This window comes from Sciurus vulgaris (genome assembly GCF_902686455.1).
Source record: "Sciurus vulgaris genome assembly, chromosome: 15".
Taxonomy (NCBI): Eukaryota; Metazoa; Chordata; class Mammalia; order Rodentia; family Sciuridae; genus Sciurus; species Sciurus vulgaris.
Window position 1 is genome coordinate 33541522 of NC_136476.1, and position 121896 is coordinate 33663417.

General features: G+C 35.5%; 1 protein-coding gene across 3 annotated transcripts; it reads right to left on the reverse strand.

Annotated features, from left to right (window-relative positions):
• Positions 1-60412: 60412 nt before the first annotated feature.
• On the reverse strand, positions 60413-121641 carry ZDHHC21 (zDHHC palmitoyltransferase 21). Of its 3 annotated transcripts, none has more exons than XM_079113142.1 (9): positions 121489-121641; positions 113933-114064; positions 107663-107861; positions 106349-106447; positions 97742-97853; positions 94673-94811; positions 74857-74973; positions 62701-62744; positions 60413-62156 (listed from the first exon to the last, which is right to left on the reverse strand). In XM_079113142.1, the coding sequence occupies exons 3-9, from the start codon at positions 107814-107816 to the stop codon at positions 62024-62026; spliced, it is 798 nt and encodes a 265-aa protein (XP_078969268.1). In that variant the 5' UTR covers positions 107817-107861; positions 113933-114064; positions 121489-121641; the 3' UTR covers positions 60413-62023. The 3 variants fall into 3 exon arrangements, with proteins under 3 accessions (XP_078969268.1, XP_078969269.1, XP_078969270.1); XM_079113143.1 differs by lacking the exon at positions 121489-121641 and adding an exon at positions 115631-115805; XM_079113144.1 differs by lacking the exons at positions 106349-106447; positions 107663-107861.
• Between the last annotated feature and the right edge of the window lie 255 nt (positions 121642-121896).

Below are 121896 nucleotides of genomic sequence, written 5' to 3' on the forward strand. Positions count from 1 at the left end.
AGCCGAAGAAAGAAGTACATTACTCTGTTTTAAGACCAACGCAAGAACAATTAGCCAAGAAGGCTCCAGTCCCCTACTGACTGCCCCACCTCCATATATTTCACAGCAGCCGGTCTGAGACGGACTGTACCATTTGCATTTTTTTCTTTTTTTTAAGTGAACAAAAACTCACACTGCCTTTATAAAAAGAAGGCCTATGCCCCTGGCCACAATAGCGGGGAAATCCTATCTCGCACACCAGTGTGCAGAGCTCCCCATGCTCCCACAACTTGAGCTTGAACTTTCCGCAGGCAGCAAACTTTATAACACGTGCATGGAACAATAAAGGAGGAGCTCAAAAGAAAGAAGGGAGGGGGGAAAGTTTGGGGGGGGGTGGGTAACAAAAAAGGTTATCACACCAAACTTACCATCCACCAGGTCCTGGCTGACATGTCATAACATAGCTGCCATTTTATGGAGCTGTCCGACGTTTTCCCAGCCATTATGCTGTCAGCAACCTTCATCAGATGCAGCTCAATGGAAGATAAGACACCTAATCAAGAAAACATCAGCGGTGGCTTGCTGGACTACATGTAGGCCAATCCTTATCACACTGCATCATGGGAAAAAGCTCCTTTATTAGCAGGAGGAACTGCAACCTCACAGATAGAAAGACAAGGATCAGTTCTTTGCCTTTTTTTTTTTTTTTTTTTTTTTTTGGTCTAAAGGGATTGGTGAAAGTAGCTAGCGTTCTTTGTGTATCATGTGTACAAGAGTTAAGTATCTTGCAAGTGGGCGGCTAACTGCTTTGCTGGGCGATGCAGACTAAAGTTTATTTGCATTCTTCTCTGTTGTATATTGTTTGACATGGTCCATGGTCCTTGCTGAGCAGATGAAGGGAAGGGAGGGGGTGGGAGGGAGAGAGGGGCAAGAGAGCTGTAGTTGCTCAGAATTAATATTTCCCCCAACAAAGACATAACAGTTTCCTTGACACAGTTGGAACACAGTCGGTTCAGATGTCACTGCACACTCGGGGGTGCGGGTGTGTGTGAGCACACACACACACTCACACACAGTGGAACACACAGGTAGCAGCTGCAGCTGGATTCAGCTGAGGTTGCCAAAGGCTACAAACTCCATTCTCATGCTGGACATATGGAAGCAGTTTAACTCTTTGAAATCACTGTTCAAGAAGAGCCCTGCAGACTGAAAGGATAAATCAGCCTGAGAACAGTTTCTCAGTCAGGAGGCAACTGGCCTGTGCTCACTCCCTTCTGAAGATGGTCTAGAGACAGTCTTTCCTTGCGGAGGCAAGACTGATGAAAACGAAGAAAGGAAGAGCGGAGTTTGTGCGTAGTCTGACTCAAGACCTGGTCCTGCACCTAGCCCTCTGTCCCACTCAGAAGGGGTTGTTTCTGCTTCCTCCGGGACTTTGAACTAGTTCTCCCCAGAAGCACACACAGAAAGCCGGGACTAACATTTACTAATAAAACCACCTGCTCCCAATATCCTTCCTCTTTTCTTCCCCAAAGAGTAAATAGCTGAATGCTGCAGGGAGAATCTTAAAAGACTCATGCTATTCCAAAAAGAAACCCAGGCTAAGACAAGCAGATGCATTTCTGCCCTTTCTTTTGCTCACATACAAAAAGGCAAGCACATCTCTACAAAGGGTGCCATTGAATTTTGGGCCCCTATCATACACTACCAAACCAGGCAACCTCTTTGCATTGGCATTTTGTCCTGCCTTACGTGTTCCCTGCCAGTATTCTCTGCATGACTCTTCGGCTTAGAATTTACATTTGTTGCATTCAGTTTAAAAGACCAAACTCCTTTTGATTCAAAGTGAAGGGAAAAAGTTGCTATATTACCCGCGTTCTCTTTCCTCTCCAGGCCGTTCGTGAGAGGCTGCAAAGGCAACTAACTTGTTTCAGCCCGTGAACTTCAAGGATGAAAAGCAACCGCTGCTGAAGCTCCGTCCCTTGGGTATTTTTATATTCACCTGGGGAGACATGTCAGCCACAGTCTCAGACAGGACAGGAGCTTAAGGTGGCCTGACTCTGGGCTGGCAGCAGATGAACCTGCCCTTCACAGAAACAGCTTATCCTCCCAGGGCCGAGGACGCTTCTGTGTCTCCCTCCTCCAGTTGGTATTTTATTCTCAGGCAGGAGGGGCGGTGGGGGACTGGAATGCCCCACCCAGGCCTCTGCCTTTGAAGTACCCCATGGTCCTGATGCCTCCTTTCTCTCTCTTCCCTCTCCCTTCTTCAAGTGTTATTTGTATTTTTTTTCTTTTGACTGGATAATAAAAACATTGATGGTCACCATAATTCCCTGTTTTATCTGAGATGACAGCAGCTGAGCTGAATGCCTACTATGTGCCTGGCATCACAGTGACCATCACAGTCCAGAGATCGGAGATAGAGTCTGTTTCACCAACCTCACAACTGTGTTCACCCAAATCTTGACAGGCAGGATGAGCTCCAGCTGCTGCAGCAGCGGCCCAGGGAAGAGATGTGCCCAGACCGGGACCTTTCTGGGGTCCTGCAGGACCAGCACACTGTGGAACACAGGGCCTCACTGTGCAGGCATTTCCTGAGCTCACTTTTGGAGCAGCTGTCTGGCCTGGAAATGAAGCTGGCTTGGTTTACTTCTTCCCTTTCCCGCACAACCAGCCCCTCCACAGCCCACCTCTCTCAGGTGCTCTAAGAGGAAGGAGGACCCTCACCTGCCTTTCTCTGCAGCACTGCATTTAAAAGTTCTTTTTGGAACAGCCGTCAATTTTGGGTGCTGACCTGAGAGTACCCAGTCCACTAAGGCCTACCAACTACCCCGAGTCCTTTAACTGTCTTGGCAAATCCTGCAGCTAGCACACAGGTGTATCTACTGCAAGGGTCCCTTATCACTGTCTCTGTGGGGACACCTGGGAAATGATAAATGATGACAAAGGAAGAAAGGGAAAGGAGCAACCAGTGGGAGAGAGTATGAACCATGGGGGACAAAGAAATAGGGATAGAAATGACAGATCTGTGTACATGGCTTGTGCAGCTGGGCAACAAGACACAACAGGTAACTGGGGATCGCTGGTGGAGCTCAAGAGGGAACGAGCTCAGAAATGGGACTGGTATCCACTAAAGGCATGCTCAGGGTGGACCATGCTCCATCCCGGGGGGTCTCTCACTGAGAGTGAAAATTCTGAGCAAGCCCATGCATCCCATAGACTGGCGCTAGCAGGCACCTCTGTGAACAGGTGGAGCCGTGGTGCCTAGCTGCTCCAGTGACTGCTCTCCCCAGGCCTAAGAGTTAACTGGATATTGTGATTCTTAAAGCACTAATGATGAGTGAGGGCATCACTGGAACTCTACCTTGCTTAAATACTCCACATGTCCCCAACCTCAGCTCTTCCCCTCAATTCCTTCCTCCATAGCATCTGCCCTGCCTAGAGTTCCACTTTCCCTCCTCCCAGTCTCCCCTTCTGAGACTTTAACCACGCTGCCTCTTGAGGCCTCCCCAACTTACACACAGCACTGGGTAGAAAGAAAGTGTGGGAAAAGCCAGATCTTTCATCCAGAGTGATCCCCAGTTGTTATTCAGTCATGTCCTGGAAGGGCTTTGATTTCTGTCATCACTGGCAAATAAACGAGGGATCAGCCTAGAGCTGCCCATGAGCAGGCTGACATTTGCAGAGAGGCTCCCATGAGCCCATTACTGCTTCTGGCTATTCGCAGCCACCCTTTCTTCCAGCAGCAGGGAGTTCCAGTCATAGGGCTTCTACCCTTCAGTTGTGTGACCTCTGGCAGGTCACTTAACCTTGGTACCCATGATTTATCCTGAATCCTACAGCTAATAATTAAGAGAGAAAGCTGATGAAGGAGGGCGAAAACATACCCCTTTATTTCCCTCCCCCCAAAAGAGAGAAGCAGACAGAGACGACGAGGGAAGGCAGAGTGAAAAGTGAAAATGGGCCACTGCGGTGCCTTGCTGGCTGGTTGGAGGACTCCCACGCTGGCTCTGCTCACCCTGACCCTCCCCAGGGGGCTTGCTGGCTTCTCTGTCCCTCCCCCATGCAGCCCCTCAGGCTATGGATTTGTTTGAACTCCATCAGACTCGTGGTCAGGAGCATTCACTGCTCAGGGCTGTTGACCCAGGGAGCCTACAAGTTGAGATACTATTTGGAGTTTCATTTAAACCATTTTATTGTGATTTATTTTATTTTTAACCTTTTAGCCCTGATACCAGTTCTAATCTAATTCTGTATTAAGTGTATGAGCCCTGTGCTCATAGATGTAGTAATAAATTGAAGCACCTCATGTAAAGTCCCCTTAGGAGAACTTGTGCTGGGTTCTGGTCAGCCATTGCTGGTTACATGAGCTTGAACAAGTTACTTAAACTTTGCAAACCTCAGTTCCTTCACTTATACAAGGGAGCTGAGGATAGCATGCCTCATGGGATCATCATGAGAATTAAATTAGACCACAGTGGCCACATCCATGTCCTGGTAGTGACAGTTCCACGGGCGCAACTTACTCCCAAACTTGTCATTATGTCCAGGTTTCCTTTCTCTCTGAGAATTAGGGAGGTACCTGTAACCATTTTATGAGCTGTCTCCCCTCACCCTCTGGATCTGTCTCAGACTACATGCAGACCCCTCAGATTAGGGCCCCTAGGGGTCTGAACTTGGTGGACAAGAGATGGTTCCAACTTGAAGACCATGAGGCTTCCCTGCCCCTTGGACCTCAAATCCAGCACCCACACCCATTCAAACAGCCAGTAACCGACCCCTGGTCTTCCTCCACAGTTTTCTTCTGGTAAAGCTGTCAGGGGGAGGTCTGCAGCCCTTAGCCTCTCCTTTGAAGGAAGTCTGGACTAAGCCCTTCCCATGCCATGGGCGGTGCCTACCCACCAGGGAAGGCTCAGCTTCCCACCCACCTCTGCAGTGGCTTCCGGTAGCCCTTCCTATTACGTCCCTTAAGACCCCATCTTAATTGATTTCTCCCCGACCCTAATGTCTCCCAAAGGAAGGCCTTGAGTTTCATCCAGCGTGCTGGACAAAAGGCCATTTTGAAGACAAATAGCAGAATCTTCAGCTTCCCAAAGAGATTAAGCACTGAAAGGAATGGAAACAACTGATTATCAAAGTTGGAGACATCCTGGTGATGATATGATCTACCTCCGGCTTCTCTTGGAGGCAGGTATTTGTTACAAAGATATTTTGATTAAAACCAGGAACAGAGTCTGGGTCTGGAATTGAAATGTGCTCACCCTTAACTTAAACTCACTTTTCTCTACCACAAAGTTTTCTGAAAATACATGTTTGAAACATTTTCTTTCATATGTAGCCATTTATAAGAATGTGTGGCAGCTGTAGCAACTGACACAAGATTTGAGACTGATTCTGGGTAAAAAAAGAAGGTTACCATATAGCATGATCCCATTTTTTATAAATAAGTCAACCAGATCCATATGTTCACTTATGCTTAGAAAAAATATTCAGTTATTAATTCAATTATAAGTGGGAGAAGCATGTACTTTTGTATAATTTTGTGTTCTCTGAAATATAAAGCTACATATTATATCTGTAAATAAAAACAAAAAGTAAAGGTATATAGCACCTTCCTGTACTTTTATTTATTTATGTATGTGTTTGTAATTTCCTGTGAATCTATAATTTCTACAATTACAGATAGATGGTCCTAAACTTATGTTGGCTCAACTTATGATTTTTCAATTTTACAATGGTGCAAAAGAAATATGCACTCAGTAGAAACTACCACAGATTTGATTTTCATTTTTCCTGAGCTAGCAATATGTGGTATGATACTCTCTTCAGATGCTGGGCGGTGGCAGTAAGACACAGCTCCCTGTCACCTCTGCAATAGGGAAAGTGAACAACTGATCTTCCACAGAGTTCTGTGTTCTAAGCCGTGATGTCTGGGAGGCTAGGTGTACTTGATGCATTTTGACCTTCAATATTTTCAATTTACTATGAGTTTAATAGAACACAATCCCAATCACAAGTTGAAAAGAATCTGTATTTTTAAAGCAACAACTTGAAAAAAAGTAAATGCATTTTTCCACCTAAATTTTTTAACTTCTGCACACTAAAGCCCAAGACGACTCTCTGGAGGACTTGCCCAGTGCTACAGGCATTCCTATCCTCATGGTCATGGTCATATTCTCCCCTCATGCTTTAGGAAAGCAAAGAAAAAAATTGAAAAATGAGAGTGGTGGCGAAGGCAGAGTAACAATATCCTGCATGTGGTCCATCTGACAAGGCAAACCTTGCCAAAAGAGCGGTGGGTCTCACAAATAAGGCTCCCCAAACTGCTCTGGGAAGGCGGGTGCATGTGAATAAGACAGATAAACACGACACCCTCAAGGCTGATGGGAAACAGTGATAGGCGGCCTGGAGCGCCGCCCTGCAGTGTAAAAGTTCTTCTGAACCAGCAAAGGCGGCAGCAGATTTCCTAATGACTGTGTCAAAGCCTCCTACTGGCTCCTTAAGGGCAGGGTTATCTCTCCAAGGCTGTCATTAGGAGACAAATCTCCCTATGTGCCAAATGCACCCTCCCCTCCCCACTCTGACTCTAATCCCACCACACCCACACACACACACACACAACACACGAGTAAAACTGTGTGCTAATGAACTCAGATGAATGACAAAGGGGAAAAGAAGGCCCCCAAAAGGTAGTCTGGTGTGTGTGTGTGTGTGTGTGTGTGTGTAAATTAAAGAAGGGAGGGAAGGGTGAATGGAAGTTTTATAATTTCACCTGCTTTTGCCAAAGTGGGAGAGGAATTGATTTATGTTAAAAATTTCCACTCATAAAACAGTCATCATTTCTCCAGGAACATTTGTTACTTGTTTACCATATGTCAGATACTGTTCCAGGTAGAGGTGAGCAAATATATGTCTGTTCTGCGCCCTGGAGGAACACGGGGTCTAGTAGGGTAGCAGAGGCAAGAAATGACATTAACCACCTATTCACAAAAGTCAATACGAAGTTGCATCAATGTTAGATGCTCTGAAGGAGATGCGCTATGAACAAGCGTAACTGGGAAGCAGTAGGTTTGCAGCTGGTTAGGCAAATTGGGGAAGGCTTCACAGAAGATGTGACTAAAAAAAAGTTCATTGACATTCCACACAATAACCTTCAAGGCAAGTTTGATTATCTTCATTTACAAAGCTGGAAGTCAAGACTCAGGATAAATTAAGCAATTTATCTCAGAATGAGAGACAGAGTTTGGGACCCAAACCAGGGATGTCATTCTCTAAAACCAATTGTTCCTGCAGGTCGCCTACTTCAATCTCAGAAGCTGATGTTATTTCTCAGTTTCTTAGAGCCAGAGATGGCTGATCACATTCTGGGACTGGAAGAGGACAGGATGAAAGCATCATGTTCACCAGGTTCTAAGACAGTCTTCTCTCATGAAAATGAAGATCAGGATTGGAGGTCTCTGTGAAGGTTCTTCAAATCTGCTCCTGCACTTCTTTGCAATGTCCTCAGGAGGACTATAACCCACAAAGATCGGGCTTCTGTCGTCATCTGTATCACCTCAAAGTTTAAATCAAGGTATTAAGTATCCTGTATAAATCTTAAGTGATGGGTTTTAACAAATGCATCCACCTGCCTTATCCACACACCTATTAAGACACAGAACATCTTCCATGCCATTAAAAGATCCTGTTGGCCTCTAAAGGAACACTCTCTTCTCCCAGGCCATCCATAATCACTGTTCTGATTTCTATTACCGTATATTGTGGTTCTCTAGAAATTCACATAGGTAGAATAATATACTATCTATTCATTTGGGTCTGGCTTCTTCACCTAACAGGTTTTGAGATACATCCATGTTACTGTGTTTAGTAGTTTCTTATTTTTTATTGCTGAGACATATTTTATTGTATATCTACACCATAATTGGATCATTCATTCTCCCATTGATGGACATTTGGGTTACCTCTAGGCCTCGATTCTCTACACTAATCACAATTAACGAAAATAATCCTCAACTAATAAACTCCATTAAACACTTGAATTATTATGATAAAAGCTACGAACATTCACAAATCTTTTTGTGATCATCATTTTATAGATCTCTTTCACCTAACAGTGGAATTGCTTAGGCATAAAATAGACATATAATTAATTTAAGGACAAACTGCCAGACAGTTTTTCAAGATAGTTGAACCATTTTATACCTCCTTAAGTGATATATGAAATTTCCTTATCTTTCCTTCTCCAGATTTTCTTTGTGTTCCCCAACTCTTGGTATTGTCAGTCTTTTGAACTTCAGCTTTTGGGTGGGTGTATAAAAGTATCTCACTTTAATTTCATAGGTATTCACCTAATGACTAATGGTGTTGAGCCCTCATTCACATGCTTATGGGTTATTTTTACATCTCTTTTTGTCTATTTAAGTCTAACATACAAGTTGATTGCTATTTTTATTACTGAGGTATGAAACTCTTTTATAAATTGAGATAAATCTTTTACTAGACATTTGTATAGTGAGTATTTCTCCCAATTGATGCCTTCTTTATTCATTTTCTTAATATTTTTAATTTTGGTAAAATCCAATTTATTAGTTTTTACCTTTTATAGTTATTGCTTTCTCTTTCCTACGAAATTCTTATTTATCTACAGGCCACAAAGACTCTGCTTTGTTTTCTTCTAGAAGTATTATTAGTTTTATATTTAAGTCCCATGATCCATCTCAAATTAGTTCTTTTATCTGAGGTGAGGTAGGGACAAATACTATTTTTCTTCATATGAATAGGCTATTGTTCCAGAACTGTGCATTGAAAGTAATTTCCATTTCTCATTATATTGCATTAGTACATCTGACAAAAAATCATTTGACCTTACACATGTGGATCAATATCTGCACCATTTGTCTATGTGTCCCATTGCTAAATTTGCCTGTCCTCTTACCAATATCTCACTGTCTTGATTAATGTAGTTTTTAAGTAATCTACCTATCAATTTTGTTTTTCCTCTTCAGAAATATTTTCTGTTTTAGGTCCTTAACATTTCCATATACATTTTCTAATTAGTTTGCCCATCTTCTGCTAAGATTTTCATTGGAATTGCATTGACTCTTCAGGTTGACTTGAAGACAATTGACATCTTTACAGTTTTTGAACTTTCAATCCATGCATATAAGATATACTTCATTCCTTTAGATTCTATTTTATTTTTCTCAGTAATGTGTTGTAATTTTCTATGGAAAGCTGTTGTATAAGGTCCTGCCTTGTAATTTTTAATATAGAGATCATGGGGATAAATTTAAAGAAATTTTAATTTTTTTTAAATTTATTCCCAAGTGTTTTGGGTTTGAGATGCTGTTTCAAATGAAATATTATATTTTATTTTCCAGTTACTCGTTGCAAGACTATAGAAATACAATTGATTTTTATATACTGACTTCCCATTTCCAACATCTTTGCTTAATTTGCTCATAAGTGCCCAGTACTTGTAGCTTTGTTTCTTTTTTCTTTTCTTTTCTTTTTTCTTTTTTTCTTACGGGGGGATGGATGTTGTTTTTGGTATATTACTTAGGATTCTATTTGTACACAATCTTATCATTTATGAAGGGAGTTAGACTTCTTCCTTTCTAAAATATATGCTTTTTATTTCTTTCCCCCAGTGACCATAATCTCAATGAACAATGTTGAATAATTTTGATGAGAAAACACATTCTTTCTTTGTTCCCAATCATTGGTGAAAGGCGTTCAATATTTTATCATTAAGTAAAACGTTAGCTATAGGATTTTCATATTCACTTATATTGAAGAAATTTCCTCCTATCTCTATTTGCTGACAGGTTATTTTAAGTCATGAATATAAGGTGAATTTTGTCAAATTCCTTTCTGCCTCTATTGGGAATATCAAAGAATTCTTCTCATTTAATTTCCTGATTTTATGGATTACTAATTAATTACTAATTCATTTTGGAATGCTAACTCAATCTTACTTTCTTGTGATAAACTCCATTTGGTGAAGTGTTAACTATTTTTATACATTGTTGGATTTGACTTGCCAACATTTTGTTAATTTTTGTGTCTACATTCATAAGAAATGTTTGTCTGTTATATTCTTTTCTTGGACTAGTCTAGTCTGTTTTTGATATCGATGTAATGCTGATCTAATTAAATGAGTTAGGAAATGTTCTCTCCTTCCCTGTTTCTGAAAAAGATTGGGTGGAAGTGTTATTTCTTCCTTAAAAGTGATAAAATTAGTCAGTGAAGCCATCTTGGTCTGGAGTTTCTGGAAAAGTTTTAAAGTATGAATTCAATGTCTGTTGCAGTTATAGGTTATATACATTTTCTATTTCTTATTGGGTCAATTTTTGTAAAATGTGTTCTAAATAAATTTATCCATTTTATCTAAACTGTCAACCTAACTGGCTTAAAATTGCTTACATCTTTTTATCATTCTTTTAACATCCAGGGGATCTGTCACAATAACCTTTCTTTCATTCTTGAAATTAATAATTCTTTTTCTCTTTTCTCTTGATCAGCCTAGCAAAGTTAACAACCTTATCAATCTTCTCAAAGAGCCACTTTCTGACTTTATTTTCTCCTATTCTTATGTTTCATTTTTCGTATATTTTATTTTTAATTTTAGAATTTCCTTTTTTAAACCTTTGGGCTTAGTTTGCTCTTACTTTTCTAATTATTTAAGTTGACCATACATCATTGATTTTACACATTTATCATTTTCTAATATAAGCACCCACTGCTTTCCAAGTAAGTCTCCTCTCTGTGACGATAGTTTTGTTTTGTTTTCGTTTTTTATCCGTTGTTGTCCTTGTGATCACCTGTGGTCATACAGAAATCTAACATTTCTCACAAAATTGCCTTTCAGAATTTGAATGTGGCTATTATAATATCTTCCAGCTTTCTCTTTTTGTGGCTAAGCACATCAATCTGACTTTGAGGGGGAAAAACTAGATAAAGTCAAATATTATTTTAAATCCTAACCCAAATATTCTCTTAAGTATTAACTTCATAAAAATATAAACAAAATGAGAGACCTTTTATAAAACAACCATCCTATGACACTAAACATGATAACATGATTTAGGCATTTTTTTTTTTTTTTTTTTTTGAGGAGGGTGAGAGAGCTGTCCCTTCCTGCACCCTGGCCTTGCCCTGCAAGCTGAATATTGCCCTGGTACTGTGTGTTTTTCCCTTCCAGGCTGTGCTTCATGTTAATTTCCATCAGGTTGCAGCTGGATTTAAAAAGAAAGTAGGCTCCTGGTAAAGGTGACATGGTATATTTTGCTGTGGGTAAGTCTTCTTCTTTTTTCTTTTTAATTTATTTTTATTGTAAACAAATGGGATACATGTTGTTTCTGTTTGCACATGGAGTAAAGGCATACCATTTGTGTAATCATACATTTACATAGGGTAATGGTGTTTGATTCATTCTGTTATTTTTTCCTCCCCCCATCCCTCTTTTCCCTCTATACAGTCCCTCCTTCCTCCATTCTTGCCACTCCCCACCCCCCATTATGTATCATCGTCCAGCTTATCAGAGAGATCATTCGTCCTTTGGTTTTTTGAGATTGGCTTATCTCACTTAGCATGATATTCTCCAATTTCATCCATTTGTCTGCAAATGCCATAATTTTATTATTCTTTATAGCTGAGTATTATTCCATTGTGTGTGTGTATATATATATATATATATATATATATATATACACAGTTTCTTTATCCATTCATCAATTGAAGGGCTTCTAGATTGGTTCCACAATCTGGCTATTGTGAATTGAGCAGCTATGAACATTGATGTGGCTGTATCTCTGTAGTATGCCGATTTTAAGTCCTTTGGGTATAGGCCAAGGAGTGGGATAGCTGGGTCAAATGGTGGGTCCATTCCAAGTTTTCTAAGGAATTTCCACACTGCTTTCCAGAGTGGCTGCACTAATTTGCAACCCCACCAGCAATGTATGAGTGTACCTTTCTCCCCACATCCTCACCAACACTCATTGTTGCTTGTATTCTTGATAATCGCCATTCTAATTGGGGTGAGATGGAATCTTAGGGTAGTTTTAATTTGCATTTCTCTTATTACTAGAGATGTTGAAGCTTTTTTCATATATCTGTTGATTGCTTGTAGATCTTCTATGAAGTGTCTGTTCATTTCCTTAGCCCATTTGTTGATTGGATTATTTGTATTCTGGTGTAGAGTTTTTTGAGTTCTTTATAGATTCTGGAGATTAGTGCTCTATCTGAAGTATGAGTGGCAAAGATATTCTCCCACTCTGTAGGCTCTCTTTTCACATTGCTGATAGTTTCCTTTGCTGAGAGAAAGTTTTTTAAGTTTGAATCTATCCCAGTTATTGATTCTTGCTTTTATTTCTTGTGCAATGGGAGTCCTGTTAAGGAAGTCTGATCCTAAGTCGACATGTTGAAGATTTGGACCCACTTTTTCTTCTGTAAGATGCAGGGTCTCTGGTCTGATTCTGAGGTCCATGATCCATTTTGAGTTGAGTATTGTGCAGGGTGAGAGATAGGGGTTTAGTTTCATTCTACTACATATGGATTTCCAGTTTTCCCAGCACCATTTGTTGAAGAGGCTATCTTTTCTCCATTGCATATTTTTGGCACCTTTGTCTAGTATGAGAAAATTTGTGTCCATGTCCTCTATTCTGTACCATTGATCTACCTGTCTATTTTGGTGCCGATACCATGCCATTTTTGTTACTATTGCTTTGTAGTATAGTTGAAGTTCTGGTATTGCGATACTCCCTGTTTCATTCTTCCTGCTAAGGATTGCTTTAGCTATCCTGGGTTTCTTATTCTTCCAGATGAATTTCATGATTGCTTGCTCTATTTCTGTAAGGTACATCATTGGGATTTTAATTGGAATTGCATTGAATCTGAGTAGCACTTTTGGTAGTATGGCCATTTTGACAATATTAATTCTGCCTATCCAAGAACATGGGAGCTCTTTTCATCTTCTACGGTCTTCCTCAATTTCTTTCTTCAATATTTTGTAGTTTTCATTGTTGAAATCTTTTACCTCTTTGGTTAGATTGATTCCCAAGTATTTTTTTTTTTTTTTGAGGCTATTGCAAATGGAGTTGTTTTCCTTATTTCCCTTTCAGATGTTTCATCATTTGTGTATAAAAATGATTTAGATTTATGCATGTTGATTTTATAGCCTGCTATTTTGCTGAATTCATTGATGAGGTCTAGAAGTTTTCTGGAGGAGTTTTTTGGATCCTCTAAATATAGAATCATGTCATCAGCAAATAGTGACAGCTTAAGTTCCTCTTTTCCTATTCCTATCCCTTTAATTTCTTTAGTCTGTCTAATCACTCTGGCTAAAGTTTTGAGGACAATGTTGAATAGAAGTGGTGAAAGAGGACATCCCTGTCTTGTTCCCATTTTAAAGGGAATGGTTTCAGTTTTTCTCCATTAAGAATGATGTTGGCCATGGGCTTAGCATAAATAGCCTTTACAATGTTCAGGTATATTCCTACTTTCCCTATTTTTTTTCTAGTGTTTTGAGCATGAAGAGGTGTTGTATTTTGTCAAATGCTTTTTCTGCATCAATTAAAATAACCATTGATTCTTATCCTTAAGTCTATTGACACAATAGATTACACTTACTGATTTACGGATGTTAAACCATCCTTGCATTCCAGGGATGAACCCCTCTTGATCATGGTGCACAATTTTCTTAATATGTTTTTGGATACAGTTTGCCAATGTTTTGTTAAGGATCTTTGCATCTATATTCATCAAGGATATTGGTCTAAAATTTTCTTTCCTTGATGTGTCTTTGCCTGGTTTGGTTATGAGGGTGATATTAGCTTCATAGAATGAGTTTGGTAAGGTACCCTCCTTCTCTATGTCCTGGAATACTTTGACAAGTATTGGAATGAGTTCTTCTTTGAAGGATTTAGGCATTTTAATAGGTAATTCTGCAATATTTTAAAATTTTATGAATTATAAATCCAGAATTCCATTAAACTCAGAAAACCAAGATGGCAGGGTAGAGCAGAACACAATTTTCCAAAGGTGTGCTGCCCCACTAGCTACAGATGTGACTAGAATAAGGTGGGCCTTGGTTTGGACTCCAATTCTACCACTTGGAAATATTGCCTAATCTCTCAGAGTCTCGGTTTTCTCCTCTGTAAAATCAGACAAATAATAAAAGTCATCTTATATTACCTATTCTTGTGATGTCTATGTGATCATATATGTAATATGTTTAATCCAGTGAAAACATATTTATTATCAGAAGAAGAGAGATTAAACAACAGGGCTAATGAAAAACAGATGTTGGGGGCAGACCATTCAAAATCTATGTGATTCTGTAGCCAAAGCTCCAACAGAGACAAAGATCACTGGTACTGGGGAGAACCTTGGTGCCTAAGAGGCAATCAGCATGGCTGGAGGCATCACCTCAAATATTAAAATGCAAAAATATCATAGGACATGCTGAAAATCAGAGCAAACTAGCAAGAAATAAAACCATATCATTAGAAGTAGAATTGTGAATCAACAGTGCTGCCATGATAGTGGGCATGGGGGCCAGTGCAAGTGGCCATAAGCTGGAAGTCACACAAGTCTGGGCTGAGAGCCCAGGGATCAGTTCCTAATTTAAACCTTTAAAATATCTAATAGGGACTCCCAAAGACAGTACAGGAGGCAAGTTAAGGGTTCTTCTCTCTTCCACTGAAGATTGATTCTACTCTCATTATTCAAAAGTTCCTTTGCTTTGAATAAATCATGTATGAGCCAACACAACATCCTCATTATACCAACATCATTTCCCTTTGATCAACCGTGCTTGAGACAATTCACATTTATAGAAATGCATATGATAGGAAGACTGATCATAGGGGAAAAGGAACATGGCTTCGAATGAGAAGAACCAAAATTCAAGTTCTGACTCTATATCTATGACTTACTAGCTTTGTCAAGAACGTATTCAATCTTTCTAAACTTCAAGGTTCTCACCTGTAGGTGAATGATGTCACTCTGCACCCACTTGTTGTGTGGCAGTGTTGTGAGATCCAGATGATGAAATTATAGAGCACTTTTCAAATGTAAGGGATTTCCTGGGAGGATAGTGTTTGAATAAGGTCAGTGCAGTTTGCAGTTCAGCTCTCAAAGTTACAGCATGATATAGGGGATACAGGATCCTCCTTTCTCCTCTCTCCTTGCATCTCCAAGAAACAGCCAGATTACCACCCCAAACCCCTATCTGTTCTGTCTTCCAAGGTCTCTAGAACCTTGGGCAAGTTCAAGGGGCTATTATCAAAAAACTCCAACCAAGGCCTATTTGGATTTGTTATGTATTTTACCATAAATTCTGCAAACAAAACAACACTCAAAAGAGGAGAACCTTCCTTCCTGCTTCATCGCCCATTTCCCCAGGCCAAATCCATTCAAAAATTCGAACTGGGCCTCCCTTACAGGTTCCCAACAGAAACCCTCCCCTTTGACTCTACAATCAGTGTTTCAGAAGGGTCCCACTTTCTCTTCCCACTTTTAAGATGATGGAGTAGAAAGATGACCCATTACTACTTTAAGGGCTTTGGAGACAACAAGACAATTTCGCACTGAGTTTTAATGTCCATTGCTTGAAGTAAGGGGCCTTTTCTCTGATCCTGCTGCCCTTCTGCATACCATCCTTTTTTATTTTCCATTTCCATCTCTAATTTCCCTACTTTGCTCATCTCAGACCAAATTCATAGAGAAAGAAGGGTAACCTCCTACCTACCTTACCACAGAAATATGTCTACAATACAAAGGGAACATGGTCAATTGTTTGCTGTCTTGCAGAAGGGCCCAGCCCAGGCAAAACATAAAAGATAAAGTAGAAAAATGAAGTCTGGCTTCTCAGCAATCTCTGCTTCCCAGGTGTCACTGGGTAACTCAAGAAAATGGACTGAGTCTGGATACCTGCTCTCCCACAGTGTGCAGGGGATGACAGACTTCTCCAGAGGCCTCCATCTAGTCTCCTCATCTATACAGTGAGGGTGGCGAACAGTGATGATAGTGGCCATGTCATGAGTGTGCCCTAGATGTCAAGGAGTGGCACTAAGCTTTTTACAGGTGCTTCCTCATTCGTATCATTTATCCTGCCAATCAGGGATCTAAAGCTGAGTGCAGTTGAGTAACTCTGCCGTGGCTCACAGAATGAGTTCCGTAGAGGACAGATTTACATCCAGGTCTCTCCAAAGCCTGTGTAGGAAATCTGTGTCTATGATCTCCATCTCTTCTCTGAAGACTCCTTGGCCTTCTCCCAAAGTTGGCTAGAAATGGCAATGCACATTTTCTGTGTGATTTTTACTTTTCAGGTGCAATGTAGGTATGCTTGGCCTACCTGTGTCTCCAATTAGAACATCTCCTGGAAGGCAGGGTCTTGGACATGTATTCAGACCACTTGGTATAATTCTTGACCCATAATATGTAATAAAGGTTTGTGTTGCACCTGATAAAGGAGAGCCGAAAGGGAATGTGCATTGCAATAGTTCATGCCTGTCATTCTTGAAAGCACTACTTTGACTTAGTAACTGGCCCATCCTTTCCTCTCTGAGTTTGAGTATCACATCCACCTCCCAGCGTTGTGCCTCCTGTCTTTTCACAGGGAAAGGTGGGCACTAAGTGCAGAGCTACCAGACAATGTCTATGTGGTTAAGAAAGAGAATATTTAGCTCAATTCACATTATTTTAGTATGACTGTCATAACTATCTGCTCCCCCTATAAACTCAGACCTAAAGGTGACAAGTTATAAAGAAAAATGGCAAGAAAAATGCATGAGCAATAAGACATGGATTTCCAATAAAGTATAGAGAGGTGTGTACACATTTTGGAGAGCTCATTTTAGAGAAACGTGTTTTAGTCTGATTATATATAGCTTTGAGCCATTTATTTCCATACTTACTGCATGGTATTAACCTAAAATAGATAAATCTTTGGTTACTCCAAGAAAGTGTTTCAACTGTAATTATGGATTAACACACACTCCCACAGTTAATAGTCGCTGCAGTTTAGCATCAGTGCAACCATTTACACTGATAATATATTAAACACTACTTTTTTTTTTTTTTCCAGGCACAGTGAATGACTACCAGGGCAGGATTACCTTCCACTAAGCAGATTTCATAGCTCCAAGCTTCTAATCATTTGTAACCATTAGGGAAAACATGGGGCTGAACCAATTAAAAAACCAAAACTATCCTGAAGCTCACAAAACCACATAATTACAATGCATCACTTAGCATTTTGATTGAATGCTTGGAAATCTGGATACAAAGACTCAGAAACTGCCCCCAAATATCTCATGAAAATGGTAACCTTACCTATGTAAATACTTCAAAAAATTGTTTCCATGATATATATACAGGAGAAGTTGAATGAATAGAAAGATACAGAGCTAGGTAGGAAAGCAGAGACTACAAGTACAGTTGTTATTTCCCCAACTTAAGTCCACTAACTATTACTTTTTCATTCATTGTTTTAAATTTTCAATAGAAAAGTGGAATTTTACTTGTGGAAAAGCCTAGCAATGTTGCCACACTGTTCCTTTCAGAGTTTCTATTTGTAGAAGCTTAAAGTACTTCACCCCCTGGTGGCAATCAGATGGTGGAGTTTAAAACTAGATTTTTCTCCGCTCTAAAATACATCATTTAGTCATTTTGGTACCATCTTTTCCCTCAGTTAAAAAGAACTGTCTGCTCACCTCAAAATTAGAATTTTAAAAACACTCTTGGGAAAGACACTGAGCTCCTTAGTGAAAGTCATGATTAAAACAGTAAGCAGGTACCTGGGAGAATGGGAGGTGCCACGTGTTGTCATGGTGTTCCTTTCTTGCACCTGGCCTGTGAAGATTTTCCCTCCTGCACTAATGTCGACATCTCCCACCCCCATCAGTACCAACCCTGGGCAGTTGGTAGCATTCATTCCATCCTAGGTCTTCTCGAATTACTTTGCCTGCTGAGAAGACAAAAGTATGTTTGTAGCCAAGGGCTCTCAGGTCTCATTCACAAACACAGATCCTTCATGGGAACCTGAGTAGGGACAGAAAGGGACTGTGACAGGAGCAAAGAATAAAATTATAATGAATGTTTCATGGAGGCCAAGAGCCACAGGAAGGAGGGCTGAATAGGAGAGATGCCTAAGAGGGGAGGGAGCTCAAGGGCCAGGATGCAAAGGAAGTTTCATCAGGCAAAGGTGAGGAAATACAGAGAAAGAAGACAGTATCAGGGAGCAGGGCATAGAGAAATTGCTTTTTAAGAAACGAATTAATTAAAATATTATCTACAGAAATCAGACTAGATTCAGTATGTCTACTACTAAAAAAAAAACTTATTGCTTCTTTTAATGCAAGTTGCAAAGTGAGATATTAGAGATAAGCAGAAAATTTATTTTTAAAATTAAAAGAAAATTGTCAGAATAACCACCATTAATTAATTAGAGTATAACCTGCCAGACATAGTCATGGTTTGTTTGGTTTTGGTTTTTGAATATAAAAGGAGATAATATCCCATGTACTGTTTCGTGATTGTCCTTTCTTATTTAATAGCACAACAAGAATAACTTCTCATGTCCCTAATTCAGTATCCACAACATTATTCTCATGGCAGACACTTACTCTGTTGTGCGAATGATAGTTCATCTCATCAATTGTATGTTTTTCTTTTGGACAAATAGGAGTTGTTTTTTTTTTTTTTTTTTTTAAAGGTAATTATAAATAAAACCTCATTACTGAACTTTCTCTGGGGAACAAATCACCCCTAAATTTTATTTAATTACTTTTTTTTTCTTTTTAAAAGAAATTGTTTGATGTTCTCACAAATATGTCTTTGATATACACTTTAGTATCAATTTATCTACTTTCCTAAAAGGAGTACATTAAATGTATAGATTTTTTTAAGACAATAGTTTTATACTTCAAGTCTTCATATTTAGAAGCACACCTCTCTTCAATTATTCAAATCAATTTTATGTCTTTCGTAAAGGTATTATCTTTCCTTCACTCAGATCCTATAAGTTTTTTTTTTAATTTCTCTATTTTAAAAGTATTTTACTTTAAAAGTTACATAAAATTGGTATTTTCATTATGTCTTTGATTTACAAGACTTCTCTATACTTTTAAGATCAAGTCTCTTACCAGATTTCTTATAGAATGCTCGCATTTCTAATCATTTTTTACTGCATCCTCTGGGTTTTGCAAGCATGTTTATGTCACCTATAAAGAAAGATTTTTTTTCTTTACATTTCCAATTTTTATGTCCAACTTTTAGAATTGGGGAAAAAAAAGTGCTTTTAACGTGAATAAATACATGGAAGCAAAGCAGACTTGTTTGAATTTGGATCTGTAGTGCATTACCTAAAATTTACACTATTAGCCGTTCTTAAGTGTACATACAGTTCAGTGGCATTAAGTCTATTCACTTTGTGGTGCTATGTCACCACCCATCACAGACCTCACCTTGTAAAACTAAAACCTGGTACTGACAGTAATTCCCCGTTCCCTGTCCCCAGCGTCTGACAACCACTGTCTTCCTGTCTATGAATTTGATCACAGGAGGTGCCTGGTGTAAATAGAATCTTACAATATTTGTTCCTTTGTGATTGGCTAATAAATACATCATCTCTTTGTGAAATATAGGGATATTAGGAATACAAAATTCGACAGATGATATTAACACGGCTTGATTTCTAAAAAAAATCATTTCCAACATAAAATGATTTTGATTTTATAACTAAAAATAACCATGGTATTTATTATACCACTCCTTGTTATCATTCCAAGTTCAATTTCATGCATTTCCTCTATGTCTGATAAAAATTTTCACATCTGTATGTAATATGTAGTTGTTCTTAATGTAATCCTTTAGAGCTGAAGATAGGTAGAGATATTCTTGTCTGGCTCTATTTTCTTTTTTTAAGATAAAAGTACTGATTCCTATAAAAGATAAGACAAATGTTATAATAAGGAAACCATAGCCCAAGGCAGTATTCCAGCCTTAATAAACTCTATTTTAAGGGTACTGAGAGAAGCAGGAATATGAATTCAGATTGTCAGCATTTATTTGTTTCTTAGAGAAATCAAGGAAATGATGAAGGTTCTAGAACACTGAGCAAAGCACATGCCTCCATTTAAAATTTTTAAAAAGGACAATTTAAAAAAATCAGTTGTTTACCTTGATTTGGATAAATGGTAGATAAGGATGATTCTGTTGTTAAGTTTAAGCCAAACACAATCGTCTTCCGGGAGGTACTCAGAAAAAATTGTGAAAACTTGGAGCCATCGTATATTTATGTTCACCCAAAACATAGTGTGTCAAATAAATGTGGCTATTTTATTAAATTTCAATTTTTTTCAAATTCAATGGAAAATATAATCATTGAACTATTAATGTATTTATAAAATATATGGTATAACTTTTTTAAAACCTTTTTAGAATTCATGCATATATTTCAAATAGTTGTAATCAGGATTTATATACAGTTTATATACAATCAGGATTTATATATATTGTATATATCTTTCAACCTGATATTATCATTTACAACACACTTTCACTTATCTACATAAGTCAGATGGTGTATGTTAAGGGTTCTGTATCACTCAGAAAGTGGATCTACTGAATTGGCAGAAGTGTATGGAATTAAAATGAATAATTACATGTGTAAGTTCACAGGCAAATCACACATCTCGTAGTCCTTGTGGAGAAAGAAACCAGGCAGGGAGAGAAGCTGGAAACTGGGGAACACTTGACTGCTCCCTGGCTTCAACAGGAGGTCAAGAACACAGCAGGAGCTCAGCTTAGTTGACTTCAAGTCTCCAGAAAGGCAGAAATTGCATACCTCTCATATCTAGTTGCCTGGCTAGGGGAATTAATGTAAAATGATAAAAGCTGTGTGCAATTGAGTAAACGGGATTATAATAGAAGTAAGGGAAGTCCAGGAGGATCCTGGATGAAAAACCCCAAAGGGGGCTTCCAGGCCCCTAGAGAAAGGTCTGGTAATTTATGGCTTCTCAGTAAATACTTCCTATATACTAGCTATTAGGTATAACTCATAGGGCTGAAAAAAAAAATATATATATATATACATAAAACTACTTAGATGATAGGTGAGGAAAAGGTTCAAGTTCTTGTTTACCTTGACTTTGATAAATAATAAAGCTTGTGATCATGTGCAATGTATAAGATGCACAGATTGGGTGATAGTTTTATGTGTATTTTTACTTGACTGACCAAATATATCCAAACTGTGGATTACTAGTTCAATGTATATGTCAGAGGGCTCTGTCCTTGATTTTGTCTAATAATACTTTCGATAACAATTTCAGATTCGATTTTTCCTGACCTTGAGGCTGCAGGTTCTTCGGGCTATGCATGACTGGCCTGTGAAGGGTCTGGTGACAACCATGCAGTTGTCATTCCACAGTCTGACCCAGGGTCCATGGCCTTGGCTTAGCACATGCACATCATTTACACACAAAGTTGCCTAGTTTTCTTTTCTTCACTGCTTTCAAGCACTAATGCACCAAAAATTCCAGTGGGTCTCAAGATAAATAGAATGTTTCAGCTTTTATATTGAAAGGAAAACAGAAAAATTTAAATTTTCAGAGAGAAAGAATCTTTTCAAAAAGCAGTGAGTGAGCACTTGCCAGGCATCAGACAGTTGCTTGAGTGGAAGATACAGTGATGAACATGACCAAGCACACCCCTGCCCCCAGGAAGAACAGGAAGATGACTCCTCCAACTTGCTCACAACACCAGACTGGGAGAGTGATTCAGAAGTTTATAAACTCATAACTGAAAGTCACCCCTAATCCCACTCCCCAGTGGTCACAACTCTTCAACTGAACCTTTGACCTGTATGTAAAAAAAAAAAAAAAAAAAACTAATTCTAAAGAAGTTTATTCAGTGAACACAATTCCTTATGTGGCCTCTGGCCACCTTCTCTACCCAGTGGCATTTCCTAAAAGGTGTCCTTATGTGAGCAAATAGTCCTGCAGTAAAGCTAAAAGGGATAAGAGCTGGTTGAGCAATTTTGAAGATTCATTGATATTGTTCTGAGTGTTCTGAAAAGGATTAAAGGTACTGCATCTAAAACACCTGACACACAGTAGGCACTTAAGGAATAGCAAGTGCTATTATTACAGTTTGAAATTCTGCATGTTCTTGAACCATGACTGACTTTTTCAGTTGTAGTATACTGTGTCTTGATTATAAGGTGATCGAAGTTCTTTTTCTGACAACCTTGAGAAAAAAATACTGTCTTTTAAAGGGGCTGCCCGTTGGGGATTATAGCTTTTCATAATCTTTGGAACACCGTTTCTCAGTCTCCTTCCAGTTAACATAATATCCCCCTTGTCCTCACAGAGGAGATGCTAGAGGAAAGGTGGAGGTTTGGTCATTTGAAATAAGACAGGGTGTTAGTGTCAGGACCATATTTCTTTTCCAACTCTAAAATCTAATTTCCTCAGAACTGCGTTTAACAGGTCTGCATTTACGGCTCAAGTTCCTGGCGTCCCACCCCTCACCTATACTACATCACTTAGGTAATGCTTGGAAAGTACTTTGAAGGAAATGGCTCAGAGTGCTAAGTAGAATTACATGATATGAGTCGACAGTGGGGAGCCATGCGAATAGATAAAATCTTCTGTCTGCACTAAATTTCATTTTCTCTGCTAGATTTTATGGAACTCTCATGTGTTACACTGGAAATAAAGCAGGAAGTCACATTTTTATGAGTAATAGGTATGTTGGATATTGAAAAGAATAACAAAATAGTGGAATGGAATATTTGCACTCAGTTGGGTATAATAAAAATAGTCAGCTTAAAATTAAGGGTCAGACACTTTCCATTGTGCAATATTTTAAAATAAATAACAAAAAATAAAGACAGGAGAAGGTAAACCATGGAGGGAACCGTTTGGGGAAATTTTTCTTATTGGGCAAAAGGAGTTCTGGAGAATGGTTCTTAGTCCATAGAGAAAGTTCACAATGGAGTTCTCATCCATATAACCATCCATTGATTTGTTTGTTCATTCATTAAATAAACTTTTATTAAATAGCTCCAGAGGGCCAAGCGCCATGTCAGATACTTGTACAGCAGCTACAGTGGAAGCAGGTAAATATTTGTCTCATGGAACATGAGGAAGGAAATCCTCTGGGAAAGTCAGGGAACGTGTCCCTTGAGGTGGCAATATCTGATGTCCGGAGGGTTAGGGGATGGGAGGAAAGAATTTCACAGCAATGCAACAACATTTGCAAAAGCACAGAGGAAGTCATGGAAGGGTGAGGGATTGACAATGTTCAATATCTTGGGATACAGGGTGTGTCCAAGGTGTGTGTAGAGATGAGAACAGGGAGAAAAACTAGTTCTGACTTTGTGGAACCTTCTAAGCATTGCTAAGGTGTGTGTCCTTTTTGATGCATATGGAGATGATGGGTTCTATTCAAATAAATTGATCAAGTAAGCCCAGCATCACCTGGGATAAACAGATAAACACAAAAAGATGCTCACAATATAGTTAGCATCACTTCTTCAAAACGCCTTTGGGAGTCTCCTCAATTGCTTGGCAACCCACCATATATCACTTCTAGGATCAAGAGCAGTCAACAGAGAGAGAGAGAGGCCTGGGGTTCTCAAGACAGATGTTCTAGGTTCATCCAAAGATGTTAGTTGTGTGACTTTGGGAAGCCACTGGGAGTTCCTTCTCTGTAAAATGGGACTACTCACAGTTTAGTGTCCCAGAACTGTTGTACTGAGTAAGTGAAATTGTCATGGGAGAAGAGATGTCTCTGGAGAAGGGTCTCAGGAGTTCCTAGAGGGAATGGGGAATTCAACTCAGGACCAGCAAGGGCTCTTGGCATATGCAACAGACAAGAATTTCAGCACAAGTCAGGCAAAGGCATAGAGGTTTATTTAGGAAGCAGTTACACATTCAAGGGAGAACGCGGGCTATCTCAAAGAGTGGGAAACCCCACCTTGGGCTGGTGGGCCACCATGTACAGAATGGCTGTATCGGGGCTGGACCAAGGTGTGGCCAGGGTGGAGCTGCACAATTTTGTGCCAGTTTTCCCTGTGCTTGTGTATTTTTCTTATTTTATAAGGGCGCAGGCCAAGGGCATGTTGCTCAAGGTTTACAACTATATTTACAAGTGGGGATGACATCTGGAGAAAAGGATGTTCCCTTTAAGTCTCTCTCTCTCTCTCTCTCTCTCTCTCTCTCTCTCTCTCCCCGCCCCCTCCAATCCCTACCTCAAAATGACGCAGGCATAGCACTCTGTGCAGTGCCTAGCAAGCTATTAAGTGCTGAAGAAATGGAAGCTATTAACCAAGGCAGGGAAGCTGAACATACAGCTTCTCAGAGCTTCACACAAAAGGAAGCCTTTGCTGCCCATTGTTCCATTCTGTGCTATGTCCCTTGCAAGATCAAGACAGATATGACCTGGAGATGTTGGTTCATTTTCTCTGTAGGGTCATTACCACCAACACTGACCTTGTCATCATCACACCCCGCATTGATGGAAGGGGCCTCATGTGATAAGTGTGTACAATCACACGTGCATGGAAATGAACTAGTTGGAGATAAAACCCCAGACCACATAGCTCATGCAATACCTTGCAATACACATGCAAGACCTTGATATGGAAAACAAACTAATAGGATTTTTTAAATAAAGTAAGTGGAGATGACATCTGAAGGAAAATAGAAATTTCCCTCTAAATGCCAGAGTGACATATGCATTCTGTTTCTGAATACCTTCTCCTAGCCTCATCTTCATTCTCTCAAATAGAAAAATCAGATGAGGAAACAGAGATGCAGGATGATGGAGCCCCAAAAACAAATGGAACAGATGGATTACTGACGTGTGAATATACCGAGATAATGTTTTAACTTCTGTTGATGAATTTAGGACTGAATCACTCACTGGCATATAGGATAATAAAGAATTTAAAAATCACAGCAATTATTAATTCCTAGGAAAATAAAAAAGCTGTCCAAGAAAGGAAATATCATGATTCATAATGCAGCTCAGTGACAAGAAACATTAAACCTCTTTATATTAGTGCAGATTCGGAGCATGTACCTATCAAAAACTTTCACTGTAACTATGGTGAGAAGATGTGGAAGGGAAAGTTTGTGTGTGCACCAGGCAGGCAGGAGGGGGGAAAAATAAGTGGACAAATGCTAAATCTGAAAACTTGAAAGACATATGGAGATTAAACACAGAAGGAACAACTAAAAGAGTTGAAAATGGTAATTTGCAAACAGAGCAGCACAGACATGGGTTACTGTTTTTCACAATAAACCTTATAAACTAGAGCTTTTCACTCTTCAAAATTATTTGATAGAAACAAGTACTAATTATCTGAAGCCATGAAGTGAGTTGTGTTCACTTGGAGGCATTTTAGTTAAGCATGGTCCTGGAAGGAAATATCAAGACATGAGTCTAATAAATAGGGTTGAGCCCATTGCCTGAGGCAAGAAAAAGATGCAAATTTTTAAGCAAAACACTGACATGGTCAGATAGTTAGATTGTACTCTGGAAATATTTGAATGCATATTAATATGTGCAATAAGTAAACCAGATATGTATTAATATAGTTAAACTGATCCATATCCGTTTATATCTATCATCTATCTGTATGTATAGATATAAATACATTCGGGGAAGTAGCATTGTTTAAGAGCATAGGGAACTGGCCTAGGAAATGGAAAGTCTGAACACATGGGGTGAGTGTATCGTCGATGGGCATTGCAGGGAAATTAGGATGAGAAGGGGTTGTGTTCTCCAGTGGGGAGAGACAGATACTGAGGTCAGGAGCTGTTAAACTGAGTGAGGAAGGAGCTTGAAGAAATTCAGTTCCATGCTACATTTTTCCTCCTATGAATGGGAAGCAAGATTCTTTCTGAAAAATGAGGGAAGGGTTTAAGGTGACAGAGTCTGGTGAGAGCAAAAAATAGTTTCAAGCCACTGCCATGGAGCCATGGAAATGAAAGTTGGCCAAGAACGAGACCTCACGCCTGCGTTTCCTCATCTGTAAGTACCAGGCCCTGGTGCCATGTTCTAATGTTTATAAAAGTGATCTTTTGTGAACTGTTACCATGTGTATGATTTACTCATTTTAAACAATATGAGGATATTTACATAACCAGTTCTTGATTATTTAAAGCAAGATGTGGCAACTTTTTTCTGTGAAGTACTATATAGACAGGGCTGGGAATGTTGCTCAATGGTAGACATTTACCTGGCATGTGTGAGGCCCTGGGTTCATTCCCCCAGCACCACACACACACACACACACACACACACACACACACACACACACACAAAGGTAAAATACTACATAACAAATATTTTAGACTTCTAGAGCATATGGTCTCTTCCATTGTATCATGAAAATAGCCACAGACAATACGTAAATAAATGGACAAAGAAACATTCCAATAAAACTGCATCAAACAGGACACTAGCAAAAGTCAAATAAAAAAATGGGCAAAGGACTTGAATAGACATTTCTATTAAAAAGATGGCCAAAAAACCACATGAAAACATGTTTAACATCGCCAATCATTAGGGAAATGCAAATAGAAACCACAGTGAAATGCCACCTTATACTCATTAGTATTTCTACCATCAAAACCACAGAAAATAAAAAAAGATTGGCAAAGATATAGAGAAGTTGGAGCCTTATACACTGTTGGTAGGAATTTTAAATCATATTGCCTCTATGGAAGAGTATGATGGTTCCTCAAAAAATTAAAAGAACCACCTACAATTCCAGCTGAGAACACGTGGAAGGTAGCCTTTGAATCACCTCTTTAAAGGTCCCCTGATCCTTCTGATGGGCAGGATCACAGCCTCTGGGACAGGAGTCCCCTGTGTTTCTCCTTTGCTAGCAAAGACATAAAACTTCTTTTTCCTTTTTCTCAAAATAAAATAACTACCATATAATTTTGAATTCTACTTCTAGGAATTTTGAACAAATTACAGGGTTTTGAAAAGATATTAGTACACTCATATTCATAGCAGAATTGTTCGCAGTAGACAAAAGATGAAAGCCAAGGGTCTATTAATAGATATATGGATGAACAAAATGTAGAATGCACACAAAATGGAATGTTATTCTGCCTTAAGAAGGAAGGAACTTCTGGTACCTGGTGCAACATGGATGAATCTTTGAGGATATGCTAAGTGAAAGAAGCTAGTCACAGAAAGATAAATGATGCATGATTCTACTTGTGAGCTACCTAGACTAGTCAAAATCATAGAAACAGAAAGAAAAATGGGGATTTCCAGGGGATGTGGAGAGTGGGGAAGGAGGAGTTGTTTAATGGAAGCAGAGTTTCAGTTTTGCAAGTGAAAAGAGTTCTGGAGATTGGTTGCATGACAATGTTGATACACTTAATAGTATTGAAATTATATATATATATATATATATATTTTTTTTTTTTTTTTTTTGTGGTGCTGGGGATCGAACCCAGAGCCTTATGCACCCAAGGCAAGCACTCTACCAACTGAGCTATCTCCCCAGACCTTGAACTATATATTTTAAAATATATAGTTAAAATATATATTTAAAAAACCAATTTTATTAGGTATATTTTAGCACAATTTAAAACAAAACAAAAAGTAGTCCACTGGCTAAAACTATCCCTAAGGCTATCATTTGCCAATTCCTGGTCTAGAGATTCAGGGGCTGTTATTAAAAAGGAAAACTAACATTTTCACCCACTCTATGTGCCTGAGTGCTTTCAAGCTCTACTAGTGCTTCATCTTGTGGGTGGCAAATCCCAGGTGCTCAGTACACACGTGTGGATTGAGCTGCGGTTCTCTACAGCAAACTCCTACAGAGGGTTGAGGCCAGAGTGGATCAAATGGACATGAAGAGGAAGAAACAGGTAATGGATACCTTTCCTTCAGAGGAAAACTAGTTCCAATAACACCAAGGCTTTCTGCAGGAAGTCAAACCTCCAATTGCCTACACTGAAAGTATCCTGTGTCCTGGGACCCCAGAATGAACCTCAGAAAAGCTGCCAAGGCTGCACCCTCCACAGAGCTGCTTTATTTCAGGGTTGTTTTTGTTTTTTGTTTGTTTGTTGTCGATGGACCTTTATTTTTATTTATTTATATGCAATGCTGAGAATCGAACCCAGTGCCTCACACATGCTAGGCAAGCGCTCTACCACTGCGCCACAACCCCAGCCCTCAGGGTTGTTTTTTAAGGCGTCCCTAAGACAATGCTAGAAAACCTTTTGATTGATCTCCCAACAGTTCCCAACCCGTTTCCAAGTTTAAAATAAGAGAACAAAGTTGCTCTGACCTGAAGGCCCACATTATACACATTCCCTTGGGAGCAGGTTACCTGAGGCAGGGAGGGGAAGATGAGGGAGGAGGCTCGGTTTTCAACTATACAAACACTGACCACTCTCGTCCTCAGAGATGGCACTGCCATGCACCCATTTATATCTGCTTCTCTTCAGGATGACCTAACTGCACAGTGGTTTGACCAAACCCATTTCTTTAAAGGGCACCTCCTCCTGAAGTCTGGAAATGGTTTCAGAGAGAAATAGAGGAGAACATAAGGTCACCAAATTATCAGGGGGCATCATAAAGGGATTTCTGGAACCTTCAGAACCAATGCCCAATTCCTAGCTTTCCCCTCTCAAAGCCAACCCCTGGGCAGGGAGCTGGGAAACTCTCAAATCCACTTTCAAAGTAGAAATCTGCTCAAATTTTATAAGGTTAAAATGTTGAAAGTGAAGGTTTGATTGTTGGCTCTGCAAAAGAAAAAAAAATGGGAAAGGAAGAAAAGAGACAAAAATGTGGCTTTGCAGGGTAAGACTTTTATCTAAAGCAGGTACATTGTCCAACTCCAAGTTGAGGAACAAAGGGAGCCTTGTGTACCTCCCCTCAGCAGGTCGTTGTAATGCTGGAAGGGAGTAAAAGGAGTCCGGGAAATGGTTTTTGTGTGCTGTGGAGAAGAAAGAGCAATTCATGAGAGCTGCAAACAGGGGTTTGCTCCTAGGCACGCCTGTGGGCCTGGCTTGGCCTGCGGTCATGTTTCACTGTAAGGAAAGGAGGCCTGCTGGATGCTGGGGCTCACCTGAGGCTAAAGTTCTCCCTGTTGCTCATCACCATTCACTGGAGGGATACTACCGCCTCCTCCTGCAAACAGAATCAGTGCAGGAGTCCTGGAGACTGCTGTCCAGGACTAGTTGGGCCACAGTGCCCCATGGGGAGCCCCAGTGATAAGAAACTGTCTCCTTTGCCTAGTGGCCTCTCCTCTGAGGCCAACCCAGGCCAGTCTATACCCCGTCCAACATGGCAGCCCTAGCCAAAGGCAGCTACTGAAGACTTGAAAAGTGGCTGGTCTGAACTGAGGTATGTTCAAAATTTAAAAAACATACTGCATTTCAAAGACTAAATTCAAAAACAAGAGGCAAAAAGTCTCACAATTTTGGGGGAACTGGATGTGTAACTCAGTGGTATTGGGCATACTTAGTATATACAGGTCCAATCCCCAGCATGCAAATAATAATAATAATAATAATAATTTGTATTGATTTTATGTTGAACATTTTTGATAGCTTAGGTTAAATAAAATAGATTATTAATTTTACCTGCTGCTTTCTTTTATTTATTTATTTATTTTGGATTCATTGTACACAAATGGGTTACAACTTTTCAGTTCTCTGGTGGCACATGAAGTAGCATCACACATTTTGTGTAATCATGTACATAGGGTAATGATGTTTGTCTCATTCCATTATCTTTCCTTCCTCCCGCCCCCTCCCCACCCCTCATTTCCCTCTACACAATCCATCCTTCCTCCATTCTTCCCTTACTTCCTCCCCGCCCCATTATGTACCATCATCCACTTATCCGAGAAAACATTTTGTCTTTGGTTTTTGGGGATTGACTTATCTCACTTAGCATGATATTCTCCAACTCCATCCATTTACCTGCAAATGCCATAATTTTATTCTTCTTTATGGCTGAATAATATTCCATCGTGTATATATACCACCATTTCTTTATCCATTCATCTATTGAAGGGTGCTGTTGCTTTTTAAAAAGTAACTGCTAGAATTTTTTAAATTTTGTACATGATTCGTATTACATGTCCTTTGACTTGGGCTACTTTGGAAATATAGAACAGCCCTGACATTCCCAACCTGTTTTCTTTTTGATATTTGGATAAAACACTAAGCTTGAGGAGAAAATTCTAGTGATGGAAGCATTCATGGTCCTTAAGCCTGTAAGCACTGATTTGAGGAAGTCAGTTCCTACCCTGCAATACAGTGGTGCAGGTCCATATTGCTCCCTTTTGAGCCACCATGCCCCTTGTGTCTAACTTACAATGTGTTCCTGGCACCCAGCCTGGAACCAAGAGGCCCCTGAATTTGTCCAAGGAATGGGTGTGGCTGAATGGGGCCATGACTGTGTTCGTTTTGTAGAGATTTTCCTGTAGATCATTTCCACCTCTTCTCCTACTCCCAATAGATGGAGGAAGAAATTTGAAAATGAATAGGTGGTTCCAATTGCTTATAATTACTACCAAACAAGTCCCAGGGACTGTCTGTGTGGGAAAAAGTGAAAAAACAGGTGGGAAGGCCTGTCCCCTCTCTCAGGGCTGGCTTCCTTCTCTCAGAGTGGAATATGGTGTAGTGGGGTCTGGTTTGGGGTCCCAGGCCCTCTAATTCTAGAGCAATTTCATCAACACTGGTCACGTGACTTTGAGCAAGTGACTTAGAATTGGGACACCTTATTTTCCTTTTCTGTCAACTAAAAAATGTTAGTACCTGAATCAATGTTAAAAAAAAAAAAAATGGGAAAAAAATGCTAGTTCCAATTGGGGTGAGGATCAAATGAGAAAATTTATTCTAAAGAATATGGTGGCACTTGGAATATGAACAAATTAATGTTATTATGGATGGAAATTCTTTTGAATTAAAAAAATGAAAGGGCTCAGAGTTTCCCTCTGAAGTAAGAAATGGTACTCAGGACTGGTCAGAGGGCAGAGAAAGGAACCCCAGCTCTACCTGCCAGTCAAGAACTCTGTACATGATTTCTCAGAGTCCACATGCTGGTGAGAACTGTAATCAGAAATATGTTCACTTTACCAATGCTGGAACTCAAAGTGCTCCAGGGACTAGCTGTGCTACCCCTTATAGATGAATGAGACCTATGAGAGGCAGGAGCTTAAAGGGATTGTCTTGGGTCACTTGGTCAGTGGTCCAGCCCTAAATGGAATCAGAGCATGCTCATTCCAGAGCAGCGCTCATCCAAGGGGGCCACATGCGCATTCTATGGGGTCACAGTCCACCCTCAGATGGCTGCTGAGCACGACAAAGACAGAATCCAAATGCCATACAAGATGAATGTAGGTCCCCATGGAAGGAAACAATTGATCTGCCACTAAGACATCTCCTTTGCAAGGATTTCCCAACTACTGCAAAGGAACCTTACTCATGACCAAACCATGAAAAAACTGAGTTTGTTTTTTTTATCAAAAGCCTCATGTGATCAAGGGCTATGTGAATATTTATTTATTCCTTTTTAATTTTTTTTTTATTTTTGCAGACTGCATTTTGATTCATTGTACACAAATGGGGTACATCTTCTCATTTCTATGGTTGTGCATGATGTAGATTCATATCGTTTGTGTAATCATACATGACATAGGGTAATGATGTCTGTCTCATTCCACCATTTTTCATACCCCCATCCCCTCCACCCTCTCATTTCCCTCTACATAATCTAAACTTCCTCCATTCTTCTCTCACCCCACATCCGGCACCCAGGCACCCCGTATCCCCATTATATACCATCATCCACTTATCAGGGAAAACAATCAGCCTTTGGTTTTTTGGGATCGGTTAAGTATGCAAATGCTAATTTTATTGAGATGATATTGTGTTTAAAAGGACACAATTGTGAGGAGGTGGGTTATTCTATCAATACAGGCTGTGTGCACAGTAGTGGCCATATGCTTTCAAGTACACTATGCCAGGTGTGCATCATCAAATAAATTGATTTGGCATCATAATATAAGAAAGTTAAATTAACTATTGACCCAATCATTTTAAAATCCTAAATAGGACTTAATTCCTATCTGTAAATTGTCCAAGGCAAATAATTACTGTATATGGGAGAAGCTGACACCACCAGGGTAGAGGAAAATCCAAAGAGAGGGACATGTTTCACACCAGACAGGGTTAGACTTCCAGATCACCCATCAGCAACAAAGGGTTTCTCTTTTATCTCATGATCCTGGCAATCTCCAGCGCCCAAGGGACCTGCCTCTTGCAAACTCCACCCACTGTCCAAAGGCTGGGAACTACTTAGGTTTTGCCATGTGCTTTACAGTTTTTGTGTGATGTCCCAAGATAACTCTTTCCTGGGATGGGGAGGAGGTATACAGTATGGATACAGTTAACAGAAAGACTTCCATCTTCTCACCCACCCCCCCCCCCCCATTTCACAGACAAATGTAGTTTGAGAATAAATGAAAGTAGGGCTTTGACTAAGGCTTATTATTTGATTTGAGAAAAGGAACCACTGGCATTCACAGTGAAGTTGTCACTGAGGAAAAGTTCTAGTTTGGCCAAGTTGGGCCAAGTTGGGCCAAAGGGAAGAGCATCCCAGGTGGCAAGAGGGTGATGCCAAGGGAAGAAGCCTGGGGTCTTCTAGTAACTGGTTCAGAGAGCCTAAGAAATCAGCAGATCAAACAGGGTCTGACACTGCCAGGGCCACCAAAGAACATGAGACACCTGTCATTATTTATCAGGGAAACCAAAGCACTGCAGTGATTTGAGTTGAATGAGGGATAAAGACAGCTCACGTCCAGTGACACTTTTCCTTACTAATCAAGAATTCCTGGAGACCCAAGAAGCAGATGTGGAAATAGTGTAAAAACCAAGCCACCAGCGAGCTCCATGGCTGGTGATGAAGTCCCTGTTGGGCTGTGGGTTGCAGGGGCCCCAGGGAGCAGGAGAGGTGAACAGTGATACCAGGAGGCAGGGAGGAACATTCTGAGGAAGGAACCTAGCACTGTGGTGGAGGAAGCGAAGAACATCTAAAGCCACAGCAAAACCCACTGGAGAGACTTAAGCTCACAGAATTTTCCACCCAGAAGGGACCTGAAGATCTCATGACAGTGGCTCTAAATCACTGCATCTGGAAAGCCTGTTGGATGGCTGCATCAGAATCACCAGGAAAAGAAAGAACAAACACTTTTCAATTTTATAGGGTTGAGGACAAATCTTTTTTTCTTTTTCAGTCCTGGGTATTGAACCCAGGGTCACGCTAGCACTGAGTTACAACCCCAGCCCTTTTTACTTTTTATTTTGAGATAGGGTCTTGCTAAGTAACCAAGGCTGGACTCAAACTTGCAATCATCCTGCCTCAGGTTCCCAAGTAGCTGGGAGCACCAGTGTGTTCCACTGGGCCTCTGACACTCAGAAGGGTTATTTTTAATATGCTCCTTAATGGCTGGCATGTGCAAAAAAAGCTTGAACATCACTTATCCAACCCATCTTCTGGTGCCTTTATTTTACAGGTGGCGAAGCTGAGATGAAGTGACTTACTATCTGTGAGGACACACAAGATGTTGGTAACATAGGAAGAACCAGATCTTATAATTTTAACCAGCATCCTTTCCTCTTCAAATTCCTATTTGGAGATTATACTAGTTGAGTGGCAAACTACCCCAGAACATAGTCACTTAAACATCACACATTGAGCTCCTCATTCTGTGGACTGGGACCTCAGTTGGGTGTTTCTTCTTATCTCAGCTTGGTTCCCTGGTATGTGTAGTCAACTACAACTCAGTCAAGTGACTGCCTCTGGGGACAGGCTGGCTTCAGCTGGGGCAACAGGGGATGGCTGGGTCCCACGTCCCTCCTCCTCCACCAGTGGAGTTCAGCTTGTTTTAGTAGCAGTGGGGCAGGTTCTAAAATAGGAAGTGTGTCTAGTCCGAGCTCTACATCACCCCTTGGCCACATTTTACTGGCCAAAGCCATCACATGGTAATCCCAGATTCCAGGAGTTGGGAAAGAGACTCTCCATTGATGAGGAAGTTGCAAAGTGACATTACAAGGAATGTGCATTGAGGGATGGAAATAATTTGGGCCATTTTTGCAACCAGAGGCTGGTCTGCTTCCCTAAGATCTCCCCAATGCCCGTCCATTTACCTGATACTCCAGACAAACTGCAGTCCCCCAGTTCCTAAACAGTGCCAAACTCTTTCAAAACATACATTTTTGGACTTGCTATTTTCTTGAATTAAGATGTCCTTTTCACTCCCCCAAGTCTTTACCCTTAAATTGTCCTTTAAAATGTCATTTATTATATAAAAAGAAAATTAAAGATTGTATTCTTCTCCTTCATGAAAAATTAGTAAAAGGATATAAAAGGAGTTTTTGTAAAGAGGCATAAACCTACATAGAAGGAGAAAAGATGACAGATAATAAAATAGTTCAACAAAACTTTGGGATGTGAAAAGCATACATCTATGGTAGCCAATGTAGCTGCCCAGAAAAGACTAGAGAACCAAGCAAAAAAGCACAGCTTCTCAGAACCCAGAGGATGCAGGAACTAGGAGCGCTGGATGCCTTGGAAGGCCAGGTGGGACGCTAGCTACATAAGGATGTGCTGGATGTACGAGAGGCCTTGACCTCTAGGTGCAGCCACTCTCTCCACATAGTCAGGGGAAGATCATTCTCCCAGCCAGAGCTGGGACATTTTCTCCTGGAGAGGTCAACAATGGGAGACCTTGAACTTGGAAGGCCAGAAGTGCCATTATGAAGATTGCAGACCCTGTGTCACTCCCACCTGCAAAGGCTGACAACAGAACATATGCATCTGAATCAAGGGCCCACAGGGTTCCTTTTGGGGGAAAATGACCATCCCAAAAGAGAGGACTTAAACATACTGATATTTTTGAGCTGGCCAATAAAATGCTTGCAGCCCCCCTGGGGAAGCCTCCAGCCAGTAGGCCTGCCTTTCCCTACAGTTTTCAGGCAGCCTTCCATAGGAGCAAGCTGCCAAGGGTCAGGACACCTTTGAGCAAAACTTCCACTATGGCAATAACTAAACCAACTAAGCAACCCATGAAAAAACTGAGAGGTCAGTGGTGAAGTCTGAGTAATAAGAGAGCAAAATCTGCTTTCCACAGAAATAAGTTCAACACATGATCCTTACCATAAAAAAAAAAAAAAAAAAAATACAAGAAATAGCATTCTAGGCATAGTATTTAGAAATATGTTGGTAGTAGATAAAATCAAAAAGGGCTAGGAGTCATGATCTCTGTGGAGGGGGACTCTAAGGAGGAAAGGATAGAGTTGGATGGTTTTATGGAAAGCCTTGTAAAACTGTTAGACATACTAAACTACATACATGTGCTACTTTGCTAGAGTGATTCTGTAAAAATAAACCAAACCTACATAAATGTCCTCTTTCTGTTAAAGACTTCTCCATTCCCCAGGCATGTGCATGGCTGTCCTCCATGTGTTTCTCCTTGACTGTGCTCACAGAATTAGTTCATTAAACATTCAGGGGCTAACACACAAATGAGGAAACAGTCAAGGTTTAGCTCTTTGAGGTCAGCACTAAATCTTAATTCACTGATAGGCATTTAGAAGATGTTCCCCACATATGGGTAAGGTGAGGGGGAGTAGAAATTAAATTACAGTCAATTCATAAAGTGATTTCCCCCTTTATACAGTCTATTATTGAATTATTTTTAATTTTCAGCTTCTAACTAGAGTTATTCCTAAAAAGAGTTAACACTGACTTATAAAACCATGTTTAAATTTAAAAGAAGTAAAGGAATCAGGGTCAATGGAAGACTGTTTTAAAAAATAAATCATAGCAACACATTTTAAATTGAGACAGGGGAAGGAGGGGGAAAGGCTTGCGTTGTTCATAAAATTTTTTCACTTTAGAAATAGAGATGGATCTGTAGATTTTTCACTTGTGATTTCTTCTGCCCATCCATGTGTTGCTCTGAATCCTGGATTGCTAGACATAGCATCTTATGCTGAGTTAAATCATATTTGGTTTATTATTCAAATAAACAGCATTCAGAAACTATAGAAACCGATTTATCCAAAAACCAGAAGTTTAGAGCCAATTCAAAAACCCTGAGTTAAAAATTCTTCTAATTGAAACTACGAAAAAGTTTCATAAAGAGCATAAGTAATGCTACGATCAACTACAAAAGTTGTGTTGCAAAGTTCCCAACTTTTTAGTTGATAACTTAAAAAAAAAAATAAACTCACTCCCTTTCCAGGTTTGAGGTTCAGAAAATTAAAATGGAAGACTGACCTGTGATTTCTTTAATGTTGAATTTGAATTTGATATAGTCAAACTCATCACTTGCACTTACATGTAAAATCCTATGTGTGTGACAAGCTTGGGACTCAAACTCCAGAATGTAGAATAAGAATTTGTATTGTTCTCAATTAGGAAAAGCAAAGAAGGGAGAGGCAGCAATTCACCTGGAATCACATCTTCTCTTTTCTTTGTATCCTGATTCCAGAATATTCATAGTACATGTTTGCAAAGAGATAAGGAAAATACGTGGATTGAAGGTACAAACATATCTTAGAGAAGGAGAAGAGGCTGAAGGAAAAGTGTGAGAGGTGTACCAAAGCACAGTTCGCACAGGCCAGGAGCCATTGTCTACGTGTGCACAGCACCCAGTGCAGTGAGTGCATGTTCCTAGCCAGATGGTCAGTAAATGAATGCCCAATGAAGCTCCCTGGACATCGCGTCTTAGGAAGATTCCACCATCTCATTCACTGTCATGCCTTTCCTAGGTTTCCATTGTCAATCGTATCTCTTCTAGTTGCCAATTATTCTTTAAAATATGCTCATATATCAAATATGGTTATTGCTATTCTGGAAACCATTCTGATGAGTTTCTTTCACATAGATTCATTAGTACCTACTCTGATTTTCATTAAGCATGGTTTCCATAGCTTACTCCTTGAGCTAATTTTATTTTCCCAACTTCTGAGTTTAGGTAGGTAGGTTTTGCTTTGCTGTACCGTCCTCATGAGAAAATGATATCTCTTTCCTGATATTGCCATGATGAACATATCATATGATGCATACAAGGAATATGGCATATTAGCAGCCTTTAAATATGTTTTCCTTAAGGGGTGGTGAATTTTAGGGATGTGTGCTGTAAATTTTTCCCCATGTTTGAGGCAGATGTTGCTAGTCATGATACTTGATTACTGAGTTGAAATACACCTCAGATTCCTATTGAGTTAAACCACTGCCAATTGATGAGAAATGGAAACTCAAATGTTATTTACTATCCTTGCTACAAACTATGTAACCCATGGCACGATTTTGGATTAGTGTTGAGGTGAGCGATGATCTCAGTTCCAACCATTTTTAGCAAATAGAGGATAATGAGTCTAGTGAGCAGGAAAAAGGAATGGTGTAGAAAAGTGGGCACATGATTCTTTTCAGATCACCTGAAGATACATGAACTATCACATCACTGAAGTGCATGTAAAGGAGGCCTTTCAATGGTGACACAATACCTCAGATTTAGGAACCAAAAGAAAGGTTAACGGGCTACAGCTGGACTAAGATCCAATTAACCAGCGTGTTTCCTTCAACAGAGAATTAGTAAATGCCAATCTCCAGTCAGACCCCTTGCCAAGGTAGATAAAAAAAAAAAAAAAAAAAAAAAAAAAAAGATTGTGGACTCTCTAGGATGATGTTATGGATAATGTTTTTATTTTTTTTTTTGCTTTCCTGTAATGCAATTTTATTAAAAATAACACTAAAAATTAATGAGGTGATTATTTCACATTCCATAATTTTCTAAATAAACAGAACACTTAAAGAATAGAGCAAATAGGGGTTTCTCAGTTTGTAAGGACCTGAAGCAAAGAGATCAGGCAAGCAAGCAATGAGCATTATGTTGATTTTCTGATTTTTGACTATATACAGAAAGAAAGAAAGACTCATCTAAAGGCAACCACATGTCAAAAATTCTTTAAAAATTAATACTTCTAACATCTCCCAATAATGAGTGGTAAGTACCTCAATAAGAAAACAGAAGGCTAATTATTGTAGCTTTCATCTGTGTGTGTGTCTTTTGAGGTCAGAGGCAAATATGGATGGTCTGGAATCAGAGCACACAGCCTGATTTTTCACCCATTTCTTTTCTTTCATTGTCGTGGTGCTGGGGATCGAACCCAGGGACTCTGCATGTGAGGCAAGCACTTACCAACTGGCTATATCCCCAGCCCTCACCCATTTCTTTAGAACTGCTTTAAAAGTCTTCCTTATGAGAGCTAGGGTTGTAGCTCAGTGGTAGAACACTTGCCTAGGACACCCAAGGCTGGGACTTCAATCCCCAGCAACACAAAGTAAAAAAAAAAAAAAAAAAAAAAAAAAAAAATATATATATATATATATATATATATATATATATCCCTTATGTTTATTCCTAACACTTTTTATTTTTATTTTCTTTAAATCTGAAAATATGGATTTGTTTATTAAAAGAATTCACACTCCTAAAGTATGCCATTTGACACTGCAAAATAGGATCGGATTGATCTTGTCTCTTGACAAGGTTTTGATCAACAGATTTCTTTGAGGGAGTTGTCTGCCATTCATTCTGCCTGGTCCAGCGCACTCACTTCTGAACCCCTGGCTTTCTTGACTTACCTACCACCAACTCCTCTCTACTCATAACCACTCTGGAATCAGCTTTGCTCCTAAGATTGTTTCTCTGATTTCAATTCCCTTGTCTATATGTTTCCTAAAGCGTTCATTCCTTCTTCCTAGACACCCGCTTCTTTGATTTCCGTTACATTGTTCTCTCTGGGTTCTCCCTGCACCCACCCGCCTCCTGTACCAGTATGGGTGCTCTTCCTCCCTTCCCACCCTCTAAATGTTGGCTGGCATGGAGCTTGAGCTGGGCCTCTCTTTTTCATGCCTGTCTCCTGGGTGGCCCACACCGTCCTCTGCCTCCTCTGAGGATTTGTATCTTAATATCCCACAAAAGCTCGTATGTTGAAGGTTTGGTCTCCAATGTCACAGTGTTCAAGGGTGGGACTTTGGGGGGTGACTGGATCATGGGTCCATAGCTTAATGGGCTATTGGAAGGTGGGCCAAGTCAGAAGCAGTAGATCACTGGGAGCCTACCCTTGAAGGGTATATTTTGCCCCCAGCTCTTCTCTCTCTTGGATTCCCGGCCACCATGAAGTGAGCAGCTTTCTTTTGCCACATGCTTCCACCATGATATACTATCTCGCCATGGGGTTGAAAGCAGCTGGGCCAAACAACCATGGACTGAAACCTCTGAAACTGAGCCAAATGAATCTTTCCTCTTCAAGTTGATTTCTCTCAGGCATTTTCTCATGATGGTGAAAAGCTAACACCTCCCAAAACTCTGTATGGGCTGCATCAATTTCCACTCAAGTGGATGCACCTGCAGGGACCTACCTGCACCTCAGAGTCACCCTGCTCCCAAATGAGAGCATCTCTCCTCCTAAATTTCCATCCTCCTTAATTTCCTATTTTTACTTATGACAACACAGTTCTTTTAGGGACCTAGGTTCAAGCACAGAACTGTGTTTGATACCTCCTTCTCTTTGTCTCCCCATCTCTAGACACTTGTGAGGATCTGCAGTGTTTTCTCAATTCTCCACTTCCACACTTTTGGCACTAGTTCAGATGCTCCTATCCCAGGGTTCCTTGCAATGACCTCCTCCCCATCCCAGTATTGTGTGCCACAAGGATCTTCCTCCCTTTTAGCTTTGAGCAGAACATGTTCCTTGCTCAAAAACCTTCAAAAGGCCAGGCATGGTGGTGCACGAGTGTAATCCCAGCTACCTGGGAGGCCAAGGGAGCATTACAAGTTCAAAGTCAGCCTGGGCAACTTAGGGAGATCTTCTCTTAAAATAAAAACAATAAAAAGAGCTGGGGAGAGCACTCCTGGGTTTAATTCCAGTACTGCAAAACAAAGCAATTAAACAACAACATCGGAAAAATCTTCAAAAGCTCCTCATTCTTCAACCATGTAGGAGCAAACCTATAGGCTGGCAGGAGGTACACACAGCTTTCTAGCTTAGTCTTCCAGCACTCTCTACATGCACCTCCTACTGTGTGCACTCTCAATATTTGTTGCTTTCTGAAGTCACCATATCTTGTTCTTTTCTCATTCTTGTCCATTCATCTGAAATATCCTTCCTGGTTATTTCTATGTCTAGGAATCTTATTCCTTCTATTAGGCCTGGCTTACTTCTTTCATATGCTGTTTTCTGATCCCAACAGCCCACACACCTGCTATTTTTCCTTTTTCCTTCTATTCTGCCTTGTAGTGTTGCTGTTTGTATGCCACTAATCTTTTTCATCAGATTGATCAGAAATGCACCATCAGAAGATGGAACCTTGATTTCCGGCCTAGCTGTGATACCTAGAACAAGTCCCAAACTCCTTTGAGTCTCTGTTACCTCAAGCAGAAAATGAATAGACGGCAAGCATAGGAGTGATTAAGGTTTTAGGATCTGAAAGCAGACAGACCTGATTGTGAGTTTTGACATTAGCACTGTGTTTGGTGGCAGTGGTCTTGTCTGTAATACGTGGGTGTGCATACCTACCAGCAAGGCCCCACCAACTGTTTTAAGGGTTAATTGAGATAATGTGGAAACTTCTTAGCATAGTTACTGGCACACGATAAATTTCTACTAAATATTGCCCACCACTAGGGTTAGTTCCTTTATACAATTGTTCTGACAAACGCACGAGGAAAAGCACTCCCTCAGCATCAAGGCCCCCACAAATGCAGGGCATGACCAGCTCTGTAAAGGTGACATGGAATATAGGACGGAGCAGGACCACTGGAATCTAAGTACCAATTAGAATGCAGAACATAGACCAACATGCCACTGTAAACCATAATGTGCTGTGAAAATACCAAACTTCACTGTTTTAGTTAGCTTTTTCACTGCTATGACTACAAGACCCAACCAGAACAATTTTAGAGGAGAAGTTTACTGGAGGGCTCACAGTTTCAGAGGTCTTAGTCCATCAAAGGTGGGCTCCAATCCTCTGGGCTCGAGGAGAAGCTGAACTTCATGGCAGGAGAGTGTAGCAGAGGGAAGCAGCTCACATGAGGATCGGGAAGCAGAGGGAGACTCCACTCACCAGATATAAATATCTACTCCAAAATCAGATCCCCAATGAACCACTCCCTCCAGCCATATCCCACCTGCCTCCAGTTACCACTCAGTTAATTCCATCAGGGAATAATTCACTGATTAAGTTAAGGTTATACCCAAACCTTCCTGCATTGCCTCACACATGAGCTTTTGAGGTGACACCACAGCTAAACCATAACAGTCACCTTTAGGTCAGACTGTTCCATCTTTATCTTTGAATCTTCTGAGTTGACAAGACAAAGTAAAAAGAAGAAAGGAAGGCCTTTTTTTTTTTTTTGGTACCATGGATTGAACCCAAGGGTGCTTAACCACTGAGCTACATCTTCAGCCCCTTTGTATATTTTATTTAAGACAGAGTCTCACTGAGTTGCTTTAGGACCTCACTAAGTTGCTGAGGCTGGTTTTGAATTCGTGATCCTCCTACCTCAGCTTCCTGAGCTGCTGGGATTACAGGTGTGTCCCACAGAACCCAACTAAGCCTGGGATTTTTAAAATGCTAGGACAATGAATTCTCTGAGTATCAGTCCCTTTATTTGTAAAATACAGCTAACTATATCAGCCACCAAGATCAAATGATTATAAAGTTCAGCATTGGCATGAAGTCGCCACTCAATAAATGTTAGATTCTGTTTCCTTATTTTCTTGCTTTCCCAAAAAGTGCCTCACATCTTGTACATACTTAAGAAATATTTGTTGAATCTAACTGAACTTCAAAAACACTTAAGAATATTTGCCAGAATATGTATATTTGTCACAGGTGGATTGATGTCAGACTAATTTCTGGAGAAACCAAAGTAATCCCTTTAGGAATTTTAAAGACAAAATTAACTTTTTATTAAAACTGTTCTCTATAAAAGGTTTATTTTTTAAGAGGAAAATATAAATTAAAATGAGTTAAAGACAAATCTACTGGCACTGTTGCTATGTAATGGCTAGCCAAATGTAGAACAAGACCATTTCCTATTTTCGTAGGGATTCCAATAAAACAAAGCTCAAGTAAATGTATTGCCATTTGTTCCTTCTAAGCCTATACTTAGAAATCATAACAACTTACATGAGAATTAATGTAATCCCAAACAGTCCCCAAAAGTAGAAAATATTACCATCCCCATATCAGAGATAATAAAAATAAGGCACAGAGCAGTTAAATAGATTGTACAAGGTCACAAAGATAATAAATAGCAGAGCTAGGGTTGGAATTTTGGTTCTAGAAATCATTTTTGTTAACTGTTACGTACAAATTGTATATTTAGTGTTACATTTTAGAAAGCACTAAGATATTGACTAGCTGCACAGGTCTGAGTCATCTCTGGATTGATACAAGGATGCGAAGTCCCATGTGTCATCAAGACCTTGCAAATTAAGGGGAGGTCCCCGGAATTGGCTGTATTTGTGAAGGCATTATTGGAAGCTATTTAAGGGTGGACAGAATGGTCCTAAGGCTTGGATGCTGACTCTGGAGCTTCTGGATACACCACTGAAGGAAGCTCTGGAGAGTTCCTCTATGGGTGACACAGCATTGAAGTAGGGGGAGCCTGGATGGACTAATGCACTACCTATCCCTGTCCTCTCAAGGTGCAGCTCAGAGGCTCTGTAGCACATGCAGGAGACTGAAGTTGCTGCGCTCAGAGTAAAAATGTCATGCTGGGAACTCTTATGGAGCCCACGTAAACCTTCCAGTAGCACTTGTGCCAGCCAAGAAGGCCACACCAGGTCCCTGCAACAGACTTCAGATGCAGACTGCTCTAGATGTTGTAGATGTGCTGCTAAGGAGGGCAGCCACCATCTAATTCTCTTCCTTGATTGTCTATTCAGTTTGATGGCTGTCAGTGCTTTTCTATTGGTTGGGTTTTTCTTTCCCCTTAGGAGAAAAATTGGAAAGGGTACCCATTTCTATATTGCTCCTGCTGCTACAAAGAGGTGAAGATGAGGGTGACTGCCAACAGCTTCCCCTTTCTCTTCTTTTTGTTCACTCCATCTGTCTGGACCAATGCACAAGGAAAAAAGACACCCAGAATGGCCCTCCAAAGTTGCACTCTGTTTTAAAGCGGATGAAGGATGTGTTTTCCACAGCTTAGGACAAAAATATATTATAAAGTACCCGAGCAATTAAACAAATGGTATTTGCAAACATCTGCCGTCCGGTACTGTTGCCTGTGTTCAAACAAAGCCTCACAGTGTCTTTGGCAAACCAGAGTGAGAAAAGCTGGGTGCCATTTGCTGAATGAACTCTCCCAGATTACAATTCTGCAGGCTGAGGGAATTCATTCAAATCCACGTGGGGAAATGAATTCCCAAAGAGGCAGTTAGTCCTTAAGAGAACCACCAATGAACAAGAACCCAGAGCAAAGTTGGCAGTAAATCATGAGTGCTTTATTAACCTCTACTAAACCATATTCATTATTTATAGTTGAATCACAGAATCCTAAAGGGAGAGACTTGTAGGAGAAAGTGAGGCTTCTGGCTGAGAGTGGCTTCTGTCCAGCAGCCCCAACTCACCTCTTCCCATCCCTCTAATTGACACCTATGAAGGTGCCCCTAAGGATGGAAACTCTGAATCCTTTCAACTTCCCAAATGCATATGCCAAGAAAAAAAAAAATACCATTAATGGTTAAAAATGCAGACTCTGTGTCTGAATTTTGGCTTGATTATTTAGTAGCTGAGTGACCTTAATTTTCTCACCTGTCAAATAGAGATAATGGGGATAATTTCCCAGACTTGTTTTGAGGATTAGAGAAGATAATTCCTGTAAAGATCTCAGCATCACGCATGGCACATAAGTATTTAGCAAATAACAGCTACCAGTAGCAGAGTTTTATGGTTGCTGTTGTAAAACAGGATTTTCCACATTGTTCTGGAATTGTGGCAAAGGCATAAAGTGATGGCACAAAATGTAGGGTGGTTGACAGTACTGGTTTCACTCTTCCCACCTCCACCCCAACCATCCAACTAATAGAAAGGAAGAACTGGCAGAACAGCATCACTTCCACGTGAATATTCAGGAAAAAAAAAGAGGCAGCAACCTCCCCTCCCCCTGGGGGAGAGTACCCGATGTTTCTTCTCCCTGGAGCTAAGAGAGGGAGATCCTAAGAGAAATTCTAGCCAAGTTTGCAGGTTTCCAGCTGCACCACTGGCCTTTTCATTAGTCAAGAAATAATGAACTTCTTTCCTCTGAAAGCTGATAAGCAATTAGGCCAGTTGGGTATCTAGTGTTTTTCTTGGAAAGAGATGGTAGAGTTGATTAAGGGGTTGACCAAAGTGTGTCCATTTCCACTATCTTCATAGCAAGGGTACTCTAGATGTTGTATTGGTCAGTTTTCCAGCACTGTAACAAGTAACTGAGATATTAACTTATAAATAAAAAAGGGTTTTTTTTATATCAGTTTTGGAGGTTCTAGTTCAGGGTTGGTGGCCCCAATGCTTGGGGTGAGGTAGCACATCATGGCAGGAGCATGTGGTAGAACAAAATCACCCAACTTGTGGTCAGGAAGCAAAGGAGAAGAAGGGGCTGGGGTCCCACTATCTGCTTCAAAGTCATGTCTCCAGTGACCTGAAGATCTCCCACCAAGCCCTACCTTGTAAAGGCTCCAAACTCCCAATAGCACCTCCTTCAGGACCAAGTCTTTATCACATGGCTTCTGTGGGATGTTTAAATATTGAAAGGAAAACATCCACTTGGTAAAAAGAGAAAGAAGAACTAAATACAACTGTTAGTAATGAAAAATACAATATGTAGAATTTAAAATTTACTGTATGGGATTAGTAACAGATTTGACACTAAGAAAGGATAGTGAACTTGAAACCCAGAAATAGAAACTATTCAAACAGAAGGACAGAGGGAAAGGGGGGGAAAAAGCTGAAAAAATGAACAAAGGCTCCATAAACTGTTTGACAGGTTGTATTTGAAGAGAGGGAGTGGACAAAAATATCTGAACACAAGCTTTTCAAATCTGACGGAAACAATGGGGTTACAGACTTAACCTTAAGTAGGACAAACAGAGAGAACCACATCATAACTGAACTGCTGAGACCTGGAGATAAAGGGATCAATTTTAAAAGAGAAAAGTGACATTGAGTAGAAGAAGAAAAACATTAACAGATTTCTCACCAGAAAATATGTACACTAGAAAGTAAAGGAATGAAAGGGACTGAATGTGGGGGAGAGAAAAATTGCCATCAACCTAGAAGTCTATATTCGGCAAAAATATTCTTTAGAAATGAAGGTGTAAGAAAACTTTTTCAGACAAACAGATGCTGAGAGAATTTATCACCAGCAGGCCTGAATCACAAGAAATGTAAAAGGAAATTCTCAGACAGAAGGAAGAAGATACTATATGGAAACTAGGATCTGCAAAAAGAAAGAAGATCACCAGAAATGGTAAGCATATGGCAAATTTAAAAGATACTTTTCCTACTTTTAAATTTCTTTAAAAGATAATTGACGGGTAAAAGAAAAGTTGTAGCAATGTATTGTGAGGTTTATCAGTAAAATATGTGACACCGATATGCAAAAAGGACAGAATGGGGAAATGGAAACAAAAGGTTGTAGTATTTTCACATCAGACATGAAGTAAATGATGCTCTGGAGGGTAGACTGTGATGAGGCATATTGTAAGCCTGAGCAAAATCATTAAAAAACTAAAAGAGCTAACAAACCAATAGTGGGGATAAAATGGAGGAAAAGAAAATACTGAATCAAAAAAGGGAGAGAAAAGGGAACAATAGATGTTTCACTCTTACATTAAGGGAAAGCAGGTAGAAATAAAAGACCATCCATTTCCAGGCAACTGCCTAGAGAAAGCAATTCTATAGAGAATATCAGATCCATGGTTGCCTGGGTATGAGGAAACTTTCCATGGTGATAGAGATGTTTTATGATCATATTTTGGTGATAGTTGTGCAACTATACATTTACAACAAAACGTTCAATTGTGCATCTACAGTGAGTGGATTTTATGGCGCATAACACACACACCGCGAGAAAATGAAAATCTCACAAAGGAATGCTATCTAGGATATATCACCAACTCTTTTGACTCAGTAAGAAAACAACCCAGTGAAAAATGGTCAAAAAAATTGAAAAGAAATCTCAAAAAAGAAATTGTAAGATTAGTCAATATGTACATAAAATATGCTCAATGTAATTATTTATCAGGTAAATGCAAATTAAAATCTCAATCAGACACACTGGAGTGGCTAAAGCAGGCTGATAATACCAAGTGTTGAAAATGATGTGGAGCATCTTTTCATTATGCCCCATTTTGCATTTTGTATTCTATCCTATTCTCACATTTTTTATTAATATAATTTGGAGCATATAGTCAGATTACTATTTTGCACACTCCATTTTAAAATCACTTTATTCAGGCATATATACCCCCATTTTAAGTGCACTGCTGGTGGGAATGTAAAGGAGTGCAATCACTTTGAAAACTAAACTGTACATATTTTCTGGTATTCAGTGTAGTATTTCTACTCTAAGTCATTCATCCAAGGGAAATGAAAACAAGCCTCTACAAAGACTTGCATGTTCATGGAAATTTTACTCACAATAGGAAAAAACTGAAAGTAACCCAAATGTTTGTAAGTGAAACGGTAACAAACTAAAGATCAATTCAATGGAATACAATCCAGAACAAACTGATACTCACAAAACGGAACACACCTCAAAAACATTATGCTGACCAGAAGACAGTGGGGGGTAAAACAAAAACATAATTTCATTTATGTGAAATTCTGGAAAATGCAAATCTAACCTATAGTGACAAAGAGCAGGTAAGTATTTCCTGGAGTGGGTGGAGGTGTGAGCTACAAAGAGTCCCCAGGAAACTTCTCAGTTGATTGCACATTCTATATCTGAATTATGTTGATCATTATATGTATTGTGTATGCAGATACTTCTAAAAATGAATTGGAATGTATACTTAAAATGGGTATACATACCTCAATAAATTTTAAAATACAGAAGATAGTTATCTGACTATAAAGTTCTAAATTATATTAATTTTAAAATTTGGAAATGGGGTATAACATGAAAAAAAATTCTTGTTTTAAATGGGAGAGTACTAAAAGTTACCTTTTTCAAAACATGAGAATTACAAACAATTAGAAAAATATAGGTGACTGCTTTTAAAATTTTTAGCATAGTCACTAGAAGCATTAAATGCATGCTGTTAAACTTCAAGGACACGGATGACACTGCAAATCAGATATTTTAAAATGTACTACACAAAAAATTTGTTTTGACAATACATTTTCCCTACTGTGTTTTTTGTTTCTACGAATACCCAGTTGCAAGCACATTTGGACGTGACAGATTTAGATTCAACTTCCTTTATATAAAAGCAAGCAGAGCTCATTGATTTGCCCTCAAGTGATATATAAATTATTGAGCTAATCTTGATTTGCCAGATAAATAGAATATGAAAATAAGATCTCAACAGGCAGTACTTATTAATGTCTATGAGGACTTTATAAATTTCAATTCTAATTCTGAAAAGAAGGGGAAATTTAGCTCTTTGCTAAGGAATGCATGCCATGCAGTTGACCCTAAACTTCAGGAATAGAATGATAAGGTTTCTTTAGTGCAGGTTTATCTTTGGCTATCTCATAAGAACATGCCTTTTAATTCGTATGTGCATTTTTAGATGCCAATTCATCCCTTTCATGCCTTGATTTTGTCTTTTTATTTAAGAAAACCTCCTTTGTGACTTAGTGAATTCTTAGAATCATATTTCATTTACTCTTTCTCCTGGTATTCACAAAGACTTTTTCCTGAAAATTATATAGGCAGATTCTTGGGAAATGACTGGACTGACAAATGATTCTGGAAGATGTGAAAATATATGTCAATAATGAATTGGAAAATGCATTATGTAATGATACTGAGGATTAGTGAGGAGGCGGGGAAGATGCAGCCATATTCCTGTTGGTTGAAGTACAAATTGAACTGACCACTTTGAAGAGCACCTGGAGAATACCTTGTCAAGTTTAAGATGTCCCCGCATCCTAAGACTGCACTTTCCTACCCTAGAAAAGCTCAGGCACTGTTGTGATTCTTTGAGCAAGTTTGTTAAAAGGAAATAGTATACTTAGTGAAGAGATATGTAAACCATGGTACATTCAAATAGTTACTCTGCAAGACTTATAATGAATGATACAGATCTATGTGAATATAAATGGCTAATTCAAAAAAAAAAGGAAATGGTGAGTAAAAAAAGTTGTGAATGATAAAGTATAATAACACTTATGTAAATGTTTAAAATAGTACTACTTATGGGTGCTACATACATAATAAAAGTATCAAAACACCCATGAAAATAAGATATACCAGTTTTAGGACAGTGGCTACCACTGGAGAAGAAAATGGCAGATTGAGGACATAGGCGTACCTGCAACATTCCATTTTTTTAAGACAGAGAAAATTGAAGGGGAAAAAAGTGAAACATTAGCATGTACATTATTTTGGTATCTTTATTTAAACAATATAAACTTTGGATCTTATAACTCAGTAAAAAGCATGTGACATGAGATTTATCATCTCAAGAAATTTTTAAATGTATAGGAGTAGTATTGATAAATTTTAGATGTAAAGGAGTATTATATGCACTTTTGCCTATATTTTAAGTGTTTGCTTTGTTTTTGGCTATTGTAGGAGCTCCTTGTATAGTTTAATTATTAATTATTTAATTATTAACCTCCTCAGAGATATGTGGTTGAAAACAATTCCTCTCACTCCCAGGCTGCCTCTAAATCCTGCTGATGGTTTCCTTGGTGTTCACTTTGGTCGTCACACTTTGTATTTGCTTTTGTTGTTTATGCTTTTGGTATCATCTCTAAGATCACTGTCAAGACCAATACTGTGAACTTTTTCTCTACATTTTCTTTGAGGAATTTTGTACTTTTAGATCTTATTAGGGTGTTATTTTGTCCATCTTAAAAAATTAGTTTCTCACTATATATTGCAAATTATACAATGACATATATTGTATATTTATGAAAATAAACAAAACTATTGAGTTTTACAAAAATAAAGTTACATTTTAATTTATAAAAATAAACTCCAAATGGATTCAGGTACATAATGTGAAAGAGTAAAACTAGCAAAGTTTTTTAGAAAACATATTATGTTCATTTAGGAAAGACCTTTTAAAATAAGGTAATTAAAGCCAGAAGTTATATAGGGGAAAAAAAAGTCATAAATTTTTTATTGGTTCTTTTCAGTTATATATGATAGCAGAATCCATTTTGATATAATTATATAAGCATGGAATATCTCTTATTCTAATTAGGACCCCATTCTTGAGAATATACACCATGATGAGATTCATTGTGGTGTATTCATAGAAAACTTGAATTTCAAGGGAACTTAATTCTATACAACATAAATTATTGTGGAAAGTTTTATTTTCCCAATATGTCCTCAACAATGTCTCCATCCCATGTTTTTCTTGTGAAATATGATTTTGACACCATTTCCATGAGATGGATTCTATGTTCTCCCACCAATTTTGGGCAGTGATTATAGCAGGCTTGTGACTTCTGAAGCTAGGACATAAGGGTGACATAAAAGGCTGGGGATGTAACTCAGTTGCAGAGTACTTTTCTAGCATGTGCAAGGACCTGAGTTCCATTTCCAGCACTGAAAAACAAAACAAAGATGACAAAGCTTCTTCCTGGTACTTCTGGTACACTGGTTTCTGGAACCCAGTCACCATGCTACAAGGTAGCCCAAAAGGTTCCCTTAGGTGTTCTGCACAACAGAGTCCCCACTGAAGTCACAGCTGATGGCTCATCAGACAGTACAAAAAAAAAAAAAAAGACTTCAGATGATAGTAGCTTCCAATTCTAGAATTCTCAACGTTTTCCTCAATCTTTCGAGCTAATGCCTGAGAATCCATGGAACGCTAAAAAGCTGCTGTGCCCTTTCACAATTTCCGAAATTATGACCTTTAAAAAATGGTTGGTTTTTGGCATTGTTATATAACAACAGTAACTGGAATAGTCACCCTGGGGTTGGGGTTAAAATTTAGAAACATGTTGGATAAAGGATATAAAAATATAAAGGATCACTAACATTCACAAGAAGTAAACAATCAGGCCAAAAACTATAATCAAGAAATATGTAGAAAAAACAAAACAAAAAACCCTCAGCCACTTCTATTAAGCTGATGCAAAAATTTTAAAGATTAACAATATCATGTGAGAGTGTATACAAACACTTCTGGGTGAAAGGTGGAAAAATATGTACGTTCTTTGACTTATCAATTTCATTTCTAGGAACTGACCTATACAAATACTAGCAAATGGGCACAAAGATTTCTGCATGGGAGTACTCACTGTACATTGATAATAAAAGAAAAAATCCATGTGAGGCCCATCATGGTGGCATGATCCAATAAATTTTAGATTACTGACAAGACAAAATCCATAGAAAGAAAAAAAATGGAGATTACTGTATGTTGATATGGATGATCACTAATACATTGTCAAAAATGGTAGGGTCCCCTTATGTAAACCAGGCAATCACACACGTGTTTATCTCTACGTGTGTGTGCGTGTTTGAGAAAGAGTCAGAAGTAGGAAGGGGAGTGGAGAAACGAACACCCACTAGTGCCTGAAGCTGCCTTCAGCAAGTAGAGTGGAGATGTTCTACCTAAGTGCTATGAAGAATTTTAAAAAGCAGGGAAGACAGACAAAGACTGCTGTAGGAAGTTTATGTAAACTTTAAAAATTGATCAAACAATATTTTTCATGTTTACATATATAAAAGTATAAATACATGCATAGGAATGATACATTCCAAATTTACAAGTGTCTGCCTCTGAGAAGAGTAAAGCAGATTCTACTAGGTATGAAATCCAGGAGGTGGGAATTGCTGGATTAAAGTATCATACAAATTACTAGAGACTTTGACATATGCATATGGAAAATAAATAGCAAAAATTAGCGCATTTCTCAGTTGCATATAAGTGGATTGGTATTTTCCATATAGTGCATACTTTTTCCATGTGGAGAATATTTGAAATGTCAAACTTTCAAAATCTAAGTCAGAAATCAAGTGATATCGAGCAAGACACCCAAGAAACCTTGATGTTATTTCTAAAGAGAATAACAATATGATCTGTATAACAGAATGAGGGTATTTGGCCTAAAGCTACAGATTTATGGGATAAATTTATAGGATAAATTTCATTGACTTGGTGGCCATTACTTATTCATCAAGGATTACCACTCATAGTTTAAATGTGGAACTATAAATCCTCGACAACATATTAGGTCCTCAACCATTCGGTTCTTGCCAATAATCATTTCAATGTAAATCCAGGGAACATCTAGTTTTTAAAAATCATACATTTCCCTATGAAGAGGACAAATATCATCCAGATCATACCACAAGCTGACTGCTAAAGACACATTCATGTGCCTATCTACAGTAGCATCTGAATGTTTGGCTTTGTATATTTCAACTTCCCTATTTCCTGAATATTCTGGCGATTTTACATGCAAAACACATTGCTATTCAGGTGTTTGATCTTTAAGCAGAGGCATTTTTTCATTTGGAGAAGAGAGCTAATTTGAAAAATATTAGGCATCCAGAGGACATACAAAGAATGTGCTGTGACTGATACAAATATTTTTTTAAGTAAGCTTAGACTTCTTTCCCAAACTAACACATATCCTCTATCCTTCCTCAGTCCTGTTTGCTCAGCTGGATGTCCACAGGGTCCAATTTTCCCTCCAATTGCCCTTGCACGCTAATATAATTGCTGTTCATATGGGTAATTGGTCAGCCTGGAGCAGCATTTGTATGCACTTGTTCATCCACAGTATCTGGCAGTTTCTCAAATGATTCTGCAGCCTCATAATACTATCATATATTTTTAGTTTTTGTCTCTGTAACAAGGCTACATCAGGTGACTCTGTAAGGATGCTAAGTTTTGAGTGCTCAAAAGCTGAACTACAGATATAAATTCTCTTTTTAAACAGCCAGTGTTTCTTCTCACAGGTAAAATGCAGAGCAAATGAAATTGAGTCTCAAATGCATACTGTTCTGTCCTTCCGCCACTGACTTCCTCTCTGAACAGTCAAATGAACTGGATTCAGGCATTGGTGTAAAAAAGGAGAATGACAAGCCAGTTTCATTTAATAATGGCTTTGATGATGCAGTAAAACTATTAATTGTATTAAGTCTTGCTCTTGAGCACATTTTTAATATTTTGACAAAATGGGGAGTACACAAAAAGCGCTTGGGGTGAAGGCTGAAGTATGATTGCTCATTCCTGAGAAAAGCACTTGTCTGGCTGTTGGAGTCGCAAGCTGAACTAGCAGCTTTTTTTCATGAAACACCATTTTATATTTGAAAGAATGACTGACAAACTAGGGGTTTTTTTGGATTTGGCTATCTGTCAGGCATGGGTCAAGAATGAGTGAAGGTAACATGTTACTTCAAGGAAAAACAGTGGAGTATGTTGTTGCCAAGGCTAACATTTAAATTTTAAAGTGAAAATCAAAGTTCTGCAAAATATTATCTATAGTGATGAGCTTCACAACTTTTTAATACTGTACTTACTTTTACAATAGGATCAGTAGTGATACAGAATTTTACTTTATTTTATATGAAGAGAACTTTCCAAAGTGAAGATGTGACCAATGGATCTTAACATAAGAGTATGAAAGTCCATTGGTGTTTTGATTTCATGTTCCAACTAAGCTGTTCCAACTAAGAAGCTGTCCCTTGTCAAGTTTTTTTGTAGTATCAAAGAATATCCAGTGACTTGAAAAGACTAATAAAACGCTCCTCCCTTATCCAACTAATGTATCTCCTAGAGACCAGATTCCTCCAGATTCATTAACCAAAATACCACTACAATAAATGTAGGAGTATGAAAATCAACTTTCTTCTATGAAGGTGAATACGAATGTGCTTTGGAGAAATATAAAATCATGGGTCTCTACATAGAACTATATATTTAACACATAGTGAGTTTATGTTTAAATGAACAAGTACCTGAATTTTTTTATTTTGTAAAACAGTAAATATTGATAAATTAACATTAAAAATACTTTAAGGTCTACAATAATTTTTGAGTATGAAGTAGTCCTCAGACAAAAAAATTTGAGAACTATTATAATTTATCATTACTTGCACAATTATTTTAAATGCTTACAATTAGAACAGGAAAATGCAAAAGGAACAAGATTGAAGTTTCATAATCCTTGAAAACCTATCAGAAGACAATGATTTTCTTTGATTTACTTATGTGTTAATACAGACTGTTTATCAAAATTATTTTTCAGTTAATAAAAATTTAATAAAGGATTTTAAAAGTTAAACCCTGTCTTCAATCTCAAAGCAGTTTCTACTCCCTTCTATGGGAGATTCTTGATTTATCTATTTAGAACTAATGAATTTTTAAACCAATTTGTACTAACATACACTTCTTTGTGAGCTCTTACATGTATAAGTGGTTAGTTGATGCTTAAGAAATCTGTGCATAAAATGATATTAAACAGTTTCACAATGTAACTTACTGCCTTTCTATAATTCCACACCCCTAAATCTAAAACAGTGCCTAGACACAGATTTTATTCTACATTTTATTGTATTTAAATCATTTCTGAAAGAAAAAATATTCCCATAAAATAGCATTTGATGTGATATTAAATAAATTGGGTGACTGACTTGAGCCTTCTGGGTCATCGCTAAAATAAATATAACTAATGAGGAATAATTTTATTAATTTCAACCCTGATACACACACACACACACACACATACACACACACATACACAGCTAGTTATTCTTGAATACCTAATGAATTTTGTGATTATGGTAGAACAATATTCTATGGCCACTCATTAGGAATTCTCATCCAAATTGCATAAAACAAAACAAAAAAAACCCATGGATTATTACATCGGCAGTACTGAAATTTAGAATCTGGGTTGATTTTAATAAATAAGAAGGTAAGGGGAGGGCAGTCCATATTTTTTAAAAATATTTATTTAAAAATAAGATTTCTAAAAATACAGTACATAATACATTTCAAGAGAAGTAAAAATTTCACAATTTAAATTAAAAACAATCAGCAAACAGAATATTACATGAACAAAACCAAACCACTAAAATAAATTAAAGACAACAACAATGTTGTTCTTAAGGTAGATACATGGTTTGTTTTTCATTTTAAGAACCAGTGTAGATCTTTCAATTATACAAGTATATCTCAGACACATGGTTGGTTCTCACCTGTTATTTTCAAACATTTTTCTCCCTCTTCTCAACATATTCTTAAATCTACTTTTTCCCTATTATCATTAGCACTAAAAATGTTAGTGAGGATTTTCTTTAAATTCCCTTAGGGGAATAGACAAGGCAAAATAGTAGATAATGAAGGAAAACAACATTCAGATTTACACATATGATTGACTGAATGAAAAAAAAATGCCCGGCAAATTTAAAAACTGACTCTTCATATGGCACTTGGAACATACCATTATTAAAATACCAGAAAGGTCTTTTATTTTGGGGATACAGTGTCAGGTATAATTTGGAATTGACACAAAATTTTAGAAGCCCCTGAATAATACAGATTTTGCCTATTCATTAAACTTGCTAGTCAGGTTAAACAAACAAAAAAGACTAATTCCTGTAATCTAAAACATGCACAGAGCATGATCCACACACATTCAGTCCTCCCAAGAGCCTATCCTTGTCACCCTATGTCACATATTTGTCTGAGTGTTTCTGACTGTGGTAGAGTTTCCTATTATATCTTTAAGTTGATTATTTTCTCTACCTATGTTTTGTTTGGTTTACTTTTTAATATTCTCTCCAAGAAAAATGGTGGCAAATTCTCCGCTACCCATCACTTGAAAAACAACTGTAATCAGTCACATTAATTTAAATCATGCATAAAAAAGCTGAATTACTCAGAACTAATACAGTGGCAACACAATCTAGGAAATAATTCTTGACCGACTAGAGAGATCCATAATGTTACTCCCTCCCATTTTGCTTTCAAGTAAATTTTGCTTTCACCCCAAATACACTCATCTGGATTCCCAGCTATCATTCAAATGATCTGAAGTCATGTTTCACATAAGTTTCAGACTTGATTCTTTTTTTCCATTGAGAATTCACTGCAAACCCATACATAATATCTACATTCAAGGAAAGATTGATTTTAGCTGATCAAAAATAAAGCAAAACATTTTTAAATGTGATTGTCTACTTTTTCAACACATATTTTTTCAACACATATATACTATTATCTTCTTGCCAGAATGATTAACCATTTCAGCTAGTTTTAAAGACACTAAATGAGTATTTTTAGAGCTTAGGAGGAAGAAATAGAGAAACTAAATGGTATACATAGCAGTGTTACAACTGGACAATTACATTTAAAGAGTATTTGTCTCCATTTTTGTAAAATGAATCACTAAGCAAAATTAGCTTTAAAAATAATCTCACTCTGAATTTTCATGTAAAGTGAGTAACAATATCCAGACTTGTTCTTCCTTGTTTGGTAAAGTTTAATTTTCTATTAGCAGTTTTGCTTAAATCAAGGTATATTTGCATTTCTTATTGGGAAAGTGTGTATATTTGTATATACACATACACACATGCTTTATATATAGAGTGTTCTTTAATTTTACTTATCTTTATTCCCAAAACAAATAGCAATATGATTCTTTAAAGCCACTGCAGATTAAAGACACAGAGATGCCAAATTCTTAATTTGTAATAAAAAAACACTGCTACTAATCCTTCATTTTAGCACTTTGCTTCAGTATTCACTAAGTGTCCAATAAGCTATATAATTCATTACAGAAATAAAAGCATAGTTCTTATTATTTTTTATACAATGCTGCAGAAAAAAACAAAAATATTTTTTGTGAAAAGTACAACTATCTTTTGTAACTTTAGCCTATTAAACTACCTTTTAAAGTAGCCAAGCTATATTAAAATACAAAATTAATATCCATACCTAACCTAACTGGAAGGGAAAAAAAATCCAATAAGGAGCATTTAAAACTCATTACATCAAGGCAGCAGTTGCAAAAAGTAAGACCTGGTAATAAAACTAGTACCATTCACTTCCACTTTATAAACACATAGATGCGAGAGGAAACTCTCAGTCAACCAAAATGAAAATTAACTCTTTGGTACAGGAATTAAAAATGTCACTCAATGCTAAAATGAATAGCACCAGGATGTTTTAGTTGTTGAAGTTGTAAAACACTAACTTCAGGCACCAGTAGGTTAAAGTATCACCCATGCATACTGGCAAGAATACAGAGCTCACAATATGCAGACAAGCTTTCCCTTTAGTTAACAGCTACAATCAAACCCTGTATTAAGTCAAAGAGGCAAGCAAAGTCGCAAAAAGAAACACATCTTTTGTTGCTGCTGTTTTCTCCACATCTTTGTTTAAATATAATTCTATCAATACCAAAAAAGCCCAGAGTGTTGAACAACTGTGCTAAGCACTACATTACATGGTACAAGGAATTTAAACACCAACAGAAATGGAGACCTTCACAGTATCAAGAAATCCAAAATATCCCAAATGATAAGGTGAAAGTCACCCTTTATATTCAAATTATTGTTTTTTTCTCTGGTGACAAAATTTTCTATAACACTATCCTTTTTTTTTTTTTTTTTTTTGCCCTAAGACACATGTCAAAAAAAGTCCCACTTTTTTTTTTTCAAATTTAGAGCCATCTATTCATTTCCCTTCTGCATTAAATATAGCTGCATTTCCACATTATTTTTAATACTGCATGTTGGCATACACTACCAAATTACATATTTAAAGTTAATTTCTCCAAGGCATCTGACCAACTGAAGAGAAAGAGCAATATAGACTCCGTAAATAACCTGAACTAAAAGCTAACAACTCTTACAGAAAATGGTATCAACAAGAGATAGGTTAAAATAAAATGACTACGGCAAGATTCTGTGAGGTCACAGAAGGTGTCTGCAGTCAATCCTGTTGCTGAGATGCTAATTACTCATGCTCTGTCTGGCCTTCTCCCCATCTTATTAAGTTTCCCCACTCTCTCTATCCAATTTTTTTGGCTGCTCACTACTCATTGATTCCTGTCCTCTAGAGTGATCAGGGGGAAAGGACATAATAACAGTAAAAAATATGACAATGGAAAATATCAGTAATATCAGTGATTTAAGAATCTTGAATACTGTTATTTCTGTTTCAAATTAGCACTAGAAGGCAGTATTGCAACTTCTGAAAAACAGATAAAAACACAGTGAATTCTATTGTTAAAAAATTGCAAAATGATAATGAAAGAAGTCAGAGAAAAGTCACTCTTAGAGATAAACCATCACCATCCCAAAGGTAGCAGAAATGCTAAATATTGACTGATAATATAACAACATGGTTCAAAATACTGCAAGCAAGTAGGATCTAATACTTTCTCATACTCTATTGTAAAAGATTCTAGAATTCAACAGAGAATGGTTAAAGATAGAGCATACTAAAATTTTTAATTTACAGGCAAAAATCAGGTTGATTTTTAGAACAGAAAGCAACAATGTGGGCATTAAATAACATACTCATTCATTAGTTAATTACATGGTTAGTAATACTAGCAAGTAGAACAGACTAAATGTACTCGACTTATTAACTACTTATATTTTTTCAAAGAGAGAGTAGTAGAGCTTGGATGAAAGTCTAATACCTGTACCTATGTAAATTACTTAATGTTTTTAAGTATAAACTTCAAATAAATTCTAGATATATCTATGTATATTAGAGGTCACATCAAAAACTTGCTTAAAGTAACTATACTTTAGTAAACTTGAGCTAGGTAATCTATTAACACATGAAGCACAAGAAGTAGTCATATACTTGAGAAAGTCCAGAGAGAAACTAGCAGCTATATTAGTGAATATTAATGCCATATTGAATCACAGCTAGATACATTATGGTTTTATAGTAACATGTGAGAATCCTAGAACTGTCCCGTGATTTAACACATAGAAAATCGTGTGGTCATAATCTAAATTAGTTCACACTTCTTGGTTGCAAGTATTGTCCTAACTTAAGTTTTCCTGGTTAGCATTCAGAATTAATAAACCCTTTAGAGCAAAACATATTTCCAACTAGATGACTTGAATGGAAGTGACTTGAAAATCTCACTGATTATAGTTATAATTAGCCACCATACTTAGTGAAAATTCCTGTATGCATTAGTAAAAATGCATTGATGTTAATTTTGACAGAAGTTATATTCAGTTGTCATACTGAATTTTTTGCATGCTGATGTTTTCTACTTGATTTTTCTTTTATTTTTCAGTGCTGGGAATTGGACCCAGGCCTACCTTATGCCCTACCACTATACTACACTCTCAAGCTCCTACTTCAATATTATGAAATGTAAATGATTTTTTCTTCTGAAAGAGAGGTTAATATGTTAACTCTAACTTTAAATAGCTGTCTCTTATGATAAACACAATTTTTAGAATATGACTCTTACATAAAATAATATTTTTATTACAATGAAACATAAGCTAACTTAATATTTTTAAGTTTAGGTTACAAGTACCAATAATTCTTTAGCCAAATGCTTACTGTTGAAGGATTCTGAACTCTATTCATTTCTGCCTATAATTTTGAGCCTCTATTAAGCCCATAAACATTTCTGTTTGCAGAAAACAACTAATATGATTGCTCAGGAGGTACAAATGCATCCTAGAAAAACCTTTCCTCTCCAGAAGCCAAATTAATGACTTTGACAATGTAAAAAATTCTTAATTTATATTTGGTTAAAATTAAATGGAAAATTCATAAAGAAATGCTTCAGTCCAAAACACAGATTATATCAGTAATCTCACTACTCATAAATATTTTCTAATGCTCAACACCTTTAGTTAACTCATGGTTATCCAGAACACATATTAAACTGCTTGCTACAACTACAGGTATAATTCAGACTGGAGAAGTTAAAAAAGAATGAAGAAAAAAAAAGTTTTCAGGCAAAAAATCGAGTTAAAAAAATCATTCCAAAATTGAGAATGAGAAAACTAAATGTATTTTTAGATACTCAGTAAAACATTCTAGATACTTAGATGCCATTGTAACTATAATAAACTTCTGTGTTTTATAATGAACTGGTAAGTTTAAGGTAATGGCTTTTCTAAGTCTAAGGAATTAATGTGCCAAAATAAGATTTAAAATAAAATACATGAAATGGCTTAGTTTGTCCTAATCTAAATTTGTGGATTTCAGTAAAAATTACACTAAGAATGTACATAATGAAGGAAAGTAGTCATCTTCTTTTGAGCTAGAAATAACATTGTCAACAGCAACATATTCATTTTCATAAAATTTTATATTTTTGTACATGTATTCCTTCTTAGTGGGTACCTCTGACATGTTCAGAATTTACTTATGGGACAGAAAACCTCTAGAGCCAGTATAATTACATCAATTAGCCAAAAGAGGGCGCAGAAAGAACACCAGAGTTTAAACAATCCCTAGGAAACTGCCATCTAGCTATTATCTAGTAGTCTAACAACAATTACAAATCTCACAGTAGGGTTAGGTGTGCTAACTTGAGAATACTGTAAATTACATCATAAGCCTATTCAGATACACTTTAATACATATTTCTATGTAAATATGTTGATATGTAGCACTTCTGACATTCAAACAAAATAAGTATATACTTATCTAGTGCATTAGTTTGTAGTTCAATAACTTAAGAGGAAAAGGGTACAGAGGGATCAGAACCAGGGAAGGTAAAGAGAAAGAAAGGAAGAGAATATGCCCTAGAAGTGGTAAATCTAAGAAAATAAAAAATATATATCCTTAGAATGGGAAAAAGACTTCTCTCATTACCTTTCAGTATAGCTACTGTTACTACATAAAATATGTCCACAAAGCTCTGTACAAGGTCTTCACTTGGCTCTGCTGTTTTCTCAAAGTCCTTATGTGAAAGGAATATATACAATAAAAGGTATTCAACTGATATCTACCTACATTATAGCTACATTACTTCCTTTTCATAGTTCTGCCACAGGGTCAAAGTTGGTCAGTTAGCTTGCACAAAATTCAACCCAACTGGCTAACACACAAACTAATTTTATGTTTCTGCAACCCTTATAAATATATTTGTTATATTAAATTTACTATGCTCCTGATCAGCACCAATAAATACCTTCATCTGCCACTAAGTTTTAAAAAAATTAACACTTTATAATTAGAACATAAAAAACATGGTATTGTTTTTGAGAAGAGTTGATTCTATTATTTTAGGATATTTTATAAGATATTTACAATTTCTGAATGAACTAGTCATAGTATAACTAATTGACTAACAATGGTTACCTTCTGTTTCATTAGTTCCCAGGTATGATTTCTTACTTTCAAAAGTAACTAAAGAAAAATATTAATATGGTCCAAGAACTGTACACTATTTTAATCTTCTCTTCAGGGGAATGACTGTGAGTACACAAAATTTTTAAAAAACATGGATTTTGCAGTATTCTAATGGAAAAAAATTAAAAGCTAAATTTATTTCAAAGCATACTAAATGTCTTTTCACCCAAATGATCTGTGCTTTCCAATCACTATTAGCAATTTAAATCTGTATAATGCTAATGATAAATATAGATCATTCTATTTTCTTATTTAAAGGTCATTTCCTAACATTAGCTACTGATAAAAGGTATCTAGAGCAATATAAATTATAGCTGGCCAATGAAAATTTAATTTCAATTTAGGTGATTATCAGTACATGAAAGTTAATAACTTACTTTTATTAGTAACTTTTTATAAATAAAATTTCAATGAGTTGGCCAATCTCTATTATATAAACCTCCAACAAATAATTGTAGATTCACTAGTAGATAAATAAAAGTAAAAAGGATATATATTTTTAAAAGCACAATATTCTTCTTTACACTGTACATTATATAGTATCTAGTTATACTGGAATTTTAAAAACATATGCATTCTAATATAACTGCACTAGAAAAAGTAACTGGAATTATTGCAAATTTTCTACCCTTTTTGCTCATTAAAATTTTAGGGTAAACAGGAATGTATGCCACTGGTCACAAATTTCTCTTGGGAGCAAATATCCTTAACAATCAATAATTATAACAGTAAAGGGAAAAGGTAGGGAAAATTAATATGGGAAAAATTAATCTTTTCTTTATTATAAGGTAGGTAGCTGGCATTTTACTTTAGTGGTGTTTTATTTTGGTTCTAGTAGAACCAAAGAAAAGGAGAAAACATTAGAAAGCTGCTCTAAGAAAACACTGCCTTTTGTTGTTGTTCAATTCTACACTGCATTTAAAAAAATCTTGCAGCACATACAAAAGGAAGCATTTTAACTTGTATTTGAAAAAAAATTACATAAAAGGTATAAATCAAGTTTTGCAAAATCTGAATAATTAAATTCAGATTTCATTAGTACTACTTAAAAGTGAAAATTTAAATAAACATCTGAAATTTCCCATAAATTAAAATCTGTAACACTGTCGGTACTAAAAAAGAAACTTATGTACAATTATTTCATCCTAATCGCTGCCTTTTGAGTTTAATAACAAAAGCATTTATAGAAATCTCTGTGGAAAGCTAATTTGAAAGTAAACATGCTTTAAAACTTAAATATAGATCTTGTATTAGTCCCACAACAGGATCAAGATCACTATTAAAATAAAGCCTGGGGCACATTATGATGCCTAAGATTGGTGGGTGGATTTTAATTGACTTGAAGACTGTCATAGTTCTATTATCATAAAACCTGTAACGCATTTCCAGCATGGAGGACCCATCTGTGCCCACCATCCATCTGTTTAGACGTGATTGGCAAAGTGGTAGGGAACTCGCAGTGGTTGCCTCTGCCTGAAAGGAATGAACCACAGGATCTTCCAACGAGTGCCAAAAACTTCTGAGAAGGTCTGCTGCCATGGCTTTCGGGGCCTCGATCTACAGAAGACAGCATTATTAGTGAAAGACAGCACTCCCATGGTGCACTTCAGTCAGCTAAAACAATACAGGTTGGCTGGGGATCCATTACTGGACTCTGATGAATTGTGTTCCAGCATCACAAATACAGCTTTTCTTTCATTGTGGCATGCAGCTGAGTTTTAACTCTGGATAGCAGATATTGTATCTGCATCGTCAATCAACCTAGAGCAACTTTTGAAGCAGAGGAGAATCTCAGGATTAATAGAATGTGTGTCAACAACACAGTAGCAAATCTCTTTTGATGTACTTTCAGGACAAATAATTTAACTTACTTTAGTTAGACAAGGAACAAGAATGATCAGTACTTATTTTGTTTAAAAACTATCCTGGCTGGAAGACCCCCTACTATAAGACTGGGGTATGCCTGTCTAGCTCCAGTCTCAGACAAGGCACCAAGAAAAAGCCATCATTATATTATCTTTCCATTATACATACATGGTTCTTGAGTGTGGCCAGTTGTTTCAATTTTTAAGAGCAATACACAGTTCACTTTTATACTTACATTTCTTCGCAACAGTTTGACATCTTTTCAATAGATGTTGTATCCTATTAAAAAAAAATACTCAAATGTAACAAATTTATCAAATCTTTATCTATTTTGTGACGACTTAAACCCTATTCAGAGAATGCTGAAGATTTAAAATGTTTAAATATGGGTACTGAGAATTTTAAATGATCTACATATACTGTTGCAGTTCCCTTGGAAAAACAGAATCAACATTACATTATACCAAAAAATTATTCAAATATAAAACCTCACAAAATTTGTGGGAGCATCACTTCATTAAAATTGAAGACTGTGGGCTGGGGTGTGGCTCAGTGGGAGAGCCCTTGCCTAGCACATGTGAGGCACTGGGTTCAATCTTCACCACATAAAAATAAATAAATCAAATAAAGGTATTGTGTCCATCTACAATTAAAAAATATTTTAAAACATATATGACTTGTTTTCTTGATCAAAGTCTGGTACTTATTTTCAACTCAACTGTCAGTAAATATGCATTTTAAAATAGCAATATGAAAGACACTAATGAACAAAAAACTAAGAGTTGGAGTACAATTGGTTCTAGATTTCTGTAAATAATAAAATTTAACAAGGTTGTTTATGAATTTGTCATATCACAACATATATTGCTCTGAAAACTGAAGTTAGCTAATTGGTATATTTTAGTAAAAATGATTTCTTTTTTTTTTTTTCAATAGAAAAATCACTCTTCATAGTAATATAATTTCTTATTATGTGTTTTCTGGAAGGCCCTAGTAAAATATAAAAGAAAAATAACAAACAGAAAGAAGACAGCTTCGAGAAATGCTGGCTTAAACTACTTATCATTAGACTGGCAAATTATTATAAGTCATACCAAACTAATCAACACACAAATGCACAATCTTATTTTCAGTTAAAAGTTTATATTTGAAACATACTTTAAAGCAGTACAGAATATATTCTTTCAAGTATACAAAAACATTAGCTAAATTTTCCTCTTTTCTCCTTTGCTTTACCTTAATTCCTAGCTCACATAGGGCAGAAGGTAGACTTCACCATTATTAAGTAGAAATGTACATACAAATGCTTATGGCTCAACTCAAATTTATCTGGTGTTGTGAAACTTTTTTTTTTTTTTTTTTACAATGATGCTAACAAATAGCACCTTTGTTTTAAAAAACTTTTTAAGAGATGTTACATGAATAGCTTATAATATTATTTTCTCATGCATGAATAGTTGGATAACCACAGTTAAGCATACATAAGGTTAAATAAATCTGCTTTTTAGATGACTAGTAACCAATAACAGAGCTTCAGTTACAGATTTTCCAGGGATTTGTAAAGAAATGACAGATAAGCTACATGTTCTCTATATATTAGTTTTCCTATTATGCTTTGAAATTCATGATATCTGAAGACAATTCTATTTATAATTAACCTTTCTTGGTTCTGTTGCATAACTTCTTCAAAACAATGTGGTTTTTATTTGTTTGTTTATGAAAATGTAGTCTACAAATATACAAGACATTAATAGGGGATTTCAACAAAACCTGGGCTTCAGGTACCACATCTGAAAAAGAAGTGAATTAAGTCATTTGGATGGTTTATTAAAGTCTGGTAGTCACTTCTTTCAAAGCAATTAAGACAGCCCATTCAAAAGTACAAAATAAAAGAGAGAACAGAATCAAGAAGCTATCAGGAAAGGTACATGGATGGTCTAAAAATCACGGCCATGGATAATACCCAGATACATTTCAGGATAAGGAAGTCAATTTCAAAGTCTATTACTTCTAAGATTATCATCAGCTAATATTAAAGAAAATTTTTACTATGTAGAATTTACAACTTGGCTATAACCTTCAGGAATTTGTGGCAATAAAATAATCAATTTTAAAGACTTCAGATTTAGATTTCATATAGAACCAGCTTTAATTTTTATATTTTTAATACCTTTCTAGAACCTATTTTAGGAAATAAATAGAATTCTACTTTTAAAATCTCATGACTAGGTTACTCTTTCAAAGGATATGATGTCTACTACCACTTTATGAACAGAATTTGTGAGGCTGGCTAAAATAGGTTACTTTCACCCCCCTCTAGAAATGCCCAATGTTTAGCTCTCTGAAAGTTGGCTATTCAGAAAACTGTTATAAGAAAAAAGTACAATTTACATTTGGGCATCCAAACATGTCATCAAGTTTTTGTTCTGACATTTACACAATACACTAGAGCAACACAAGTTATGTTAACACATTCACAAGCATCACAGAAACAGCAAAGAAGAGGGGAGATGTTACTACTGCCAGGGAGTAAAACCACAAGTTATTCTCAAGGGCTAAATCAGAAAAAAGTAAATTAGGTTTTATTTACCTTTGTTTTGTTTAGAGAAAAGTGGAATTTTTAAAATAATTAAAATATTTCTTTTTACGTGTATCTATTTTTTAGTTTGAGTCAATGGATCTTTTTTGTTCAATTTTATTTATTTATATGTGGTGCTGAGTATCAAACCCAGGGTCTCACACATGCCAGACAAGCGCTCATCACTGAGACACAACTCCAGCCCTAAAATAATTAAAGTATTTCAATGCAGAGAACTCCATTCAATGCAACTACCAACACTAAGTGCCCATCAGAAAAGGACCAATAAGACATCAAATCTCAAAGAGTATAAATACAATATATAAATTTAAGTACTGCCCCCCCATTCACTCTTCTAGATATGATAAAAAGAAAAGTATTTACTGTAAATTGCTAGAATGAGGTTCTATAACTTTCTGAGAAGTATTTATGACTAGTATGGCCCAATGATCAAAATACCTAAAACTTTCATCAGTCTGCATAACTAAGAGATACATGAGAATTTTTCACACTGGGGAAGTTTTGGCTTCACAAAAATATAGGTCTTACTCGTTTTATTAATTAACACTTTATATTTTCATGATGATTAATCTTATTAGCCTAGGAAATTATCTCTCAGGTTTAGTCCAAAAACTAAGTTGGACTATAAAAGAAAATTATATCCCAACTAATAAGACTATACCTGGAACGGGGTGGGAGGGAGGAGTTGCCAATAGAAGGAGAGAACTGTATCTACTGGTTGTATGTTAGAAAAATGAAGGATGAGGTGGGGGGAAGTTGAAAAGCAAGAATTTATCATCAGAGGTTTGTTAACAAGCCTAACACTGGTAAAGATAACTTGATGTAGTCCATCCAACTAACTCATCCTGCTTTGAGTTCATTCTCACCAAGCAACACTTTGCCACATATGTTATTGCATAGGAGAAGGAATGTACTGGAGTCCTTTGGCACCCCTAATGATGGTCTATAAAGAATATACTATATCTTTTGAGTCACAAGCTCTGGGCCTGATTAACGTTGGAAACAGTTTCAAAAAGGAGTTTCTAGGCCTGTCAAACTGGAACGCCTATGAAAGTAAAAATATTGTATCAGTTACAGAATCCGCAAAAACAGTTCAGTCTAACCTCAACAATCATCTGCACTCTGATCTTACTATTGGTCTTACCGATGCTTCTAACTCTGCTGCATATAGCTACCTAATTCAGTGACTACATGCTGAATTAATCCAGAGTTCAAAACACTTATCAGGAAAAATTTCTCACAATTAGAGATAATATACTTGTTTTCTCTGTTACTAATTACTCCCAATAGTGAGAAAGTGTTTCACTCGACTTCTTAGCACCCCGGGTCAGTGTACAAACAGGAGCTCATTTCACTTTGAGTTTAAATGTTTCCAAAGCACCTAGTAGGATATATTGCACAAAATGGGTAACAATATAAATTTACAGCACTAAATTCATTTCACATGGCCAAAAATTGCATTCCTTATTTTTAATTAAAAGTTAGTTTTGCAATCTAACAATAGAAAATGTTCTGTTAATCTTAACTCCCTCTCCTCGTTGGAAGCCAGAACTATTTTCCTCATTTGAAATGAATGGTTCTTTAAACATCCAGCTCTAACAGAAGATTAGCTATGCCTTTTATTTGGGATGTAAAGTTCACATAAATATTTAAGCAATCATAGAACCAAAGTGAGAAGGCAGCAGATCTTATGTCTGCAGCCACTGAAAGTCTTTCCAAAATAATTGCCACACTCCTTTTTATCAAGCCATGTTCCTGCTCTAAAACCTTAAGAAAATTCCTTAAAAACTCTGTCCTTCAATTTCCAAGTAATAATGTTTACCTAGTAGGTTTTTATGGTGATTAAATTGGTTACTATGTGAAAGTTCCCAGTAACTCCTCAATAAACGTAAGTACTAGTTTTTGATAGTGTCCACTAAATACTTTCTGAGAGGGCCTAGAGACAGGTTCTCAATTACAGCAGAATGTAACCCTTCAAAATTACATCTAAACAAACAAAGAAGTTTGTACAATGAAAGATAAAATGACAGAGACTTAATACAGAGATTTGATATATGGGCAACTATCTATATAAAATCCTGTGACCACAAGGAGCTTATAATCCAGTTGAAAAAACAAGCCCTAAGTATATAAACCCTAATTCATTTATTCATTGTCCATCTATCAAAAATTTACTAAGTACCTATTTATGACACAACCTCAGCATGAAGGAGCTTACAATGTACCAACAGCAGTCAAGTTTACAAGAAAAAACTAGACAGGAAACCAGAGGGGATGAGTATACACAATTATGTGTTATATAAATAAATCTTACACTAACAGAATATCCAAAACAGCTGAAAAATTATGCATATAATCAACACTCAAATTTAACTACTCTTACATTTTTAATACCAAAATTGTTCTTTTGATAAGGTTTTTGGTTATCAACAGAAGATGGGTGTTAAATGTGTCCCTTTTGATGGGATTTGAGGAATAACTAATATAGCAATATACTATGACAGAGAGAAGCATATGAATCACTGTGGCAAAAGATCACAAGAAAACTATAAGATATACTGCTTTTTCCAATTACATGGTGTTTTAAAATCAGGCTAAATATTTATGTGTATTTAGATCATAAAACAGTAAAATAAGTATTTGGGGAAAATTCCAATTAAAAACAAAACTCATATATGTTTAGTTTCCTTATCAAAAAAGCATCTATTTAATCACTCAGCAATTAGTAATGTTTTAATAAAATTAAAAGCACTATTCTACTACAAAAATTATAGAAATACATTTACACTGTCTTTAATTGCTTTTAATTTTATTAGAAATAGTTCCAAGTAGTTGATGACACTGAGCAAAGAGAATGCATTATAAATAGACTTTCATGGCACTGGGGTTGTGGCTCAGTGCTTGCCCAGCATGTGTGAGGCACTGGGTTCAATTCCCAGCACCATGTAAAAATAAATAAATAAAATAGAGGTGTCCATCTACAACTGAAAATAAAATTGAAGAAGTTATATCGGATCATATTTATGCTAAAGAGCAATTCAATTCCACACATAATTTTAGAGACAGCAATGTTGATGATGATTCTTTTTTAAGAAGAATGTCTTTATATTACTATGGAATACAACTCGATATTTAAACGAATACCTTGGCAAGGGAGAACCTAGTTTCTATAAAATTCTTTATTCAAAATTCAAAGAAATTATTATATTCAATATCAACATATGACATTAAAAGCACCTAACAAGAGTAATCAAATTTTCAATTTTAATGATTTTTCTAGTTTTTAATAAGGTACTGAGAATAATATTACAATTGGAAATACTGTGTGGGGAAATATATTTATTTATTTTGTCTTATTAAACAAAACTATAACTCAGAAAGGAAAGCAAAAATGCTACACAGTGCTCCCTTTGTAGAAGTATAAGTGAGCTGGGTTCAGCATAATTAACAAATGATTTGCATATCTGCAATGCTGACTTGGAGTTGAGTAGATCAAACAGTATTTGTATAGAGATTGTACTAAATGCTGCTAATTCACCACACTAATTCATTGGGATACTTGGCAAAATTTAATTACAAGGATTAATAATCTCAAGCCTACTTTTCTGGGTACATATTAAAAAGCAAGTAAATCCACTAATTGATTAATAATATGCTATTTAATAGATAATCTTCTTTAAACTGATTTAAAATTTTAAACATAAGATACTTTTCATTACACAAGATAACCAAGTTAAAATTACATCACCCTTGCATTTGTGTTTCTTTCTATAGTTATTTAGGCAAACATTAACTCTGCAGGTTAAATATGAGCCAATACTTATGGGGAGAAAATATTTTTCTCTTTTAATTTGAAAAGCTTTGTTTTAAGCTATCTTTAGTAATTCAAATAGAATCCAACAATAGTAGCTATGAGACAAAGTACAAAAAAAATCACTGATTTTACTTGTGAAATTAAAGCCTTTTACTAAACTGCAACTAAATACATCTTTCTCACCCTACCCCCACCCTCACTACAACTGAAGAAAGCACTAAGCTCCAGAGACACCATCAAAAGCTTATGCTATTATGTAAACTCCACAGTGCCCAGGAAACAAAAATGCTTGTATACAAAATTTAGATAAACTGTCAGAGGAGTGTCATGGTAGACAATAGCTCACTGTCAGAACCTCACCAGAATGCGCTGGACCAGCTGTTACAGCACTTCTCCATTAACTCTCTCCAAGCCCAGTCACTGAAAACATGACTAACACAACCACCCAGCACTATTAGTACTCATTCTCTTCAGAATGGACATTACTTTTGGCTGTGTGACCTACTGCTCAATAATTCTGACAACGTCCATTATGTTAATAACTACACCATGATTTCATTCAGAAACAGCAAAAAAAAAAAGAGAGAAAAAAAAAAAGCCAAATAGTCTAAGAAAGGAATAGCTAGAAGAACTTGTTTCCCTAAATAAAAAAGAATGTCTCAAAGCAGATTATTTTTAAAAACACCTTATCTCCAATATTAATTTTGGTAACAATACACAAATACATATATTTCAATCCTGTTTAAAATTAAATCAAAAAGTAATCAAAGTAATCCTTTAAAATCAGTCTTCAGATTAGTCTATTTAACAGAAACATCTGGTTGTGTTGAGATCTTTTAACCTTGGAAATGAGATTAGAAATCCACTATTTTTAAGTAATTTCTAATTATTTTATCTGGGTCACAGATAATCTACTCTTTCTAGGTTTAAAATGACATCAGATTATCATTGCTATGATTATCCTGTTATCTCCCATCAGCAGGAGGATGGGACTTCTCTTCTTATACTTGAGAGAAATGATTTACTTATTCTAAGTTAAAATGAATAATGGAGAAAAATTACTGGAAACTGACATACTGCTTCCCTGAAACCTCAAGAGAGAGCATTTGTTTTGGCTGTTTGTCTAGTATGCTTATAATCAAGCTATGCAATTTTTTTTAAACCTTTTTTTAAAATATATTTTTAGTTGTTGATGGACCTTTATTTTTTATTCATTTCTTTATATGTGGTGCTGAGAATAGAACCCAGTGCCTCACACAAGCGAGGCAAGCGCTCTACCACTGAGTCACAATCCCAGCTCAAGCTATTCATTTTATACAATGACATCGCCACCAGTGTTATCCCAAAACACCTCTTAGATCTCTGAGGTACAGGGGTAGGTGATGGAGGAAAACTTCAGTAGAATGATTAAATTTACTGTGATTTCTTCTCCCATTTCTTTTCTTTCTTTCTTAAGCTACCTGACAAATTCATCACTTCTCACACTTTAAAGAGAGATCCTTGAATTCATATGAATACAAACAACTTTAAATAACTAAGCCTTAAAGAATTTGCACCAATGTGGGGAGGAGGACATTCTCATCTCCATTCAAAAAGAATAGTGGTTGAGATGCACTATGAAAATACAAGTAAATGCAATTAAAATTGATGATAATTTCTATTGTATTTGTATTTAAGAGTAACTATGGTGACTAAAGAACAGACTAACAAATAGAATATAATATCTCTCTTTCAATATTTATGCTTCTTGGAATGCTTCACAGATACGCAATTTCTACAGGTAGAGCTCTGTCCAGTACAGAATGTTCTGAGAGGGTATTTCACATATGCAAAAGAGGTGAGCTTTTGGACAGATCATTATTTAATAAATGTGGTTTCTACTCAGTTTTAGAAACATCACATCAGAACTCAATGTCCCTCAATGAAATGTTATTCAATATTACAACAAAAAGAAAGAAAATTGTACAATTTGAGAATTAATATTAATGTGTTTGCAGAATGGAACTGTCAGAATGGGGTACTTGATATACATCCTTCAAAAATGAACAAAAATAATGAATAACTTACTTAGGTCCAACTCAGAAGAGAATGTTAAAATTTTAGAGTAAGGATCTTTAAAAATCTTGAAACCTTAACTGTCTGACACTATGGAGCTGGTAGGTGGGAAGGAAATCATTATCCTCTGCTATAAATCTGACAGCCCTCACTAGGTACATGTATTCTTGGCTGTGATATTCCCAAGGTCCATTTCCCAGTCATTAATGGTTAAGCACTAGAAAAATACTGTTACAGTATCATAAGATTATATCATTGATTTGAGTAAATTCAAAAAAGGAAATTCAAAAGATGTAAGCTTCACTTACCAGTTTTGACAAGACTTATTAACTAGAAGTTCATTGTTATAAAATATGAACAAGCAGAGAAGCAGAGAAAAAGATTTTAGGGAATAACTTATTCTCATCTTTGCTGATGTTACTATTACTATGTTATTTATCATCATCACCATTACAGAAATCACAAGGGATACTGCAAAGTATTTCGAACTGAATAATGAAATATTCAGACATTTCTCAAAGATATATGAAAGGCTAAAAAGACACACAAAGAAGTGTTCAACATCATTAACCATCAGGGAAATTCAACTTGAAACAAGATAGTATTTAAAACTACCAGAATAACTACAATTAAAAAGACTGGCAACAACAAATGATAAGGAAGATATGAAACAACCAGAATTCTCATATATTGTTGGCAGTAATGCAAGATGGCAGAAACATTTGCGTACAAGGTTCAATATTTTCTTATTTGATGAACCAATCTTACATGACCCAGTAATTTCACTTCTAGAACATGTTCATCACCTCATAAAAAAATCCAAGTACCCGTAGCTATCATCCTCAGTCCCCTAGCTCTAGTCAATCACTGATCTATTTTCTGTCTATATAAATTTGCCTATTCTGCACATTTCATATAAATAGAATCATAAAGATGGGATCTTCTTTCAGTTAGCATAATGTTTTTAAGGTTCACCCATGTTGTAGCATGTATCAGTACCTCATTTCATATTTTCATGGACAAATAATATTCTACTATATGGATACACCACATTTTGTGTACTCACAATCAAATGATGGACATTTAGATTATTTTCAATTTTAGGTTACTATGAACAATGCTGCCATAAATGTGCAAGTTTTTCGTGTGGATACAGGAGTGGAATTGCTGAGTCTAGTGGTAACTTTATGTTTAACTTTTCAAAGAACTGCCAGACTGTTTTTCTAAAGTGGCTGTACCATTGTATATCACCATTACCAATGTATCAGAGTTCTGATTCCTCCATATCCTCACCAACAATTCTTATTATCAGTCTTTAGCCCCTAGTGATTTTGGAGTAGTACATGATCATGGTTTTGATTTGCATTTCCCTGATGACTAATGAGGTTGAGAATCTGTTCTATCTGTTCATGTGCTTATTGTCCATCTGCATATTTTCTTTGGATAAATCCTTTGGCCATATTTTTGTTGGGCTTCCTTTTTATTATTGAGTTATAAAAGATTTTTATATATTCTAAACACAAGTTCCTGATCAGATAAATGATTGCAAATGCTTTCTCTCATTTTCTAAACTGTCTTTGAACTTTCTTGATAAGTATCCTTTGAAGCACAAAAATTTATAACTTTGATTAAGTCCAACCTATATGGTATTTTTTTTCTTTAGTAGTTTATGCTCTAAGATACTACCAATTGTCTAGTCCAAGGCCACCAAAGTTTACTCTTGTTTTCTTCCAAGAGTTATTGTTCAATCATTTGAAACTATGATCCATATTGCATTAATTTGTTTATTCTGAGAAGAAGCTGTCCAACTTCATTCTTTTGCATGTGGATATATAAAATGCACAGCCCTTCTGATCAACCTCTTCAGTGCAATAGCCTCTGGACAGTCTAACTGAATGTGTGTAATCATGTATTTCAGAAAGGTCTCCAGCATTACATAACATACATGTCATGTATGAAAAATTGTTTACCAGAATATAGATAGTGAAAAAAAGAGATAAATTGGACTTAGTAAAAATTAAAAAAAAAAAAACAAAAAACTTTTGTGCTTCAAAGGACACGATCAAGAAAGTAAAAAGACAGCTTAGAGAATGAGAAAATAGTACCATTTATTGCAAAAAGACTTCTTTTCCCCACTGAAGTCTTGGTACTTTTGCTGAAAATTGACTCACCATTCATATAACCACAGTACATGCATAGTTGGCCCTCCATATTTGTGGATTCCACATCCAGATTTAATTAAACAATCATATATTGAAAATACTAGGAAAAAAAAACTGTGTCTGTAATGAACATGCACATTTTTCTCTGGTCATGATTCCCTAAACAATACACTATAGCAACTATCTACATAGCATTTATGTTATATTAGGTATTATAAGTAATCTAGAGATGATTTAAAGTATACAGAGGGATGTGTATGCAAATATTAATGCCAACTTGTATAAGGGAAATGAGCCCTCACTGCAAATTTCATTATCCAAGGGCACTTTGGAAATAATCTGCTCCAGATAGCAAGCAACAACTGTATATTTTGGACTCTCAATTCTATTTCATTTATCTATATGTCTATCCTTATGCCAGTACCACACTTTTCTTGTTGCTTTATGATAGTGCTAATACATTTTTCTTACTATATTTTTTCACAGTATATATTTTAGTATCAACAATTTTCATGTATAATATATACATGGAGACCTTTTAGGTACATGATTACACACAAATAACTAACTTATAAGAAACAACTTTGTAAAGGATGGTCAAAAGGCTGTGTATTTTAAATTTTGAAAGACATTGACAATTTGCCTTCAATGAGGTTTAAGTTAATTTATTCTCCCATCAATAATGTACAAGAAAATTTTTGTTCTACATTTCCTATAATACCATGTATTATCTTTTAAAACCTTAATAGGATTTTTCTCATTTAAAAAATATTTTCTGCTATAGTATAGGGGTCATCTCTACTACTTCTGAAGAAAGTATGGTATGATAATGTGCATTTCAATCTTTAAAAAAATTTTTTTTAGTTGTCAACGGATGTTTATTTTATTTATTTATATGTGATGCTGAGAATCAAACCCAGTGCCTCACACATGCTAGGTAAGTGCTCTACCACTGAGCTACAACAGCCCAGGGTATTTCAATCTTCATCTCTCATGGCTTGTACACCTGTAGTATCAAACTGACCTATGAGACAGGAAAATAAGTGCAACTCTGAGGGAACTAGTACCTAATATGATACTTTATGTGTTTGATACAATTGTTCCCATTAGACAGTGCGAAAAAAATGAAAAAGGCAAATAAATAATACTTTTCAAGTTCATATAAAAAATGTAAAAATAGATGACATTATTTCAAGACTTTTCTGTATCAAACATAAAATGAGAAGCTGTCAAAGGGCCTTTCAGACATCCTAGATAAGCAATGACAATCACTTATTAAATTAGTTTGTATATCAATAAATTAAAAATATATGCAAAAATAAACTTAACTACTAATGAAATATACTAAAAACTCCATTTTTTAGAATTTAGTCTAACTAGTTCAAAGAGAAAAAGAAAGCAGTGTTATCCTTAATATAGAAAAAGTGGTTGAATACTAGATGCCAATCAACAAAATAGTAAAAATACGGCATATTCATTAAACAGAGAATATATAACAATTTAAAGAGCTGTAAACACAAAGTATGTAGTCATGCAAAAACATTTTGTTAATTTTCAAAAACAGGATACAAAATTTTATGCACACTTCTGTACCCGATTATAACTCCTTTAAAATTATATACAGGCATATGAAAATAGATTATATTAAAGATTACAGGTAATTTTCTCCTTTGAGTTCTAAATTTTGATAACTTTAGAATTAAGTTCATAATTAGGTAATATGTTCATAAAAATTTAACTTTACATTAAAAATATACTTACTGTGATGATACCAATTAGTTGTGTATAAAAGAGTCCAGTTATTCCAACTAACATAGTAATGCCCATGAAGGCAGCTAGTCTCATTATGGCCAATTCATGTCTAACAACAAAGAGGTCCTATAAGGAAAAAAAGAAAAGAAAGTCTCAAAAACAATTTGGAGAGTTGCTTGTTATTGCAATAAAAATCCAGATTTGAGCCTTAACATACAGCCCCTTATTATTTTAAAAGAACTACCTCCCCCCACTCCTGAATTTGTTCCCCTTAACCAATATATCAATAATTGAAAATATCAAAAATAACTTTTCAATTTACAATAGTAAGCTGAAAAATATAAGGATTTCACTACTCTATTATGTCAAAAATCCCTCTATCCCAGGGCTGCAAGTTATGCTTATTTGCTTTTTAACCTATATGTAGAAAAAAAAAAAAACGAATCCCAGATGACACAACAATTTTTGGTCTACAAAGAAAATTTTATTTCACTGCTAAAAATGCTGAATGCAAAGCATGATTCATATTATTAAAGTTCAAATAACCAAAATACCTAGAAATTATCTAACTTTGTCAAAGGGGAAAACATATATAATAGAATCATAAGGATTCTACTTCAAGCCTACTTCATTCATTTTTCCATCCTATTACCCAACTACCACTGTCATGCTTTATGATATGTAGTAGAAATGTAAAAATGATATAGTTCTCCATGCCCTCAAGAAGTACACAGTTTATTTAGAGAGAAAATCCAACTTTGCAAAACTCCAAATGCTGTAAGGGGGACGTGTGCAGAAAGTACTGTAGAAATGAAAAGGAATATCTAGTAGGGTCAGCTGGATATGCTGCAAGGGAAAGGTGATTTTCTGACTCAAGGTGTAAAAATGAAGATCCTGAAAGTGAGACAGGTACAGGACAGGAACACGAAAAGCATTTCATTCAACAGCACTCTTGTCAACCAAATATACCAGAGGAGGGAAAGAGTCAAAGAATTAAGATTTCTTCAGGAAACCAGTTGTTGCTAAGCTTTGGAGTAAAACAGTCACAGTGAATAAAAGCAACGAGCGGACTGGAAAGCCCTGCACCCCAAAACACAATCACCCACATGCCTTCTTTAACACTGATTCTGGTTAATGAGTAAGGTATTCTGGTGGCACTACCAAAAGTAGGGAGACTACTGAAAATAATGTGCTTGCTTGAGACAAAAGAAGTGATACTTCTCTGTGTATCACAACAATAAACCACTAGACTCAAGCAAAACTCTAGTTTTGCACCCAAAATACTTATTCATTAGCCTGGAAAAACTTAAAATTCACCAAGACACTTCAAGTGCTATACAGCAATCAATTATTAGACAGTCTTTTCAAAAGGTTGGTTAAAAAAACCTAATTTGGAATTGTTACAATACAAAAATGAAAAGATGGGACTCTTAAATACATTAAGTTCTGCTATAATGAACGCTATTTAAAAACACAAATTTGTTCCAACATAATTGATACATTAAGCAAAGACTTGAGCATTACAAGAATTCGTTTCTTATGCAAGATTTTATCTGCAAGAAACCTAGATGAACAAAGAAAACTACATCCTGCTGAATCAAACCATGTAAGAATACACAAAATACTTACCCACCTCAGACATCTTCCAGTCCCCAGTGTCTGTCACATGTGTGATGAGTCACACCCACACTCACATGTATCTTACAATTTTCCCTCCAATTTCAGAGACTCTACTTCTATCACTTCCCAATAACTCACATTCTGCAACTGTTGTGATGCACATTCTCCTGAGAAAATGTGAGGTCTCTTTCAAGGTAAAGTACCAGGCTTATTGTAGTGTCCACGTATGCCTTAACCATCTAATATGAATAAAATTGTACTACTATTTTTATTAGGTTCTTATCCTTTTAAGTGTCACTGATGAAGTTTTTGAGTCTTATGGCTCCATTTTCTCATAGCCCTGTAGTTTTGCTGCATGGGTTTACATAGTAGAATGATTTTTTAAAATATACATATTGTAGTACAGTAGAGTTTACTGTACTAAAATTATCATTTTTGACCAAATAAAATCCATCCTCTTTTCCCAGTGAAAAGATTTTAAAAAAATTTTAGTCAAGTACAATTTATAAATGCCAGAGACAGTGATAAGACTAAAAGATCTAGTTATAATACAGATTTATTCATTTGGTTAAACATTTATAGTATTTATATAAAACAGGAAAATGTTTTGATCTAGAAATTACCTTTTTATTACCTTTACACTTTCAAAAAACAATTGTATTCCAAGTTCACACATGCACGAACACTAAATCCATATTTTTGAGTCATTTAACACTGTTCTCTAGAGAACAGCTTTAGTTCTAAGATTTTTTTAGATATAGCACTCTCTGAATCCAAAAACTGGCTTAGGAAACTTTATCAAAATCCCAAGAACTCATTCACTATTCAAGATCTTTACGAAATGGGCTGAACAGTACCCACCCAAAACTGTAAGTTCTAACCTCCAGTGCCTCAGAATGTGACTACATTTGGAGATAAGCCTTTAAAGCAGTAACTAAATCAAATTGAGATTTTTAGGGTAGGCACTAAACCAATCCAACTGGAGTTCTTATAAGAAGATGAAATCTGGTCACACAGAGACACTAGGGACACTCCCACCTAGAAGAAAGATGGCATGAGAATACAGGGAGAAGGTAACCATATATAATCCAAAGAGAAAGGCCTAAGGTGAAACCAAATCTGCTAACACCATATTCTTAGACTTTCCACCATGAGAATTGGAAGAAAATAAATTTCTCTTTAAACTACCCAGTCTGTGGTATTTTGTTATAGTAACCCTAGCAAAATAATATAAACAGTAACTATTCTTTACTGTTTCCATTTCTTCCTATTTTTTATTAACACATGCTCACACACTATCCTCTCAAGACTGAGGATACCTGAAACCACACATATCTTCCTGTGCATTTCTTCTCATCACAATCTTCCCCTCACCCCTATGAAAAGGTAAAGGGTACTGATTCATTCTTCATGCATTTTTGATACTGTTTGCACACTGCAAATTCCTTCTCTCATTAAGAGACTACCTGTTTATTTTTTTTATGGTATTTTTTGATAAACTCAAGTGCTTAATTTTAAGGTAGTGCAATTTATCTTTTCCTGTATCAATTCCCCACCCCGCCTGGGTACCGGGGATTGAACTCAGAGGCATTCAACCACTGAGCCACATCCCCAGCCCTATTTTTTGTTTTTTGTTTTTTATTTTTTTTTTTTTTGTATTTTAGAGACAGGGTCTCACTGAGTTTAGCACCTCGCTTTTGCTGAGGCTGACTTTGAACTCAAGATCTTCCCATCTCAGCCTCCCGAGCCACTGGGATTACAGGCATGCCACGCCTGGCCCCTGTGTCTAGTTTTATATCCTGTTTAAGAAGTTCTTCTTGACCCTGAAGTAATAATAATATTACATAATTAATATTATAATATTACTCCTAATATTGTAAGTTTTACCTTTCAAATTTAGGACGCTAATCCACTTAGAATTGATATTTTGTTGGTTCACTGTGAAAGACAGGGATCTGAATTTACTTTTACTATATGAATATTCAATTATCCCAGAATAATTTATTGGAAAAGCTGTCTTTTCCTCAGGATTGAGAGATCAAGTATCTAAATATACACATCTGATTTGGCCTATTTTGTTCCCTTGGTTTATTTGTTTATCCCTGTGCCAGTAACAGGTATCTTTGTAATGCATCTTGACACCTTGAAGGCTAAGTGATACCATCTTGTTTTTCTGTAATTGCTTATTCTAGAAAATTTGGATTTCTATAAAAAATTCTATAAAAATCTTAAAGTTGGATTTTCAAGTTATAACACACACTCAAACATACATTCACAAATAACGTTTTCTTTTCACTATGTTTCCTAAGTTTCCCTCTGGATATTTTGTACATTTTTTTTTTTTTTTTGTCAGATTTAATTCAAGAACTTTGCTTTTTTAAATTCTATTTTTAATAGAATTTGCTATTAATTTTATTAACCAAAGGTTTGCTGACATAAAAATTTTTATCTGAATAAAAAACAGAATTAGTTTTTTAAAATACTATTTTAAAGTCATTAGATAAATTTTCTTTAAAACCCAAATTGTACTGGTATTCAAATGCAAAAAACACCTTTCATTCCTAGGATAAACTCAACTTGGGTAGGCTGCTTATTGTATAACCTTATTCAGTCTACTAATATTTTGTTAGGGAGTTATTCATCTATGTTCACAGAGTAGTCTATAATTTTGTTTCTTACATTTTCCTTGATTGGTTATATATCCATGATAAGCTGTACACATAAAATGAGCTGGGGAGGATTCACTCTTTTGTTATTCTTTGAAAGAGTTTGCATGACTGAAATAATTGTTTCCTTTCATATTTGACAGAGCTAGAACTTACTGGTCAACCTATGAGCATTCACTGCAGAAAAAAATTTAGCTACTCCTTATGACTACAGGACTACATGTTTCCAATTTCTTCTTGAAGCTATATTATGTTTGTAGATTAGGAAATTCAATCACATAAAAAATGTCAACTATCTAAACTGATCAACAGAATTAATATAATCCTAAGAAAAGATCCCCACAACAGTAGAGAACATACTCTACTGGGTAGGAGTTTTCTGTTTTGGTTTGTAGAAACTGATATGCTGTTTCTAAATTTTATTTGGTAGGGGTGGGGGCACAAAGAAGAACAAGGTAGGAGGGTCTGCTCCACTAAGTGCATTTTCAACAGGACCAGTATCACCTCCAGGAGGAAGTAAAACATCTTAGCTATTTCAGCAGTGTGGGGCCCTACCAAAGCAATCCTACTGACAAGATCTTATTCATTAGTATTTACTTTTATTGGAGGGGTAGAGAAAAAAAGTCCATAAAGCCTCAAAGACTGAAAAATATTGCTTTACTGTCTAATAAGATTTATTATAAAACTATAACAAAGTTATAGTTATGACAGTGTGGTATAATCACAAGGAGAAACAAATAGACAAACTAGAGAAGAGAGAAACATGCACACACATATGGATCTCAATTCATGACAAAGTAGACACTGCACACAGAGGAGAAAGAATTATCACTTCAATAAATGATGAACATATCAATTGGCTATTCACCTGTGAGACAATGAAATCCTGACTCCTATCTTACAAGAATTATAAAAATCAATTCTAACTTGCAATAGGAAAGACAGAAAAATATAGTACCTAGATGATACTATGGGAGAATTGTATCAGTGATTTTAGGATAGAAAAAGACTTCTTAAATTGAACTCAAGAAAGTGCTACCCAAAGAAGAAAAGACTGGTAATTTAGAATACACTAAAATTAAAAACTTCTATCAAAAACTACCCCTAACAGATTGAAAAGGTAAACCACAGAGTGGAAGAAAATTTTTATAATATATATAATAAAAAAGCACTAATCTAAAACTTCCTATAATCACCAGAAAAAAAGTTAAATGGACAAAATACTTAAACAGGTACACCTCACCAAACAGGTGACTCAATGCTCAATAAATACAGGAAAAGGGGCTCAAGTCCGTGAGTCATCAGAAAAATGCAAATTAAAACACAATGAAGGGGCAGGGGCTGTGGCTCAATGGTAGAGTGCTTGCCTAGCACACATCAGGCATTGGGTTCATCCTAAACACCATATAAAAATAAATAAAATAAAAGTACTGTGTTCATCTACAACTACAAAATTTTTATAAAAAACAAACAAACATAAATCACAATGAAGTACGGCTCACATGCACACAACCGCCAATGTCAGGAAGATTTAAACAAGTATTAGTGAGGTTGTTAGCAACTTCAACTTACACAGTCTACTGGTCGAAATTAAAGTGGTACAACTACTTTGGAAAACTGTTTAATGATATCTAAGGGGCACGCACATAACTTCTGACCACTAGCACTTTTAGCTATACATCCAAGTGAAACGTGCACACAGAGAGCAAGAGATATGAACGAGGTTGCTTAATGGTGGTATTATATGTAATAGCCCCAAACTGGAAACAATGTAAATGCCCATCAATAGAATGAATAAATTATTTTATTTTACATGAAATACTATGAGTGTTTATAGAAATATTTATAGTAATGAATATAAACTATACTTAGCTCAACAAGAGTCTTAAAAATGTTGTCCAAAGAAGCACTGGAATAATCTACTGATCTATGTATTTTAATTTTTTTTGTACTCTTCCTCAGGTATATTTTATTTTTGTACCGGGGATTGAACCCAGAAACACTTAACCACTGATCCACATTCCCAGCCCTTTTTTATATTTTATTTAATAGAAACAGGGTCTCACTGAATTACTTAGGGCCTTGCTAAGTTGCTGAGGCTGGCTTTGAACCCGTGATCCTCCTGTCTCAGCCTCCAGAGCCACTGGGTTTATAGGTATGTACCACTGAACCCAGCTAGTATATTGTATTTTATAATATAAAGGGTTCAAAAATGAAATTATAGTAAAAAAGAAAGTTATAATAGTGAAATAAAGAATATAAAATATTTTATTGATTTTAAACAGAATTCTTTTAAAATATATATAATAAAATATAAAATGATATTTAGTCACATATGACTTGTGAAAAGAAAGAGAAATATACCACATAAGATACAGAAAGGATATAGAGACAAAGGAAAAAGAGAAGAGTCACATGGACTCTGACCTCATCTGCCACTATCTTGGCTCATTCTGATCCATTCTCACTGACCTTGCTTTCTCAAAAACATCTAGCCAATTCTCATATTAGGGCCATTGTGTTTGTTCTTCCCAGAAAACTCTCCAGATACCCACATACTTATCCCCTCATTTTCTTCATGTCTTTGCTTAAATCACCTTAGAGAATGTTTCTTTGACCAAAGTACAGATTATCCCAACATTCCCCCCATCTCCATGCCCCTTTTTGCTTTTTACATAGGATTGTATCTGATACAAGATTATTTCTTTGTTATCTGTCTCTCGTAGCACTAAATATATATCTTGAAGATGGGGATTTGGGCCTGTCTGGGTCGGTGATGAGTCACTGGACCCTAGAATAGGCTCTAGTTCACAGAAGGTACTTAATATATTGAACAAATAAATGAAAATGAAGAATAACACTGGACAAATAAAGCAGGTCTCCTCCCCCTGAGAAGACAGAGGATTACTGACAAGACCATTCCACATGTGTAGTAGCACAGATTAACACAGAAAAAGTAACCATAGGCAATATATACACAGACATACATGTCCTTGCACACAAACCAGCAGAGGAGAGGGGCAGTTCCATGAAATAATATCCCTATCTTGTTATCTGGTAATCTTTTGAAATGATATCTAAAATTCCAAAGATAGTATAAAACTAGACAGTACTAAGGGCATAACTACTTGATGAAAGTGAAATGAAAATAAACCAGAGTTAGATTTGGCTACTTAGGATCTAGCAAATAATTCTTCAAATACCTGCAAATTCCTTGAACTCATTTCTTCTTATTATCTTGTCTTGAATACTAGTTTTAATCCATTCTGACTATATCCTATTATTCCCAATAACTCTTTCCATAACATAACTGCAGTTTCAAGTATACCACTCTATGAATACCTCCTCCTATCTTTCAAATTAATTCCCTGTAGGCATTAGTGCTAACAAATTCTCAACCTCAATAGGACCTCCAATTTGTGGACCCAACCATCATTTCATTGTCTACCGTAGGCTTCCCCCAGAACACTCACTCACCTCCTACTTGTTCTCATTCCATGGACCACTGTTACAATTTCTCATTCAATATGCAATCAATGTTCTTGCCCCTCTCTTGTCATTCTCCTCCTGCTTCACTGGCTGCTCCTTACCTTTCTTTTTCCTCCTCACCTTTCTAATTCAAAATTTGGGAGTGCAGAGGGCTTGACCTCCAGATCTCTATTCTTCTCTATTTATACCTACTTTCAAAGATATCTCTAATAAAGTACATGGCTTTAATTTTCATCTTTAAGCTGAAAGCTACTAACTCAGACAACTTGGGTGAAATTCAGATTCCATCTCTAACAGCCTAGTATCCCTTCTTGGATGTCAAATAGGTACTCAAAGCAGACAAGCATAAAACCAAAATCTAACTTTTCATTACAACTTACTCTTCCTTCAGACTTCCTCCTCATCTTAGTATATGGTATCTGCATACTTCCAGTTAACTAAGCCCTAAAGCCTTGAAATCATCTGCAATTTTTCACCTTTTATCTCATACCCCACAACCAAATTATCACCAAACCCTGTTAGCTCTTCAAATTCTTAACGGGTCACTTCTTAACACTTTTACCCCCACTGTAATCATCTCATCCTCTGACTATATTTTAATAGCCTAATAAGTAGTCTTCCTGCTGTCATTCTGTTCCCTCAGTTTATTCTTCTTAATAGTCGGAATTTTCTTTCTATTATAAATGAGATTGTGTAAATCTATACAAAGCCTTCAATAGCTCCCAAATCACAACCATAAACATCTTAACAAAACATGGGTATACTTGCAATCATAACCCTGGTGCACTCAATCCAATGCCTATTACTCTTTTCCTAACTCAATCTGCTTAAGACATACTTATCTCCTGCCTTGATCCTTGAAAAACTCAGGCATGCTCTACTTCTGGGTCTTGTCACTGGTTCTGCCCTCTGCCTGAAATGTTCTTGTTCCTGATAACGGTAACTTGCCTGAGTTCTACATCTCTGCTCAAGAGTCAATAAGAAAGGCCTTCTCTGACTACATCATCAATTACCACTCTCCATCCCTATATCCTGCTTTATTATGCTTCAAAATACTTATTTTGTTTACCATGCTTTTACTTACTGCCTGTTTCCTCAAATTAGAACGTAAGCTCCTTAAATGCACAAACTCAGAACAGAGACTAGTGCACATAGTAAGCATGCAAGAAATATTTGTTGAAATGACTGAATGCGTTTCTCAATTTGTTTTACAAATAAAATTTACACATAAAATAATAGTTTTTCATAATGAAGCAATTTTTAATTACAAACTACTGTCTAAGTAATTTTCAGTGTTTTAATGAGACCAACCAGGAAAGTAACAATTTGTGATCTCCCATCTACTGAACGGTTTCTCAACCTCAGCACTACTGACAACTGGGGCTGGATAATTCTGTTGTGAGAAACTTCCCTATGCATTGTAGGAAATTTAATAGCATCCCTGGCTATATCCACTAAATATCAGAAGTCCCCCAACAGTCACATCAAAAATGTATCTTGACATCTCCCAATATCCCCTGGGGAACCAAGTCTCCTATATCCTTACTGAGCACCAGCATTATTACTAGTAAGGGATTTGATTTTTGTTTTGTTGTTTTTCAAGAAGAGAAATAGTTTAGGCATCTGAGATGGCAATTTACAGAGATCTGAATATTTAAAATGACTAATCAATTTCACTTGCTGAGGGTAAGTTAAGGTGGCAATTACACTTACATTAAAATAATTTTAATTTAATCCTAAAATAAAATTCTCTTATACCTTTATGCTTTTCTGCACATTTTGGAATGCATTTAAGTTTAATAATTCCAAAATACAGGTAAAGAAGTTACGGATATATTCTGTACCATCCTCTCCACACACTAGCCCCTCCAGTCCTGAAGTAAAATACACATTTTTCAGTCTTATTACACTCTACAGGAAATTAACATCTAAAGGGGGGAAAATCACTATTTATGGCTCTCTAGTGACTATCACTGAGTGTTCAGAATTAAACATTACATTTTGGTGCAGACATGTATGCAACTATCTTACAGGGCAAATTTTACTGGCACCTCACTGCAAGCAGAAAGTAAATGTCTCTGAAAAATTATTTTGCCTAGCGGTAAAATTTCTAGAAAAGTTAGAGAATTCAATAAGAAAACAGGATAACATATCTTGCTAAATTTACCATTTAATGCAGTGCTACAGTGTTTGGTAAAAGAAGAGTAACAGAAAAAATTGTGCCAGATTTTAACAATTTAACCACTTAATCTCAAAATGATTAAAGAAGTCTTATAGTGAAATAAAAACTGCTAAATCTTCTATGTTAAATGCTATTATATTTGTAATTAATATGCTACATAAACACATTTAATGAGAACATATATTAGTCAAGCTGGTATTGCAGTACAATGTCAAGATTTATTATAAGGTTTCTGAATCCCATCTGTCAGTAAAAGCACAGGGATAGACTGACGAATATAACTGACTACTGTCAGAATAACAGAATAGTCTAAAATAGTGTTAGGTATATAGTTTATAGGCTATATGTGTGTGTGTGTGTGTGTGTGTGTGTGTGTGTAAACACTATATACCTGACATTATTCCTTTCATGTGAAAAACAAAACAAAAACAAAAATGATACCAAGGGATATATCTCTACTAGCATTTCAGGATTCATGAACGAAAAAGCCAAATTATTTTCATACTACCATTAAAAATAATTTTCATCTCATACTGATCTTAATTCCACATTATTCTGTTACTCTTATCAAAAATCCCAAAAGCTAAATATATATTTCAGCAATCTTATCCATTCATTCATGACCATAATAAATAAGTGACCTTGTATGTATTAAGAAAACCAAGATTTTTTAAGTATTTTTACAAATAGCCATAAATAGTATATTACTCAGGATGCTTTAAGATTATATAAAAAGATTAAAATAAATCATGAAGAGATTTACCAATATTAAAAGCTACCTGCAACCAAGTCTTCTGGCTATTTCTAGTCTTTGTTAGCCAAAGCCTAGGCGAATAATTCTGTGGCACAGTTCTGACATCAAATCCCTAGCAACGCTATTAGACATCAGCCAATTGGAATAATAATAACATATCTTCCTAGTAGAAGAGTTGGCTGGGCTACTAAACATTATTTATTTTCCTTTTCTGAATTTTGGCAGCAGGTCCTTTATTGAAATTCTCCTCTCTTCCCCTCTGTCACCCAATACTCTCATAGCCTTAAATGCAGTTAGTATGTTAGTTTTTGCCCTTTACATAAAAATACAAAACAATCAATTAGAAATCATCTGAATCTATTTCATCAAAAAATCATTATAAAAATACAACCTTAGAACTAAAGTGGTATGCCACAAATGACTACCTTGACACTAAAGACCACAAATGTACCCCACTTATGTACAACAAATCAAAATGTAGTCTGTAAAAAATTAAAAAATAATAATTAAATTTAAAAGTTTGTTTCCTCATATAAGGAAATAATAATCATTGTCTACAATATCTGATTGCCAGCAGATTTAAGTATTTTTAAAATATGTTTTAACCTACTAGAATGCCTTTAAGAAGACATATATGAACATCTGTATACAAGACAAAATACTATAACAGGGCAGCCTCCATAAAAAAAGAAACATCAGGTTGGGCACAGTGGCATATGCCCATAATCCCAGCACTTTGGGAGGCTGAGGCAAGAGGATTTCAGGTTTGAGGCCAGCCTTGAACCCTGGGCACCTTAGAGAAACCCTGTCTCAAAATAAAAAATAAAAAGGATTGGGGATGTAGCTGAGTGGTTAAGCCTCCCAGGTTCCATCCCAAGGACAGATGAATGGATGGATGGATGGAAGGAAGGAAGGAAGGAAGGAAGGAAGGAAGGAAGGAAGGAAGGAAGGAAGGAATGAAGAAAGAAAGGAAGGAAGGAAGGAAGGAAGGGCCTTTCAGACGGTACAACGAACATTCTTTGAAGAGCAGATATGGTGATGCTTTAGTATTTAGCAATCTGGTTTCTTTTTAATGAAAAGCTATGCTGTAATAATACTGCTTTAAAATTTTCTTCAGGCAAAAACATAAAACGCATTTGCAAGCTTGGTGCTATACCAAAGCATAACTTAGGGACAGACAAAAATCAGCCCAAATTATACCTCTGTCAAATGGTTATTCTATGACTGGACAAATTATTGAATCTCACTGAAGCTCAGTCACTTTACCTGTAAAATGGAAACCATACTGTTTATCCTCTCAGTAATACTTCAAAAAAGTGGATGTTTTCCAATAACCCAAGTAATATACTAATCTAGAATAACAATAAAAAGTAAAAATAATAAGTGACTAATAAAATATTCCAAAGGACAAGATATAATAAATTTAAGACAGTATACTCTTTAAAAAGAGTGATACCATCCTTCATATTTAATTAAAAAGCTGTAATGTTCTTGTATTGGCTTTGCTAAACCAATATAATAATTATGATGATGAAAAGTTCATTTTCTTCAATATCCATCCATTTTACCAATTAAAATGCCAAATCATTCCCCCAATGCATAGGTTTTTAAATCCTTACAATAATTTTCAATTTTCCCAATAACTAAAGTAATACATTACTTTCAAGAGGATTTTTAGGTAAATCCAACATTATACTGTCATGATAAATGTAAATGAAGGTCAAATGAGGTTAATGTCCAACATGTGAAAATTTTTCCAAGACTTTTCAAAGTTTATAAGCTTTACTGATTTTTTTGCTTCTACCAAAAATATTTAATTTATCCCTACATATTTAGAAAAAAGAAGTATTAAAGTTCCTGCAATTTTTCTAAATATCCATTTATTTTTGCTTCTTAACACTCATTGTGAACCTTGGAATTTTTAAATTACTTTTTCAAAGATAGTATATACTAATTCTTTTTAGGTGTGCAGACTTTCCTTAGCTTAGAATGTAAGTCAATATTTATACAGCTTAAAAAAATAAACCCCAAATTTAGGCACTGAATCATGATTAACTACAAAATCCTTACCTACTATACTCCTTACTCCTTTCCCTCAACAAAGAACATATTGATGAATTTTCTCAAAATTTCACGAAGTAAAAACAGGTAAATCTTTGAACATCCCTGACAGATGGATATTCTAAAAGCAAAGAGATTAAGAAGAAAAATAAAGGACTGGGGAAGTAGCTCAGTGGTAGAGTACTTGCCTAACATGTACAAGGCCCTGACAAGGCCCTGGGTTTAATCCCAGCATCATGATGGGGTGGTGGATCTAAAAAGGATTAAATTAATATTTTTAAAAAAATATAGCTAGATAGATAGATAGATGGCAATTGTAAAAAAAAAATTACAGTAATCCAGCTAAAAAGGGCTTTCCTGAAAACAGAAAGTGAGAAAGGAGAAATGGAGAATCAGATTTCCAAACTGTACATTTCCCAGAATTTGAGAAAAGTCTGCTTTTTTCCAACTCTTTTTCCCATGAGCATAACTATAATGCACCAGATTTTTCTGAGTACAGGTTCAGTTCCATTAAAACAGTCAAAAGGGAACTTGTGTGTTTTTTTCCCTTTTAATGACATTTTCTACCTTAAACAAATAAACAAATATGTAAGAGTGGTTAACATTTCATTTTCCAACCCAGAAGACAAGTGCTCAGCTTTGTCATTTAAAGATGGGCTAGAAAAGATACTATGCTGCCATCTATCTACCTGAAAGGGTATACAGAAAATGCAGACAAGGCCATTCACTTCAGTCTGGCTAACTATAACAGAATATAGGGTCAAAGTCCATGGCATACTCCAACTGCATCATTATTTCCCAAGAAAGATGCAGAGTAATCATTAGTACCATTTCCAAAGATACTTGGGAACTTTGGGTGATATCGACTCCATTCCAAAAAACAGAAACAAGGAAAATGAATTAAAGAAGTTTCTGACACCATCTGGCCAACTTTATACACATAATCAAGAGCTGCATATTCTTTTTTGTCTGTTTTAGGGAAAAACAAAGGAAAACAAGACACTAAAAAATGACAGTATTGAATTATTTGAAGAATATTCCATGGCAAAACATTTTTTTAAATGTCAATAGTAATAATGGTGACTTTTGTAATGAAATAGTAATTTTCCTACCTTTGCTTAAAAAAGAAAACCACAATGTCATCTTCAAAAGAACTGCTATAGAAAGAACTGCTATAGAGAGAACAATGTTCCATTATTCGGCCTTAGAAATATTCACTATACAGTTGGTATTTTAGAATACATTTTACCCTAAAACTGACTATTCCAACTGATGTCTCAAGGCTTTCCTCATCTTTTCATTTGTTTACTCTCTACATCACTTATAAATTCATTAAGTTCAATTCCCTACAGCATAACAGTTCTCAAAGCTTAGGGCCACAGAAATTTTGCCCCATACATCTCCACAGTATATCATGTACACTGATTATAACATGAGCTCTGCTTCCTGGAGCTTTGGATTAGGCAGCATGATTAGAATCACCAGAGGAGAAATTTTTAAGCAAAGTCCTATTGCCATTAATGCCTATTAGGGAACTGTTTGCATGAGATCAATGCTCCCACCCAGAATCCTATAAAAACCCAGAGAAAACCCAACTAATTAATAAATAGCTATTAGAAGACACTGGAAAGTAGTCAAACTAGCCAGAATTTAAGAGAGAGAGTAGAAATTCATTAAGATTAGCCCTAAATTCTGTACTGCTTTTACCTGGACAAGACAAACAAATGGAAGGCACAATTCATAATAAACACCTCAAATTTTCAACTGAGACACCAAAAGGATACACCATAGGAGTATAGGCAAACTGGTAGCACTTATCAATCTTTACAAAATACCAATAAATATAATACATCTTGTCTTCCAAAGAACTCATGTATTTAGACCAATGTTCTGCTATTCAGCATTAGAAAAAAGGTAATAAAACTCCTGAATGAATTAAGATAAACTTTCTCATATGTTCTGTATTTAAAAAACAAATAGAGAGTAAATCATTATCTGGAGTTAGAACACATCAACCAGCTCTTCTTTTAAGTTATCGAACAAAATGCCCAGTATCCAATAAAAATTTATGAGGCATGTCAGAATATTGCACCAAATATCTGGAAAGGAAGAGGGAAAAAGTCAACAAAAACAGACACGTAAATCTCAAAACTGAAGTTATGAGACACAGATATTAAAATAACTTTGTTTAAAACATTTAAAAAATACATGACAAAATGGAAAATTTTACCAGAGAAGTAACCTATGAAAAAAGGATCAAATGGAAATTATAAAACTGAAAGATAAAATAACTGAATTAAGAATTCAATAGATGAGAGCAGAAAAGCTGATTAGTAAATCAGAAGACAAATTAGTAGAAAATATCTAGATTAAACTACAGGGAGAAAAAGGAAAATGCAAAAGAACAGAAAGATAGGCAGGACAGTGAGACCTCATATATATTTAATTAGAACCCCAAAACTGCAAGAGAAAAAGTAGGGCAGAAGTAATATTTAAAATGATACCGGCCAAGAAACTTCTAAAACTTAAAAATTTCTTTCAGTCCACAGACTCAAGAAGTTACATAAAAGTATCCATCAAGAAAAATGCATCAAAAATAACACTGAAGCACATCACAAAATTACAGAAAACTGCTAAAATATAAAGATTTAAAAGAATCATATAAGTAGCTTGAGAAAAGACAAACATCATTTCTATGGAGTAAAAATAAGACCAACAAATGGCTTTACAACACAAATTATAAGAAACCACAAGGCAAAAGAATAACTTTAAAAAGTAATTTTCAATTTATAATATATATTGCGAACCAATAAATGCTTCAAAAATGAAGGAGAAATAGACATTTTCAGGTGTATGAAAATTGGGAGAATTTGTTTCAGCAGACTTGAAGTAAAAAACAGGGAAAAAAATCCCTGAAGTGGCTTAGAAATTTATGAAGACACAAAGGACTAAGAAAAGCACCAATATGTGGATAATTCAAAATAAATATTCACAATACATAATATATGCATCATAACATAATGCATAAGTAGCAGCAACAATGTTTCCTTAGCATGTGATTTAGTTCCACTTCTACTGCATACCGCACCATACCCAAAAATGATAATGGTGGGGCATGTTCTAAGGGTACCATATTCATTATGTGGGCAATGTTGATAGTCTAACTTATATTAGACCTCTTCAAAAATATCAAAAAACTATTTTTTAAAGGAGTAAAAGAATAAAACTATCAGAAAAAGAAATGGAATTCAAATGGAAAATTCCAAAATAGGCAAGGAGAAAAATGGAAACAACAGATGGGTCAAATAGAAAATAAATAAGAATAAACTAAGAATAAACTAAATAAAAACGAACCAAGTATTTCAATTAAAAGACAATGACTACTGGGTGTGGTGGCACACACCTATGATTCCTGTGACTCCAGAAAGTAAGGCAGGAGGATCACAAGTTCAAAAACAGCCTTAGCAACTTAGTGAGGTGTCAAAATAAAAAAGTAAAATAAGGGTTGGGGATGTGCTCAGTGGTTATGTGCCCCTGAGTTCAATCCCTGGTATCAAAAAAAAAAAAAAAGACAATGACCAATAGGTTAGTTTTTTTTTTTTTTTTTTTAGTTGAAATATCTGCCATCTACAAGAAGCATACAAGACATAAGAAACAATAAAATTTCACAGTAAAAAGGAGAAAAGACATACCATGAAAACACTCACCAAAAGAAAACTAATACAATGAAACAAATAATGGGCAAGAATCACTATACAAATAGGAGGTATATTTTATAATGAAACGAGTCAATTCACCAAGAATATATAACAATTCTAAATTTGTATATGCCTAGTTATATAGTTTTAACTTTTCAATATCTAAATCAATGAAATGATTAGAATTCATTTCAATGTATACTGAGTGACTACTGAACATCATCAATTTTGCTTTAGATCCTGGGAATATTTTGGGATGTATAAATTATAAAATACTTTCTATAATTTTGGTCATAATTTTGGTCTTAGAATTTAGCTTTACTCTAGTAAATTTAATTAGAAACACTGATAACAAACATTGCATTGTACGTATTTAAATTTGTCTAATAAAATTGTCTTTCCTTATATTGGATAACATTGTGTTAAAGCTTCTCTCTCCATAAGCCTCTTCACGAGAGAATATATCATGTACAAGATTTTTAAATACTGATTTTTCAATAGGATGCAAAATGATCTTAGAAACGTAGTATAAACTCTTCAAGTTTCCATTTTATTACCTCTAACATGATGGTAAATTATAAAAGCATCCCACTTAATGCAATAAGAATGGTGTAAGTCAGCTTAAGAGAACACTGTCTATTCAGCACTACTAGACATAAATAACATAAATTATAAGTAATTCTGGGGATCTAGATTATAATTCACTGCTTATTATGAAAGTAACTTGTTATAAGTAATAATTTTTAAATTTTATTTAGTAATATTATTAATTAACATGACTGTTTAAAACAAAAAACTACATTACTTCAACAATTAATTGTTCTAAGGAAAAATCTGGTTCAAGTTTCTAAAATCCAGCTTGTACTAACTTTTTGTATATTTTTTCCTTAATATTTTTAATCTTTCAATAAACTTTTACTGTATTGCTTTTTTTAACATTCAAAATGCATATTAAAGGTATATATGTGTACATATAAAGGTAGGTAGATATATCGCCTACAGTCAGTTTTTCCCTTTAAAAGAAACAAATTCTTCCTCTAATAGGCATAATACATCCAGAGTCTCTATCATACATTTAAAGAAATAAATCAGTGAGCAACTTCAAATGTTTTAATCCTTCAGTTAGGTATCACCATGACATTCTTATTTGATCACCATGACATTCTTATTTGATTACTAGAATTTCTTAGTACATCATGAATCTCCCAGTAACACTGTTAAATGTTCTATAATATATTCATTAAAATTAAGAGACCAAAGAAAAACTGCTCTCTCTTTCTGAGGGCTTTTCATTAAAATGAAATATAACGTAAATTGAATATCAGTATATACCAGGTATTTTTACATAATTACCTTAATCTATTATTCACATTTTTTAGAAGAAGCAATATAAATCCAAGAGGAAGAAGAACCTATCAAAGGTTATACATGTTATAAGAAAAGCCAGGCTTTGAACCAGTATCTTTCCACTATCAGGGGCTGGAAAATTTAATGTAAAGAGTCTGGTAGTTAATATAGTAGGTTTCTGGTCAGATTAGTTCTACTGGCCATAGTCTGTCAATACTACTCAAATCTGCAGTAGCCACAAATGCAGCCATAGACAATATGTAAGCAAATGAGAGCAGCTGTTTTTCAGTAAAACTTTAATAAAACACTTAAAACTGTCAAATATACATAAGCAGAGAGCCAAATTTAACCCAATGCCCCATAGTTTGCCAATCCATTACACTACAATGCATTCCCTTTTAGAGAGCTTTAGTTTATCACTAACAGCACTAAATTTTCTCACTTTAAAAAAAATAATAACCTTAATAATCTTACTGAGTGATTTTATTTTAATGCTTTTCTTATTAGGTTCAATTATATAAAAAGTTTACTCGGAGAATTCTGACAAATTCTAACCATATACCCATTATGCCAGAAATTAATTATAAATAGGATGACACATTTCTAAAACCAGAATGAGAATGTACTATCTTCTCAGTGTGGAAATGTCAAACACCCATTTAAAATTTAAAATTTAAAACACCAACTTTAAAATTTTCTTTTGAACTTTTTTCAGATTAGTACCTAATTTTAATTGCTCAAGGTATATCTAAATAAAAATAATCACAAGGCCTCACTAATAGTGAAACTGCAAATATTCAGAAAATATTAATCCTTTAAAATGATCATGTATACTAACACAATCCAAGCACACAGAATTTAAGATTTTCTTCTCAAAATTTCCCAAATTCAACTATATGCATCACCACAGAATCTTTTTTCATAAAAAAAGTTTAAACAGTATAAATTGATATAAAAAGAAAAATCCCTTCTTCATCAGAGGTTTTATTCTTTCTTCCCTCCATCCCTACCTTGCATCCTCACCTGTAAGCCTGCTCATTCTTTTATCTGTCTCTCAGTCTCCCTCCTCTCTCTCTCTCTCTCTCTCTCACTCACACACACAATTTTTAAAAATGTAATCCAAGCCCAAATAAAGTGAAAAGCATAATAATCAAAAAATACAGAAGATCAGGTTCAAACCTCAGCCCTATAACTAAAACCAGGTGAATAGTCACTTCTTAGCTTTGTGCCTTTTGCCTAAACTTCTATTAGTCTCTGTGTCTTTGTGCAGTGTTGGAACATAAAGGAAGAATAAAAATGGGATGTACACAGCCCAGTGTGGACACAGGGAATCAAAGTTTCTTGTCACTGTCATCACCACCACCTCCACCACTGCCACTGTGGGAAGTTAATGTCTATTTCACTACTCTACACAGAAGGGAAAGCACTGCCTCAAATGGTATAAACATAAGGATAATTCTAAAACATCCTGCAAATGCACCTTATTATTATTGTTAAAAGTCAGGGGCAGAAGGAGTTCTTTTTCTCAAGAACTAAACTGTTTCTTTGAGAACCTTTACAAAATTAAACTGTTTCTATGGGGTTTTTTTGTTATTTTTTTCTTGACATTTTTTATTGGTGCATTATAGTTGTACATAATGTTGGGATTTGTTGTTACATATTAGTATATTCACACAAAATAACATAATTTGGCCAGTATCATTCCCCTTGGGTCTTTATTCCTGAAAAAAAGAATTTAACGTTTTTCCCTTTGTTTTTTCATTAGGTAGGTATTTTAAACCAAGACTTACATATTAAAAGATCTAATATGTTGTTTTCTAAAGAAAGCTACACAACATTAACAACCATAAAGGGATCATATTAAGGTCTACTTCTTGAATTCTAATATGTTTTAAAATTCACCAGTTTGGGGCTTATTTTTGTTTTCAATCTGCATTTAAAGGATCTACCATGCTAATAATTGTATGCTACAGCTGCTGTAACATTAGTGGATATAAACATTTCTTACCAAATTACGCTTTTTTAGTGGAAGAAAATAATAATAGTGGCAGAAAGAAAACATCAGTGCGTAGCAAGTAAGAAGTTCAGTGTAGAAACACAACTGTAGAAAAAGCCAATGATTATCTTCACCAACACAATTGTTAATCCTGAAGAAAAAAAAATGAAAAAGAAACAATATTTTAAACTTTAATAAGATGTTCATTTCAGGATCAGTAAGACTAAAATTAAACTCATATTATTTCATATATGCTTAATTTCCTGGAGATATGCTAAAGTCACTCAAACCTAAAAGCAAGCTGTATAAAAAAAGAAGATATAAATATACCATCTTACATTTGTAAAGCACTTCTTACTTTGCAAAGGTAAGCCCTCATATATTCGATAATTCTTCAACTCACAACAATCCAGTGAGGTAGAAAGAGCAGGTGTTAGGTAGTCTCTTTGTATCATTGATATGGAAACAGAAACAAAACAGTTAAGCCACTAGCCAGAGAGGACACACAGAAAAGCGAGGGGCCAATAGAGAAGAAGGAAGAACTCTCTTCTGATATTATTCTTCCTCTGGCATAGTATTCTAACTGTGGAGAGCAATTTGAATGCTTTCAAGTAAAAACAGCCTAAACTTGCCACTCTGACATAACTGCTAAGTGTTCAAAATTTTTCTTACTTTTTAAAATCTATTCCTGGTTGCTGAAAATATAAATGTATTAAAAATACTAAAAGCTACGCTTCCGCCAACATAACAAAGAAGCCCAACTAGGATCAAGGATTAATGTTATAATTCAAATTTTTTAAACACTAATTTGAGTATTAAATTTTTCTCAACTTACATACTATATATCCAAATTTTCAAAGTATTTAAAATTCCTAAAGAAAACTCTGATTCAAAATTACCTTGCGTGAATGTTTTCATTTCAAAAGAGCACTACACTGTCCCAGAAAAAAAGAAAAAAGATATAACCAGTTGTGCTACTAACTTAAGTTATTTTTAAGGTATATCACTAAACTACTTTTAAGTCAAATACAGAACTTAGAAACCTTGTGGAGGCATTTTTTAGACTTAAGAGTACATGTTTTGTAAACAAAAAGATTCCCTGTTTTGTTACTTGCAAGCAGGGTTGTAAAAGAAGGGAGCTTATGCATGCACTCAAAGATGTCCTTTGAGAGCTGTTGCTTAAAAGATGACATTCTTGTCCCTTGCTTCCTATACCCAAGAAGTTGACAAACAACTGCTGTGATCACCTCATTCTTAATCAGAGAGCTTTAATAAGCACTAAATCTATTTAGGTTCCCTCCTTTCCAATCTTATAATCTTTTCTACTTCTCCTCTCCTACCAATACTGTGAAAAGTTTAATAAAACCATGGGAGCAATAAGCCTACAGAGAAAACACCTCAATGTTAGAATTTGAGTTAAAAGGCACTTCATTTGGTCACCAACAAGCTAGTCTTTACTCTTAAATATCCCAGCCTTTAAAAATACATTTCCAAGCTGATTTCTTTTTAAATCTTTAAAACTACAGCATTCTTTTGCAAGGAAGAATCAATTATCTTGCATAATAATGTACCATGAATGTTATTATATTTTTAATCAGCAACACTACTATAAAATGTGCTTAAAATTGAGTGCTTCAGTAATTACCACTTTTCTGAATACATGCTTCACATACCTGTTTTTAACCTATTACTGTGATTGCAAATATCATTTAGGTTTAGAAATTTATTTGGGAATGAATTAATTTGTTTAAATTTAAAGTACATTTTAAAAACACTATATATCACACTATACTGTCCTATTGATAGTTTCAGACAATGTTTAAAATTTTTACATAGTAATGAAGTACTTTTACTTCAAATGCTCTTAATTTTCCCTAATCTTGGGAAATTATCATCTATTTAAATAATCAGCTTATAGTAAAAATCAAATTACCACTAAAAGTTTGCTAATTAGCTGTGCCATCAAAATAAATGATCAAAAATAAGGGAAACTATGGAGTTGGGGTTGTGGCTCAGTGGTAGAGCACTCGCCTAGCATGTGTAAGGCACTGGATTCGATTCTCAGCATCACATATAATAAATGAATAAAATAAAGGTCCACCAACATCTAAAAAATACATATTAAAAAAAATAAGGGAAACTATACTGACCAACAGTATTAGGCAAAGGTAAATTCTACTCTTCATTCAACTTTCAATGAATGAAGTTATAAAGAATACTGTGATGTAGTTAACTTTGTATAAATGCATGCGTGTGTGTACAAACATAAATCTAGATGTATATAGATATATTTATAAAGTGCTACACTATACCAGTTTAAATATTTATACAAGACCCAATGCTAGGAAAACAGAATTAAATACAATATCTTGTTCACAGATTTCAGTGACAGCTTTGAAATGAGATACAATACAGAATTCTCACAGCATTTGTTTTCAAAAATTCTATTTTTCAAACGAAGATTTTCTTTAAGTATTACAAGAGAGCCCCCTATTGACCAAAAATGTTGGCAGTTCAACAGAATCAGCTAATTACTATTTACACACATACAATATGTATGAAATCTTAATACATATATCTAATATATAATACTTAAAAGGCTTACGGGGTAAGAAGGAGGTTATCAGGTATCTGAAATGTGTTGCTCTTTAACTGAACAAGGAAAGGGAAATAAAAATAATGGGATATATATGGTTTATCATAAGAACTAACAACTACTATTTAAGTACTTCCTGCATGACAGATACTGTACCAAATGCCTCATTTAATACAAGCACTTCAGTCTTTTTGTATATTTGGGTGCAAGTTAATTTTTAGTGTTCTGCTCAATATCTCCTTCTCAGCAAAGGGGATCTTGGTGGAAAATGCCTTTGGGAGTTGACAGAACCATATGACCAAATAAAATATACATTTGTTCTTATTAGAAAACTTTTTTTAATTGAATAACAAATTTTTATTTAAATGTGTCAGGTATGCCTTTTCACCAACTTTTTCTCTCTTTTCTTTCTTTTCTTTTTTTTTTTCTTTCTTTTTTTTTTTTTTTTTTTTTTTTTTGCTAAAAGTGCATTATTCTTTTCTTACCATGGACAGTGATGATCCATTCTCCTCACACAGTGGCCACAGCGGCTGCAATGATGGGAACGCTTTGGTCTCATCAAATTACACTTGTTACATAATTCCCAGAACTCCCTTTCTAGAGAAAGAAATTAAAATGCATTTAACAAAGACAAATGATTAATGCTAAAATTCAGCAACAACTGTTTAGAAGATTTTATAGGAACTCTTTAATATCTATCTCTAAGAGATTTTTCTTTCTAACTCTCCAGGGTAAATGAGCCATAAATGCTGCTGTTCTAGTCTATATATCTTATTTTGTGTTTCTAATTTTAAACATTATGAAAATAATACTGTTACCATCAAAGTAAGGAACAGAAGCAAAATACTTGAGTTATGTGCATATTGCTAGCAAATAAGGGAAATCAAATGACAAAACCCTAAAGTACAACCATATTACTATATCAAAACAGAATTTATTTAAACAAACTAACTTATAGAAATGTTATCATCTAAAAGCACTAAAGAAGAAATTACACGGAGTCTTGGGTTCAGCAGATTAATAAGTTGGAATCAATCCTATAAACTCACTTGGAAAACAGAGATGGTATTCACTCCTAAACCCTTTCCATTAATTAATCTTAGAATATATATAGGAGCAGGTTAAAGAAGATCAGAATGGGTTTAGAAGTATCAGAATAGTTTCAGTAGTGAAGAAGTTTACAAGATTACTATATAATACAAATAAAGAGGTACTTTACAAAACTGTTCTATCACTAAGCAGGAATTTCCTCTGGTATATAGTAAAAGAACACACAATTACATCCTATGCTAAAAACATGAGGTTTACATAAGCAAAAAGGCATTTGTTTTCATTATAAACAGTTCTAATCAGACCCATAAAATATATGGGACAGTCATCTTCCAAGACAAGACAATTGCTACTATATAAATGCATCTTTTAATATGCATTGAAATGTAATTTTATTTTTATAAAATTCTTAAATTTTTTCAGCACTTGTTTTTATACTACCCCACATCCTCATTTAAAGTATAGAAATGGCAAAATTATCCTGACTTCCATATTCACAGTGAATATTAGTATATGCAGAATGTGACTAGCATACAACAGGTGGTAAACAAATGCTTGCCAAAGTATTAAAAGATTAAAATAAAAAAAAGAAAGATTCTAAATAAAAATAAAAGAAGGTATTAGTAGTTTTCTAAAATGATTCCCCATTTGAATTCCAATATTTTAGTTAATGGCTGGGAATAAGTCAACATTCTGGAATTTTATGCAGTAAAGCATCAGGGAAACATTTTCTGCTACAGATGTCTCTGAAAAAACCAGCAAGTACAAATAAAATCTACATAAAATTGCTTGTTCCAATAATAAGAAAGTTGATAACAGTATCTTTTGCATTTGAAATCTTATTTTAGAAGAAAATCCTTTTATTTCTTATAGTTCTTATTTTAATGAAAGCATATCATGTGAGACAGCAACAATATTAAAGCTTAATTTAGATACAACTAAACTAGTATTATTTAACTATAAGTGAAATGGAAACTCATCTATTATGTAACACATTATGAGGTCAGAAGCATATCATTTTTCTCCACTTAGCTCAATGCTCTCAAACATCCCAGTGTTAAAACGTGGCATTCATACATTACAAGGCATACAGATAGGAAAAAAACTATAGTGGAGACATTTTCACAAAAAGTCAATATAAAAACTTAATATTTGGGCTTTGTGGTTCAGTGGTGGAGCACTTGCCTTGTACATGTGAGGCACTGGGATCAATCCTCAGCAGCACATAAAAATAAATAAAATAAAGGTATTGTGTCCCTCTACAACTAAAAATATTTTTAAAAAGCAATGTTTATAAATCAATCCTTCAAAACATAAACAGAATGCTTCATTATGGTATCTTCTGAGCATCAGCATATAATATTCTAGAGAATAAATTTTTTATTTTGTAACAAAAATGTTACATCCTATGAAATGAGAGCATTTGGTTATCTCAAAGAAAGCCTGTACTTCTGTAGTTTAGACCACAGACTGGCAAATTACAGTCTGCAGGCAAATCCATTCCACCATCTGTTTTTGTAACCCATGAGTTAAAAATGTGATATGTAAAAATCATATATGTGACATGTAAAAATTATATGAACTTAAATTTCACTGTTTATAAACAAAGTTTTGTCATATGCCCATTCCTTTATATATTATTCATGGCTGCTTTCTGTGGTACAGTGACAAAGCTGAGTTGTGACAGACTTATATGGCCCATAAAGGTCAAAATATTTACTATCAGACCTTTACAGTAAAGGCTACCAACCTGTGGTCTGGACCATAAATTTGTTTAAAGAAAGAGCTTAAACCATTCCTTTGGCTAAACTGAAGGTACTACAAAATATGTAAAATGAGAAAGACCTATAAACACAATTACACACACATGCATAAGCACACATGCATATCTATGTGTTCAGAGAACAAATAAGAAATCACTATTATAAAAGCTAGAACTGTAAAACACATTTTTGTTTTTGCAGTGTTTCCAGGAAAAACCATCAGCTTTAATTTAACGTACATACTGATAAAGCATTTATTAGTGTCTTCCCTTTCCTTTTTCAGGGTTTACTCAGTTCCAAAAGGATCTTGATGAATGACACAGTCTGACGTCTGATGATTTACTATTGAGATTTTTATGGTAGCCATCTAACAATATAAAATAAAAGCCTATAAAAGAGAGAATCTGATTGATAATTTATGGTACTCATAGAAAAATTAAAAGCAAACAATTTTTTTTAAGGGAGAGAAACACCAAAGCAAAATAAAAGAGAAAAAGACAAATTCCATAAATGACTGAGGTTGTTTGAGTAAATAGCATCACATTTTTAACTTGAATCTTTATTAATACTATAAACGTCTGAATGAATATAAAGCAATGTTTGCTTTGATTTAGTTTGGTTTATACCTCTTAAGGAATCAAAGATGGGAACATGGCTCAGTTGTAGAGCACTTGCCTAGCATGCACATGGCCCTGGGTTCTAACTTAGCACTACAAAAAAATAAAATAGAAATAAAAAAATAAGGAATCATTTTCTATTCAAGTCTTGAAAGAATCACATTTTATGGGGCCCTCTCTCTTATTTTTAACCACAAAATACTGTTTGAGGAAGAAAAATAATACTTGAAACTACTAAAATAAATATAAGGTTTGCATCCTAATATAGGTTTCCTGACAAAAATAGTTGTCAATGTAGGAAATAAATGTCAATAAGTCTCTTATAGAACATTTTAAAAACAATGTTAGAGGAAGGAAAACAGTAAAACTATGTGTGAATGTATGACCCTGATCATTAACTGCACATGCATCCTTATAGCTTGAGGTAAAATTTTGAGGGATAGCAACAAAATGGGCTGATTAAAAAAAAAAAAAAAAAAAAAAAGGACGAAAGAAAGAAAAAGAAACTTGGAAGATTCTTCTCTGCAGCTCAGTTCACAATAACTGAACTATGGAACCAACCTAGGTGCCCTCCAACAAATGAACAGATAAAGAAATTATGGTATATATATATACAATGGAATATTATTCAGCTTTAAATAGGAATGAAATTATGGCATTTGCAGGTAAATGAATGGAACTGGAGAATATCATGCTAAGTAAAATAAGCCAATCCCAAAAAACCAAAGGTTGAATGTTTTCTCTGATATGTGGATGCTAATTCACAATAAGCAGGGGAGGTTAGGAAGAATAGAGGTACTTCGGATTAGAGAGAGAGTAGTGAAGGAAGGGGAGGGTCTATGGGGATAGAAATGATAGTAGAACGAATTGGATATGATTATCCTACGTGCATGTATGACTACAGGACCTGTGGAACTCTACATCATGTACAAACAGAAGAATAAGAAGTTATACTCCATCTATGTATGATGTGTCCAAATGCATTCTACTGTCATGTACAGCTAATAAGAACAAATTTTTAAAATTTTAAATTTTTTAAAAAACTTAAAAAAAAAAAAGATTTTGCTCTATAACACTGTTCAATCCTGAGTAACACACACATACACACACACACACACACACACACACACACACACACACAAACACAATGGCTTTAGAGATGACAAGAATATTGGAGTCCCACACTCAAGCTAAGAACCTGATGACAAAAATGTTCTAGAGATGACTGTGGTGCCAGCTGCAGACCTCTGTGAATATACCAAAAGCCACTGAATTGTATACTTTAAATAAATGATGGCATGTGAATTATGCTCAACAAAGTGTTTTTTTTAAAAATTAAAAGCTTGGGTAAAATCATTTCATAAAATATGAAAGTGATAAAAATGATATTCTTAAATTGAAGTGGTCTTTTGTATTTATTATTTCAAATAAGCATGTGAAAATTTCAAATATAAATGGACATGTACAATTCATTTGACTATTTAATCTACTTGCCCAAACCTCATATTGAGTGGTCTCAAGTATACTAAAGTTACTCAAAAATGCATAAACACACACACACACACACACACACACACACACTCAGGTATGCAAAATATTTCAAAGTAATCCAATTAAGATGGTTAAAATTATAACAAGTATTAGGGCTTTAAAAGTTTCCTTTTGTGAAGAACTCAATTATATAAAACTGCTTAACCTTCAAACATTTCTGAATAAATGTCACTATTCTTTGGCTTCAATTCTTTAGTCATAATATATTTCTTTCCACTGCTAACATTTTTTTTTCTGTTAAAATCATATTTATGCCAGGCATGGTGCACACACCTGTAATCCCAAAGAATTGGGAGGCTGAGGCAGGAGAATCATACATAGGTTCAAAACCAGCCTCAGCAACTTAGAAAGACTGTAAGCAACATAGTGAGACCCTGTTTCAAAGGAAAAAATAAAAAGGGCTAGGGAAGTGGCTTAATGGTTAAGCACCTTAGGTTTGATCCCTGGTACCAAAAAAAAAAAAAAAAAAATCATATTTACAAAAGACTCAGGTAACCAACAACAAAATGTACATGTTGACTTTAATTTTCCCCAGAATCATAACAAAGGTGAATTAAGAACTAAAATTATTTATCTCTACATAGATCTAAAGTAAAAAGATAAGAGATGGGGCTCTTGGTTTCACACCAGCTCTATAACATAAAGCTGTATACTCTAGCAGAGACAATCCATGATCCTGACTACTCAGCCTACCTACTCAATTACCATGAGGATCGTGTAATATCAAACAAACACAGACTTTGAAAATATTAAAATATAACAAATAAATTATTTTTTATTGGATAAAAGGGAAGTTCTTGAACTCAGAACAAAAACAGGCCAAATGTCAATTAAAACAAGATACAATGCAGATAGATATCCAGAGTTAGAGCAGGATGTCATGGTGTCTTCCATCACTACAGTCTATAATCTAAAGATAACAATGTGGTTTTATGTGGACTCATGAGGCCTACAGATATTTGTTTGGTATTCAAAGTGTTTTTAAAATTCTGAATTAGTTTTTGACTTTTTAGCTATTGTTTAGCGGTGGAGGTGTTGCTGCAGTGCTAGGGATTGAATCCAAATTTTTTTTTAAATGATGAACTTTCTCATAAAAATTGGGATTCCATGTTACTATAGTTCGGATGTGGTTTGTCCCCCAAGGGTCCATATGTCAGAGGAATGGTCCCCAGTGTGGTAATGTGGCAGCTGAAGCAATCTTTCAGAGGTGGGGGCTAGTGGGAGATCTCAGGTTACTGGGGGTACTGTTCTTAGAAGGGAATACCAGTCTCCTAGAGTTAGTTCTCATGAGAGCAAGTTGTTATGAAAGCCTGAGCCTGGCCCCATTTAGTATCTCTTCGGCTTCTTGTGTGGCAATGCGATTGCTCACTCCCACGTGCATTCCCGCCATCACCATCCACCATGACATGATGTAGCCAAAAGGGCCCTCAACAGAGCTGAGCAGATGCAGGCAGCAGTCCTTTGAACCTCCAGAACTGTGAGCTGAATATTTCTTTTTTTGTTCATAAGTAGCCTGCTTTAGCTATTTCATTATAGTAATACAAAACAAACACACACAAAAAACTGGATTTCAGGTATATCACTATACCTGAAAATGTGAAGCCAGCTTTTGGAATAGACATAAGTTGGAAGAGTTTTGAAAAACAGGCTAGAATAATCTAGAATGCTGTGCAACAGGCCTTAAGGGAAATTCTGGTGAGTGCTCAGAAGGTAAGACTAGGGAATTAATCTTAAATGGAAAATACAATTCTATTGGAAATTGGAGTAAAGCCTTGCCATATCATTTGGACTGTTCAGCCAAAATTGCAAGCTAAATAAGCTTTTTCTTTACAAAATTAGCCCACTTCAGATATTGCAACATAGTGACAAAAAGCTGAATGATACACCTGTTTTCACTTTTTAAACTTTAAGATCCAGCCAGCTAATTGCATGACAACTTCACAGGAACTGACTTGTGGCTGCCACTATCAGATTGAACAGGAAAATCACAAACCTGGCTCCTTTCACTAACTGGTGGTGCCTGGAGCCTGTAGGCATTTGAATATTTGATCGCTACAAACAAAAAGAACCCATCAGGACATTAATCTTGAATCTTTTGGCATCTCTTCCATTGAATCAGAAGTGCTATCTCATAGTTTATATTAGAAAATGTCAAAAATACTAAAGTGAACCAGAGCTTGTCACTTTTCTTACTGAAACATCCCAAGCACAAAAGCCAGCGTGAAGGTATTCACAAACACGAAGGGCAGGATCTGGTGGAATCTGTCCACAACTGGATGGAGAACCACTCCTTTCGGATTTGGGCTTGGACGATGACACCAGCTACCAATTTTAGGATGTTTTTTGGCTTCTTTCTCTAAAAATGGGTGCTAGTGGTAATTGCTTTGTGGTTTTAGTAAACTAATCTACGGATGATTTTCAATGCAACATGTATAATCAGAAAAATGAAAGATTACACTCTATGTATGATCTATCAAAATGTATAAATGCATTCTACTGTCATGTACAACTAATTAGAACAAACAAAATTGTAAAAAAATTTTTAAAAATAATCTATCAGAAATATATCCAGAGTTAGAAAAAGCCTCCTTTTTCATTCTGGATTTTAGTGTTAAAACAGACAACACATATATACTATATATTAGTTTTTGGTTATGCCAGTTGAGAAGAGAGATTCTAAGACTTAAAGATACTACCCTCTCTGCCCCCACTGCAAAACAGAAACAAATTACTAAGTGATACCTCTATAAGTTAATGAAACTAAATATTCAATATATTATTCGGAAATTTCTATAGCTGCAGCCAGGCACAGTGATGCACGTCTGAAATCCCAGCTACAGCAGAAGTTGGGGCAGAAGGATTACAAGTTCAAGGCCAGCCTGGGCAACACAGCAAGACCCTGTTCAAAATTTAAAAATAAAAAGGGCTTAGATGTAGCTCAGTGATAAATTATCCCTGGGTTTCACTTCCTATTCCCCACAAAAATAAGATAAATTTCTATAGCTATATAAGTATATATAATATTTACATTTACTCTCTAAAATTTCAAGGCCAAGTAAGCCCCTAAATGACGGATCTCAGAAAACAATAATCAGGACTTACAGGAGGCTCTATAAGTGACTTATCACGTCACTTCACTTCATAAGGAATTTACTGCATTAGTTGTCAAACTATACTACACAATGAAATCACCTGTGATCTTTTGAAATACTGACACATGTACCTACATCCAGATATTCTGATTTAATTAATATGAGATATGATTTGACCACTGAGATTTTTAAAAGTCCCCTAGGTAATTCTAATATGCAGCAGGTTGGAAGTTACTAAATTACTTAGAAAGTATTCTAGTTCTACAATGTACTACAAAGATATACATTTCTTACTAGAACAAAATGCATTGTTTTCCAAAGATTATATAGTAAATAAGCAAAAAGCAAGACTCAGGAGGATGAGTTTATACTATGTCTGATATATAATAAAACAAGTCATATATTTTTATTTATTTTTGTGGTTTAAATGGTTATTATGGAATAGGATGATCAAATATTACCTTTAAATGACACTACAATAAAAGATTTTCAAATATTTCATTGACTATATTAAAACTTGGAGCTATATAGGTAATAGTGTTCATAATACTACAAAGATTTACTCTAGTCAATATTATATTTATAATATCATGAGGTATGGCACCAGTAAGAAAATTCCTTTCTTAAATAAAAATAGAATTTCTCAGATAATTATATTTCATTAAACAAATATTTGTTGCACATCGAAGTGACAGAGATTCTGCTGGACACTAGGGATATAGCAATAAATGAAGGAAAAAAACACATGAAAAAAAATCTACACTCTCACAAAGGTTATATAGATCTGGAATAGGTAGAAGGAGACAAACTGAAAAAGAGAGCCAAGGAATGAGAGGGAAGTGGGAGGAATGGTTTGCAATTTTAAATAGAGAAGTATGGAAAGAAAAATGTGAGCACAGGCTTAAAAGAGGTGTTAAATGACAGACACAAATATAGTATTCAACGAATACAATAAAATACATTAATAAAGATAATAATTCTTGTATTGGCAAAACTGATAAATCCAAAGAGTAGCATACCTCCATGTGGGATCTTAGGGTTCTCTGGGAGTCTTCCTGGGTCAGTTATTGAGGCCCTCACTAAGGCGACCAGACAAAATATGGCAATGCCATAAAATACTATTTAAAATAAATAAATTAAATTAATAAAGCAATCATTTACCCTTTAAAATTATAAACATTATAAACAAGCATTTTTGAATTTTAAAAAGTGTATTTTAATTAATACTATCAGGATAAATAATTTTCAAAAAGATGAGATTAAAAAATTAAATGACTAATACTTCCAAGACTATATGTGCAATTTTAAATATTATTTTGCATAATAGCCAATAAAATTGCTATAAATCAGTTTCTTTATTAAGAGTGATTTCTCATCAAAAATTGTATAAACAAATGGGTTCCATTTGTACTACATTTGAAAGGAACAAAATAATATTTAAAAATAATTCTACTCTTGAATTTTTCCATTAATTCTATCTTCAAAAATGACTTTGAATTAGAGATGTTCAATTGTGCCTTTTGATGAATCTTAAGATATTTGAGAATAAAGAATTTGGAAGTTTTTAACTTTAAAATTAAAAACCAGGAAAAAAATAGCAAGGAAAACAAATTCAGTCTCCATAATTTCACAATGTAAATTAGTAAGACGCAGGCATTTTGTTGGGGGAATAAAAATATGTTGTACATGTTAAAAGAAACAATTTGAGTGCTCACTCCAGGACTGACTGCATGGCTGTTAGTCAGTTTTATCATCTGTATAACAGAATTATATATCCCATAGCTCTTGTGAAATAAAAATGAGATAAAGTACATAAAAACTATAAATGCCATGTACATGTAAAATATATCATTCTGATCTGACTTTTTAAATCATAAGCAAGCCATTAACATGTGTATTATAGCAAAAAATAATTATTCAGAAGTTCAAAGTGAGGTCATAATCAGCTTCATAATCAAAATCAATGATTTTAGTAGCATGAAATTCTCATTTCCCAGTAATGTATACTACCATCTCCATTCTTAGAACTTCCACATTGGCAATTATATACAAAATAGAAACATTAAAAATGCAAATACCACTACTGTATTTTTTTTAACAAAATGGCCTTTATATATATTTTTCAGACTTAAATATGGAGCTAGCTCTTCAATCTGCAAATATATAAAGATTATTATTTTTAAAACTTCTTTTATTTAGTAAATAATATTAATAGCACTACTAAAATAATAACTACATTAAAAGGAAGGTTATCATAATGGCACTACACTTCAAAAACATACACAATGAGAAAAACTTTATACAAGGAAACAAATAAAGATCTAAAAACTTACTTATTATTAATATGCCTGGAATATGTCCTTCTTCATAGTGAGGAAAGAGGACAATTTTGGGAATTAAAACAATATTGTATAACCAGACAAAGACAATCAAACCCATGCAGCACCAACCATGTGGGTCAACAACAAAGTGAATCCGGAGACCCATTCTGCAGTCCTATAACTGCCTGCCAACCCACAAGGAAAGACAATCCTAAGAAGAAGGGGGGGAAAAAAAAGTTACAAACACAGAAAAAAATTACTTGACTAAAATTTGTTTCTGGCACCTATAAAATGCATTTACTGACTTTTTTTGCATATTTGATTTTTTAAACACTAAACACTTAGGAAAACAAACTTCTAGGTATTAAATTTCACCAAAAGACTCAAATAATTTAATTAAAAGTGTTCATTATGAATTTCTATTATGAGTATAAATTGGCATTATCTGTTGAAATTAAAACAATATTTGTCCTAACCCTGCAAATTTCATGTATAAACCCAAGAGAAATAAGTGTACATATCCAGCAAAAGATATATACAAAAATTTTTAGTAGTCTTAATCATAAGATTACTGATGGTCACACAAGTCAAAATAGTGTTTATCCTGTGTGGAAAGGGTGTGTATTAACTGAAAAGGGTGTGTTTTAACCTCTGAAAGGTTAAAAATGTTCTGACCTTGATGTGGATGACACTCTGTGGGTATATGCACATGTATACCAAAGACTTGTCTCTTCAGTTTAATTTCAAAACACAATAAAATATTTTTAAAATCATTTTGAGAAGTGAAATGTACGAATTGCTAGAAACATTAAAATTCATAGAGTGAAGCCCAACTAATTTTATTACTATCTACTCAAAAGACTCTTGTTTAAATGGGGCTTTGTTTTCAGTTGAGTGTTAATGATCCACCAACAGATCTCCAAATGAGCCACTTACAGAGTTACAATATACTTCAAAAATAGCTACCAATAAAATCACTTAAAATACATCCACGTCTTAGTAGGTACAATTATAATGCTTGAACAATAACCCTTATAATATAAGATCCTAGTGGGCACTTTTTATATAAAATGTATAGATATAACAATAAACAAGGACAATGATCCTTGAACTTGTAAGAAAGAAGAATCAACCGGGAAGCTTTAAAAGAATATATATTCCCGTTTCAATCTAATAAATCATAATTCTTCATAGAGTTCAAAAACTAATAAAACACTTTAAAATACTTTCCAGGTGCTGTTACTGCTGACTGTAACCTAGGAACCACTAACCCTGAATCTTCACAAAGATGCCAGTGCTACTCAGATCAATAAATATTGGTTCGGTCTGTGCTACATACCAGTCAGTTGTTAGATATTTTAGATGCAACTATGACTAAGACATAGTCTTTGCTTAAAGAAACTAACAGACTAAGGGCAAAGAGCCACAAAAAGATTTAGCATCATATAGTAAATTCCAGATATGTGCTCAAGTTGTGAGTAGGGGTACAAAAGGAGGAAACAGTTAAATGCAGATTTAAGCAAGACTTTCTGACAGATGAAAACTGAGTTCAGTCTTAAAAGATGAGAGAAAGTTATCCAAGAAAGAAAAGTGACAATAATACCACAAACAAAAGAAGATCTGGAGGTATATGAGAGTAAAAACTGCAGGAGGTATATTACTAACTGCAATCACAAATCATAAAGCTTTCTGTGACTGGACACAGTGGTGCATGCCTGTAATCGCAGAGATTAGGAAAGCTGAAGCACGCGGATTGCAAATTCAAAACAAGTCTCAGTAACTTAGCAAGGCCCTAAGCAACTCAGTGAGATCCTGTCTCAAAATAAAAAATAAAAGGGCTGGGAACATAACACAGTGGTAAAGCATCCTGGGTATAATCACCAGTACAATTAAAAAAAAAAAAAGGGTTTCTATAGATAGTGACTGGTAAGAAATGAGAAAGGGTTATAGCATGAAGGACACAAAGATGACATTTAAAATGCTAAGACTTCTTGGGCAAAGGAAACCTATCAAAGCAGGAGATTAACAAGATGAAATTTGTTTTAAATAAGTTAGTGAAGTTCTGGTGTGAGGATAAAATTAAAGACAAAGATCAGTTAGGTTAAGAGAATACAAAAGCCAAAATTAGTTTTAGAGAAGGGACCAATTGAGGAAATAGAATCAAACTAGTGAGTCTTACTAATTGATTCAATATTAGGAGTTACAGAGAAAAGAGCCAAGGATGACTCCCAGATTTCCAACTTATATCCCAACTATTTCATTCTAAGAATAACTTATCTTCAATTGAAAAGCCTCAGAGTACCATCAGAGGCCTAGATCTGGAGACTATCATGCTGAGTGAAATAAACCAATACCAAAATCCCAAGGTCAAATGTTCTGTCTGATATGTGGATGTTAACACACAATGAGAGGTGGGAGGGATAATAGTTCAGTAGATTAGACAAAGGGAAATAAGAAAGACAGTGGAATGAATCTGACATACCTTTCTTATGTACACACATGAACATAGCACAGTGAATCTCAACATAGTGTACATTCACAAGACTGGGATCCTAATTAGAATAAGATTCCATGCTTGTATAAATATATCAAAATAGAGTCTACTGTCATGTAAACTAAAAAGAACACACACACACACACACACACACACACACACACACACATATAAACCATAAAGCTACTAAAATAAAGAAAAAGATTAAGGAACCATTTCATTCCTAAAGGAATATCCCATCTCTGATTCCTAGATCCTGCAAATACTGGGAAATGAGGGGAGGAGGGAAGACAAAAACTCAAATACAATGCCATTCAACAGTTTCAGTCAGATAAGGCCCAAATTAGTATTTGCATAAGAATTCTAAAACAGGAATAGTATCCAGGCTTTTAAAAGTAAAAGCTGAACTTCATTACCTTCTAATTAGAAAATTTAAAGACAGATCAGTATCATTAAAGTGAAGAGAGGATAAGCTAGCTGTGTGTGTAATTTGGTAGGTATCATTATTTTAAAAACTAAAGAAGTTCATATACAAATGGTAAGCTATCTACATAGCTAAAAAGAGAAACATTCCAAAGAATGTTAATTTTTCACAGCCTTGCCAACTACCAAGTGCTAAAAGAAATGACAGAAGGTTCTGTTTCTCAACATGTTCAATATTAGTAACTTCATGTACCTTTTTGTCCTTTAATGTTTCAGTTCTGTCGAGGACATGAATTTCAATAATTACATAGAAATAGAATAATATCATTATTTGTTTCTAATTTTATTAACAGTAGAAACATAAAGCATACAAGCCAGCAAAAGTTTTTTTAAAACTGTTTTCATTCCCCTCTACCAGAAAATAACAAATTTTTCTCATCCATAAAAGCCTCACAACAGAAAATATTATAGTGAAAAGTATCATTTAAAAATGTGTCCATTTTTTCCTGAATGCAAACATATACAGATGACAAGCTCTAAAAGAACAAGCATCCCCAGTGAACAGTGAGCACAGGACAGAAAAATAAATCAATGAACAAGATGTTGAATATTTAAAATAAATACCTGGTGAAAGAAAATTAGTGCCACATAATCCTTACAACAGGGTTGTAGAGAAGAAAACAGTTGTCCCGAGAGCTCCAAATCTGATTACAACTACAAACACATAACTGGTAGAGTTGTAGGATCACTCCACTCAGTTAATATCTACCAGGCGTGGCTTACGGCTGAACAGAAACTATTACACATCCCGAGCAACAACCAAGCTGAATACAATGCTACTGCTCAGTCTGAAGGGTGGCATTTGTAAAGTACTTTCATTAGCAAGAGATTCCAACATACTAATTTGTATATTAAGTGGTGAACACATAACTCAAACTTTGATGTGACTAGTGGATATACTGGTACTTCAAGATTTTTTAAGATTACTATCTGGTAACTAAACTTGAGTGCAGTGACTAATTTCATAATGATGTAAATTGCTACAGCACAAACTATTTTTTAAAGAAATTATAATTCAACTCTAATAACTACACTGAGTAAATATTTGCAATGTTCAGATTACTCTGATGGGACACCACCTTTCCTTTTTTGCCTTTTCAGGCAACCATATTTCATCACATATTTTGCTCAGGAAGACTACTCAAGTAATTAGGAAAAGAAAATAATAGACAACTACTATCTGACAGGAAACGGTAACATCAGAATGCAGAAGTTAGAAAATCATAAAGATTAGCCAAAATAATAAGAAATCTAGTCACATGTATATCTCCAAACACAGTTTTGTATGACTCACCATCTTGGCCAAAGTGGTTTTACAGTTGTTCTATGAATATGAAAAACACATTCCATCATTCATTCCTCCTGTCTGAAATGTCCCTACTACTCTCCTTAACTCTATTTAAATTTAACTCATAATTCAGGACAATTTGAATCTCATTCTCCATATGAAATTTTTCCTGGAACCTCAATTCACAGTGATATTTTGGTTCCTAATTTCAATAAAAAGCAAAATTATTAGAAGAAATGGCCGGTGGCCTTAAAAGCTTGGAATGAGGACGGCCTTACCCAGACCCATAAAGCCAAGTTCAACCACATAAAAATTAAAATTCCTGAGCCCAAAACACACCAAAAACCAACTCAAAAGACATAGCATCCATGGAAAAAATATTACAACATATGACAAGAGGCATACAAAGTAAACATAAAAAGGCAATTCAAAAATAGAAAATAAAATCCAATGGTTAATCACTACTGATTAGGAAATTGTGAAATAAATAGGTATTTTTTTTATCACTTCATTGAAAAACTCAGAAAGACAGATGACATTCAATGTTGAGAGGACAGAGGGAAAAGGGTACTCTCATAAATTACCAGTGTGCATGTAAACTGATACAATAATTTGGGGAGGGTAATTTGGCAGTATATATTAAAATGTAAAATCCTTTTACCCAGCAGTTTTATTTTTAGTAATATCTGCAAAGATACTCATGAGAGTGTACAAGTATATATACATACAAGGAGGTACAAAGAACACAGCACTTCTTATAAAGTATAAAAACATAACACAGTCTACATGTCCATGTAGAAGAGGGGAATGATCAAATAAGTTATAATTCATTCATACTACAGACCATTCCCAAGTCACTGCAACTTTGAGGAGGGGAAAAAAAAGGAAGGCACACCTACATGTGCATATAACTACCTACAACACACTACTGAATGAATAATCAAGTTACTATGGTGGGATGGGGAGAAATCTTACAGTGGCTTTTCTGGAGAGGAGCGGATAGAGGCAGACTAGGAAGGAGCATGAGGGAACTAATGCTAATGCTGGTGCCCATAAAGATCTATACCCTGATATGGAGTCTGAGTTATACAAGTATGTGAATTTGTCAAAACTCAGCAAATGTACCCTTGATTGCTGCATTTCATGGTATGTAAATTAACCAAAAAAAAACCCTATAATCCAATACTGAACTGTAGTTAATAACATATATTAAAGTATATGGGGAAGGAAATATACTGATGCCTGCAATTTAAAAAATAATAACAATAAAACTGATTGATGGATGGACAGAGAGATGAGTATGTGATGAAGTTCTATAATAATAGTTATAAAATCTAAGTGATGGGTATTCAGATTTAACACTATAAAATTGATTTCCATACTTCCGGTTGAAGTTTTTCAAAATTAAATGTGGGGGGGATAAGTTGAAAAACAGTTCAAATAACTTTTTTTGTCAAAAAATATACACAATTAATTTCTGCATATGTATAGGGGGAAGAAATGTCTGAAGAAAACACATCAACCAAATTGTTGATGGATCATCACTGAACTGAAGGAGAAAGAGGAGTGAGGAGGAAGGTTTTCCTATTTTATGCATATATTTATATATTCTTCTAAGTTTATTAGTATCATATACAATTCTAAATTATTTTCAACCACCTAAAAATAGAGACTGACAGCATTAATCTTATAAATGCTTAATTTGCACCTTTATCACTATATATTATTTTTTAAATTAGAATTCTTTAAAAGTGCTGTGCAGAAGGATCGGCTGTAAAACAACATAAGATTTGCAATTTAGAAAGATGTTACTTAGACTTGTTTTATTTACAGATTATTTTCTCTAGGAAAAATTTTAATATAAGAAAATATGTTTAGTTAAAAAGTAATATAAAATCTTTAAACAAACATAAACTACATTTGCTAATGTACAATTAAGTGAATATAAACATTAGACTCCAAGGATACTATGCTATGTAAGTGACAAATATATTCCCACTGTAAAATGCAAACTTACCACTTGCAAATTTACTGGGATATGTTGTAAATTTTCTGGTACTTGCATCTAGAAGTTTTATCTTGATTCATTCTTTTTTCATTATATCCCACCACCTGGATCTTCTCTTCAATAACTGTTCTCCTTGAGAACCTATCAGTGGTTTAACAAATAATAATCTCTTACAAAGATAAAAATTGTAAGCAGCTAAACAGTCTATGAAAATACCAATTACAAAACTTTTAAATTCAAAACTAAGATGATTCAATTCTACCCGATTCTATGCTTTCATATGCCATTGATCCCCCCAGAATTTGCATTTGATCACCATTATAGATGAAATTTCTCTCTTCTGAAATCACCTCATTCCCATAAAATAAAAAAAGCATTATGTGTCCAGCATTTGGGCATCATCAAACCTCAATCTCAAAATAAAAACACAGATTCTGAGATCACTTATATGACAAAATGCAAGTGATGTCTTCCAAGATGTGAAGTTAGAAGCATCTACTCACAATTAATAAACAGAGAACAAAAGAGTTTAAAATAGAAATTTCAGTTTAAAATATTCTAAGAAAAAATGTATCCTCCTGCAATGAAACCACCAGGAGAGTCACCATACAAGTTAGTTTCTATAGCTCAAACTTAAAATAATAATAATAATAAAGAGTTCTACATAACATATACCAATTCACAGTTAATTCAATCAACATTTATTAACTATACATTATGCTTTGACACATGGTATAGATGAAAAAGAGGTGCTGAGGATGACTCCTAGATTTCTGTATTGGAGTGATTAATTTCTTTCCCTATTTATTTTCTGTCTTCCCTACCAATAGGTAAGCTTAAAGAGAATGAGGATCTTAACTCATTCTCTAAGATGTTATATGGAAAGAAGAGCAGGTTTTGAGAGAATAATGCTGTTTGTTTTGAGAGAATAATGCTGTTTGTTGTTACAGTAGAGACTAATAAAGAGACAAGATCAATACAATGTAAAAGAAGCTAAGGAAGAGGGCAAAAATGCACCTCAGTAAGGGTATTAGTTCATAGAACATTTTTCAGTTTTCTGAAGATGCATGTATGTGCTGGGATGCACCACAACCAACTTCTTTCTTATGGTAAACTGTCTTCAGGGAAAGATTTTCAAAGACAATGAAGCCTGTGGGTGAGCTAAATGCAAAACAGAGGCTTTTCTAACCAAGAGAGTAGAACAAGAAAAGATGCAAAAGCAGGCAGAGAAAATCCAAGTAAATGGAAACAACTAGAATCTCTGCATCTGGAACATGGGTTAAGATGTGCCAACCTCTTGACCATAATCAATTCAAAGAAATAAATTCTGCGACACTATCAGTACATACAGAAATATACGAATAACTGAAGAAGTTTTATCCTTACTACGTAAGATGCACTCTGATACTGCTATTCTATTTTACTTCAACAAAAATATATGACGCTGGTCACAGCATACTAAACAGAATTGATGACACCAAATGAAGAGTGATCCTCAAATTAAAAAGCACTATGAAATGAAACCATGTGGATGAGTGTGGACTTCACCCTGAATGCAATGGAAAACCATTAAAGGATTTTAGGGAACAAATTCTAGGATCAAATCTGAATTTGGAGAAGAAAAGCAACAATCCTACGGCTGGATTTGGGTAGATGGATAAACTACTGAAAATTACTTAAAAAGCAACAAACTAGGCGGACTATCACCTGAGAAATGATGAGGGAAGCCAAGTGTGGTGGTGCATGCCTGTAATCCCAGCAGCTCGGGAGGCTGAGGCAGAAGGATTGTGTGTTCGAAGCCATTCTCAGCAATTTAGCCAGACCCTGTCACTAAATAAAATATTTTTTAAAAGGCTGGGGATGTGGCTCAGTGTTTAAGTACCCCTGGCTTCAATTTCCAGTGCAAAAGAAGAAAAAAAAAAAAAAAAAAAGAGAGAGAGAAATGATGAGAAACATGGGAAGCATCCCAGAAATGCTTGATTATAAGCTGTGGGATATGTTTGTTTTAGAAAGTGACCCAACAGAAAACATACTGGAAAAAGAGCAGATATAGAAGAACTTTAATGAATAAAACTGATAGAACTTAGTGGTCAATTGAAGCAAAGGGCAGATTCTACAATGAGTCCTAAATTCCTGACTTAGGAACTAAAGTAAGTTGGTACCATTCTGCAAGACAGGAAATAAAGGACAAGTTAAGAATTTATTAAGTGCATTGCTACCAATGCAACAATAAAACTATAATATAGTAAGAATGTGAAAAATACATCAAAATCATTATCATTACATATCCATTCCCCCTTATAAACTTGGAAGGAATAAGACAAACAAAACTAACACCTGTATTTTCCCCCAGGGTCAATTTGTCTGTGGTGTAAGATTATTAGATTGCCAAATGTTATTTCTTTCTACTCCAACTTTTTAACCTAATTTGAAGTGGTCTCCTTTGCTGCACCTTGCTTCTTGGAAACAAAATATCATATGACAAAGTTAAGGAGCTGCTACCCTAATGGCAAATGATTGTAAAACAAACAAACAAACAAACAGAATTAGATGTGGAAGAACAAAATGTTCTGAAACATGGCCAAAGTCAGTAATGCCACTAAGGCCATAACTGTAGGGTGGCTTCTTAATGTTTCAACAAAACAGTAGTTTCTGTAAGTAACATTATTAGGTAATACCACAGGCCAATCATCCATGAGTCAAACCCAAGTCACTCACTGGCTTAACATCAAGAAAATTCTCAATTTACATCTACAGTTATTAGTTACATTGCAGACATAGCATGCAAAATGCGATTTAACATTTCAGTGCTAGATCAATACCACTGTCGCCACTGTGAAATCAAATCTCATCTACGTGGTATGAAAATAATGGTAAGCCCCCAAACCCTAAAAATTTCGGGATAACAAATTATAAAGTTTCAGAACTATGTCACTGAACATTTTTAACACTGCTATGTCTGAAAAAATGTACTCAATTCACAGAGTAAGCTATCAAACATACCAAAATTTTTTTTTGCAGGGGCCAAGAGAAAATTAATAGTATTATAAATCAATATATGAAATTGAAAACAGTATTAGAAGGAAACATTAGAAAATAAAGTTACAGTTGTGTATCTTTAAAATACCTATAAAGCTATTTGACTTGATTTACTCTTCTCTGCCAACTGGTTAATCATGGCAATTAGCTCTACTTAAACTTCAGACTCTAGCTGCCTCTAATACTTAGCCAATGAAGTAATTCTTAAGATATTATATAGACATTGTTTATTATCAACAGAGTAATAAATATACCTGGTACAGATGTTAAAATACAGAGCCATATTCAAATGGTAATACAGTTTATTTGCTTTCCAATCTTCTGTTTGACCTTCTTTAAGATGGGGCTAAAAATATCAACTTTACAAGGTTGTAATCATACTTAAATGGGAAGTTGCCGGGCAAAGAAATATCTCCAAAATAGTAACTTTAAAGGGAAGTGTGGAGTAGGGGAGAAAGGGAAACTTAAAGCTGAGTTTTACTTCTAGTTTTAAGAACTCAAGAATGAAACAGCGTTTCAGGTCCCATCCTTAAAAGGAGTGATACGATTTAACTGTACCTCAGCTAACTTCCTCTGATGCCAAAGTCTGTCAACTACTTGTTAGGGCAAAAAAAAAATTCAAAAAGTATAGATTTCAGTGTTATACCAAAAGCATGTAGTAAAGTTATATTTCTACAAGTTGCCCTGGGCTTTCTTCAAGCAGAAAACCAAAAATAGAAATTTGATCAAGAATCCAATAATTGAACTAAAAAGCCCCTAATCTAATCTCTTTCAAGTGCAAACAGGATGGTAAGATGAGAAATGAAGCATGGAAGAAAATCAGACTTGACTTCAGAAGCTAATGAGACTATATAATTAAAGCAGGGAATTCTGAATCAATTGCTAAATTCTCCAAGAAGATTTTGTAAAAATGTGGGTGGGGCAAAGTGTCAAAGCATAACATTCTTGCACCATCAATGGTTTCAAGAATCAACTCTGCAGAACAAATATCTAAGTCACTTCACTCTGGGCAAAACTAAACATAAGCTATTGCTCTTCACATAAGCTGTTGCTCTTCTGGACACCTGCCTCAGGGGTGAAAAATAAATAAAAATAATGTACCTCTATTAATAATACTGCAATATAGTGACACAGTTCATCAAAATCTTGTAACAAAGTAGAAATGCCTTGGGAGATATGGATGACAACAATTAAAACTACCAAATGTTTTGAGTAAGTACAAAATATCTATATGGGAATATTCATTTAGAAAGGTAGAAGTGTGGGATAAAGGATAGAAAAAGTAAGATTGAAGGTAGAATAAAGACAGGAAGCAATGATAATCTTTTCTCCAAAAATGGTGCAAGGAAGCTGGGCACAGTGGTGGTGTCTTATAATCCCAGCTACTAGGGAGGCTGAGGTAGAAAGATTCCAAGTTCAAGATCAACCTGGGCAACTCAGCCAGACCCTGTTTTTAAAAAAAATAAATAAAAATTAAAATAAATTAAATAAGAAAGTACATGAAAAAACCTTCAGGTATGGTAAAAGTTAGACATGAAGGGGTAAGGTTTTTCCTGGGTATAAAAAAGTCATGTTCTTCCAAATGGCACAGTAGGCCAGCTTCTGACCACCTAACATTCACTGTATCAAGATATACTGGAAGAATAAAAAAGAAACCAAATTAGACTATCTTTGCATCAGAATTTACCAAAGCAGGCCTAATCTAAAAACACTAACACTAGATGGAAAAATCTCTCCTCACCTATTTGCTAAAGCCAAAAATCCTGCAGTATGTGAAAAAGTTATTCATTCTATAATTTTAATTTAAAAGGCTTTCAGAAGTTCAACCGAGATCACACTTGAGCATTTTAAGTTAGAATTAAAAGAAAAGTAATCAGTGAATGGCATAATACTAATTTCTCTAACCTGACCTTTTGTGAAAGGAGCAACAGATAGGTAAGGAGAGTAGATATTGGTTTAGCTTCCAAAATGGGGAAGAAGGTTAATTTACCCAGAGAGAAAGAATACAGAGGGAAAGGAGGTCTAAAAGGCAGACAACAAACTTGGAAAACATCACATTTTTGCCTAGGGTAGATCTAAAAAGGGAAACAGAATAAGTAAATTACCATCATACTAAGGTACCTATCAATGCAGCTTCACAGGTCTTTGAAAATGTGTTTTTTTTTTTGGCAGTACTGGGGATCGAACTCAGGGCCTTGGGCTTGCAAGGCAAGCACTCTACCAGCTGAGCTATCTCCCCAGCCCGAAAATGTGCTTTTTAAACTAGTTGATTCAACTTATCAGGAATTCTTTACTAACAAATCACTGCTCTGACAATAAGAAAGACTGATATTTTTCTATTTATTCTTATCTCTTGTGTTTTTTAATTGATTCAAAATACATCAAACATTTTCAAAGTTAATGAGGTTTTTATGAACTGATTATGCCAAAAGATGCTAAATTTTCTTTTATTTCTAACACATTTGAAAAGTTGAATCTTAGATTTAATATTTTGCTAAAGTTATATTCTCTATTCAAAAAGGAAAGCTGAATTTAGGACTAACCTTCAGGCAATAAAAAAGTTTTTCCTTTGCCTTCCCTGTTAAGCACAGTAGTACTGATACTATCACTGTGTAGCCTCCTATGCTGAAAAAGTCTTCATTGACTCACTCTTAATTACAATTCCAGAAAAAAGCTCCATGGAGACATTACTAGATTTCTCAATCAGTTTCTTCCCTAATCCATGGCATTATTTTATTCGAGAGCTTTTCCACGGTTTCTGAATCACACACTATGAATTAAATCATAGATTTAAAGCAGACCGTGGGCAAATAAGTAAAAAATTTTGTTTCACTGATTACTTTTTGTATTTGAATCTAACTTACTAAGCTGATATTATATGTATGTATTTTTAAATGTTTAAATTTCTTTTATTAAACAAAGCAAGTCATAGACAGGCAACATGACACAATTCTTACCATCCGTCTTCAAAATATGCTGTATTTATTCCAACCACAGCTTCTAACATATGTTAAATCCAACAGAAATTTCAACAGTTTGAAGAGACCTAACATAGTTTTATTGTTTTACATTGAAAATTATGAATTCTGAAGTTCATCTATTCTGGCACTATCTCAAAATTTTACTAATATTTTTCATTAGGTAAATGTTTTAAATATACCTTCCACATGTTAAGAGTCTTACTTGTTACAAACATGGCAATTAAAAAAAAAAAATGGAAAAGCTTTAAAATAAAGAATAAGCCTTAAGGAATTTAGGCTGACTATATGGATAAGAAAACAATCTGGGTCACTGACCTACCAATGACCCACAGCTGGATAGTGACAGAAATGGGAATAGAATCTGGTTTTACTTTCCACAACACCAAATCTCATTTGATTCTTCTCAGTTGTTTTCTCACCTCATCTCTTCTTCAAAAACCTTTTTGCTATTAAGTGACAGCACAACTAAGCCAAAAAAAAGAGGACCTCTCTGAATTTTATCTTTAAAATAAATGTGAAGAGTTGGAAGAAGTTAATGGAATACTACACAAAAAGCCTTTTAATCCAGGAATAGTACACTCTAAGCAGTCATCAAATGGTAACTACTATTATTATTTTTACAAGTTAGGTAGTGAATGTTTTTAGGTGCACATATTAACATAGTAGGTGGAGGAACCATTTGACACATCTTTTTAACTTGCACTTAATTATCCTTATTTGTCTTTAGACAGTAACTTTACCTAAGATTTATAACCCGCCCACAATGACCTTGATTTTTTTTTCCTCTTGTACTTTTATGGACTGCTGTACTGCAATATTTTCAAGAAATAATTGGTCAGGTCCTCAGCCCTGGAGATACAGACATCCTCCACTGACTCACAAGAGATCTAAAAATGTAACCAAAATATAGCTTGAGAAAGACCATAATTTAAATGGTCTCTCCAGTTAAAATCCAAGCAACCTATAATGAGGACAGGTAACAAGTGCAAACTGCTGCCATCCACCCATAAGAAATTTTCTCTAAACCGCCTTTGATTGCGGGTGGGGGAAGAAGGTCAATAAAAGAGCAAACTATTTCTCCTCCTGCTAGTCCTTTGCAGCTCCTCACCAACGGTCTGGGAATGAATGAAAGATTCTATCATAGCACAGAGAAGCCCGGAATCCTGGCGCAGGTCTTCGGGAGGGAGTGCAGAGAAGGGAAACTGGTTTACAGGGAGGAAACTCCAGGCACTGACTTTGTTTTTTAACTAACCCAAAATCACATCCACTAGAGGAGAAACCCACCCACCACCGGTTATGGGAGGGGCACCGGCGAGTGGCCGCAGGGCTGGCAGAAGGTGTTCTGAGAACCACCAGGCCTGAGGAGAGGAGGGCGCGGGTTCCGAGCGTGCGCGGGGACAGGTGCAGCAGGGGGCTAGGGAAGCACCGCGTGGGCGCTGGGACCCGGGTCCGTGGCCCCGCGCCCCCAGGCGGAGGGCGGAGGGCGGAGCGCGGCGGGCGGGGCCGGCGGGGGCGGCCCTCGCCCCCGCGCCTGCACACACTTACCGGCGCCGGCCGCCTAACCTCTCGCCGCCGCTGTTCACGCGACCGCCTGCGACTCTACCCACGCCTCTTTCTCCCGCGCCGCCGCCCTGGCCGGGCCGCGCTCCTCTTCCGCTTCCGGGAGCCCTAGCGCCAGGACCGGCCGACTGGGTGTCCGCATGCCCGCGCACCCGCGCGGGGAGGGATCGGCCGCCGCCGCCGTCGCCGTAGCAGTCTCCGCTTCGCGTCCAGGAGCCGCGATGGGAGCCGTGGAGGGCCGAAAGACCAGAAATCGCGCCGCGGGCCCCGAAGCTGCGGGCCCCGGCGGACCGCCATCACCGGAACACTACCTGAAGCACCTCGGTGTCTCCGCCCTCCCGCGATGTCCTTTCCCGGCTCTGCCCAGGCCTTCCTTCTCGTCCCCACACCCTC

What these genes read in the sequence shown, in the direction of transcription:
- ZDHHC21 (XM_079113142.1), bottom strand. Translation starts at nt 107,816, where the DNA reads ATGGGTCTCCGGATTCACTTTGTTGTTGACCCACATGGTTGGTGCTGC. An exon ending in ATGGATCATCACTGTCCATG is followed by an intron (nt 94,812 to 97,741) that starts GTAAGAAAAGAA and finishes TTTTTTCTTCAG; the next exon opens with GATTAACAATTGTGTTGGTG. An exon ending in TCAAACTGTTGCGAAGAAAT is followed by an intron (nt 62,157 to 62,700) that starts GTAAGTATAAAA and finishes TGTCTTCTGTAG; the next exon opens with ATCGAGGCCCCGAAAGCCAT.